Source organism: Cervus elaphus, chromosome 1 (assembly GCF_910594005.1).
Source record: "Cervus elaphus chromosome 1, mCerEla1.1, whole genome shotgun sequence".
Lineage (NCBI taxonomy): Eukaryota > Metazoa > Chordata > Mammalia > Artiodactyla > Cervidae > Cervus > Cervus elaphus.
This window is the reverse complement of record NC_057815.1, coordinates 22795535-22939713: the sequence shown is the minus strand read 5'-3', so window position 1 is coordinate 22939713 and position 144179 is coordinate 22795535. Positions and strand designations below refer to the sequence as shown.

At 38.0% G+C, this 144179-nt stretch overlaps 1 pseudogene; it reads right to left on the bottom strand.

Annotated features, from left to right (window-relative positions):
* Window positions 1-67963: 67963 nt before the first annotated feature.
* LOC122682266 lies at window positions 67964-71349 on the bottom strand (annotated as a pseudogene).
* Window positions 71350-144179: the final 72830 nt, after the last annotated feature.

Sequence of the window (144179 nt, the reverse complement as noted above, 5' to 3'; positions counted from 1 at the left end):
AGTTTTCCCAGCACCACTTGTTAAAGAGGTTGTCTTTTTTCCATTGTATATCCTTGCCTCCTTTGTCAAAGATAAGGTGTCCATAGGTTCGTGGATTTATCTCTGGGCTTTCTATTCTGTTCCATTGATCTATATTTCTGTCTTTGTGCCAGTACCATACTGTCTTGATGACTGTGGCTTTGTAGTAGACTCTGAAGTCAGGCAGGTTGATTCCTCCCGTTCCATTCTTCTTTCTCAAGATTATTTTGGCTATTCGAGGTTTTTTGTATTTCCATAGAAATTGTGAAATTATTTGTTCTAGTTCTGTGAAAAATACCGTTGGTAGCTTGATAGGGATTGCATTGAATCTATAGACTGCTTTGGGTAGAATAGCCATTTTGACAATATTGATTCTTCCAATCCATGAACACGGTATGTTTCTCCATCTGTTTGTGTCCTCTTTGATTTCTTTCATCAGTGTTTTATAGTTTTCTATGTATAGGTCCTTTGTTTCTTTAGGTAGATATACTCCTAAGTATTTTATTCTTTTTGTTGCAATGGTGAATGGTATTGTTTCCTTAATTTCTCTTTCTGTTTTTTCATTGTTAGTATATAGGAATGCAAGGGATTTCTGTGTGTTAATTTTATATCCTGCAAATCACCCTCAATGGTGAAAAATTGAAGGCATTTCCCCTGAAGTCAGGAACAAGACAAGGGTGCCCACTCTCACCACTACTATTCAACATAGTGTTGGAAGTTCTGGCCACAGCAATCAGAGCAGAAAAAGAAGTAAAAGGAATCCAGATAGGAAAAGAAGAAGTAAAACTCTCACTGTTTGCAGATGACATGATCCTCTATATAGAAAACCCTAAAGACTCTACCAGAAAATTACTAGAGCTAATCAATGAATATAGTAAAGTTGCAGGATATAAAATTAACACATGGAAGATTTTTGATTACAGTTTCGATTTCCTTGCTTGTGATGGGTCTGTTAAGATCTTCTATTTCTTCCTGGTTCAGTTTTGGAAAGTTATACTTTTCTAAGACTTTGTCCATTTCATCCAAGTTGTCCATTTTATTGGCACAGAGCTGCTGGTAGTAGTCTCTTATGATCCTTTGTATTTCAGTGTTGTCTGTTGTGATCTCTCCATTTTCATTTCTAATTTTGTTAATTTTGTTCTTCTCCCTTTGTTTCTTAATGAGTCTTGCTAGTGGTTTGTCAATTTTGTTTATTTTTTCAAAAAACCAGCTTTTAGCTTTGTTGATTTTTGCTATGGTCTCTTTAGTTTCTTTTGCATTTATTTCTGCCCTGATTTTTTAAGATTTCTTTCCTTCTACTAACCCTGGGGTTCTTCATTTCTTCCTTCTCTAATTGCTTTAGGGGAAACACAAACTTTAAATGACACAATGGACCAGCTAGACTTAATTGATATCTATAGGACATTTCACCCCAAAACAATCAAATTTACCTTTTCTCAAGTGCACACGGAACCTTCTCCAGAATAGATCACATCTTTGGCAATAAATCTAACTTTGGTAAATTCAAAAAAGTTGAAATCATTCCAGTCATCTTTTCTGACCACCGTGCAGTGAGATTAGATCTCAGTTACAGGAAAAAAAAAAAATTAAAAATTCAAACATATGGAGGCTAAATAACACGCTTCTGAATAACCAACAAATCATAGAAGAAATTAAAATAAAAAAGAAATCAAAATATGCATAGAAATGAATGAAAATGAAAACACAACAACCCAAAACCTATGGGACACTGTAAAAGCAGTGCTAAGGTAAAGTTTCATAGCATTACAGGCTTACCTCAAGAAACAAGAAAAAAGTCAAATAAATAACCTAACTCTACATCTAAAGCAATTAGAGAAGGAAGAAATGAAGAACCCCAAGGTTAGTAGAAGGAAAGAAATCTTAAAAATTAGGGCAGAAATAAATGCAAAAGAAACTAAAGAGACCATAGCAAAAATCAACAAAGCTACAAGCTGTTTTTTTTTTTTTTTTAATAAACAAAATTGGCAAACTGTTAGCAAGACTCATTAAGAAACAAAGGGAGAAGAACAAAATTAACAAAATTAGAAATGAAAATGGAGAGATCACAACAGACAACACTGAAATACAAAGGATCATAAGAGACTACTACCAGCAGCTCTGTGCCAATAAAATGGACAACTTGGATGAAACGGACAAAGTCTTAGAAAAGTATAACTTTCCAAAACTGAACCAGGAAGAAATAGAAGATCTTAACAGACCCATCACAAGCAAGGAAATCGAAACTGTAATCAGAAATCTTCCAGCAAACAAAAGCCCAACCAGATGGCTTCACAGCTGAATTCTACCGAAAATTTATAGAAGAGCTAACACCTAGCTTACTCAAACTCTTCCAGAAAATTGCAGATGAAGGTAAACTTCCAAACTCATTCTATGAGGCCACCATCACCCTAATTCCAAAACCAGACAAAGATGCCACACAAAAAAAGAAAACTACAGGCCAATATCACTGATGAACATAGATGCAAAAATCCTTAACAAAATTTTAGCAAACAGAATCCAACAACATATTAAAATAATCATACACCATGACCAAGTGGGCTTTATCCCAGGAATGCAAGGATTTTTTTAATATCTGCAAATCTATCAATGTAATACACCACATTAACAAATTGAAAGATAAAAACCATATGATTATCTCAATAGATGCATAAAAAGCCTTTGACAAAATTCAACACTCATTTATGATTAAAACTCTCCAGAAAGCAGGAATAGAAGGAACATACCTCAACATAATAAAAGCTATATATGACAAACCCACAGCAAGCATTACTCCCAATGGTGAAAAATGGAAAGAATTTCCCCTAAAATCAGGAACAAGACAAGGGTGCCCACTCTCACCACTACTATTCAACATAGTTTTGGAAGTTTTGGCCACAGCAATCAGAGCAGAAAAAGAAGTAAAAGGAATCCAGATAGGAAAAGAAGAAGTGAAACTCTCGCTGTTTGCAGATAACAGGATCCTCTACATAGAAAACCCTAAAGACTCTACCAGAAAATTACTAGAGCTAATCAACAAATATAGTAAAGTTGCAGGATATAAAATTAACACACAGAAATCCCTTGCATTTCTGTACACTAACAATGAAAAGACAGAAAGAGAAATTAAGGAAACAATACCATTCACCATTGCAACAAAAAGAATAAAATACTTAGGAGTACACTTACCTCAAGAAACAAAAGACCTATACATAGAAAACTATAAAACAATGATGAAAGAAATCAAAGAGGACACAAATAGATGGAGAAACATACCGTGTTCATGGATTGGAAGAATTGATATTGTCAAAATGGCTATACTACCCAAAGCAATCTATAGATTCAATGCAATCCTTATCAAGCTACCAATGGTATTTTTCACAGAACTAGAACAAATAATTTCACAATTTCTATGGAAATACAAAAAACCTTGAATAGCCAAAGTAATCTTGAGAAAGAAGAATGGAACTGGAGGAATCAACCTGCCTGACTTCAGACTCTACTACAAAGCCACAGTCATCAAGACAGTATGGTACTGGCACAAAGACAGAAATATGGATCAATGGAACAGAATAGAAAGCCCAGAGATAAATCCACGTACCTATGGCCACCTTATCTTCGACAAAGGAGGCAAGGATATACAATGGAAAAAAGACAACCTCTTTAACAAGTGGTGCTGGGAAAACTGGTCAGCCACTTGTAAAAGAATGAAACCAGAACACTTTCTAACACCTTACACAAAAATAAACTCAAAATGGATTAAAGACCTAAATGCAAGACCAGAAACTATGTAACTCCTAGAGGAGAACATAGGCAAAACACTCTCCGACATAAATCACAGCAGGATCCTCTATGACCCACCTCCCAGAATATTGGAAATAAAAGCAAAAATAAACAAATAGGACCTAATTAAACTTAAAACCTTTTACACAACAAAGAATACTATAAGTAAGGTGAAAAGACAGCCGTCAGATTGGGAGAAAATAATAGCAAATGAAGCAACAGACAAAGGATTCATCTCAAAAATATACAAGCAACTCCTGAAGCTCAATTCCAGAAAAAATAAATGACCCAATCAAAAAATGGGCCAAAGAACTAAACACATTCCTCCAAAGAAGACATACAGATGGCTAAAAAACACATGAAAAGATGCTCAACATCACTCATTATCAGAGAAATGCAAATCAAAGCCACAATGAGGTACCATTACACACCAGTCAGGATGGCTGCTATCCAAAAGTCTACAAGCAATAAATGCTGGAGAGGGTGTGGAGAAAAGGGAACCCTCTTACACTGTTGGTGGGAATGCAAACTAGTACAGCCGCTATGGAGAACAGTGTGGAGATTTCTTAAAAAACTGGAAATAGAACTGCCATATGACCCAACAATCCCACTTCTGGGCATACACACCGAGGAAACCAGATCTGAAAGAGACACGTGCACACCAATGTTCATCACAGCACTGTTTATAATAGCCAAGACATGGAAGCAACCTAGATGTCCATCAGCAGACGAATTGACAAGGAAGCTGTGGTACCTATACACCATGGAATATTACTCAGCCATTAAAAAGAATTCACTTGAACCAGTTCTAATGAGATGGATGAAACTGGAGCCCCTTATACAGAGTGAAGTAAGCCAGAAAGATAAAGACCAATATAGTATACTAACACATATATATGGAATTTAGAAAGATGGTAACAATAACCCTATATGCAAAACAGAAAAAGAGTCACAGATGTATACAACAGACTTTTGGACTCTGTGGGAGAAAGCGAGGGTGGGATGTTTCAAGAGAACAGCATCGAAACATGTATATTATCAAGGGTGAAACAGGTCACCAGCCCAGGTTGGATGCATGAGACAACAGCTTGGGCCTGGTGCACTGCGAAGACCCAGAGGGATCGGGTAGAGAAGGAGGTGGGATGGGGGATCGGGATGGGGAATACATGAAAATCCATGGCTGATTCATGTCAATGTATGACAAAAACCACTACAATATTGTAAAGTAATTAGCCTCCAACTAATAAAAATAAATGGAAAAAAAAAATACATCTGGAGAAGGAAATGGCAACCCACTCTAGTACTCTTGCCTGGAAAATTCCATGGACAGAGGAACCTGGTAGGCTACAGTCCATGGGGTCGCAAAGAGTCGGACACGACTGAGTGACTTCACTTCACAATACACTCTAGGTTCAACTGTATTGTCACAAAAGGAATACTTTCATTTTTTAACGGCTGAGCAATATTGCATTATGCCACATCCTCTTTATTCATTCATCTATCAATGAGCGTTAGGTTAGTTCCATATTTTGGCTGTTGTAAATAATGCTGCAGTAAACATAAGAGTGCATATATCTTTTTGAATTAGTGTTTTTGTTTTCTTGAGGTAAATACCAAGAAGTAGAATTGCTGAATTGTATGGTGGTTTCTTTTAAAATAGATAAAGTTAAGAAAAGAAACCCTCCACATTGTTTTCCATAGTGGTCCACTAGTTTATATTCTCACCAACAGTGCACATTGGTTCCATTTTCTCCACAACCTCGCCAACAATTATTTGCTGGTTTTTAAGTTAAAGCCATTCTGACAGGCATGAGGTGATATAACACTGTGGTTTTGATTTACCTGTTATGAAGATTAGTGATTTTGAGTATATTGTTGGCCACCTGTATGTCTTCTTTGGAAAAGTGTCTATTCAGGTCTCTGCCCATTTTTAATTGGAATTGCTTTTTGTTTTAAGATTGAATTGTATCATTTCTTTGTATAATTTTATCTAATATATCATTTGCAAATATTTTTCTCCCATTCAGTAGCTTGTCTTTCATTGTGTTGTTAGTTCCCTTCATTTTGCTTTCACTAAAAGCAAAGTTTTTAGTTTCAGGTAACCCCATTTGATTATTTTTTGCTTTTGTTTCCCTTATGAAAGGCGATAGATTCCTATCCCCCTACCTCCAAGTTGCTAAGGCTGAATTCAAAGAGCATACTGACTGTTTTCTTCTTGCAGTTTTAAGGTTTCTGGTCATATTTAATCTTAAATCCATTTTTAATTTATTTTATATATGTTGTAAGAAAATGGTCCAATTTGATTCTTATACATGTAGCTGTCCAGTTTTACCAACATTATTTATTGAAGAGGTTTTCTTTTCCCTCCTGTATTTTCTTGCCTCCTATACCATAGATTAATTACCCATATATGTGTGAGTTCATTTCTGCATTCCATTGATTGATGTACCTGTTTTTGTGTCAGTAACTAGTCTGTTTTGATAACTATAGCTTTGTAGGTAGTTTGAATGCAAAGAGCATGATACCTCCAATTTTGTTCTTTTATCTCAAGATTTCTTTGGCTATCTGAGTCTCTTGTTGTTTCATACAAATTTTAGAATTATTTGTTTTAGTTCTCTGAAAAATATCATTGGTATTTTGATATGGCTTGCTTTGAATCTATAGGTTTCCCTGGGTAGTATGATCATTTTAACAATATTTATTTTTCCAATCAATGAACAAGGTATATTTTTCCATTTGTCACTTCTTTAATTTCTTTTATCTCTGTAATATGATTTTCCAAGTATAGGTCTTCTACCTCAGTTAGGTTTATTCTTGATATTTTATTCTTTTTGATGTGATTGTAAATGGGACTATTTTCTTAATTTCTATATCTGAAAATTTCTTGATAGTGTATAAAAATTCAACAAATTTCAAACTTCCATGTTAGTATTGTAACCTGCAACTTTACTGAATTCAGTGATCAATTTTAATAGATTTTTTTTAGTGGCATCTTTAGGATTTTCTACACATAGCATCATATTACCTGCAAACAGTGAGTTTTACACTTTTCTATTCCAGTTTGGATACATTTTATTGCTTTTTCTTGTCTCATTGTTATGGATAGAAATTGCAATGCTATGTTAAATAAATGTAGTGAGATTGAGCATCCTTATCTTGTTTCTGATCTTAGGGATCTTTCAACTTTTCACCGTTGAGTATGATGCTGGCTATGAGTATGTGGCCTTGATCATATTGAGAATGTTCCCTCTATACTCACTTTGTGGAGAGGTTTTTAATCATAAAATGATGTTGAATTTTGTCAAAACCTTTTTCTGCATCTACCAAGATTATAATATGATTTTTATCCTTCAGTTTGTTAATGTGGTGTGTCATGTTGATTGACTTTGGATATTAAGTCATCCTTATATCCCTGTAATAAATCCTACTTGATTATGGTGTATGACCCTTCTAATGTATCATGGAATTCAGTTTGCTAATATTTTGTAGAGGAATTTTTTGCATCATGTCCATCAGTGATATTGGCCTGTTATCTTTGTGTATGCATGTGGTGTTTTTGTCTAGTTTGGTATCAGGGTGATGCCACCCTTGCAAAATGAGTTCTAAAGCATTCCATTCTCTTTAATACTTTGGAAAACTTTGTGAAGGATAAGTAGTAAATATTCTTTAAATGTCTTGTAGAATTCACCTGTGAAGCTGTCTGGTCCTGGACTTTTCTTTGTTGGGAGTTTTAAAATTACTGATTCATTCTGAGTAGTAGCAATGATATGTTTATATTTTCTATTTTTTCCTGATTCAGTCTTGGAAGATTATATGTTTCTAGGAATTTATTCATTTCTTCTAGGTTTCCAGTTTGTTAGCATAAAGTTTTTTGTAGTAACCTCTTACAATATTTTGTATTTCATAATGTTGATTGTAACTTCTCATTCATTTCTGATTTTATGTAACTGAGCCTTCTCTCTTTACTTCTTAAATGAGTGTTTCTAAGAGTTTATTAATTTTGTTTATCTTTTCAAAAAACTCTTAGATTTATTTATTTATTTTTTCATTTATTTGTATTAGTTGGAGGCTAATTACTTTACAATATTGTAGTGGTTTTTGCCATACATTGACATGAATCAGCCATGGATTTACATGTGTTCCCCATCCTGAACCCCCCTTCCCACCTCCCTCCCCATCCCATCCCTCTGGGTCATCCTAGTGCACCAGACCTGAGCACTTGTCTCATGCATCAAATCTGGACTGGTGATCTCTTTCACAATTGATGATATACATGTTTCAATGCTATTCTCTCAGATCGTCTCACCCTTGCCTTCTCCCACAGAGTCCAAAAGTCTGTTCTATACATCTGTGACTCTGTTTCTGTCTTTCATATAGGGTTATTGTTACCATCTTTCTAAGTTCCATATATATATGTGTTAGTATACCTTATTGGTGGTTTTCTTTCTGGTTTACTTCACTCTGTATAATGGGCTCCAGTTTCATTCCCCTCATTAGAACTGATTCAAATGTATTCTTTTTAATGGCTGAGTAATATTCCATGGTGTATATGTACCTTTCTTATCCATTGGTCTGTTCTGGGGCATCTAGGTTGCTTCCATGTCCTGGCTATTATAAACAGTGTTGCAATGAACATTGGGATACACATGTCTCTTTCAGTTCTGGTTTCCTTGGTGTGTATGCCCAGGAGTGGGATTGCTGGGTCTTATGGCAGTTCTATTTCCAGTTTTTTAAGGAATCTCCACACCCTTCTCCATAGCGGCTGTACTAGTTTGCATTCCCACCAACAGTGTAAGAGGGTTCCCTTTTCTCCACACCCTCTCCAGCATTTATTGCTTGTAGACTTTTGGATAGCAGCCATTCTGACTGGTGTTAAATGGTACCACATTGTGATTTTGATTTGCATTTCTCTGATAATGAGTGATGTTGAGCATCTTTTCATGTGTTTGTTAGCCCTCTGTATGTCTCCTTTGGAGAAATGTCTGTTTAGTTCTCTGGCCCATTTTTTGATTGGGTCATTTATTTTTCTGGAATTGAGCTGCAGGAGTTGCTTGTATATTTTTGAGATTAATCCTTTGTCTGTTGCTTCATTTGCTATTATTTTCTCCCATTCTGAAGGCTGTCTTTTCACCTTGCTTATAGTTTTCTTTGTTGTGTAAAAGGTTTTAAGTTTAATTAGGTCCCATTTGTGTATTTTTGCTTTTATTTCCAATATTCTGGGAGGTGGGTCATAGAGGATCCTGCTGTGATTTATGTCGGAGAGTGTTTTGCCTATGTTCTCCTCTAGGAGTTACATAGTTTCTGGTCTTGCATTTAGGTCTTTAATCCATTTTGAGTTTATTTTTGTGTAAGGTGTTAGAAAGTGTTCTGGTTTCATTCTTTTACAAGTGGCTGACCAGTTTTCCCAGCACCACTTGTTAAAGAGGTTGTCTTTTTTCCATTGCATATCCTTGCCTCCTTTGTCGAAGATAAGGTGTCCATAGGTACGTGGATTTATCTCTGGGCTTTCTATTCTGTTCCATTGATCTATATTTCTGTCTTTATGCTAATACCATACTGTCTTGATGACTGTGGCTTTGTAGTATAGTCTGAAGTCAGGCAGGTTGATTCCTCCAGTTCCATTCTTCTTTCTCAAGATTACTTTGGCTATTCAAGGTTTTTTGTATTTCCATACAAATTGTGAAATTATTTGTTCTAGTTCTGTGAAAAATACCGTTGGTAGCTTGATGGGGAGTGCATTGAATCTGTAGATTGCTTTGGGTAGTATACTCATTTTCACCATATTGATTCTTCCAATCCATGAACATGTTATATTTCTCCACCTATTTGTGTCCTCTTTTATTTCTTTCATCATTATTTTATAGTTTTCTATGTATAGGTCTTTTGTTTCTTTAGGTAGATATACTCCTAAGTATTTTATTCTTTTTGTTGCAATGGTGAATGGTATTGTTTCCTTAATTTCTCTTTCTGTCTTTTCATTGTTAGTGTATAGAAATGCAAGGGATTTCTGTGTGTTAATTTTATATCCTGCAACTTTACTATAGTCATTGGTTAGCTCTAGTAATTTTCTGGTAGAGTCTTTAGGGTTTTCTATGTAGAGGATTATATCAGATAAAATAGACTTTCAAATAAAGGCTGTGAAAAGATACAAAGAAGGACACTACATAATGATCAAAGGATCAATCCAAGAAGAAGATATAACAATTATAAAAATGTATGTGCACCCAACATAGGAGCACTGCAATATGTACGGCAAATGCTAACAAGTTTGAAAGGGTAAATTAACAATAACACAATAATAGTGGGAGACTTTAATACCCGACTCACACCTATAGATAGATCAACTAAAGAGAAAATTAACAAGGAAACACAAACTTTAAATGACACAATGGACCAGCTAGACCTAATTGATATCTATAGGACATTTCACCCCCAAACAATCAATTTCATCTTTTTCTCAAGTGTACACGGAACCTTCTCCAGAATAGATCACATCCTGACCCATAAATATAGCCTTGGTAAATTAAAAAAAAAATTGAAATCATTCCAGGCATCTTTTCTGACCACAATGCAGTAAGATTAGATATCAATTATAGGAAAAAAATATTAAAAATTCCAACATATGGAAGCTAAATAACATGCTTATGAATAACCAACAAATCATAGAAGAAATAAGAAAGGAAATCAAAATATGCATAGAAATGAATGAAAATGAAAACACAACAACCCAAAACCTATGGGACACTTTAAAAAAAAAAAGCAAAAAAAAAAAAAAAAAAGCAGTGCTAAGGGGAAGGTTCATAGCAATACAGGTTTACCTCAAGAAAGAAGAAAAAACTTAAATAAATAACCTAACTTTACACCTAAAGCAACTAGAAAAAGAAGAAATGAAGAACCCCAGGGTTAGTAGAAGGAAAGAAATCTTAAAAATTAGAGCATAAATAAATGCAAAAGAAACAAAAGAGATCATAGCAAAAATCAACAAAACCAAAAACTGTTTCTTTAAGGAGGTAAATAGAATTGAGAAACCGTTAGCCAGACTCATCAAGAAACAAAGGGAGAAGAATCAAATCAATAAGAATTATTAATTTTTTCCCCTACCTTTGAAGCTATTTCATTTATGTCTGATCTTATTTAATGATTTTCTACCTTCTACTAACTTTGAACCTTCTTTGTTCTTCTTTTTCTAGTTTTTTTAAGTATAAGATTAGATTGCTTACTTGAGATTTTTCTCAAATTATAGGCTTTTATTGTTGCAAATTTCCCTCTTAGAGCTGCCTTTGCTCAAACACATTGATTTTGAAATGTTATGTTTTCATTTTTATATCCAGCTGCTTTTGGTCCTCTGATTTTTTCAATGACCCATTGGTTGTTTCGTTACATGTTTAGACTATACTATTTTTTTCAGCTTTTTTCTTGAAGTTGATTTTTAGGTTCATAAAGTTGTGGTAAGAGATGCATGATATAATTTCAGTCTTAAATTTATTGAGACTCTTTTGTTGCCTAGTGTGTGATCTATCTTGGAGAATGTGTCCCATGCACTTGACAACAATGTGTTCTCTGTTGCATCTGAGTGAATGTCTGATATACGTATTAAGTTCATCTGGAAAAAGGTGTCATTTAATGCCAATGTTTCCTTATTAATTTTCTGTCTAAATAATCTAACCATTGATGTGAGCAGGCTTTTGAAGTCCTCTACTACTGCATTACTGGCAATATCTCCCTTTATGTTTGTTAATATTTTCTTATACATTTGGTATTCCTATGTTGGATACATACATACATACATACATACATATTTGTGAATGTTATATGTTCTTCTTGGATTGATCCCTGTATCATTGTTTTGTCCTTCTTTGTCTCTTAGTTCAGTCTTTGCTTTAAAGTTTATTTTTTCTGCTGTAAGTATTGCTACCCACAATTTCTTTTTGGTTTCATTTGTATAGAATACCATTTTTTTAATCCCCTCAGTTTCAGTCTGTTGTGTCACTAGCTCTGAAGTGATTCTCTTGTAAGCAGCATATACATGTGTCTTTTTAATATATACATTAAGCCACCCTTTGTGTTTTGATTGGAGCATTTAGTTCATTTACATTTAAAATAATCATTGATAACTTTTTACTTATTACCATTTTGTTAATTGTGTTCTGGTTATTTTTGTTGTTCTTCTTTGTTCCTTTCTTCCTCTCTTGCTCTCTTCTCTTATGATTTGAAGATTTTCTCTAGCATTATGTTTACATTTCTTTATCTTTATTTTTTGTGTATCTCTTATTTGGGGGCTTCTCAGGTGGCTCAGTGGTAAAGAATTCACCTGCCAATGCAGGAGATGCTAGATACACAAATTCGATCTCTGAGTTAGGAAGATCCTCTGGAGTAGGACATGACAATCCACTCCAGAATTTTTGCCTAGAAAATTCCATGCACAGAGGAACCTGGTGGGCTACATTCCATGGGGTTGCAAAGAGTCAGAGATGACTGAATGACTGAGCATGCACACATTATTTATTTTTGGTTTGGGGTTACTATGAAGTTCCTATGTAACAAACTATGTATATAGTTGTCAATTTAATTTGATGGGTGCTTAAATTTAAGCATGTTCTAAAAGCACTACATTTTTATTCCTAACCACCAGCATTTTATTTTTTTTAATGTCATATTTTACATCTTTTTATTTTGTGTATTCCTTAACTATTCATTGTTGATATATAAGATTTTACTAGCTTTGTCTTTTAACCTTTATAATATATTTATGGAGGTGGTTAATCCACTACTTTTACTCTATTTTTGCCTTTGCCAAGGATGTATATGGGCAGTAAAGAATCCTCCTGCAAGTGCAGGAGGTGTAAGTTTGATTTCTGGGTCAGGAAGATCCCCTGGAGGAGGAAATAGCAACTCACTCCAGTATTCTTGCCAGGGAAATTCCATGAACAGAGAAGCTGGGAAGGCTATAGTCCATGGGGTTGCAAAAGCAGTTGGACATGACTTAGTGACTAAACAACAATAACAACAAAGGAAACATTTGCTTTTGTAATTTTTATATTTCTAGTGTGGTCTTTTATTCTGTTTAAAAAGTGCCCTTAGACATTTTTTGGTGAGCTCAATTTAATGGTTGTGAAATCCTCTAGTTTTTGCTTGTCTGGGAAACTTTTTATATCTCCTTCAATTCCTAATAACCTTGTCAGACAGAGTATTTTGGTTGTAAGTTTTTTTTTTTTTTTTTCCCATTCAATAATTTGAATATGTCCTGCCATTCTCTCTGGTCTATAACATTTTGCTGGAATTTTTTGGAGGTATGTTAATTCTTTTGGGTCCTCAGGTGAACCCCGGATGAGTCAAATGGTACTAATATGTTAGATGAGATTCAGAGATGGTACCTCTTATACCAGGCCATCTAGGTAGAGGAGGAGATCCCACAACCCCTTACCATACCGGTATACCCAAACTGGGGCCCACCAGCTCTTCTTTTCCCAGAGAAAGTTCCAACAGCTCCATGCTCATCTGGAACATGCCCTAAACTTAGTCAGTGAGTCTCCAGCATGTATGACTTTCATTTTTCAGACTGCTGCCTCTCTTCTGGGACTAGAAGGAAGTCAGTTTTTGCATGCATCCTTCAAGAGCAGAGTCTTAGTTTCCTATAGCCCTCTGACTCACCCACAGGTAAGAGTCTCTCATTTTCAAAGCTAGTTGCTCAGAGACTCATCTTCCCAGTGCAAGTCATCTAAGCTGGGGAGCTCAACACAGGATTTAGAGCCTTTGGTTTTTAGGGAGAACCTCCAAGGCTGTAATATCCCTCCCACTGATGGATTGCAGCACTGTGGGTATGGGTCCTGGCCATATCATGTCTCTGTAGCTTTTCTGTTCTATCTTTAGTGGTGGACAATCTCTTCTCTTTGTCTTCATGTTATTATCAGAGGAAGTTTCTCTATATGTAGTTGTAATTATGGCTTATGTCCATGGGAAGAGGCAAGCCCCAAAACTCTCTACTCCACCATCTTGTCCCATCCAAGTTGCTGGTTTTTGAATCAGCAACTTCTGAAAATGAAAAATCTGAGTATCTTATAAAATTATTTTTTCTAATATAATGTTTCATTTGAGGGTACACAGTTACCAGTATTATGATTATAGTTGTTATTTGCTTAAATTTTGTACAGTTTATTGCATATTTGTTGAGTGTACTATGTTTAATATTACAATATAAAGTTATAAGTTTTGTTACAACAATGCTTCATAGAAAACCACTCCAAACTCAGTGACCTAAGACAACAAATCATTTATTATCCTACCCTCATTTATGAGTTGATTAGGATTCAGTAAGACCAAAGTCTTGGTTGGATTTCTTCCAAGCTATTGATTTTATTTAGATCTATTCTGTATGTCTCTTATTCACATCGGACCTTTGGAAGAACCAGGACATTATCTTGTGGCAATAGCAAAGGTATAACAGAGAGAATCCAACTATACAAGCAGGTTGATATTTGGGAATTTATCTGTGACAAGACTAGCAATAATGTAATTAGTGCAATAGACTTAACAGAGGAGGTAACAATGAAAATAGGCAAAATTTCAATAGAGAAAATGAAATTGACCTTAATTGAATGCATATTATTCATAGGCATTTAATTTTTTCAATTAATTTTTAATTGAAGAATAATTGCCTTACACTACTGCGTTGATTTCTACTAAACATCAACATGAATCAGCCATAGGTTTACCCATATCCACTCCCACTTAAACATTCCTCCCTCTTCCCTCACCATTACAACCCTCTAGGTTGTTACAGAGCCCCTGTTTGAATTCCCTGAGTCATGCAGCAAATTCCGATTTGCGATCTATTTTACATATGGTAATGAATTTTTGAGATGCTTAAGTATGTAATTTATTGAGATATAATTATGAGCCTGGCATGTAATTTGCTTTACATAATTATTCCGCTTGCGCTTAGTCATTCAGTCCTGTCTGACTCTGTGTGAACCCATGGACTGTAGCCTGCCAGCTTCCTCTGTCCATGGGATTCTCCAGGCAAGAATACTGGTGTGAGTTGCCATTTCCTCTTCCAGGGAAGTTTCCCAACCCAGGGATCAAACCTGGGTCTCCTGTATTGCATGAAGATTCTTTACTATTTGAACCACCACGGATTCCCCGTTTGTCCCCTTAGGTAGGTTTATTCCTAAGTATTTTATTCTTTTTGTTGCAGTGCAAATGGGATTGATTCCCTAACTTCTTTTGCTTATATTTCATTGTTAGGGTATAGGAATACAGTTGATTTCTGTGTATTGATTTCATATCCTGCCACTTTGTTAAATTCACTGATTAGCTCTAGTAATTTTTTGATGGTATCTTTAGGGCTTTCTATGTATAGTATCATGTCATCTGCAAACAGTGAGTTTTACTTCTATTCCAATCTGGATTCCTTTTATTTCTTTTTCTTCTCTGATTGCCATACCTAGGACTTCCAAAACTATGTTGAATAGTAGTGGTGAGAGTGGTTACCCTTGTCTTGTTCCTGATCTTAGAGGGAATGTTTTCAGTTATTCACTATTGAGAATAATGTTTCTGTGGGTTTATCATATATGGCCTTAGTATGTTGAGGTAGGTCCCTTCTATACCCATTTTTTGAAGAGTTATTTTTTTATTATTATTTATAATCAGTGGGTTTTGAAATGTGTCAAAAGCTTTTTCTGCATCTGTTCAGGTTATCATATAGTTTTTGTATTTAAATCTGTTAACATGGTGTATCACATTGATTGATTTGTGTGTATTGAAGAATCCTTGTGTCCCTGGAATAAACCTGACTTGATCATGGTGTTATCATTTTAATGTGTTGTTGGATTCTGTTTGCTAGAATTTTGTTTAGGAATTTTGCATCTATGTTTATCAGTTATGTTGGCTTGCAATTTTCTTTTTTTGTGTGTTGTCTTTGTCTGGTCTTGGTATTAGGGTGATGGTGGCCTCATAGAATGAGTTTGGAAGTGTTCCTTCCTCTTCAATTTTTTGGAAGAGCTTTAGAAGGCTAGGGATTAGCTCTTCTCTAAATGTTTAATAGAATTCATTGTGAAGCCATCTGGCCCTAGTCTTTTGCTTTTGGGGGAGATTTTCGATCACAGTTTCAATTTTAGTGCTTGTAATTGGCTTGTTCATAACTTCTATCTCTTCCTAGTTCTGTCTTGGAAGATTGAACTTTTCTAAGAATCTGTCCATTTCTCTAGGTTGTCCATTTTATTTGCATATAGTTGCTCATAGTAGTCTCTTATGATCCTTTGTATTTCTGTATTGTCTGTTGTAACCTCTCCTTCTTCATTTCTAATTTTGTCAGTTTGAGTCTTCTCCTTTTTTTCTTGGTGAGTTTGACTAATGGTTTGACAATTTTTTTAATCTTCCCTAAGAATCCGCTTTTATGTTATTAATTTTTGCTATTGTTTCCTTCATGTCCAACTCTTTGTGACCCAATGGACTGTAGCCTGCCAGGTTCCTCTGTCTATGGGAATTCTCCAGGCAAGAATATTGGAGTGGGTTGCCATATGCTTCTCCAGGAGATCTTCCCAGCCCAAGGATTAAACACAGGTGTTCTGCATTGCAGGTGGATATTTTACTGTCTGAGCCACCAGTCCCTATAATAATAGTTTAAAACTGGTTTGGTGGTGCTAAATTCTCTTAACTTTTGCTTGGCTGTAAAGCTTTTGATTTCTCCATCAAGTTTGAATGAGATCCTTGTTGAATAGAATAATCTGGGAGGTAGATTTTTTTGTTTAAGTACTTTAAACATATCCTGTCATTCCCTTCTGGCCTGCAGAGTTTCCACTGAAAGATCATCTGTTAATCATTTGGGATTTCCCTTGTATGTTACTTGTTGTTTTTTCTTTGCTGCTTTTAATATTTTTCTTTGTGTTTAATCTCTGTTAACTTGATTAGTATGTGTCTCGATAAGTTTCTCCTCGGGTTTATCCTGTATGGAACTCTCTGCACTTCTTGGAGTTGATTATTTCCTTTCCCATGCTGGGTAAGTTTTCAACTATAATCTCTTCGAAAATTCTCTCATTGATTTTTCTCTTTCTCTTCTTCCTCTGAGACCCCTATAACTTGAGTGATGGCATGTTTAATATTGTTCCAGAGGTCTCTGAAAGCTATCCTCAATTCTTTTCATTCTTTTTCCTTTATTTTGCTCTTCAGCAGTTATTTCCACCATTCTATCTTCCAGCTCACTTATCCATTCTTCTGCTTCAGTTAATCTACTATTGGTTCCCATAGGCACTTTATTGAATTTAATTATATTTATTCCTAAAAACAGCCTTGAAAAGTGGGTGTTTTCATTCTCATTTTTAAAAGTGATGAAACAGAAATATTAGATATCTTGTCAAAGTCAATGTACTTTCAGACTGAGATTAGAAAGCAGGTCTCCAGAGCCTATGCTATCCTTAAAAATTGGGGAAAAGTGAATTTCAAAGTACAGGATAGGCTTAGCAAAAGCTTGGAAGTGGAAAAAAGCACATGTATGGGGAGGGGGCATTGGCAGCTAATCTTTTTGGAATAAAAGTCAAAGACATAGAATACAAGATTAGATAGCAGATTAAAGGGTATATAATTTTGTATAGGCTCTTAAAAACTGTTGGACATAAAACTAATAGTTCAGAGATATGCTTTGGAAAGTTAGTTCATCAGATTATTTGGAAAATTGGAAAACACATGAAGTTGTGCAGACAACTCAGAAAGTCATCACAATAATTGAGTTAAGTAGTAATGAGGAATGGCCTAAATTGGTGGTTTGGAAACAGAAAAAAGAGAATGACATGGAGGGCACTAATCAAGAAAAACAAGTAATTTGTTGATATCCAGTTGGATATGGATAATAAAGGTGAAGAAACAGCCAACCATTACTCCAGGATGTTGGGAAGGGATAATTAGAAGAATGATGATGCCATTAACAGATGTACAAAAAGCAGGATGAAGAGCTGAATATGGGAGAAAATCATGAGTTTTTTTATGGACGTGTTGAATTTGAAGAGAAAACAAATTGAAATAGCTGAAACTGTTAGAGTGAGCTATCAGTGGGAATATGTTCTTACTTTCTTTCATACTGATAGAATTGTAACTAAACTATGATTGTAGCAATACAGTCCCCTAAACCCCTTGGAATTATCTTACATAAATAAATTCCCCAAATATTACATGAGCAGAAATTATTTATGACTCTTTTAGACTTCTATGCAGGTACCTTGATGCTCTTTAGTCTTGAAAAGATGACTATCAGAGCCACCCATATTGAAGATGGTGGAGCTACTATCAATTGTTAATACGTGTGAAATACCCTCTCTAGAATGTTTCATAAAAAGGACAGAAACTTGTATAATTCTTAAGTCACTGAATTGTTTTGATTTTTTTGTTAGTTCACCATTACTATTATCTAAAATTGATAATTTGAATTCATATTCTGTCCATAAGAGAAACCCAAACTATGTGGTATTATCTTAGCAGTTAAGCTTGAAATCTGTCATCCTTGGATGTTGTGGTAAAATATTTAAGTCAGTTGCCTGTGATAAATTGGAAGGCAGGATGAGAGCTTACTAGGCCTAAAGCTTTAAGGGAAGTGTTTGGAAAGAGTAAAAATTTCCTGTGTTGGCTGCTCCTTGATGCTTTTAACAAGGTAAAACAGGGAAGAAAATTTAACTCAGTCAATAATTAATAGATTTGTTAACAGAGGTTAAAAGAAAGCCAAACTTCTTTTGGGACCTTGCAAGTTTAGAGAAGCCTTTGTACATCAGATAGCAAGAAAAGGACTCTTATTGTTCAAATATCTCTCATGAAGAATTTTCAAGCAGAAGGACCTAGCACTTCTTCAAAAAGCAGATTGAGATAGGGACTTCTCAGTCAAGCCTGTATTCAGATGACCTCAGTGGAAGCAATTAAGGTAAAGCAGAGGCATGGGAGCAAGGCAGCAAGGAAACATAAACCTATGTGTTGTATCCAGAAAATAACATATGGGTGGAGCTGTTGGCACATGAAGTTGATAGGAAGCATACCTGGAGCTTTCTAAATCTTTGAGGAAATTATTTTGCCAAAGAAAACATGAGCCTAGTCTGGTAAAGTTTATGACTATTCAAGCCATAAACTTTGGGCTTCCAAATTTGTCCAGATATCCCTTAGGGGAGACATAGTGCCTAGCAATCATAACAGATATGACATATAAGGTAATAGTTTAAAACCCTATTCCTATCAGAGAATCAAGTCAATATCTACAAAAAACAATGGGTGACAAAGTTCTTCAAGAAAGCAGAACTGAGATTTAATGGAAGAACTTCCTCTAGCGTCGAGGGCACCGTCATACCCCTGTATGAGTTTATCATTGTTTTCACTGCTTAATCCTTCTTCTGTTACCTCTCTCCTTATTTCTCACAGAAATTCTCTGTGAGAAATAATGTTCCACATTCCACATTGGCACCTTTTTCCTGGAGAGCTGTATAATAATAACTGACAATGGCCTAAGAAATCAGATTGTATGTGAGATAGGGCTCAAGGACTGGTCCACTCACTGCCTAGCTGTCAAGAGGAACTCCATCCCATGTGGATGTGGGGCATGAAAAAGCCTGTCACTAGGTGATAGGCCAATGGCTAAAACGTTTAACTGGTATCGATCTGGTAAAAAGCCCTGGTGGATGGGAATGACCTTAATGGTGAGATGATTCAGGCATTTCACAACTGTGGCTAGAACACTTTTGCAATGCCTGAGGGATTTCTAGAGGGACAAAGAGTTGACTGGTTATTAATCAGTTGTATTGATGCAGAGGTATAATGAAAATAGGGCAGTTAAAAAGATTATGTATAAGAGTCACAGGGCTCTTGGCCCTTATTTCATATAGTGGAAGATTGGGCACAATGGAGAAGTAAGATTAGACCTTAATATGAGAGCTCCTTGTGTGCTCTGTCACTCAGTTGTGCCTGACTCTTTGCGACCCCATGGACTACAAGATAATTTTATTTTATTTTATTTTGAGAATTTTAAATACTCAGTGCAGAGAGATCTGTTATGCTAAGGTCAGGACCTTGGTTGAGAAAACCTCAGCCACTGAAATACAGGATAGGGTTATCTGGGGGCTGCTACCCTGAGAAATTTGGGTTAGGATCCAGAGATTGATGAGATAGCCAACCTCTGTCTAATAAGAGCTAGAATTTCCCTAATACAGGAATAAAATATAGATTCCTCTTCTCTACAAGTCAACAGGTGATCTCTCAGAGCATTACCCTCATCTTTTCTCCTAGAAGCAAGGCCAATAGTTAGAATTGAATCTCAGCATAACTCAGGTGGAGATGGGCTGAGTCCAATAAAGAAGGGAAGATTGTACCCCTAACTGGTCTGCAAAAGTAAGCTATCATGTTTATTACTGGGAGACAGGAATTATGTCTGGGATTAGATTTTAAGCATGCTTTGTTAAGGTATCCGCAGATAATATTGAATAAGCAAGAATTCACTAACTTGGAAGCACTTTCTCAGGACACAGATTTTAACTTCTTGACAAGGATGTGAGAGACATGGCCAATTTACTTGTAGGGTGGTTCTTAGAACTTGGAGAAATTGTGGTAGACAAGAAGAGGAACATAAATGCCTGAGTTGCCTTGGCAAGTGGTAGAGGAAGAAATGGAAAGGCTCATGGAATGAACATTCTGGTGTGGATATATTTTGTGAAGCCAGAGGACTCACCAAGAAATACCTAAGTCCAGGGGACACAACATTCATCAAGGCTGTCAGGGAGGTGCTGAGGCACAGGCTTCACGAATAAATTCAATGGTTACTTTCCACTAAAGGCTAGGGGTAATGGTAGGAAAATCAGTCATAGAGTTGGGTTCCTTTATGGCCATTGGGATGACAGAGCTCCAGAATAACACTAAGCATTGGCAATGCTTATTTGCCAGAGGCCAGTCAGCTCCAATTACCATCACAACTGGCAATGTCAGAGGAGCAGCCAAGGGGGTTTGACCACAGAGTTGTGAAGATGCTTAATAGAATATGGTGTCCCAAGGAGCAAAATAGATGGGCAATCAACAAAGATGTACATGATATTTTAAATCAGAAGAAGACAAGATTGGAAAAACAGGAAACTGAGGGCTACACTGCCTTCCTGAAGCTGAGTCAATTTTCAGATCTAGAGTCCATTGAAAAAACACATGATCGTGTTGTCAAAGGTAAGATTCTCTAATATTGTGGCAATTCTACCCCAACAGGACCTGACTCTGACCAGGTCCAAAGAGTTCAAATGTGTATCTCTGCACATCTTTGATGGAAGACTGAAATTGTTCATGGTGGAAGTATTTACATTCTGGAAATCAACAAACACTATAAAAAACATTGTTCCTCCTCTCCCCACTACCCATCCCCAGAGGACTAATTGTTAATATGTTCATCAAGGAAGGCAATACATTTCAAACATGGGGAAACTGCTTTGATCCATATACCTATTGCCAGTGTTGAATGGGACCAGAATAGGTAAATGCCAAAGAATGCTCAAACTACTGCACAATTGTACTCATCTCGCACACTAGTAAAGTGATGCTTAAAATCCTCCAAGCCAGGCTTCAGCAATACATGAACTGTGAACTTCCAGATGTTCAAGATGGCTTTAGAAAAGGTAGAGGAGCCAGATATCAAATTGCCAACATCTGCTGGATCATCAAAAAAGCAAAAGAGTTCCAGAAAAACATCCATTTCTGCTTTATTGATTATGCCAAAGCCTTCAACTGTGTGGATCACAATAAACTGTGGAAAATTCTGAAAGAGATGGGAATACCGGGCCACCTGACCTGCCTCCTGAGAAACCTGTATGCAGGTCAGGAAGCAACAGTTAGAACTGGACATGTAACAACAGACTGGTTCCAAATAAGAAAAGTACGTCAAGGCTGTATATTGTCACCTTGCTTATTTAACTTCTATGCAGAGTACATCATGAGAAACGCTGGGCTGGAAGAAGCACAAGGTGGAATCAAGATTGCCGGGAGAAATACCAATTACCTCAGATATGCAGATGACACCACCCTTATGGCAGAAAGTGAAGAACTAAAGGGCCTTTTGATGAAAGTGAAACAGCAGAGTGAAAAAGTTGGCTTAAAGTTCAGCATTCAGAAAACTAAGATCATGGCATCCGGTCCCATCATTCATGGCAAATAGATGGGGAAACAGTGGAAATAGCTGCTGACTTTATTTTTCTGGGCTCCAAAATCACTGCTGATGGTGATTGCAGCCTTGAAATTAAAAGACGTTTACTCCTTGGAAGGAAAGTTATGACCAACCTAGATAGCATATTAAAAAGCAGAGACATTACTTTGCCAATAAAGGTCCATCTGGTCAAGGCTATGGTTTTTCCAGTGGTCATGTATGGATGTGAGAGTTGGACTATAAAGAAATCTGAGCGCCAAAGAATTGATGCTTTTGAACTCTGGTATTGGAGAAGACTCTTAAGAGTCCCTTGGACTGCAAGGAGATCCAAACAGTCCATCCTAAAGGAGATCAGTCCTGGGTGTTCATTGGAAGGACTGATGTTGACGCTGAAACTCCAATACTTTGGCCACCTGATGTGAAGAGCTGACTCATTGGAAAAGACTCTGATGCTGGAAAAGATTGAGGGCAGAAGAAGAAGGGGACCACAGAGGATAAGATGGTTGGATGGCATCACTGACTCAATGGACATGGGTTTGGGTGGACTCCGGGAGTTGGTGATGGGCAGGGAGGCCTGGCATGCTGTGGTTCATGGGGTTGCAAAGAGTCGGACACGACTGAGCGACTGAACTGAACTGAACTGAACTGTAGCAGGTTTAACTGAAAATGCAATCCAGCATGCGTTTAGATGTTAAGGTTTCAGTGGTAGAAAAAGACTCAGTTCAGTTCAGTTCAGTCACTCAGCTATGTCTGACTCTTTGCGACCCTATGAGGCCTCCCCATCCATCACGAACTCCTGGAGTTTAGCCAAACTCATGTCCATTGAGTCAGTGATACCATCTAACCATTTCATCCTCTGTTGTCCCCTTCTCCTGCCCCCAATCCCTCCCAGCATCAGGGTCTTTTCAAATGAGTCAACTCTTCGCATCAGTTGACCAAAATACTAGAGTTTCAGCTTCAGCATCAGTCCTTCCAATGAACACCCAGGACTGATCTTCTTTAGGATGGACTGGTTGGCTCTCCTTGCAGTCCAAGGGACTCTCAAGAGTCTTCTCCAACACCAGAGTTCAAAAGCATCAATTCTTCTGTTCTCGGCTTTCTCTCACATCCATACATGACTACTGGAAAAACCATAGCCTTGACTAGACGGACCTTTGTTGACAAAGTAATGTCTCTGCTTTTTAATATGCTGTCTAGGTTGGTCATAACTTTCTTTCCAAGGAGTAAGCATCTTTTAATTAAATGTTAATTTAAGAAAAAGACTCAGGGTAGAATTAATGGCAAGCTCTAGTCGAGAACCACAGTGTGGGTTCTACTTCCAGAGCAGAACCAAGCTACCTGCAGCAGAGAGTTATACACCTTTCTAGTAGTTTCTGAAATGTCACTGTGCCCTACTGAAATAGACTACTTGGCCCTAGAGTACTATGTAACCCTCTTTTCAGACCTACTGACCACTAACAGAGTTTTGCTAAAATTAAATCATAAGAATCAATTTGGTCCAGCATCAGTCCACTATATGAATAAAATAAAGTTGTGGCCACCCCCTCTCCAACCCCAATCTCACAGCAAGAATTTGTGTTTCTTGTTCTGACAGTTCTAGGCTATGCAGGTTTAGTGATTCTGATGTGTGAAGGGAGCACTCTTGCCACGCAACACAACAAAGACCTCACTGAAACGTAAGATATGGCTGCTTTTTGTGTTCTTTGTATATAAGAAGTGATTGCTTCTAATAAACAGGAGGAGGGAGGGTTGCTCATACTTAAAGGAGGTAAGGAATGATACATGTGCAGCCTAGATGATCCGGTTAGACATCTCTTCTTTCTCACACACCAGTTGTAACTACACATGACAGTTATGACTCTCATGCTAGTTTTAACTGTAACAAATGCAGCCTCAGAAGAATATTATCAAAGGTCCAACCACTTAAGAATGAAGGTTTGAGTCATCCATTTGAGTCAAGATCTGTAACGATGATAGTTGAGAGAGGAATCTAAAATGGATAGTGGAGGAAGGGGAAGATGAGAAATCACTACCCATCACTACCCTGAAATCAACTGAACCAATGGGTGTTAGCTCATCCTACTAACTTCCCTCTTCTAATTTATCCTCAGGTGGAAAGTTTCATAAGAAGCATAAAGGAGCTCCTCCTAACCATGTATAGATGTGTGGCTCATTGCAGAGCAAGGGGCGGGTTATGCAAACCAGTGAAGCTGCATTGCTAGGATCTCTAGGACAGTCTTCAGCAAAGACATTTGTGGGGTAGCAGTCTTCATCTGACACAACTTTGCATCTTCTGCAGGGTTAAACCTGAGTAATGTACTCCCCAAGGATGGTTCTAACCAGTGTCTGAGAATGCTGGGGAGACCACAGTTAGGTCATTTCATAACCTCCTTAGGTAGAGATATATGTTTCTTCTGGTCTTCTGTTATATTAATACCTTCTAGCTTTCTGTTACTATGCTCAAAGCAACACTCTAGCAATTATGGGAAAGACATATGTATAAAAAGAACTACTGTTATCATTTTGGTATGTTTTATCAGTCTTTGCACTTTGATGTATTTTTTTCTACTTTTTGATTGTTTACTTATGAACATGTACACAAATATTAAGTGAAAATTTTCAAGTGACAGCTATGGTTTTGTGGTACACAGGTTTTCACCCTAATCCCAATTTCAGATAATGAATGTTTACTGTTATGTATTCTTTGTCTTCAATTTTTTTAACTTTATTGAAGAACTTGTGATCATTGCTTTTAAGAAGAAGCAACTAACTTTGAAAGCAATATGAGTTATTAGAAAAGAGAGGGAAAGATATGTTAAGACTATAAAACAAACTGGAAAATTGTACAGATGGGAAAAGAGCAAACAATGTCCTGTCATTTAGTGTTGGCGCCTTGAGGAGGAAAGACATGAAAGGCGATAGCTGTATGATATACCTCAGTTCAGTTCAGTCACTCAGTCATGTCCAACTCTTTGTGACCCCATGGACTGCAGCATGCCAGGCTTCCCTGTCCATCACCAGCTCCCAGAGCTTACTCAAACTCAGGTCTGAGTCAGTGATGCTATCCAACCATCTCATCCTCCATTGTCCCCTTCTCCTCTCACCTTCAATCTTTCCCAGCATCAGGGTCTTTTCCAATGAAGAGAAAGCAGTTGGCCAATGTATTTGAGTTTCAGTTTCACCTTTCAATGAATATTAAGGACTGATTACCTTTAGGATGGACTGGTTTGATCTCCTTGCAGTCCAAGGGACTCTCAAGAGTCTTCTCCAACACCCCAGTTCAAAAGCATCAATTATTCCACACTTTCTTTATAGTCCAACTCCATACATTAACTACTGGAAAACCCATAGCTTTGACAAGATGGACCTTTGTTGGCAAAATAATGTCTCTTCTTTTCAATATGCTGTCTAGGTTGGTCATAGTTTTTCTTCCAAGGAGCAAGCATCTTTTAATTTCATGGCTTCAGTCACTATCTGCAGTGATTTTGGAGCCCCCCGAAATAAAGTCTTGCACTGTTTCATTTGATTCCCCACCTATTTGCTGTGAAGTGATGGAACTGGATGCCATGATCTTAGTTTTTTTTTAATGTTGAGTTTTAAGCCAACTTCTCCCACTCTCCTCTTTCTCATCTTGACTTTCATCAAGATGCTCTTTAGTTCTTTTTCACTTTCTGCCAAAAGAGTGGTGTCATCTCTTTATCTGAGATTATTGATATTTATCCTGGCAACCTGGATTCCAGCTTGTGCTTCATCCAGCTGGGCATTTTGAATGATGTGCACTGCATAGAAGTTAAATAAGCAGGGTGACAATATGCAGTCTTGACGTATTCCTTTCCAAATTTGGAACCAGTCTGTTGTCCCATATCTGGTTCTAACTGTTGCTTCCTAACCTGCATACAGATTTCTCAGGAGGCAGGTCAGGTGGTCTGGTATTGCCATCTCTTGAAGGGTTTTCCACAGTTCGTTGTGATCCACACAGTCAAAGGCTTTGGTGTAGTCAATAAAGCAGAACTAGCTGTTTTTCTGGAACTCTTGCTTTTTCAATGATCCAATGGATGTTGGCAATTTGATCTCTGGTTTGTCTCCCTTTTCTAAATTCAGCTTGAACATGTGGAAGTTCTCAGTTCACATACTGTTCAAGCCTAGCTTGGAGGATTTTGAGCACTAATTTGCTAGCATGTGAGATGAGTGCAGTCATGTGTTAGTTTGAACATTCTTTGGCATTGCCTTTCTTTGGGTTTGGAATGAAAACTGACTTTTTCCAGTGCTGTGGCCACTGCTGAGTTTTCCAGGTTTGCTGCATATTGAGGGCAGCACTTTCACAGCATCATCTTTTAGGATTTGAAACAGCTCAACTGGAATTCTGTCACCTCTACTAGCTTTATTCATAGTGATGCTTCCTAAGACCCACTTGACTTCGCATCCCAGGATGTCTGGCTCTAGGTGAGTGATCACACCATCATGGTTATCTGGGTCATGAAGATCTTTTCTGTATAGTTCTTTTGTGTATTCTTATCACCTCTTCTTAATATCTTCTGCTTCTCATAGGTCCATACCACTTCTGTCCTTTATTGTGCCCAGAATACACCTAGGAATGCTCAGCTGTATACTTCACCATTCTTGACCTTTGGAAAGATTCTTGGTTCAAACATATCATCCAGAGCACTCTGGTCTAAGTTTTAGACAGTCTAAGTTTTGAAACTGAGGGTGCCAGTGGTGGTCATAATTGACAGGAAGCTAGAAGGCCTTCCTCATCCATACAAGTACTACAGTCCAGGCATTTCTTTGACTTGTACTTTTTTGGGAGTTACAGTTGAGACCAGAAAGGAGCTTCTTATCCTAATTTGAGAAAACCATATTTAATTTGACTAAAAGAAATATTGAAACTTATCTTGCAAACTTGCATTTAGAGACTGGGATTTATAGCCACTTTAATCTTTATTCCTAAACCTGTCATGCTACCTCCTAAACCAAGGTCCCTCTTTAGAGAGCTCCTCCTACCTCTGGTCTGTTTCCATTCCTTCATAATTTCTTACTATTATTGCTACAGTTCTGTAAGCTACATTTCTCTTAACCACTTCACAACTATTCACAAGTATATTGTATGGTGAGGATATTTATTATGATATATAAATTAACTTAAGTATATTATTATCGTAAGTCTATTAGATTTCTAGAATTGTGTATATTGGATGGAGGTAGTGGTAGGATGGGGCGATTAAGCTCATTATTCTCACAGCATAACTCTCAGACCAATCTTCCTTTTAGCTAAAGTAAGAGAATCATTGTTGAAAGCAGTGGCTTATTGGAGTTGCATAAAATGATCAGAGAAACAGAGGTGAACAGTGGCTTTCCTCCTGGGACAATACTTGGGCAGCACATGCAGTCCTGATTCAGTTGATATGTTGGCTGAGCACAAAGATGCTCTGATCCCATGCTGGGGAAGAATAGCTCTCTGTCCTTTGGGAACACTATACACACCATCGCTAAGACTTTACCAAACTAAGGTACACGTGAAATTCAGCCCAATTGCCCAATCAAAGAATCAGCAGATAGAGATGAAAAGAACAAGGGTTGATATTAAGTGAGCCTAAGCAGAATACCTGCCAGTGAAGCCTTGAACTTGCTACCTAACCATGCACTCTCAACTTCAATATCTTTATTTGTAAATTGAGAGTAGTCACATTTGCATTGAGGGATTGAATACTTGGAAAAGTAAAAGACACACAGATAATGTGCCACGGGCAATTCATAGTATATAGATAATAAATATTATTCAGAATTAAGTGGTGGCCTTCTTTAAGAATATAATAATAGTGATGATAACATTTTGAAAATTGACTATATGACAGATATTGTGGTGAGTACTTTACAAGTCACACAAATTCCATGAGCTAGGTGCTATTATTGCATTGATTTTGCAGATTAGGAATTTGAAGCACAAAAGGAGTTAAATAATATTCCTGGCATCCCAAAGTCAATGACTTCAAATCCAGGTATTCTGCCTCTAGAGCTTATGCTATTAAATATCATGTTAGATAGTAATGACTCCTTTCTTCACAAAAAAGGTAGGAAGGGGTTCCTTTATCGAAGGACCTTAAACTCATAGAAAGACTTCATCATTCCTGATCTTAAATTTAACATTCAATGGAAGGTCTTCCTTTGGAACGCACATTGAATTTGGAATTGTAAGACCTATGAACACTTTCCAATTTTGGCACTTACTGTAAGTCACTTTGCATATTTGAATTTCTTCATATACGAATGGAAGTAATCACCATTTTGTTGAGAAGTATCAGTGAGGAAATAGATGTGAAAGCACCTTATAAATGCAAATGGCTCACAAATGTTAGTTGTCATTAGTCAGAGTATATTATTTTTAAAAGCCTAAAATTGAAATAAGAATTACAATACTTCTCTCTCTGTTCTATTTGAAAAACAAAGCAAATTATTTTATTCCACTTCAATGTAACATATAACCAATTTAAAACATTTTTAATATCTAAATTTCTAGAATCTTTTAAATATTAAGATATTCATGTGTATGAAAACCAGAATGATATCACACAGCAATGCATTTTTCTTAATTTTTATAGGATGTTTCATATGATAGAATGAGAAACAATAAGTGTCCAGTATTCTGGAGGATGTCATTATGGGCTTGCCTAGGCAATTCACAAGGATATATTTCAGGTTATGCCTCACACTATTTTGGAGTAAGTAGAAATGGGAAAGATGTGATATAAAGGTTAAGCCTTTTGAAAAGAAACTTGATCATGACCACTATAATCAAGAATGTGAAAATTTTATTTATTCATCATTTTTTGATTTTTGTCAATGAGGTTATGCATGTCCTACTGTACTAGGTGTTGAAGGAAATGTATTTAAAAGAATTCAGTCTGGTTGAAAATGCAAGATATATAAATCTTGTGATATGAATAGCATTATAGAAGGGTATATTATTAATTGACAAAGTAGGTGATATAGCTAGAAAGTACAAAGACAGTTCATAGAAAGGAGAAATTGATGCAAACAAGACAGTTTGGGAAACCTTACAGGAGTGAGAACAAAGAATGGAGGTCAGGAATGTCTTTGACCTTGCAGTTTTTTGACAGAAACATGTGGGATTAATGATCAGGAATATCCAGCCAAATGATTGAATAGGTGGAAGAAGTTTGACTACACAGAGCTTTGAACGTAGGCTGAGGCATTTGAAATGTGGCAGGAGTGTGGAAGAACAGAGGCCCTCTATCCACTCAAAAAGCAACCTTCAATAATAGAAGGTAACTCTTTACTGAACTCTTGACCCCAAACATATAAGTTACAAAAAGAGTTCACCTTTAAGTATCAGAAAAATAAGTGACAGTGGCTTTATACATATAGGCATGTGCTTTTGCTTGCTTGTTTTTCATGTAACAAAACAGACATAAGGAGACGTAGGCAGTCAGGGTTGGTATGAAGATAGAATGATGCCACCAGGAATTGGCTGTGTCTTACTGTTCCACTCTCCTTGCCATGAGGCTTTTGTCTTTAGGATGACAAGATAATAGCCATGATACCAGAAAAAGAGGCAAATAAAATGGCTAAATATATGTGCAATGAGAATCTGCTACTTAAAAAATGCTTTTTTCCTGGAAAATCTACCCACTTAATCATTAATACTGTTTCCATTGTTTCCCCATCTATTGGCCATGAAGTGATGGGACTGGAAACAATGACATACTTTATTTTCTTGGGCTCAAATATCACTGTAGATGGTAACTGCAACCATGAACTTAAAAGATGCTTGCTCCTTGGAAGAAAAGCTATGGCCCACCTAGACAATATATTAAAAAGCAGAGACATTACTTTGCTGACAAAGGTCTGTGTAGTCAAAGCTCTGGTTTTTCCACCCACAAAGACTGAGCCAGAACTGTGTCTGAGTGTCTCCAGCAGAGGTACAGGTCAGCAGTGGCCTGCTGCAGGGGCAGGGGCTCCAGGTGCAACAGACCTGGGTATGGCATAAGCCCTCTTGGAGGAGGTTGCCATTAACCCCACCAAAGAACCACCAGAACTTACACAAGACTGGGAAACAGACTCTTGGAGGGCACAAACAAAACGTTGTGTGCAGCAGGACCCAGGAGAAAGGAGCATTGAAACTGACCCAGACTTGCCCATGAGTGTCCAGGAGTGTCCAGTGGAGGCGTGAGTTTAGCAGTGGCCTGATGCAGGGTTGGGGGCACTCAGTGCAGCAGTGCATGCATGGGACCTTTTGAAGGAGGTTGCCATTATCTGTATTACCTCCACTACAGTTTGGCCTCAGACCAAGCAACAGGGAGGGAGCAAATCCCTGCCCTTGAACAGAAAATTGGATTAAAGATTTACTGAACATGGCCCCAATCAGAACCAGTTTGCCCTCATTCAGTCTCTCCCATTGGGAAGCTTCCATAAGCCTCTTATCCTTCTCCATCAGAGGGCAGACAGAATGAAAACCACAATCACAGAAAACTAACCAAATTGATCACATGGACCACAACCTTGTCTAAGTCAGTGAAATTATGAGTTATGCTGTGTAGGGACACCCAAGATGGACAGGTCATGGCAGAGAGTTCTAACAAAACATAGTCCACTGGAAAAGGGAATGGCAAACCAATACAATCTCCTTGCCCCAAGAACCCCATAAACAGTATAAAAATGCAAAAAGGTATGATACTGAAAGATGAACTCCCCAGGTCAATAGGTACCCACTATGCTACTGGAGAAGAGTGGATAAATAACTCCAGAAAGAATGAAGAGATAGAGCCAAAGTAAAAACAACACCTAGTTGTGGATGTGATGAGTGGTGGAAGTAAAGTCTGATGCTATAAAGAACAATATTGCATAGGAACCTGGAATGTTAGGTCCATGAATCAAGGCAAATTGGAAGTGGTCAAATAGGAGATGGCAAGAGTGAACATCAATATTTTAGGAGTCAGTGAACTAAAATGGACTGGAATGGAGGAGTTTAACTTAGATGACCATTATATCTACTACTGTGGGCATGGATCTCTTAGAAGAAATAGAGTAGCCATCATAGTCAACAAAAGAGTCAATATTGCAGTTCTTGGACGCAATCTCAAAAAGGACAGAATGATCTCTCTTCGCTTCCAAGGCAAACCATTCAATATCAGAATAATCCAAGTCTATGCCCCAACTAGTAATGCTGAAGAAGCTGAAGTTGAATGGTTCTATAAAGACCTACAAGACCTTCTAGAACTAACACCAAAAAAGATGTCCTCTTCATTATAGGGGACTGGAATGCAAAAGGAGGAAGTCAAGAGTTACTTGGAGTAACATACAAATTTGGCCTTGGAGTACAAAACAAGGCTAACAGAGTTTTGCCAAGAGAATGCGCTGGTCACAGCAAACACTCTTCCAACAATGCAAGAGAAGACTCTACACATGGACATCACCAAATGGTCAACACTGAAATCAGATTGATTACATTTTTTGCAGCCAAAGATGGAGAAGCTCTATACAGTCAGCAAAAACAAGACTGGGAACTGACCATGGCTGAGATCATGAACTCTTTATTGCCAAATTCAGACTTAAATTGAAAAAAAAGTAGGGAAAACCATTAGACCATCCAGATATGATCTAAATCAAATCTCTTATGATAATACAGTGGAAGTGACAAATAGATTCAAGGGATTAGATCTGATACAGTGCCTGAAGAATAATAGACAGAGGTTCATGACACTGTACAAGAAGCAGTGATTAAGATCATCCCAAAGAAAAAGAAATGCAAAAAGGCAAACTGGTTGTCTGAGGAAGCCTTACAAATAGCTGAGAAAATAAGAGAAGCTTATGCCAAAGGAGAATAGGAAAGATATACCCATTTGAATGCAGAGTTCCAAAGAATAACAAGGAGAGATAAGAAAGCCTTCCTCAGCGATCAATGCAAAGAAATAGAGGAAAACAATAGAATGGGAGATAGAGATCTCTTCAAGAAAATTAGAGATACCAAGGGAACATTTCATGCAAAGATGAGCACAATAAAGGACAGAAATGCTATGGACTAACAGAAGCAGATGATATTAAGAAGAGGTGACAAGAATATACAGAAGAACTAACAAAAAAGATCTTCATGACCCAGATAACCATGATGGTGTGTGATCACTCAGCTGGAGCCAGATATCCTCAAGTCTGAAGTCAAGTGAGCCTTGGGAAGCATCACTAAAAAAAAAAGCTAGTGGAGGTGATAGAATTCCAGCTGAGCTATTTCAAATCCTAAATGATAATGCTGTAAAAGAGCTGCACTCAATTTGCCAGCAAATCTGGAAAACTCAGCAATGGTCACAGGACTGGAAAACGTCAGTTTTCATTTCAAACCCAAAGAAAGGCAATGCCAAAGAATGTTTAAACTACAGCACAATTGGACTCATCTCACATGCCAGCAAAGTAGTGCTCAAAATTCTCCCAGCCAGGCTACAACAGTACATGAACTGTGAACTTCCAGATGTTCAAGCTGGATTTAGAAAAGGGAGAGGAACCAGAGATCAAAATGCCAACATCTGCTGGATCATCGAAAAAGCAAGAGAGATCCAGGAAAAAAAAAAAAGGCTACTTCTGCTTTATTGACTACACCAAAGCCTTTGACTGTGTGGATCACAATAAACTGTGGAAAATTCTTAAAACGATGGGAATACCAGACCACCTGACTCAACTCCTGAGAAATCTGTATACAGGTCAGGAAGCAACAGTTAAAACTGGACATGGAACAACAGACTGGTTCCAAGTTTGGAAAGGAGTATGTCAAGGCTGTACGTCGTCACCCTGCTTATTTAACTTATATGCAGAGTACATCATGTGCAATGCTGGACTGGATGAAGCACAAGCTTGAATCAAGATAGCTGGGAGAAATATCAATAACCTCAGATATGCAGATGACACCACTCTTATGGCAGAAAGTGAAGAAGAACTAAAGAACCTCTTGATGAAAGTGAAACAGGAGAGTGAAAATGTTAGCTTAAAAAACTCAACATTCAGGAAACTAAGATCATGGCATCCAGTCCCATCACTTCATGGCAAATAGATGGAGAAACAGTGGAAACAGTGGCAGACTTTATTTTCTTGGGCTCCAATTTAACTGTAGATGGTGACTGCAGCCATGAAATTAAAAGATCACTGCTCCTTGGAAGAAAGGCTATGACCAACTTAGATAACATATTAAAAAGAGGAGACATTACTTTAACAACAAAGGTCTGTCTAGTCAAAGCTATAGTTTTTCCAGTAGTCATGTATGGATGTGAGAAATGGGCTATAAAGAAAGCTGAGCACTGAAGAATTGATGCTTTTGAATTGTGGTGTTGGAGAAGACTCTTGACAGTCCCTTGAACTGCAAGGAGGTCCAACCAGTCAGTCTTAGAAGAAAGCAGTCCTGAATATTCATTGGAAGGACTGATGCTGAAGCTGAAACTCCAATACTCTGGCCACCTGATGTGAAGAGCCAACTCATTGGAAAAGACTCTGATGCTGGGAAAGATTGAAAGCAGGAGGAGAAGGGGGCAACTGAGGATGAGATGGTTGGGTGGCATCACTGATGCAATGGACTTGAGTTTGAGTAAGCTCTGGGAGTTGATGATGGATAGGAAAGCCTGGTGTGCTGCAGTTCATGGGGTCACAAAGAGTCAGACATGACTGAGCGACTGAACTGAACTGAATCATCACTACTTATAGTAATTGGATAGAATGAGGTTTATAACGCCAGTCCTAATTACAGGTTCAGCTGGAAAGTGACAGTTTTAGCAGTACATGTTGCTTTCAAAAGCAACATTTTAGGTCGTTTGTAAGAAAGAAGAGAAGAATGGTTCTATATACATTAATATATTATATGAGTATCTTTTCATTGGATCATGGATGTTCAGATCAAAAGGCAGTGATAAAGATATTAAATACTTTCTTAATATCTCTTTTAAAGGTGTGTCTGTTTTATATGGCAACTCTTAGATAAGTAAGTGAAAAAAAAAGCCTAAGTGGAATATTTTCTAGTTCTATCAGCTGAATAGTGTTTTAATATTCCCTCCCTACAGATTCTGATCCTACCATTATCAGTCCAAATTTTCTTTTTACTTGTCTTTTTCTGACACTTCAAAAGCTGTGTTATGGGAAACACTGTAATAGTTGCACTAAGAGATGCCTGTCAGATACTGTTTTTAACCAATATTTTATAATTTCTAAGATTTTAACTTTTTATTTTCTCTTTCATATAAACAGTATATTTTAAACCTGGTTTATGGGTATTTGTTTTAATGTGAGTTCTTATTTCTGGTTTTATTGCCTCTTGCCTAATTTGTTTTTAGTTTGCTTTTCCCTCCTTGAAGATATTTCAAAGCATGTTTTCTCTACTCTTAAACATCTGTTCAGTTCAGTCGCTCAGTCGTGTCCGACTCGTTGCAACCCCATGAATCGCAGCACGCCAGGCCTCCCTGTCCATCACCAACCCCCGGAGTTTACTCAAACTCATGCCCATCGAGTCAGTGATGTCATCCAGTCATCTCATCCTCTGTTGTCCCCTTCTCCTCCTGCCCCCAATCCCTCCCAACATCAGGGTCTTTTCCAATGAGTCAATTCTTCGCATGAGGTGGCCAAAGTATTGGAGTTTCAGCTTCAGCATCAGTTCTTCCAATGAACACCCAGGACTGATCTCCTTCAGGATGGACTGGTTGGATCTCCTTGCAGTCCTAGGGACTCTCAAGAGTCTTCTCCAACAGCACAGTTCAAAAGCATCAATTCTTCAATGCTCAGCTTTCTTCACAGTCCAACTCTCACATCCATGCATGACCACTGGAAAAATCATAGCCTTGACTAGATGGATGTTTGCTGGCAAAGTAATGTCTCTGCTTTTTAATATACTGTCTATGTTGGTCATAACTTTCCTTCCAAGGAGTAAGCGTCTTTTAATTTCATGGCTGCAATCACCATCTGCAGTCATTTTGGAGCCCCAAAAAAATAAAGTCTGACTAAGCCTAATTATTTTATAACTACTAAATTTTGATAGCTCCACTATCTCAAGTCTTTGTGAGTTGGTTTTAGATGACTCTTATTTCTGTTGGTTCTTGGCCCTTACATGCTACCCTCTGAGCAATTCTGGTAATACATATGCAGACCACAAATCTACATGAGAGCTGTTTTACTTTCAATTCACTCTGAAGGTGGAACCCTTTGGAAGTTATATCAGGCCTTGGCTAGTTTGAAGGGGATTGGTTATCTTGGGCTAACTTTGACTCTTGTACTCTTCCCTAAAAATACATCAAAATTCATGTTGCAAATTCTCTTATGGAAAAAAGTGGCTTAGAAAACTAGGCTTCCTCTTTTCAGCTTCCAGATTTGTGCAAAATCATTCCTTCCTGTATCATTAGTGTGTTTATACTTTAAGATAGATTTTATTTTGTTTATTGTTTTTTCAGTTGCCTTCAGTGAGATGGTTGGCTCAAATTGCCTAGACCACATATCTTGTGTTCTTAGTCATGGCCAACTCTTTGTGACCCCATGGACTGCAGCCCACCAGGCTCCTCTGTCCGTGGAATACTGGGGTGGGTTGCCATTCCTGATCTAGAGATCTTCCTACCTAGAGACTGAACCCATGTCTCCTGTGTCTTCTGTATTATGGGCAGATTCTTTACCACTGGGAAGCCCAGGCCACCCTTACTAAAAGTTTAAATCATACTTCTCTGTTACATATCCTTCTTTTTCTCCCTCTCTCCCTCCATTTCTCTTCTCCTCCAAACTTTCCTTTATCTTTTCCCCTTCCTTCATATTTTTGAAAAATGTTGATTTCACAACTTGTTGATTTCAATTACTTCTTGTGTTATTATTTATCTGACATAATTTCTTTTGTTTTTAACATCTTTGTGACTTTGTTTTTGCAGTTGTAAGTAGCATATGGATTGTTATTCTTTAACCCAGTATGGCTATATTTTTCTTTAAGAAGTTTATAATTTTATATTTAATCCCATAATACTCTGCTGCTTTGAAGGCAGGCATAATTCTTCATTCTTACCTATGTGCTCTTGAGCAAATTAATTAACCCTCAGTTCAGTTCAGTCGCTCAGTCGTGTCCGACTCGTTGTAACCCATGAATCGCAGCACGCCAGGCCTCCCTGTTCATCACCAACTCCTGGAGGTTACTCAAACTCATGCCCATCAAGTCAGTGATGTCATCCAGCCATCTCATCCTCTGTCATCCCCTTCTCTTCCTGCCCCCAATCCCTCCCAGCATCAGGGTCTTTTCCAATGAGTCAACTCTTCGCATGAGGTGGCCAAAGTATTGGAATTTCAGCTTCAGCATCAGTCCTTCCAATGAACACCCAGGACTGATCTCCTTTAGGATGGACTGGTTGGATCTCCTTGCTGTCCAAGGGACTCTCAAGAGTCTTCTCCAACAGCACAGTTCAAAAGCTTCAATTTTTCGGTGCTCAGCTTTCTTCACAGTCCAACTCTCACATCCATACATGACCACTGGAAAAACCATAGCCTTGACTAGACGGACCTTTGTTGGCAAAGTAATGTCTCTGCTTTTTAATATGCTATCTAGATTGGTCATGACTTTCCTTCCAAGGAGTAAGCATCTTAATTTCATGGCTGCAATCACCATCTGCAGTCATTTTGGAGCCCCCAAAAATAAAGTCTGACACTGTTTCCACTGTTTCCCCATCTATTTCACATGAAGTGATGGGACCGGATGCCATGATCTTAGTTTTCTGAATGTTGAGCTTTAAGCCAACTTTTTCACTCTCTTCTTTCACTTTCATCAAAGGGCTTTTTAGTTCCTCTTCACTTTCTGCCATAAGGGTGGTGTCATCTGCATATCTGAGGTTATTGATATTTCTCCTGGCAATCTTAATTCCAGCTTGTGCTTCTTCCAGCCCAGCGTTTCTCATGATGTACTCTACATATAAGTTAAAAAAACAGGGTGACAATATACAGCCTTGTCTCTCATTTTCATCATCTCTTTAGTAATCTTTACAAAAGTACCTTCTTCATAGGATTTCTTTGAGAATTGAACAAAATAATATATATAAATATTTTTTAAATCAGCATATTTAAACTGTTATTACAGTTATCATTTTTAATAAGAAAGATTAACCCCTAGAGGAGCGTGGTGGGCTACAGTTCAAGGGGTCACAAAGAGTCGGACACAACTGTGCATAGCACAGTAGCATTTCCAACAGTTATTGTAATTGATTTATTGTCCTTTATCTCTGTCATATTGTATACCTTTAAAATATTTTCTGATATCTATTTGTTTTCTATCTTTTAATATACACATGAATAGTGATTTATAGGAACACATTCTAAGTTAAGCCTACAGTGGCTTGCATATAAGATACACATAGTAATGTACTAAAACACACAATTAATGAATATGTTTTAATTAGTTAATTAATTGCATTAGAAATTTAATAATGTGGGTCTAAATTTAAATGCATAGGAAGAGATACAGTGATAAAATTTCTGTACTTGTTTCCTGGCCACTTAATTTCTCTTTTCAAAGGTGAGTGATTTTTTTAGTTTCCTTATGTATCATTCAATATATTATTTTATGCATTTTAATTACATATATTTTATAGTTTTATATTATATTTTATATATTTCATACATATATAAATTTTTATTCTTTTCCTCCTTTTACACAAATAATCACATACCTCTTATTTAACAATATGTTAGAATTTGTTACATATTCACATAAAAAGTCATCCTTGAATCATTTTCTGTAAATTTTACGAATTCTACTGTGTGGATAGATGATAATTTATTTAACTATTTGCCTATTTAAAGATATTCAGGCTGATTCCAGCCTTTTCCTTATACAAAGTATGTTTCAATAAATAACTTTGTGCATCTGGCATTTCTCACATACATATGCAAGCTAATTTTAAATAAAATCCTTACAAATGGAACTGCTTCATCATGGGAATTGCATACTTGAAATTTTGATTAAATTTGTGAAATTTCCCTTCATAAAGGTTGTATCAATCTACACAGTTACTAGCAATGTATATATAAGAATGCCTGTTTCTCCACATTTTTGTTAGCAGAGTATTATCAGATATTTTAATCTCTGCCTAACTAAGGTAAAAAAAAAAATGCCATCTGAATGTAGTTTTATTTAAACTTATGATTCTTGATGTCAAAAAAGTGATTGAAACAGTGTCTTTTGATTCTATTTTTACACAAACCAAAATTCAACTCTGCTTGCCCCCTCTACCACTGAGATCATTAATTAAAATATCCCATTCTCACTTATTCACAGTAGATCTGCTCTTTGAATTTATAGGACCTACAGTGATTAGATCATTCCATTTTCTCTTATCCACCAACCCTTTCCTGTCCCTACTTCCTCCCTATCTAACCTAGACTCCTTCAGACATTAATTTAATCACTTACTTGCCATATTGTGCTTCTACAGTTTCCACATCACAACTCAAAACCTCAGATCAGACAACTGTCCATCTCCCATGTGAGCACTAGGGCCTATTGTGAAAAATCATGGCAACATGACAACTAACGCCACATTATTAGACACAGCTGTCCAGTCCAGTCTAGGCCCTCAAGGCCAGAAATAGGTTATTCAATTGCCTCATTCTTTTGTTTCAGACTGACTATGTCAAATATTTTCCATTTTTGTCAGACCTACGACATGCCTTGCCAATACTTTTCATTTTATGTAAAAGACACTACCTTTCACCTTGCAGATCAAAGAGAAACTTTCATTCAGAAAGACCCTCAACTTTATATCATCAAGTCAATACAGACCTCATCCATATCCTCTTCACGTCCATTCTAACTGTAAGAGGACTATCGATGTCTCTTATGTAAGATCTGCTTCCCTACCCTTGCTCTTAGACATTTGACTTCTTGCCTTCTCAACAAAATTGCACTACTGAGTATTTTCTTTGTTGAGTCAGCTTCTCCACACTCATCTTTGCATCAATATTTACACACGCATCAGTCACTGTTACTCAATAACCAAAGAAACTGCTGCTCTTAAATCCCTCTTCCCCCTCTAGGAGTTGAAATCTGAAAAGGGTTTTCAACGTATGCTATGATGTTTCTATTTGCTTTTTTTCCCATCCCCACCTCATTAATCTACTTCAGTTTTACCACCATCCACATCTTCATGGGAATTTCTCCTCTAAGTTTGCAACAACTTCCTTGTGCTAATTGAAAGAATACTTTTTGTTTGTTTTTATCTCACTTGACCTCAACTACATTTGACACTTTTGATTGCTTCCTCCTTTTTTTTTTTTTCCACTTATTTTTATTAGTTGGAGGCTAATTACTTTACAATATTGTAGTGGTTTTTGTCATACATTGACATGAATCAGCCATGGATTTACATGTATTCCCTATCCCGATCCCCCCTCCCACCTCCCTCTCCACCCGATTCCTCGGGGTCTTCCCAGTGCACCAGGCCCGAGCACTTGTCTCATGCATCCAACCTGGGCTGGTGATCAATTTAGAAAGATGGTAATGATAACCCTATATGCTTCCTCCTTTTTGAAAATTCCCTCTAGATTTCTATGACACTCATTCTAGCATCCTTCCCTCCTTCCTGCGTGTTCCTTTTCAGTCCTACTTTTCCTCGCTACCTTCTCTGATCATTCTTTAAGCACATAGCTTCTCCTTAGCACTCTTCCTTAGGCCCTTCTATCTTCTCACAGTTTACTTTCAAATTACAAGGGAAGGCCAGCTCAACCAGCCCCAAATTGGACTCATGACTCATCTACTCACCTCTTCAGTGTTTCCTTTCTCACTCACTCACTCAGACACTCCGTCGTGTCTGACTCTTTTGTGACCATATGGACTGTAGCCTGCCAGGCTCCTCTGCCCGTAGGAGACTCCTGGCAAGAACACTGGAGTGGGGTGCCATTTCCTTCTCCAGGGGATCTTCCTGACTAAGGGATTCAACCCAAGTCTCTTAGGTCTCCTGCATTGGCAGGCAGATTCTTTACCCTTAGTGCCACCTGGGAAGCCCTCAGTGCTTCCTATCTCAATTAAAAGAAGAAGAAAAAAAATCTACCATCTATTAATACCTGAAAGTTCAAGCCAGAATGTTGATAAGCACCACCAAATTCTGACAAATTCTACCTTTAAATTATCTCTTAGATCTATCTACTTATATCCACGAAGTCATGTCTGACTCTTTTGAGACACCACGGACTATAACTTACTGGGCTCCACTTTTCACAGGATTTCCCAGGCAAGAATACTGGAGTGGGTTGCTATTACCTTCTCCAGAGGATCTTCCTGACCCAGGGATCAAACTCATGTCTCCTGCATTGGCAGGTAGATTCTTTACTACTGAGCCACCAGGTTAGCCCCCATCAATATATTGGAGCTTTTCAAAATTCACTTTTGTAGTCTAGTTCTGGTTTTCCCCAGCTGAATTTATAACCTTGGATGTTGCCAGCAGTTTACCATTGTTTCTGTAACGCCCTAAGGGAAACCCTATCCCTCCAGCTATAAGCTGAGGTTGGAGTTAGTCAAATGTCACAAACCCCACTGTCTTATCAAGGTTTAGTAGATTCTTTGATAGACAAATTCATTTCATTCTGTAGATTAATTGACAGAGTTCTAAAGTGGGCTTCCTTGGTGGCTTAGCAGTAAACAACTTGCCTGAAATGCAGGAGATGTGGGAGACAGGAATTCGGTCCCTGGGTCAGGATGATCCCCGGAGGAAGAAATGGCAACCACTCCAGCATTCTTGCCAGGAAAATCCCATGGACAGAGAAGCCTGGAAGGCTGCAGTCCACAGGATTGCAAAGAGTTGGACACAACTGAGCAACTGAACACAAAGTGGTTCATTTAAGTTGTTTTGTTTGTATTTTCCTTGTTTTAGAGTTGTTAAGTATTCCACTGAGGTCTTCATTCTGACATTATAAAAGATGATTTGTCTGTATCTGTTTTTAATGTTTGTATATCTGATTAGATTTGAAGTCTCCTTTCTCCCTTACTCCCTCCCTTGTTCCTGCCTCCCTTCCTCCCTCCCTACTGCCTGCCAAAAGTACAGTGTTTACCATATGACAGGTGCTAATTTAGGTGCTAGAAGCAACTTACTAGGTCCTTGGCCATTGTATTTTTCATTGATTTATCACCTCTGTGGAGCATAGGGTTTTGGCATACAGTAAATGCTAAACAAATAACTGATAAAGGCCACCTTGCCTCAGGTCCTGTTGCACCCCCCCCCCCCCCACTGACAACAAATCATTTCAGGAGGCAGTGAGCTGCCATGCATGTCCCTCTAATTTCTGATGTCAAAGAGCTGTGTTGTTGTTGTTTAGTTGCTAAGTCATGTGGATTTTGTAACCCCATGAATTGTAGCCCACTAGGTTCCTCTGTCCATGGGATTTCCCAGGCAAGAATACCGGAGTGGGTTGCTATTCCTTCTCCAGGGAATCTTCCCAACCCAGGGTTTGAACCCATGTCTCCTGCTTAGCAGGCAGATTCTTACCATCAAACAAAGATGTAGGACACATAACAACCTACTTCTAAAAAGTACTTCTCAATCTATCCCCTAAATCTGACAATAATTTATATTTGCCGAGAAAGAGAATTCTACTAGATTTATTAGCTTGATATCTCTTTGAATATTTTAAAGAGAATCTTGCTGTATAGGAATGCCAGAGATTTCTGTAAAGACACTCTATTCAATAAGTGGTGCGGGGAAAACTGGACAGCTACATGTGAAAGAATGAAATTAGAACACCCCTAACACTATACACAAAAGTAAACTAAAAATGGATTAAAAACCTAAATGTAAGGCTGAGTGCTATAAAACTGTTGTAGGAAAGCATAGGCAGAACACTCTAACATAAATCACAGCAGGATTGTTTTTGACACACCTCCTAGAGTAATGAAAATAAAAATATCAAATGAGATCTAATTAAAAGCTTTCTCACAACAAAGGAAACCATGAACAAAATAAAAACACAAACTCCAGGAACGGTGTGGAGATTTCTTAAAAAACTGGAAATAGAACTGCCATATGACCCAGCAATCCCACTCCTGGGCATACACACTGAGGAAACCAGATCTGAAAGAGACACGTGCACCCCAATGTTCATCGCAGCACTGTTTATAATAGCCAGGACATGGAAGCAACCTAGATGCCCATCAGCAGATGAATGGATAAGGAAGCTGTGGTACATATACACCATGGAATATTACTCAGCCGTTAAAAAGAATTCATTTGAATCAGTTCTAATAAGATGGATGAAACTGGAGCCCCTTATACAGAGTGAAGTAAGCCAGAAAGATAAAGAACATTACAGCATACTAACACATATATATGGAATTTAGAAAGATGGTAATGATAACCCTATATGCAAAACAGAAAAAGAGACACAGATGTACAGAACAGACTTTTGGACTCTGTGGGAGAAGGCGAGGGTGGGATGTTTTGATAGAACAACATCAAAACATGTATATTATCTAGGGTGAAACAGATCACCAGACCAGGCTGGATGGATGAGACAAGTGCTCGGGCCTGGTGCACTGGGAAGACCCAGAGGGATCGGGTGGAGAGGGAGGTGGGAGGGGGGGTGGGGATGGGGAATACACGTAAATCCATGGCTGATTCATGTCAATGTATGGCAAAAACCACTACAATATTGTAAAGGGATTAGCCTCCAACTAAAAAAAATAAATGGAAAAAAAAATAAAATAATTTAAAAAATTTTAAAAAATAAAAATAAAAACACAAACTCCAGAATGGGAGAAAATATTTGCAAATATTTGGGTTGCAAATAAGCAACCCACAAGAGATTAATCCCCCAAATATACAAACAGGTCGTGCAGCCCAATATAAAAAAAAAAACAAATAAAAGATGCTCAACATCACTAATTATTTGAGAAATGCAAATAAAACTACAAGGAAGTATTATCACCTCACAATGGCCAGAATGGCCCCTGTAAAAAAGTCTACAAACAATAAAATGCTAGAGAGGGTATCAAGAGAAGGGAAACTTCCTACACTGCTGGTGGAAATGTAAATTGGTGCATCTAGTATGGAAATGGAGGTTTCTTAAAAAACTAAAAATAGAACTATCATATGACTCAGCAATCCCACTTCTGGGCATACACCCAGAAAAAAATCATAGTTTGAACATGGGCCCCTGTGTTCACTGCAGCACTATTTATAATGTCCACGACATAGAAGCAAGCTAAGTGTCCATCAGTAGATGAATGGATAAAGAAGATGTGGTGTGTATATATATATATATATATATATATATATATATGTATAAAATGAAATATTATGCAGCCTTTGTAGAAACCAAGGAAAAGGCTACCCACTCCAGTATGCTGGCCTGGAAAATTCCACAGACTGTATAGTCCATGGGGTCACAAAGAGTTGGACACAACTGAATGACTTTCACTTTCACAAAGGTTGTCATACCGAGTGAAGTAAGTCAAATACAGAAAAATATCATATGACATCTCATTTTATTTCCACTCTGATATTTATTATTTCCTCCCTACTGCTGACTTTGGGCTTGTTTTCCTTTTTTAATTCCTTTAGATAGTAGGTTAAGTTGTTTATTTTAGATTTTTTGTGTTTTTTGAAGTAAGCCTGTATTATTATAAACTTCCCTCTTAAAACTGCTTTTGCTTTGGGAAAGTTATGTTTTTATTTTAATTTACTTTAAAGTATTTTCTGATTTCCATTTGGTTTTCTCATTGACAAATCTTTTTTATTTTTAAGTGTGTGTTAGTTGCTCAAGTATGTCTGACTCTTTGTGTCTCCATAGAATGTCGCCCACCAGGCTTCTTTGTCCATAGAATTCTCCAGGCAAGAATACTGAAGTGGGTAGCCTTTCCCCTCTCCGAGGTTTTTTTTTGGTAGCATATTGTTTACTCTTTGTTTGCTCGCGTTTTTCCTATTTTTCTTCCCATAAGTGATTTCTTGCTTTATGCCATTGTGTTCAAAAAAAGAAAAAGCTTAATATAATTTCTATACTCTTATTTTTTATTGAGACTTATTTTTGTGACCTACTATGTGATCTATCCTGGAGACTTTTTCATATGCACTTGTTAAGAATATTCTTTCTGATGATTTTGGATGGAATATCCTGTGGATATTTATCATATCCAAGTGGTCTAATGTGTCATTTAAGGACACTATTCCCATATTTCCTTTCTGATTTTCTGTCTGGATGGTCTTTCCAATGATGCAAGCGAATGTTAAAATTTCCTACTATTATTGTATTGTCATACAATAATACACTATTATGTCTGTTAATATTTCCATATATACATGTATATTTAGGTATTCCTATATTAGATGCTTGTGTATTCTTTTATTGATCTTTTTATCATTGTATAATGACCTTCTTTGGCTTTTGTGATAGAGTTTGTTTTTAAAGTCTACTTTGTCTGATATGAGTACTACTATTCCATTTTTTGTCATTTACATTTATATAAAAGATCTTTTTCCATCCTCTTGATTTCAATCTGTGCATGTCTTTAGCTCTGAAATGATTCTCTTGTAAGCAGCATATAAACTGATTTTGGTTTTTGTTCCAATCAGCCACCTATGTCTTTTGATTGGAACACTTAGTCCATTGTTATTTAAAGTATTGATAGATATGACTTGTTTTCCTTTTGTTACTTGTTTCCTCTGTGTTTCTGCAGTTCTCTATTCTTTTCTTCTTCTTTTCATTACTTTCCTTGTGGCTTGATGATTTATGCTTTTATTTTTCTCTAGTTTTCATTTATAATCTATAGATTTTTGATTTGTGGTTACCATGAGCTTCAAATACCTATATCTACTTGATTTAACCAATAGCCAGTTATGTTCAAACACATTCTAAAAGATCAGGTTTTTCACCCTGCTGCCCTATATTTTGTGTTTTTGATGTCATATTTTGCATCTTTATATCCCTCCCTTAAATATTTACTGTGGTTATAGTTGCTTTTACAATTTTTGTCTTTTAATCTTCATATCTTCATATTTGCTTATTTAAATGGTTGATCCACAGCTTTTACCATGTATTTGCTTTTACTAGTGGGGTTCGCTTTTCCTACAGTTTCTTAATTCTTAGTCATTTTTTCACCTAGAGAAGACCCTTAGGGTTAGTTTAATATTTATAGCCCCTTTGAGTTGTTGCTTATCTGAGAAGTTCTTTATCTATCCTTCAATTCTAATGATAACCTTTATAGGTAGAGGATTCTAGATTTTAGATTTTTCAGTTTGAGCACTTTAAATTTATCTTTCCACTCCCTTCTGGCTTGCAAAGTTTCTGCTGAAAAATAAGCTGATAGCCTTTGTGGGTATCTCTTGTATACTCTCTTACTGCCTTTAGAATAGTCTCTTTTTCTTCACATTTTGCCATTTTAATTATATGTTTCACTGTGATTCTGTGTTTGTCTTGTTTGGGGATCTCTGTGATTTCTGTATGGGTTTCTGTTTCTTCTTCAGGTATGGAAAATTTTCAGCAATAATTTCATCAGCTAAATTTCAACAATTTTCTTTTCCTCTCTTCTCCTTCTGAGACCCCATATAATGGGAATATTAGTACACTTCATATTGTCTCAGGTCCCTTAAGTGTCCTCATTTTACTCTAAGGAGTGAATTGAAAAAAAATCTTGTTGTGATAGATGTCATAGAGTGTTCTGCCTATGTTTTCCTCCAAGAGTTTTACAGTGTCCATCCCTATATTTAGGTCTTTAGCCCATTTTGAATTTATTTTTCTGCATGGTGTTAGAGAATGTTTTAAATTCATTATTTTTCATGTAGCTGTCTAGTTTTCCAAACATCACTTGTTGAAGAGGCCATCTTTTCACTATGGTATATTCTTGCTTCCTCTGTCATAGATTAGGTGACCAGAGATGTCTGTGTTTATCTCTGGTCTTTGTACCCTGATCCACTGATCTACACTTATGTTTTTGTCCCAGCACCATACTGTCTTAATGACTGTAGCTTTGTAGTGTAGTCTGAGGTCAGAGAGCCTGATTCCTCCAGTTCCATTTTTCTTTATGAAGATTACTTAAGCTATTGGGGTATTTGGTATTTCCATACAAGTTGTAAAAATTTTTGTTCTAGTTCTTTGAAAAATACCATTGGTAATTTGATAGGGATTGAATTGAATCTCTAGACTACTTTGTTTATTACAGTCATTTTCACAATATTGATTCTTCCAACCCAAGAACATGGTATATCTCTTCATCTATTAGTGTCATCTTTAATTTCTTTCACCAATATCTTGTAGTTTTCTGAGTATAGGACTTTTGCCTCTTTAGGTTTATTCCTAGATTTTTTTTTTTTTTTTTGATGCAATGGTAAATGAGATTGCTTCCTTGGTTTCTATCTCTGATTTTTTTTGTTACTGCATAAGAATGCAAGAGATTTCTCTGTGTTAATTTTGTATCCTGAAACTTTACCAGATTTGTTGATAAGATCTAATAGTTTTCCACTAGCAACTTTAGGGTTTTCTACGTATAGTATCATGTCATCTGCAAAAAGTGATAGTTTTACTTCTTTTCCAGTTTGGATTTCTTTCATTTGTTTTTCTTCTCTGATTGCCATGTCTAGGACTTCCACAATTATGTTGAACAATAGTGGTGAGAGTGGGCACGTTTGTCTTGGTCTTGATCTTAGAGGAAATGCTTTCATGTTTTCACCATTGAGAATGGTGTTTGCTGTGGGTTTGTCCTATATGACTTTTAGTACGTTGAGGTAGATTCCTCTCAGCCCACTTCCTGGAGAATTTCTATTATAAATGGATGTTGAATTTTGTCAAAAGCATTTTTTTGCATCTGTTGAGATGATCATATGTTATTTTTTGTTTCAGTTTGTTAATATGGTGTATCACAATGTTTGACTTGCATGTATTGAAAAATCCTTGCATCCCTGGGATAAATTCTACTTGATCATGGTTTATTATCCTTTTAATGTGTCATTGATTTGGTTTGCTAACACTTGGTTTAAAAAATGGGTGGAAGATATAAATAGACATTTCTCCAAAGAAGATATACAGATAGGTAAAAATCACATGAAATGACACTCAACATCACTTATCATTAGAGAAATGCAAACCCAAACTACAATAAGGTATCATCTCATTCCAGTCAGAATGGCCATCATCAAAAATATACAAACAATAAATGCTGAAGTGGGTGTGCAGGAAAGGGCAAGCTCCTACACTGTTGGTGCAAAGGTAAACTGGTATAGCTACTATGGAGAACAGTATGGAATTTCCTTAAAAAACAGAACTACCACGTAATCCAGCAACCCCACTCCTGGGCATATATCTGGAGATAATCATAATATGAAAAGATGCATGAGCCCTGATGTTCATTGCAGCACTATTTACAATAGCCAAGACATAGATGTTGTGGGTTTCCCAGGTGGTGCTAGTGGTAAAGAACCCACCTGTGCATCAATGCAGCAGACATAAGAGACACGGGTTCAATCCCTGGGTTGGAAAGATTCCCTTGAGGAGGGTATGACAACCCACTCCAGCATTTTTGCCTGAAAAATCCCCTGGAAAGAGGAGCCTGGTGGGCTACAATCCATAGGGTCACAAAGAGTTGGACATGACTGAAGCGACTTAGCTCATACACAGCAGCAACCTAAATGTCCATCAACAGAGGAATGGATAAAGAAGATGTGGTACATATACACAATGGAATATTACTCAGCCTTGAAAAAGAAGATAATGCCATTTGCAGCAATATGGATAGACCTAGAGACTGTCATGCTGAGGGAAGTAAGTGAGACACAGAATGACAAATATCATATGATTGCTTATATATGGCATCTAAAAAAAGAGTACAAATGAAGTCATCTACAAAACAGACACAGAGTTACAGATGTGGAAAGCAAACTATGGTTACCAGGGTGTAAGCAGGGGAGAAATAAATTGGGAGACTGGGGTTGACACATACACACTATTATATATAAAATAGATAACTGATAAAGATGTATTGTACAGCACAAAAACTCTACTCAATACTCTGTAATGACCTATATGGGAAAAGAATCATAAATAGAGTGGATGTATGCACATGTATAATTATTCACTTTTCTGTACACCTGAAACTAACACAACATTGTAAATCAATTATACTCCAATACATTTTTAAATGAAAATAAATAAATAAAAATAAATTTTCTTGTTCATTTTGCTGCTCCAATTGGATTATATCCATTATTCTATCTTCTAGATCACATATGCATTCTTCTATATCCACTTACTAGCTGTTAATGCCTCCTAGTGTATTTTTAATTTTAGTGATTTAGTCTTCTGCTCTGAATCTTTAAAAAAAATTTTCTACTTCATTGTTAAAAATCTCACTGTGTTCCTCTATCCTTTTGCCAAGTTCAATTAGCATTCTTATTATGAATGATTTGAACTATGTATCTGATAAATTATTTATCTCTGTTTCATTAGCTGTTTTCCCTTGTTCTTCATTTGAAACAAATTCCTGTTTTCTCATTTTGCTTAATTTTTCTGTCTCTATGGAATAAGGTGACACAGCTACCTCTCCTGACCTTAATGGGACGTCCTTATGTGGGAATGTTCCTATGCATTATGCTTGTGCCCAGCCGTTTTTGTCTGGGATCTAGATTTGAAATGAGCATGGGTCATGTGTTCCCACTAGAGCATGCTAGAAGCCATCCCCTTGGTGGGAAGTGGAGCTGGAGATGAGGGACTAGATCCAGTGCCAAGTGTGAGCTGGAGCTTCTGCTATGCTCAGTGGCCACCATCACCTTATCAGTGGTGGGCTTGGGGCCCATGGTGCTGGAGAAGAAGGCCTGAGATTTGGGTCTGAGCTGTTTTTTTCCAAGTATCTCTTGTGCCCTTTCAGCAATGGCACTCTGCCCCAAAAGGAAACAGGCCAAGCGCAAGTGTGGGCTGGAACGTGTACTAGGACAGTCCCAGCATGCCATCGAGAGCTCCAGACAGCTCCTGCCCCACCAACTCCATGAGTGCCAACAATGGTGGCCCTTGCCATATTCAAATGCAATGCCAGGTCTGAGCTGCTCCGTCCCCTTCAAGGGTGCGCTCTCCTTGGCAACGGCAGCCTTCACTCCAGTGTGAGCTGCACTGGAGCTAGAGTGGCTAGAGAGGGTGCTCAGCACAGGCTGGGGCCCCTTTTGGGGTGTCTTGGCATGCCAGTCAGAGCTCCAGCAGCTCCCAGTATGCCACCTCCACAAGCACCAGCAGTAGCTGTCCTCACCATATTCAGACACACTGCCAGGTCCATATTGGCTCCTTCTCCCCAGTGTGTACACTCTCCTTGTAAACAGCAGCTTGGAGTATCTGGAGATTAGAGGAGCTGGAGCCAGGACTCACCATGGGCTGGGGTGTGTGCTGGGGTGGTTGTCAGAAACCAATATCTCTAATGAAAATAGATGCTAAAATCATCAATGAAATATTAATAGGCTGAATTCAACTGTACATTAGAAGGATTATACACCATGGTTAACAAGGATTTATCACAAGATGGATTAATGGTTCATGATCCACAAATCGACCAATGTGATATATACTACATGAACAAACTGAAGAATAAAAATTATATGATCATCTTCATTGGTACACAAAGGCTTTTGATAAAATTTAATGTCCATTTATGACAGAAACTCTCCACAAATGTGTATAGAGAAAACTTACCTCTACATAATAAAGACAGCGTATGACAAGCCCATAGCTAATTACATGTTCAATGATAAAATGCTGAAAGCATTTCCTTTAAGGGAACAAGACAGAGTACTTACTCTCATCACTTTATAGTATTGGAGTGTTGGTGAAGATGTGGAGAAAATGGAACACTTGTGTCCTGTTGGTGGGAATATAAATTGGTACAGATACCATGGAAAATTTTATGTAGATTCCTCAAAAAAAAAAAAAAAAAAAAAACTACCACAAGATTCAGCAATTCCACTCCTAGGTATTTATATCTTAATCTGAAGAAACTGAAACACAAGTTCAAAAGGATCCATGCACTCCTATGTTCATTGCAGCATATTATTTTTTTTATAATAGCCAAGATATGGAACCAATAACACAGTGTCTATTGATAGTTGAAGAGATAAGAAATATTTGGTATATATATATATGTGTGTGTGTATGTATATGTAAATGTACACACATTGAAATATTTCTCAGCCATAAAAAATGTTATCTTGTCATTTGTGACAACATAGATGAACCTAGAACATATTATGCTTGCTGACACAAGTAGGACAGAGAAAGACACATACCATGTGAATTCACTTATATGTGGACTCTAAAAAACAAAACATATAAACATATATAACTAAAAAGAAGCAGAGTCACAGATACAGAGAATAAACACATGGTTGCCAGAGGGAAGGGAGCTGAAGGAAGGAGGTAAATAGGTGAAGAAGAATAAGAGGTACAAACTTTCAATTACAAAATTAATGTCATGGGTTAAAATGTCCAGTGTGAAAAAAAATGTCCAGTGTGAGGAATATAGTCAATAATTATTTAGTCTCTTTATTTAATAACAAGTAGTAAATAGATGCATTATGATGATCATTTTTCAAATGTATGGAAATATCAAATCACTATGTTGTGTTATCAAGAACTACCGTGGTGCTGTAGATTGATTGTATCTCAAAAATAACCAAATAATCCGACTCATAGAAAAATAAATCAGATTGGTATGTACCAGATGCGGGTTTGGGGGAGGAGAGTTAGAATAAGGTAGCAAAAATGTATGAACTTCCAGATGTGAGATAGTTACTCATGATGTAATGTGCATTATGATAAATTTAACACTGGTGTAAGTTATATATGACAGTTGTTGGGAAAGTATTTCCAAATCAAGGAAAACTTTTCTATTCCTTCAACTTTATATCTGTATGAGATGATGGATATTTAAACTTGTGATGATCATTTCACCATGTATGTAAGTCAAATCTTATCACTGTATAACTTAAGCTTATACAGTGCTGTATGTCAGTTATATCCCAATAAAATTGGAAGAAAAAAATAGTTTTCAAAATAATACATAGTTGATGAAAGATCTTAGAAAACAAGTTGCATTCAAAGTGAAAAGAAAAATGAGAAACTCCAGATATTTTTGATCAATAGAAACATTCTCAAAATAATGCTTAAAATTTCAATTAAGCTATCATTTCAAGCCTGGTGCACTGGGAAGACCCAGAGGGATTGGGTAGACAGGGAGGGGGGAGGGGGGATCGGGATGGGGAATACATGTAAATCCATGGCTGATTCATGTCAATGTATGACAAAAACCACTACAATATTGTAAAGTAATTAGCCTCCAACTAATGAAATGAAAAAAAAAATAAATAAATGAAATGAAAATAAATAAATAAATGAAAAAACATAAATAAAAAATAAAAAAAAGAAATGATACTAGAATCACAATGACAAATCCAAAAGAAAAAAAAAAAGAGTTTGGTAAGAGATCGCATACATTCCTTAATGTTAATTTGTAGATCCACTATTCCAAAAGTTCTAACTTAGTACAATAGTGTTAAATCTCTGAAAAATAGTGAAAACTACTAGCAATTATTAGTAGCGTCCCTAATGTATTTTCTTAGTTTTACCTCGGCAATTTTTAAATCTCAATATGTGCTAATGTGTTACACTAATATATCCCACAGATAAAGGAGCTCTACCCACACCTATAAGAAATTAATTGAATCAGCATTACAAATATAACAAAATAAATGAGATCATAAGCTGGAAAGTTTTAGCACTGTTTCACTGGTTCAGGCAAGAAGAGATGATGTTCTTTAGCTGGAGAGAAGAGATATGAACTCTTTTTTTTTTTGAGATATGAACTATTAAGAGAGAAAAAAAATCATAGAATGTTGTGTGTGCTGACGTTTTATTTATTTTCCTGGATGATGGTTACCTCTTTAAGCTGTCTTTTCTAAAGGGAACTGATGGCTTTAGCTCCATCAACATCAGGAGTGATTGTTGAGCACTATTGTTGATGTTACATATGTCATGTCTTAGACTCCCTTGGAGATTTTGCAATTAATTAGAAAAATGAAGTTTCTGCTGTTATGCAGCTTCAACTCTACCAGACTGAAACAGACAATTAAAAAAAAAAAAAACTCTGGATAAGTTCTTATGCTATGTGCTAGAAGTTGTACTAGAAAAATTATTTTATTAGAAATAGTCCATACGTTATTTCAGTCACATGTATTAGTGTGATCCTTACCTTTCTGATTCTTTCCAGAAGGACAACTGTCTGAGACAAGGTTTGGGTGGGAGGAAGAGGGGCAGGAGAGCATAACAGCACTAAGGTATGGTACTGAGAGAGCATCGGGGGAAACAGATGCCAGGAGACGTTAGAGGACCATTGAGCAAAGCTGTGGCGGTCGCAGAGCTTTCACTGTGCTGGCCTTTCCCGCAGCACTGTTGCATTTACCCGCTGCAGGTGCGGACTGGGTCATAGTTACATTACCAGTGAACAGACATTTTTCAGAGTTGACTAGCCTGATCTGTTGCTTCAGTGTTATATGAGCAATCCTCATAATACCTACTTAGGAATTATAGTATTTGGCCACAATAATGACACCTGGCCTGCTCCAAACCCACCTCTTCTTCCCAGAGACCTTCCGAGAAACCTGTGCATCAGATCAGTCTGAGATGCCTTCTTGCCTGTCTAACCTTGATCAAGTACAATACAAGGAGCACAACCGTCTGATGGAACAGAAATTCTTCTGGAATGCTTTCTTCTTAAATTCACTCTCTCATGTTTGCTTTGGGGAATAGACTGTCAAGGACTACTTTTGCTACCTCACATCAGGTCCAAGTGTATAAATGAAAGTGAGGAAAAAAGTCAGAATAACCTGAGAAGTATCTGATCAACTGCCTTGTATGTTGTAGATATCAAAAGTTTCTTACGCCAAGAGTACACTTAACTGATGAAAAAGGAGTTACATCAGTTTGAGCTTTTTCACTCATCTCTTTGAAGCACATAAACTATTTGACAATGTTAAGTGTTTGATATTTAACTTCAAGCTCAGCCCTCCCCTGGTGGCTCAGCTGAGAAAGAACCTGCCTGCCAATGCAGGAGATGCCAGACGTGGTCTTGATCCCTCAGTTGGGAAGACCCCCTGGAGAAGGACATGGTAATCTCCTCCAGTATGCTTGCCTGGAAAATTCCACAGACAGAGGAGCCTGGTGGGCTATATAGTCCATGGGGTTGCAAAGAGTTGGAAGTGATGGAGCACACATGCGTGGGTACATACACACACACACACACACATACACGCACACACATACTGGGGAACAAAGGGAATGTGTTTTTTTCTGCCGTTTCAGTATGGACTTAGGGTTTTGGTTAAATATTTCTCAAGTTATGTCTAACTAGTTGAACTATACCTTTAGGTAAATGTATATGTGCATTTTTCTAGTATATTATAATATGTATATTATATATATATTAACCTAAATAGGGTTATATCATGTATATTTTTCTTCATGTTTAGCCATGAAGTCATTCATAATGCTTGTCTATCTATCCAGTTTAATATATATGTTAGCAAAAAGAACCCTAAAACAAAGACACTATGTACCTCAGGAAGTCAAGGATCATCAATTTCTTTTAAGCCTCCTATGGATTTACCACTCAATATTGTTTTCTTTTTCTAATGCTGAAGGCTGATCACTCCTTTAAATTTTGTCATAATGTTAAAATGTATATGTTTGTATACCTATTATTATTTATTTATTTAAAAATTTAATAGTAGCATCATTCTGTTTGTCTTTCTGCAACTTGCTTTTTTACTCAACATTACATTTTGGGGTTCAATGTCTATTCCTTTGTACCCCAACCTCACTCAGTCACCAGATGCTGTCTGCCCTGGGAAGGTTGTAAGCTTGGGCAAAGGGGTTTTCTATAGCTGAAACTGACGCTAAAGAAGCCAGTAGCCAGGTTTTATTTAAAATTTGACATTTTTATCACAGATTTTTTCATTACTTTTGATTTTTAAAATATTTTATTAAGACATGACATCTTGACTGCTTCCTTTTTTGATGTCCCTTTAAATTCTGTACCTGAGGCAAGTGCCTCATTTGCCTGATTTACCTCAATCTCATCCTAGCCCTGATGTCTGATGACACTATTACCTGCAACCGGGCAGAAACTTCTTTCAAGCAGATTCTGGGCAGGGCATTCTGGTTTCTACTCCCAAAATGTGACATTCCTAACTGTGGATTCTTTCTCCTCCTGAATCACCAAGTTAGTATGACATGAGACAGAGCCTTTGGCCAACCGCCTGAGTAGGAAATAAATCTTTATTGTTTAAGACCCTTAAACCTTGGGAGTTGTATATTACCTAGATGATCTTAACCTCTACATAGATCAAAGTAGAATGCCTCGCAGCAACATAAAATATATAAAAACATAAAAACAATTGACATGGGTTTAATAGAGTATGCATAGTGAGAAAGCTGCAATTAGAGACTGAAAAGATACTGCATTTTGTGCAGTGGCAAAACATCAGTGAAACTATCCCTTTTGATTATGGGGACCAAAAATCCTCTACCTAATAAACTTGCTGTTACAGAAGAGGGGGATCAGAAAACAATTTTCTTTTTTGGGGTAGTGTGTTGATTTCTGTCTGTCTTTGGTAAATTGTTATAGGTAAATTGTTATAAGAAAGGCATATGCTTAGACATATGCTTAGAAAATTTGTCAGTTTATAAGCAGGATATTTTCTTTGTTTACTTCATTGCTCTGAAATTTAATTTTGGTGTGTCTGAATATGGTTTCAGGGTCTCCCCCCAGTGGCTCAGTGGTAAAGTATCCTCCTGCAGTGCAGGAGAAGCAATAGACGCAGGTTCCATCCCTGCGTCAGGAAGATCCCCTGGGGGACAGCATAGCAACCCACTCTAGCCTTCTTGCTTGGAGAATCCCATGGACAGAGGAGCTTGGCAAGTTACCATCCGTTGGGTATCAGAGTCAGACGCAACTTAGTATGCACGCAAGGATGGTTTTGTTTTTACTTATCTTTCTTGATAAATTTTGCACCAGTGGATTGATTCTCAGCCGCTATCTTTTCCAGTACTACCTTTCCCCATTCTATCTTTTTATCTTTTCTGAAATTGGAATTGGATATCTGTTAGACTTTATTCTATTTTTCTTAGGTTGCTTACTGCATTTTCATATAGTTTTTAATCTTTTTATATCTCTGAGATGCATTCTGAGTAATAAATTTTTGAATGTATTATCCAGTTAAGTAATTTTTGCATTAGTTATCCTACAAACAAATAAATACAACAACTATATTTTTATTTCCGGAGAATCTTTTGGTCATTTATGCCTGGTTATTTTTGACAGTGCATTGTTTCTTGCTCATTTTTTTCTATTCTAGACTTTATTTCTTTAAATGTATTAAGCATAGTCATTTTATATTCTTTATCTGAAAAATGCCTAAATTCTTAAGAGATCTAAATTTATTTTTTGCTGTTTCTGCTGAATCAGTGAATTATTTATTCATGTATTTGGTAAATTTCAATTGTGAGATCATAATTAGGGTTCATAAGTTCCACTTGAACATGGCATAACATTCTATAAAACAGGTTCGCCATATTTTCCTTAATATGTCCACATTACTCTGTATATTTAAGAATAACGTTATAATTTCCTACCATCATGGGTAATTTTTGGGGAGAAAGCCCTTTAGTGAGTTGTTTTTTATCAATAAAAAATTTCTGAAAACACCAGAAATGGTGTTATTGAACCAAAAATAGAAACATTTTTACAGTTCACATAATTACTTTCATCAAGACTTGGGACCAATTACAATGCCATCAGAAAAGAATGAGAGTGCAAATTTCACAAGATGTTCACAAAATTAGATTCTTATGCATATGTTTTTATGGTATGATTTTCTGGATCTTTTTAAAGAATTATGGTAAACTATCATGGTCCAGGGTTCATTTTCCAAGTAATTGTAGCAATATCAGTTAATTACTCTGTTACTGATTTTATGATTCAGATGTATGGGTGGTCATAGAAAATGTGTGATAAACTATGGTGGCTAAACATATATGTATTTTTGGCCTTTGCTGTAATAAAAAAAGTCTCAATAGCTTACAGCCACATTTGTTTTTTGATCATCGTAAGTGGGGCAGTTTTTGTGCAGCTAGTTTTGCTCTGTTTGGGTGCACATATGTTCTTCTAAGATCCAGGAAGAAGGAATTATACCTATCTAGGGCATGCTATTTTTGTGGCAATGATCTTCAAAAGACCAAGTAAAAACGAACAGTTCTCTTTAAAGGTTCTGTTTGTGATCAGTGCAATATCACTTCTGCTAATACTCCATTGGTGCAGGCAAGTCATATAGCCAAGCCCGACAATGAAATGGAAAATTATAGTCTACCTATAGATATATACCCAAGTGACATGTATGTGGATAAAGATAATGCTCATATGAAGTGAAAGGATAGTTGGGAATGGTCTCTAAAACTTTCTTGGCTTGCCTTGGCACTCATTCCCTATGTACATGCTCTCATATAATTTAACACCTTTTGTTGATATTATTTTTGCTCTATTTATTTTCTTGTGTAGATCTCAAGTCTCTTAAGGACAGAAATAGTGTTTTACTCACGTTTCATGTAACCCAGTGCCTAGAGCACAACACAGAATACATAGTCTCTAAAATTAGATATGTTGGACTGAATCATTTACATATATTCTTCCCTTGGATTAATGATCCATGTTCTTTGGTCTTAGAACTAGAAAAAGGTAATACAAGCTAATTTTTTCCAAAATTACTGGACTTCCTGATGTGTTTTTTTTTAAGGTAAGAAAAGATTACTACTCATATTTATTTTTAAATTCATTTCAGGACTGCGGGAGAAAGAGTAGGCTTTTCATTTCTATTAGGTAACAGGAGACGGAGCATATTAACACTGCTGTCATTCAAAAGCTCAGGGCATATTAAACTGTACTCTCTCAATTCAATAGAAGCTCTATGATCAAGTCAGACTCTCTCTGAGAAGACAAATGTATAACAGGATAACTTCTCCACTCTCAGAAAGAGAAAATGAAAGGTTGTCTGCTGAAAAAAGGAAATTTTTTTTAGAAAGCTATCAAAAAATTATTATTCAATGGGGAACCCTAACAGTCAGGACCAACTTGTCCACTGCACATAGAAGGAACAGTGCCTAGTATCTATGATACTTATAATGATCCATGCAAATAAAAAATGTTTTTCTATCTTCTAAATTTGAAGGAAAATGAAAATAATAAGTACATGATAATAAATCCAGTTAGGAATACATTTGTCTTTATAACAACATGGTCATAAAATATAATTTTAATATTTTTTACAGAGGAAGTGCCCACAAAGGCAAAGATGCCCTTGGCCCACAGAAGTCATACTATGACCCTGTTTACAGTGAGTGAATCTTTTGAAATAGGAGGAGATGAGATAGATCCATTGAGCTGAGTGGCACCCTCCAAAATTGTAGGCTTCGCGTTATGCTCATGGCTGTGGGTAGAATGGTTTTTATCCATTCCAAAACTGTTTTGTTGTTTGTGGTAGAACTGACTTGGGCAAAATCATGAAGAAAATTATTTGGGGCCCTCCAGTCCCTTTCTCTCCCTCCTTGCCTCTCTCCAGTCACCCCTTACCAAAAGATAGATTGAGACATATTACAAATCTTCAGATCAAGCAAAAAAAAATCAATTTCAATCAGACAGCACCAAAGCGGAAGTAGTTAGAGTACGGCAGACAGGAGGCAGGGGAAAGACCTAGAGAAAAAGTGTAGAAGCAAAGAAAGAAATTATATACTTGGCTACTGGTTAAAACCTAGTTGGATGTTTTGGCTCTTTGTGATGGTTTTCTTAGTATTTTGATTTTGTAAACTTGAGGCATTTATAGGCTTAGATTTTGGTTTGCTTACATAGGCTCCCACTGCATTACAGTATTTTTAACCTTAGGTCTTCTTGTCTAAGTAACTTAACTGTGTAGATGTGCTTAGTCACTCAGTCGTGTCCGACTCTTTGCAACCCGTTGACTGTAGCCCAGCAGGCTCCTCTGTCCATGGGGATTCTCCAGGGAAGAATACTGGAGTGGGTATCCATGACCTCCTCCAGGGGATCTTCCCAATCCATGGATCAAACCCAGGTCTCCCTCATTGCAGGCAGATTCTTTACCATCTGAGCCGCCAGGGAAGCCTGTATGCATGAATAAATGCACACATACACACTTATGTGTATTGCTACTCTTGCTGTTTAATAAATACTTACTTAACTCTTCCTTATAATGTGTTGGGCCTTGTTATAGCTACTAGGACATATCAGTTAAGATAAAATAAAGAAATTTCAACAGTCTCTGCCATCTAGTTCAGCGGAACTCAAAATATGGTCTCTGAACTAGCTTATGACTTTATTGCTTTTTAATTTAAAATTAATGATATATTTTTATGGTTTAGCAATCAGATTGTAGATTTATTAAAAAGAATGGCCATTAATTTGCAATGGTTTTAATTACAGTGAAGATACTTTAAAAATCTATTTGTGTGCCATGTCCCCCACCACCACTTCCAGTTTTGACTTGAGGATATGAGTGGGTAGGGAGCTGAGAGAGAGGCTGGTGTGGTGGTGTGGCATAGAGGAGGAAGAATGGTGAGAAAGGGAAGGACAAGAGAGAGAAGAAAGCATGGGAAGGAGGAGGAGAGGAGCAAAAAGGGGAAAAGGATAGAGAGGTGTACAAAAGAGTATACAGATATAGAGGCAAGTGTTCAAGGAGTAAGTGGCATCGGGTCTCACTTTGTTACAATTCTCTTTGAGGTAAATATACAGTGAAATGTATACCTTATATAGGTGTCTGGATGTATAAATACTTTCTTGACATTTTCCTCTGGAAACATGCTAATAAACAGAAAATTTGAAAAATATATAGTGAACGCCCACATGTTCACCACACCAGTTATACCATCAATACTATATTTGCCCTATAGCTTTTCTACTCATCTCTCCATTTCTCTAAGCATCTTATGTTTGAATGCATTTTGAAATAATTGCCCTTAGGAGACTTACTCCTAACACCTAGTATAACATTTGTCTGCAGTTTTGTTCTTTTGAAGTGATATTTATATCCAATTAAAAGCACAAATCTTAAGTGAAGATAAGCTGAAATTTGACAGTTGCATGCACCTTTAAAGCACACATATCTATTTAGATGTGGAATGCTATCATCACCCCAGAAATGTCTCCCATGCCCTTTCTCAGTCTTCAATTCCATGTGGCAACCTCTATAGAATAGTTTCCCTGCTCTAGAGCTTTATATCAGTGGAACCATACACTATGTACATTTTCATGTAAAGCTTCTTTGACTCAGCCAATGTTTTTGAAATTCATCTATAGTGTTACATACATCAATAGTTTCTTGCTTTTTAAATTGGAAAGTAGTATCCCTTTGTATGAACATACGAGGGTTTGTTTTCCATCTAATTTAGTTACAAATTTTAGCTATTATTAATAACATAGCTATGGAAAATACTGATCATGTCTTTTTTCTTTTTAGACACATTTTTTATTACTTCTCTTTGGTAACTACTTAGGTTACAAGTTAAGTATAGGTTTAGCTCTTTTAAGAATTTCACACCCTTTTCCATGGTACTGTTTTTCAGTCCTACCTGTTTGAAAAGTCCAATTCTCTACATGCTCATCAATATTTGGTGCTATTAGTCTTTTTAACTTTAACCACTCTGTGAGTGTGTTGTGATTTCTTATTGTAGTCTTAATTTTAAGCTTCCTGATGACTAATTATTTTGAGAATTTAATTTTTTTTTTTTTTTGCCTTTCATATATCTCCTTTTCTGAACAGTTTGTTCAAATTTTTGCACATGTGAAAATTGTATTATTTGTGTATTTGTTATTGAGCTGTAGTAGCTCTCTACATGTTCTGGATACCTATCTTCTGTCACCTTTATCGAATATATGCATTGTAAATATGTATCCTTCCAGTCTTTGGTTTGAATCTTCACTTTCTCATAACACCTTTTGATGAAGAGAAATTTTAAATCTCAGTGAAGTTTAGCAATTTTCTAGGAGGTTACTGCTTGCTGTGTTGAGTCTAAGAAATTTTTGTTTACCTCCAAGTCACAAAAATAGCCTCCTGTCTTCTTCAAAGCTTTACAGTTTTAGCATTTATGTTTGGATTGATGATCCATCTCAAATTAACCGTTGTGTACTTGAGTTAGGAGGTCAAGGTTTATCTTTTTCTATTGCAATCTAATTGTGCCCACACTATTTGTTGAAAAGATTTTTCTTTCTTCACATGATGCTTTTGTCAGTAATCCAATGATTACATAGGTGCAAGTCTACTTTTAGGTTCTCTGTCCAATTTCACTGATTTATTTGCTGATTTTCATGCCAGCTATCACTTTGTTTTCAGTTCTACAGTAAGTCAGGTACTGTAAGTCATCCAACTTTTTCAAAATTGTTTGGAATAATCTAGATTTTTTGAACTTTCAGTAAAGCTTTAAAATTAGCTTGTTAATTTCTGCAAAAAATATGCATAGGTCTTGATTGGGATTGCATTGAATAAATGATTTGATTTGGTTAGAGTTGACACTGACATACAAAATATTGAGTCTTTCAACCTATAAACAAGTTATATGTCTCCATCTACTTAGGTCCTTTTGACTTTCCCCCAGCAAATTTTTGTGGCATTCAACATAGACATGTTGCATTTATCTTGTCAGATGTGTTCCGATTGTATTGTTGGCATTATTGTAAATATAATCATTTTATTAACTTCATTTTCAATTTTTTGATCTAATATATAAACATACAATTACTTTTGTGCATTAACTTTGCAGCTTGTGTTCTTGCCCAAGGTAGGTATTATTTCTAATTATTTCCTTGCATATACTTTACAAAATTTTTATGAAAACAAGTCATCAGTCCACAAAAATTTGTACTAATTCTCCTTTCTAGTTTTGATGTCCTTTACTTCTTTTTGTTGCAATGACTAAAACTTTCAGAGAAATATTTAATGAAAGTAGTGGCTTTTATGCACTGATCCTGATTTGAAGGAGGTCATATTAAACATTTCACAATTAAATATGATAATATCTGTAGGATTTTCAAAAATTTCTTTAATTTGAGAAATTTATTTTCTATCCTTAGTTTTTTGAGTGTATTTATCATGAATGGTTTAAAATTTTTTTAACTTTGAGCATCTTTGAGATAATTATATGGTTATTCTTTATCTGCTAATATTTTTAGTTAGATTGATGATTTTTGAATGTTAAAGCAATTCTACTTTCCTGATAAAAATATATTATTCTTTCATTTATTATTGAATACTATCTGATATTTTGTTAAGGATTTTTTCCATCTGTACTTGTGAGAGGTATTGGTCTGCAATTATTTTTTTTTTTTGTCTGTAACATCTTTATCATGATTTAGTGTTACTTACGTTGGCCTCATAAAATGAATGCTAATGTGTTCTTACCTCCTCTATTTAAAAGAAATATTTGTATTACTTATTTCTTAAATGCTGCTGCTGCTAAGTCACTTCAGTCATATCCGACTCTGTGCGACCCCATAGACGGCAGCCCACCAGGCTCCTCCATCCCTGGGATCCTCCAGGCAAGAACACTGGAGTGGGTTGCCATTTTCATCTCCATATTTCTTAAATAATAGATTTAATTTATCATAAAATAATCTGAGCCTGCAAATCTATTAGTGAGAGTGTACTTAAAAGAAATTTAATTTTCTACTTTAACAGGTATAGAACTATACAGACCCAGTATTTCAACCTTTGGTAAGTTTTATATTTAGAGGAATTTGAAACAGATGAATTTGTTGGCTAAAACTGTGAATGTTCCTTCATTTTACTTTAATTTTTAGAGAGTTTCTAGTGATAGTCAATTTTTTATACTCGATTGGTAATATGTTTTTCTTATTTCTCTGTCCAACCCTTCTAATCATTTGTCAATTTTAATAATTTTTTCAGAACCAATTTTTACCTTTGTCAGTTTTCTCCAGTTTCTTTCTTTTTTTTTTTTTTCAGTTTTCTCCATTTTCTATACCATCAATATCTATGCTAGTCCTACTTCCTAGTATGCACATATTTACTTTGCACATATTTTCTAGCTTTTATAGGTGATAAGTCAGACATTGGAGAGAAATATATATTTTTATTTTATAATATAAATATATAAGTTATACTTATCACTTTAGTTAGAACTGCTTTAATTTAATAATAAATACTGCTGTGATATATTTTCATTATTATTTACTTTGACATTATATATGACAATCTGTTATTAAATCTACCCAGTTAATCTTTACTTTGGATATTGTATTTTTCAGTTTTATAATTTCCACTTAGTTCTTGCATATATTTTCCATTTATATATTTAGATATATCCTTTGTTCATTCCTGTGAGCATAGTTCCCTTCATCTCTTGAACATATGCATGACAAGGTTTTTGCTTATTCCAAAAATTTTGTCTCTTTGACTTTAGTTTCCATTATTTTTTGTTCTTGACTGTGGGTCCCCTTTCCCTGTTTCTTAACACATCTAGTAACTTTCCATTGACTTCTAAACATTGGAACTAATACATTTTAAAGATTCTAGATTCTGTATCTTCATCTGACAATTGTTGGTTTCGTTCTAGCAGAAAATATACTTGTCTGGATTGAATCTAAACTCTATTTCCCCTTTGGTGCTTGAAAGTTCTGCTCACTTCTGTCAGCCGTTTTTTTTTTTTTTTTTTTTTTTTTGCCTTCTTCCTGGTCATCGGGAATACAAAATCAGTGATCAGCCAAAGTGTTTGGCAAAATTTTTGCTCAGATTTTAGTGCTCCCCCATCTATAGCAACCCAGTTTCTGTGCTCCCACCTTTAAAATCTTTCTTGCAACCTGAAATATATCTTCTTACTTCCCAACATGTTAAGACCACATCTTTCTGCTTAAGTTCCAGATGCTCCACACCATGAAGACTAGATAGTACTTTTAGATGAAAGGCTTATAAATATGTATTATCTCATCCAGTGCAGTTCCTCTCTGAAAATTTAACATCTGTTCATTTTTTTCCTGCTTTTGGTGACTCTCCAAAGTCTTTAAATAGTTGCTTATATGTATATTATCCACAGTTTAGAATTATTAATTGAGAGTGACTTGATCTACTATATGCTACTCTGTCACTACTGGAAGTGGAACCCAATGTCTGACTGACTTTTAAATTACAAACTTTAAGAATAATTTTTCACAAATACCTAAGTACTCAATCTCAATATTATCACTTGAATTTTGTATGCTGTGTTAGTTTCTGCTCTACAGCAAAGTGAATCAATAATGCATATGCTTATATCTACTCTTTTTTAGATTCTTTTCCCATATAGCTCATTACAGACTATTGAGTAGAATTTCCTGTGCTATACAATAGTTTATTATCAATTATCTATTTACATGTAGTGGTGTCTATATGTCTATCCCAATTTCCCAATTTATCCCTCCCAACCCCTTTTCCCCTTGGTAACCACAACTTTTTTCCATACATCTGTGACTCTAATTTTATTCTGTAAATAAGTTCATTTGAACCTTTTTTTAAAATTCCACATTTAAACAATATCATATGACATCTGTATTCCTCTGTCTGACTTACTCCACTCAGTATGACAGTATCTAGGTCCATCCATGCACTGCAATTGGCATTATTTCATTCTTTTTTTAATGGCTGAGCAATATTTCATTGTATATATGGACCACGTCTTCTATGTCCTAACTTCTTTAAACAGTCAAGCTGGGAAATTACTACATGTGAAAGAGTGAAATTAGTACATTCTCTAATGCCATGCACAAAACTCAAAATGAATTAAAGACCTAAATGTAAATCAGAGTCTATAAAACTCAGAAAAAAACAAACAGAACACCCTCTGACATAAATCACAGCAAGATCTTTTTTGATCCACATCCCAGAGTAATGAAAATAAAAATAAAAATAAACAAATCAGACCTAATTACACTTGGAGCTTCTGCATAGCAAAGGAAATTATAAACAAAATGAAAAGGCAACCAACAGAATGGGAGAAAATACTTGCAAATGAAGTGACAAACAAGGAATTGTTCTTGTTTCGTCACTAAGTGTTCAACGCTTTGCATGGAGTACGGCTAGGCTCCTCTGTCCTTCACAGTCTTCCAGAGTTTGCTCAAATTCATTTTCTACTGAATAAGGAATTAATCTCCAAACTTTACAAACAGCTCATGCAGCTCAACATCTAAAAATCAATTTAATCAAAAAATGGGAGGAAGATCTAAAAAGACATTTCTCCAAAGAAGACATACGGATGGCCAAAAAGCACATGAAATGATGCTCAACAACACTAATTATCAGAAAAATTGAAATCAAAACTACAATGAGCTATCACCTCACAATGGTCAGAATGGCCATCATCAGCAACTCTAAAAACAATAAATGCTGGAGAGGATATGGAGAAAAGGGAACCCTCCCACATTGTTGATGGGAAGATAAATTGGTATTGCCACTATTGCCACTAAGGAGAATACCATGGAGGTTTGTTAAAAAACTGAAAATAGAGCTACCATGCTGCTGCTGCTAAGTCGCTCCAGTCAAGTCCTACTCTGTGGGACTCCACAGACGGCAGCCCACCAGGCTTCGCCGTCGCTGGGGTTCTCCAGCAAATCCACTCCTGGGCATATATCCAAAGTAAACCATAATTTAAGAAGATACATGCTCCTCAACATTCACTGCAAAAATTCCAAGATTGCTTATTAACTGGAGAGAATAACAGCAAACTCCACTGTTGAAGAATGTACACATTTTTTAATATTAAAAATTTTAAAATGGAAGTATAATTGACTTGCATGCATGCTAATTCACTTCAGTCATGTCTGACTGAATTTAACTTCAGATGTTGCAGAATTTCATGTTCACTGATTTTATTTTTATTTTTAATATACTGATGTTTTATAGTATTTACATAAGAAGAATTATGACTTCCTGGGAGCCCACAACCTAGAAATATGAATAGTCCCTAGGTAAGAATGAATAAATTTTCAATGGCTTTCTTTAAAAATGCAGAAAATTTTGAGTTATAAAGTTATATCTCTACATATGAGACAGTAGTTGAATTTTTTTGAAAGACCTATTTGGTTGTCTGCAGGAAAGTTTAGTAGTTGAACTAAATTTTTAGTGACTGCACTGAACATAACAGTTTAATTTCAGCCCCCGATGATTTTTGCCATTTTTCTTTAGGCAGTCAAATGTTTCTATATTGATTGTCAATGAGTCCACTTAGGATTTTGTGCCCTGATTTGTATTGCTTATAAGGAATTGAGCTTGCTAACAATTCCTGCAGAAAAATTAAATTTCTCTAGATCATATATAGCTACCAAGTTAGTAATGATGCCAAAGTAATTTACCAGAGACCTGGTGGATTTGCTTACTTTAAGAACGGAAATTAAGAGTAGAGAATTGCTCAGCATACTTATACTTACCTATGTCCTGTTATTTGTACATATTATATGTGTGCATATGTTATATATACATATGTGTGTGTGTGTGTGCATGTATTCAATATAACTTCTACATTCTACTCGAGAGGAAGACATTTGATTTTTTTTTAGGCACCAAAATGTTACTAACTCTCCTTCTTACTCTTTCTTTATAAACCAAGTTAATCTCTTTTGGATCCACAGTTGTGATGGGAACCAAGTTACAATGCACTTTTATTTCTCTCTGGCCCCCTCTCAACCACTGGTTGTCACTTCTCTCATCCTTTCTCACTTACCAATATATTCCAACCCCTGTAAAATATGGACTAAAGGTAACAACATCATTGTTTTGAGATTTAAGAGAATGCCCAGCACTAAGCCAGGCTCTCAGGAGCATTCAAACTCCGATAGTTCCCCTACACTCTTTGACATAATTCCTTCTCATCTGTCACAGGTTGAGGAACCAATGAGCCTATAAACCAAGAACATGGTCTAAAGTCCATAGACCAAGCAAGGGCCTGGCTGGTAAAGAGCATGGCTTTGTGACTGCTACTGCCAACTTCCAGCCTAAGGAAAGACTGAGTTGTTGTTGTTCAGTCACTCAGTCGTGTTTGACTCTTTGCGACCCCATGAACTGCAGTATGCGAGGCTTCCCTGTCCTTCACCATCTCCCGGAGCTTGCTCAAACTCGTGTCCATGTTGTTGGTGACGCCATCCAACCATCTTGTCCTCTGTCATCCCCTTCTCCACCTGCCTTCAATCTTTCCTAGAATCGAGGTCTTTTCTAAAGAGTTGGCTCTTCACATCAGGTGGTCAAAGGATTGGAGCTTCAGCTTCAGCATCAGTCCTTCCAATGAACACCTAGGACTGATTTCCTTTAGGATGGACTGGTTGATCTCCTTGCCACCCAAGGGATTCTCAAGAGTTCTCCAAGTTCAAAAGCATCAGTTCTTCAGTGCACAGCCTTCTTTAATGTCCAACTCTCACGTTCATACATGACTACTGGAAAAACCATAGCTTTGATTAGACAGACCTTTGTTGGCAAAGTAATGCCTCTGCTTTTTAATATTCTGTCAAGGTTTGTCAAGGAGCAAGTGTCTTTAAATTTCATGGCTTCAATCACCATCTGCAGAGATTTTGGAGCCCAAGAAAATAAAGACTGTCACCGTTTCCATTGCTCCCCCATCTATTTGACATGAAGTAATGGGACCAGATGCCATTATGTTAGTTATTTGAATGTTGAGTTTTAAGCCAGCTTTTACACCCTCCTCTCTCAACTTCATCAAGAGGCACTTTAATTCTTCTTTGCTTTCTGCCATAAGGGTGGTGTCACCTGCATATCTGAGATTATGGATATTTCTCTGCATATCTGAGATTATGGATATTTCTCCCAGAAATCTTGATTTCAGCTTGTGATTCATCCAACCTGGCATTGCGCATGATGTACTCTACATATAGGGCTCATCTTGTGGCTCAGCTGGTAAAGAATCCACCTGCAATTTGGGAGACCTGGGTTCAATTCCTGGGTTGGGAAGATCCCCTGGAGAAGGGAAAGGCTACCCATTTCAGTATGCTCACCTGGAGAAGTCTATGGACTGTACATATACGTTAAAAAAGCAGGATGACAATATACAACCTTGGTATACTCCTTTCCCAATTTGGAACCAGTCCATTGTTCCATATTCGGTTCTAACCGTTGCTTTTTGACCTGCATACAGGTTTCACAGGAGGCAGGTAAGGTGGTCAGGTATTCCTACCTCTTAAAGATTTTCCACAGTTTGTTGTGGTTCACACAAAGGCTTTAGCATAGTCAATGAAGCAGAAGTAGATACTCTTCTGGAACTCTCTTGCTTTTTCTATGATCCAACAGATGTTGACAATTTGATTTCTGGTTCCTCTGCCTTTTCTAAATCCATCTTGAACATCTGGAAGTTCTCAGTTCATGTACTGTTGAAGCCTAGCTTGGGGAATTTTCAGCATTCCTTTGCTAGCCTGTGAGATGAATTCAATTGTGCAGTAGTTTGAACATCCTTTGTCATGGCCCTTCTTTGGGATTGGAATGAAAACTGAACTTTTTCATTCCTGTGACCACTGCTGCACTTTTCAAATTTGCTGACATATTGAGTGTATCACTTTCACAGAATCACCCTTTAGGATTTGAAATACTCAGTTGGAATTCCATCACTCCACTAACTTTGTTCGTAGTGATGCTTCCTAAGCCTCACTTGACTTCGCACTCCAAGATGTCTGGCTCTAGATGAGAAGAAAGGACTGAGTGAACAGTTCCAAAGTCCCTGAGCTCATGGTTCCTTGTGGTAACTCCCACATACCTCCAGCCTGACCAGGACTTGCGGAGGGACTTCTCAATTCCCCGTGCCACACTTGGAACTGCATGAGGGATGCAGCAGAGGCCTAAGACTGACTGACTAGTCCCAAGGCGTTGATGACAGACATTATCAAACCAACCTCAGAGGTGGTTCCATTTGTTCTTAGGGAGGAGAAGTGGGACCCAGGCAAGGACAGCAGCTCAAAGGCAAAGAGCAGGTCTGCTTTTCAATAGCAGTAGTGATTAGGCTTGAAGGGGTATCACAGCACATGCCCAGGTAATAGGCCTCCTTCTCAGTCAGCTTGGTTAGCTTCACATTCTGCTTGCCCAGGGGGCTTCAGCCACTGCTTCATCTAGCTTCTTGTGCAGGAAGTGGACTCTGATCGGGTACTTGTCTGGGTGGGTCCACAGCTCACCTGCTTGGTGAAGAAGTAGCTCATCACGAAGCTGGGATGACCCATGGCTCAGCCCAGGTTGGACAGCTAGCCCTTGGCTAGCAAGATAATGTGACACCCGTTCTTCAACAAGTAGCAGTCCACCTACGTCTTAGTGTTCACCTTCTCCACAGCATTTTAATTCAGCACACTTGACATCAATCTCCATGTCAAAGTGTCCATGAAGTGTCAAAGTTGCACACACAATGACATCATCTTTCATCTCTTTAAAGGGCAGGCCAACAGTTTTGTTGATACAGCCTATGGTGGTAACAAAGATGCTGCACTCCAGGCAGGCCTCATCGCTGGTGGTCACTCATAGCCCTCCGTGGCCACCTGGAGTGTGATGATAGTGTAGATCTCCGTGATGATGCCGTGGCCTCAAACCCCCTCAGGGCCTGGGCACAGCCCTTGCCCACGTTGCCATAGCCTGCTTCCACCACCATAATCATTGCCTGTGGTCCACTTGATGTCATCTATGAAGGGCTCCTGGCAGCCAGAGAGGTTGTCAAACTTGTTCTTGGTGATGGAGTCATCACCGTTGATGGCAGGCACCTTCAGGACTCTGTGTGTGATGACCTTATACAGGTTGTGGACCCCGTTGTGGTCTCTTTGGAGATGACTTGGACACGAACTGTGGGTACTTGGTGTGAATGAGGTTGGTGAGGTCCCACCATCGTCCAGAATCATGCTGAGCCACCTATCCTTGAAGAATAGTGTCTGCTCTATGCACCGCAGATACTCCTCATCTGTTTCAGCCTTCCAGCTGCTGCATGGTCCTGGGTGGGGAAGATAATTGTACCTGGACCACCGCACCTCAACACACAGGGTCAGGAGAGTCTCGATGAAGACAGCTGTCTCCATGGTCACGTGCCGGCAGTGGGTAAACCGGACGCACTTGCGTGGCTCGGAGGTGGAGGCCATCTCCCACAAGCGCATCGGGCATGGCGTCTCATCCTCTGTGAGGTCTGGGACCTTGCATCCCCAGATGGCCCAGTTAACGGCAGCAACTTTGTAAGAACGCTTGTCCAACTTGCTGGAGGTGTTTCCTCACAGAGTGATGGACCCAGGCCTCAGGCTGGGAAGAGGCAGGCTGGGCGGCTCTGGGCAGGGCAAGACATTTAATTCAGAATGAAGATGAAAGGAAACAAAGCCTCCTAGCTGCCAGTCAAGTACCATTTCACGAACTTAATCTCTGCTTTTATAAACATTGGCTTCTTTATCGTTCTTCTACATGTCAGCTGCTATCTGCCCTTCTCAAAGCTACAAGCCTTTTCTCATATTTTCTGACCTTTAATTACCCTATTAATATTTTCTATTGTGAACTTTATTTCCATATTTCCAGACTTCTTCCAGTCTAAACTGTCTTTCATTTGAAGAAACCAGGCATCTTAAATCTATAAGATAAGTATCATGGGTTATTTAGTTCAGCTATTCTAACTCATCAAGTGTGAATGGCTTTATTTCTTATAAATTTGCTGAATAATTTTTTGAAATCCTTAGTTATACTTCACGTAATTTTATTTTTATTATTTTTATTTTTTTTTGCTTCGTGTAATTTTAAAAGGAGTAGTGGTTTTCCTATACTTGGTTTTCTCATTTGTTGTTATTTTTAATCAATCCTTTCTCAAAAATCATTTAGTCAAATTTATATTTAGTCTTCAAGGATAAATGTCAGTAAAACACATTCTATTGGTGTTTTGGCTACATTTATAGAACTGGAGTGAAAGGATGAAATTCTGATGTTTCTTTTTTGGGGTCAAAACTCAAATCTCTGTATTTTATTTTAATTAAACAATTATTTTATTCTCTCTATTAGTTTAAACATTTAACTATGTATCATATGGCAAATACCTTACTAGTCAGAGTATATAAAGATGCATAACACAGCCTCAGCTCTTAAGAAGAAAAATGCATGAATAGGACTATGTACCATGAACAAACATTTATATTGGTTGGTTGAGTCAGTTACTGTTTATATCTGTTTCCTCATCTACTTATTTATACTTCCCCTTACACTTTAAGAATGTCCTTGTGTGGGTAATAAATTGCAAAGTCACTATTATATTTAACTTAAACAATCCTAATTTCTAAATGATACCTGACTATGCAAACTTCTAACAATGCAAATGAAGTGGTCAAAATATCTGCCTGTAATATTTGAGTTTACCAATTGAATTATGAATTTGTATTTCAGATTTTCTTATTTATTTATGACCTCTGCTCCAGCTGGTAGAATCTTAGTTCCCTGACCAGGGATCGAAACTGCACTCCCTGCAGTGGAAGTGCAGAGTGTTAACCACTGACCACCATGGAAGTTCCTAGATTTTCTTATATGCACTGTACTAATTTAGATTTTTTCCATTTTCACACTTTATAGTCAAATTTTATTTAAACTATACAATGCATACTTAACATTTATGCTTTTATCTTCAGATTTTCTTCAGTCATCTAACAAAATTGTTCAAAGTGTACAGATAAGTTATTTGAAATATATTATTTTGGGGGAATTTATGCCTGAGGCAGAACATTTTTTTCCATTTATTTATTTTTTAATTAAAGGATAATTGCATTACAGAATTTTGCTGTTTTCTGTCAAACCTCAACATGAATCAGCCATAGGTATACATATATCTCCTCCCTCTTGAATCTCGCTCCCATCTCCCTCCCCTCCCAGCCCTCTAGGTTGTTACAGCGATCCTGTTTGAGTTCCCTGAGCCAGACAGCAAATTCCCGTTGGCTATCTATTTTACATATGGTAACATAAGCTTCCATGTTACTCTCTCCATACATCTCACCCTCTCCTCCTCTCTCCCCATGTCCATAAGTCTGTTCTCTATGTCTGTTTCTTCATTGTATATTCTTGCCGACTTTGTTGTAGATTAATTAATTATAGGGGTGTGATTTTATTTCTGGGATTTCTACCCTGCTCTGTTGATCTATATTTCAGTTTTTGTGCCAGTGACATACTATTTTGATTAATTTAGCTTTGTAGTATAGTCTGAAGTCAGGGAGTCTGATTCCTCCAGCTCCATTTTTCTTTCTCAGAATTGCTTTGGCTATTGGTAGCCTTTTGTTTTTCCATATAAATTTTAGAGACTTCTGGTTCTGTGAAAAATGTCACTGATAATGATAAAGATTGCATTGAATGTGTAGATTACCTTAGGTAGTATAGACATTTTGATAATATTGATTCTTCCAATCTAAGAACATGGTATATCCTTCCATCTCTTTGTGTCATCTTCAATTTCTTTCATCAGTGTCTTTGAGTTTTCAGAGGAGAGGTTTTTATGTCTCCTAGGTAAATTTATTCCTAGGTTTTGAAAATTTTAATTCTTTTTGATGTAATAGTAAATGGGATTGTTTCCTTAATATCTCTTTCTGCTCTTCTTCACTGTTCATATATAGTAATGAAAGTGTATACAAAAAGAGATTTATTTGTATTAATTTGAATCCTGCAATGGTACTGAACTGACTGATTAGCTTCGGTAGTTTTCTGGTGGGATCTTTAGGATTTTCTATGAATAGTATCATACTATCTGCTAACAGTTACAGGTTACTCCTCTTTTCCATTTTACATTCTTTTATTGCTTTTTTCCCCTCTGATTGCTATGGCTCAGTTCAGTTCAGTTCAGTCACTCAGTCATATCCACCTCTTTGAGACTCCATGGACTGCAGCATGCCAGGCTTCCCAGTCCATCATCAACTCCTGGAGCTTGCTCAAACTCATGTCCATAGAATCAGTGATGCCATCCCATCATCTCATCTTCTGTCATCCCCTTCTCATCCAGCCTTCAGTCTTTTCCAGCATCAGGGTCTTTTCTAAAGAGTTGGCTCTTCACATCAGGTGGTCAAAGTATTCGAGCTTCACTTTCAGCTTCAACATCAGTCCTTCCAATGAATATTCAGGACCAATTTCCTTTAGGATTGACTGGTTTGATCTCCTTGAAGTCCAAGGGACTCTCAAGAGTCTTCTCTAAAACCACAGTTCAAAAGCATAATTTCTTCAGCACTCAGCTTTCTTTATAGTCCAGCTCTCACATTCATGCATGGCTACTGGAAAAACCATAGCTTTGACTAGATGGACCTTTGTTGGCAAAGTGCTGTCTCTGCTTTTTAATATGCTGTTTAGGTTGGTCATAATTTTTCTTCCAAAGAACAAGTGTCCTTTAATTTCATGGCTGCAGTCATCATCTTCTCTTCTATTCTCAACTATTTGTAAGGCCTTCTCAGACAACCATTTTGGCTTTTTGCCCTTCTCTTTCTTGGGAATGGCCTTGATCACTGCCTCCCTGTACACTTCCACAGTTTTTCAGGCACTCTGTCTATCAGATCTAATCCCTTGAACCTATTTGTCACTTTCACTGTATAATCATAAGGGATGATGAATGGTCTAGTGGTTTTCCCTACTTTCCTCAATTTAAGTCTGAATTCTGCAATAAAGAGTTTGTTATCTGAGCCACAGTCATCTCCCAGTCTTGTTTTTTCTGACTCAATAGAGCTTCTCCATCTTTGACTGCAAAGAATATAATTAATCTGATTTTGGTATTGACCATCTGGTGAGGTCCAGGTGTAGAGTCATCTGTTGTGTTGTTGGAAGAGGGTGTTTGCTATGACCAGTGCATTCTCTTGGCAAAACTCTGTTAGCATTTTCCCTGCTTCATTTTCTACTCCAAGGCCAAACTTGCCTGTTACTCCCGGTATCTCTTGACTTCCTACTTCTGCATTCCAGTCCCCTATGAAGAGCACATCTTTTGTTTGTGTGTGTGTGTTAGTTCTAAAAGTTATCATATATCTTATATGATATATGATATCATAAGATAAGATATGATATCATATATCATATATAATATCATATAATATATCTTATTAGATAAGATATCATATCACATAACCTATATCTTATAGGTCATCAGAGAACTTTTCAACTTCAGCTTCTTGGCATTAGTGGTTGGGGCATAGGCTTGGATTACTGTGATATTGAATGGTTTGCGTTGGAAATGAACAGAGATCATTCTATAATTTTTGAGATTGCACCCAAGTACTGCATTTTGAACTCTTTTGTTGTCTATAATGGCTACTCCATTTCTTCTAAGGGATTCTGCCCACAGTAGTAGATATAATGGTCATCTGAATTAAATTCGCACCTCCAGTCAATGTTAGTTCACTGATTCCTAAAATGTTGATGTTCATTCTTGCCATCTCCTATTTGACCACTTCCAATTTGCCTTGATTCATGGACCATAACATTTCAGGTTCCTATGCAATATTGGTCTTTACAGCATCAGACTTTACTTCCATTGCCAGTCACATCCACAACTAGACATTTTGCTTTGGCTCCATCTCTTTATTCTTCCTGGAGTTATATATCCACTCTTCTCCAGTAGTATATTGGACACCTACCAACCTGGGAGTTCATCTTTCAGTGTTCTATCTTTTTGCCTTTCCATACTGTTCATGGGGTTCTCAAGGCAAGAATTCTGAAGTGGTTTGCCGTTCCTTTCTCCAGTGGACCACATTTTGTCAAAACTCTCCACCATGATCCCTCCATCTTGGGTAACCCTAAACGCCATGGCTCATAATTTCTTTGAGTTAGACAAGGCTGTGGGTCATGTGATCACTTTGATTAGTTTTCTGTAATTGTGGTTTTCTTTCTGTCTGCCTTCTGATGAATAAGGATAAGAGGCTTATGGAAACTTCCTGATATGAGCGAGAGATTGTTATGGCTAGGACTACCAAAACTTTGTTGAATGAAAATTCAACATCAAATAAGGACATCCTTTTCTTATTTCTGATAGTACAGGGCAAGTTCTGCTTTTCACCATCTAGGATAATGTTAGCTGTGGTTTGCTTTATATGGCCTTTATTATGTTGAGGTAGATTCCCTTTATGCTCACTTTTTGGAGGGATTTTATAATAAATGGGTATTGGACTTGTCAAAAGATTTTTGTGCATCTATTGAGATAATCATATGGTTTTTATTCTTCAGTTTGTTAATAAGGTTAACATAAAAATTGATTTGTGGACATTGAAGCATCCTTGCATCCCTGAGATAAGTCTCACTTGAGCATGGTGTATGATCCTTTTAATGTATTGTTGGATTCAGTTTGCTAGTACCTTGTTGAATATTTTTGTATCTATGGTTATCTGTGATATCAGCCTGTAATTTTCTTTTTTCATGATGTCTTTGTCTGGTTTTGGCATCAGGATGATGGTGGCTTCATAGAATAAACTTGTGAGTGTTTCTTTTCTTTTTTCTTTTTTTTTTGCTTGGGATTGGCAAGTAATTTATTTTTTTATATTTATATATTTTTATTTAATATATATATAATTTCCATTTATTTTTATTTGTTGGAGGCTAATTACTTTACAATATTGTAGTGGTTTGAAAAAGAGACACAGATGTACAGAACAGACTTTTAGACTCTGGGAGAAGGTGAGGGTGGGATGTTCAGAGAGAACAGCATTGAAACAAGTATACTATCAAGGGTGAAACAGATCACCAGCCCAGGTTGGATGCATGAGATGGGTGCTCAGGGCTGGTGCACTGGGAAGACCCAGAGGGATGGGATGGAGAGGGAGACGGGAGGGGGGATTGGGATGGGGAACACATGTAAATCCATGGCTGATTCATGTGTTTCTTTCACTGGAATTTTTTTAGGAGTTTCATAAGGATAGGTGTTAGCTCTTCTCTAAACGTTTGATAGAATTCACCTGTGAAGCCATCTGGTTCTAGACTTTTATTTGTTGGAAGGTTTTAAATCATGTTTTCAATTTTGGTGCTTTTGATATGTCTGTTCATGTTTTCTGTTTCTTCCTGGCTCAGTCTTAGAAGGTTGTATCTTTCTAAGAATTTGTGCATTTCTTTTAGATTGTCAATTTTATTGGCAAATAGTTGTTTATAGTGGTCTCTTATGAGCTTTTGTATTTTTGTGGTGTCTATTGTAGTTTCTCCATTTTCATTTCTAATTTTATTTGAGTTCCCTCAGTTTTGTTTTGTTTTTTTCTTGGTGAGTCTGGCTAAAGGTTTATCAATTTTGTTTGTCTTCTCAAAGAACCAGCTTTTCATTTCATTGGTCTTTGTTATCGCTTTCTCTGTCTCTATGTCATTTATTTCTGCTCTGATCTTTATGATTTCTTTCCTTCTATTAACTTTGGGTTTTGTTTGTTCCTCTTTCTCTAGTTGCTTTAGATACAAAGTTACACTGTTTATTTGGGATTTTCTTGTTTCCTGAGGTAAGATTGCATTGCTATAAACTTCCATCTTAGAACTGCTTTTGCTTTTCCAAAGGTTTTGGACTGTTACTTATTCATTGTTATTTTTCTCTAGGTATTTTTTAAATTTCCTGTTTGATTTCTTCAGTGATCCATTGGTTATTTAGTAGCATCCATTTAGTTTGTGTGTGTTTTTTAATAGTTTTATTCTAGGCAATGAGTTAAAATAAGCTAAATATGATTCTGAATTATATTTATAACTCTGACCTTATAAGAATATAATTATATTTAGCATTTATCTGCAGGCAAAGGAAACATTTATTTATAGAACAAATTTTATAATCACTGTTTTAAGGTACAGAAATGGTCATTGCTTACTTGATGTTTCACCCCTCCGGGAATTCAGTTGTTATGAGAAAATGAAATGAATACATATAAATCTTAAGCCATATGTCCTTACTGACAATGAAGCAATTTTTCGATAATCTTTCAAAGCTGACTAACCACAAAAATGTAAATGTTAGGTTGTGGAAGAAAATTCAAATGACTGCATGTAGATAGGTGACAGATTAGAAGCATTAGTGGGGAAACATCTAGGTTTCAGTAAAGGAAGGATGTCCTTGTTCCAAAGAGGAGAGAGACAGTTAATGTTACCTGGACTAGTGTCAGTGAAGTTAAAGGTTGATGCAGATGTGATGGGGAGGCGGTGGGCAGCTTTTTCCCTTCAAAGCAGTTGACAAAGTTAGCACCTCAATGTCTAGCAGACTACACACTCAAATATTATATATGCTACTGTTACTGTTGATAACAGCTATCTCTGATGAGTCAATCAACAGGCAGACACTATACATATTGTGGGGAAAAAAACCTTATAGATTTTGAATATTCACTGAATAGTGAAATGTGGGAGAAAAGAGAAAAAGGAAGGGGAGTGGAAGGGAGAGAGGACTTATTACTTATTGAATACCTGCTCTTTCAGGGTTTGTCAGACTTAGTTACATGTGAAGGTTCACTGAATCTTCTTAGCAGAAGCTGATATTATCACTTCATATGGATAAGAAAGTTGAAGTTCTGAAATGTTAAAAATATGTACGTTTATTCAACATACATTGCACACCAAGAATGTACCATTATTGTGCTCATTTCTGAGGATATAAAGATGGAAACAATCGAGTGTGATTCTTTCTTTTAAGAAAATTGCTATCTAAATGTATGAAAACTGTAAATATGTGATTCATCAAATGTTACACAATTCATGTATAGATGCTGGTTTTTCTAGCTTTATCACTTGTCCTCTTAGTACCATTATATCAGGAGGAAGCAAGTTTCTGCTTCCCCCCCTTACATTCTTTTACAACATCCAGATTGAGTATATGGGTGTGTCCAACAGTACATTTCTCTATATTTTCTGAGCTGAGTTTTGTAGGTTTTGCTTGGGTGTCCATCAAAGTGCTAAATACAATAGGAGAATTTGCTTAGAAATCTATGATAACAAATAATTACATGAGTCAAAAATTGTATCTGAAATATACTTGATATAATGACTTACAAATTACTTTTGTCTATCTGAATTTTCCCTTTCATTTCCCCCATATTTAAGTTTGTTACTGGTCTGCATTCATTGATTTAAGAAAAGTATGTGTCAGGGAAAATATAGAAAAACCTGTAAGCTTTTGTGGCTTTTCTTTCTCTAATGAACAAAGAGAGGTCAAGTTTAGTCAAAATATTTTGGAAGAAGAATGCTGTTTCCCAGCATAACCCTGTTTGTTGACTAGAATGAGACCCTCTTGGGCTAGAAGAGGTTGAGGAGATATTGGAGCATGCTGTGGGTTCATACTCTACCTGGCTTTGTAGAAGCATTGTTGAGAGACTATCCCCCAAAAGAAATTTTTTTGCAACATCCCCCCAAATTTCTATTCCCTAAATACAACAGTGAAGTGGCAGAGACTGAAGAGCTTTATGGATTAGGACAATGAAACCTATGCCAATAGGTATAAGTTCTGGCAGGTAGAGTGGCTGCCTGCTTCAGAAGGAGCCTTCTTCATCTGGAACCAAAGGGCTCTGCTTGTTCCCAAAGTTGAATGTTGCTCTGTTTTAGTTACATCAGATTTTACCATGAAACAATCGCATTGGTGCCAAGGTGGCACTAGTGGTAGAGAACTCGCCTGCCAATGCGGGAGACGTAACAGACATGGGTTCGATTCCTGGGTTGGGGAGATCCCCTGGAGGAGGGCATGGCAAACCATTCAAGTATTCTTTCCTGGAGAATTCGATGGACAGACGAGCCTGGCGGGCTATGGTCCATAGGGTCGCAAAGAGTCGGACACAACTGAAGTGACTTAGCATACATGCATACGTGTACCCATTCTATTCTTTAGTCTTTCTCCTCCAGACTGTGCTTTCCATATCAAGCCTTCACTCTCCCCATCTAAACACACACACACACACACACACACACACACACACACACATTATGTGACAGAGAGCAGGGCAGTGGTAGAGATATTCATAGGAAAGTACCCCATTACGTATATAGGCTTGCTTTAAATAGTAAATAAGGGAAAGGTACGTTTTCTCAGAAGCTTGTATTTTCTTTCCATATTGATTTATAATAGTGGATCTCACAGGTAAAAGTTTCAAGATTTCATTATTGGTTTGAAAATTCTTCATTATGTTGAAATTTTAGGGGAACAAAACACTCTGGGTCTTGATCTATGACCCATAACTCCGGGTCATGGGGTTATATTGATTCTTTCTATTTTGTACTGAAGACTTTTTTTCTTTGTTTTTACAGTAAGCAGCTTTAAACTTTATGATATAAAAATGTCTTAAGTAAGAAGAAACTGAATCTTCTCAACTAACTAGCTCTTGAAACTCTCCTTCTGTAATATGGGAAAGGTCAAGGATTTCTGCTCTTCCTGCTATAATACCCCTCTGGAGTTCTGAACCGTGCATACTCCCAGTAAATATGTTCACTGATTGATTTCATGAGACTTTTTCTCAAGAGAACTGCTCCCATGCTGAGTTGTTCTGTATTAGTAGTTGGCATTTTCCAGAGGTTTAAAGCATATCCCTATTTTAAATAAGTTTTTCCAATATTTCTTTTTGCTTGTTCTTCTCATGTTCCTTAATTCCAACTCACTATACAAAAATTTTTGAAAGCTACTAATCTCTCCTTTGTATATGCTCTATTGCTTAATATGGACTGGCACATCACATAGGATGTTTGGTGAAAAATATTGTAACAAATATTGTAACAAATATTGTAATATGATATGTACTAAAAATTATAAATGTGCAAAATATTTCTTTTTGTCTTTTGCAAATGACTTCACATAAGAATAGCAGTGATGGCTCACATAGCTAATAATCTAATTTCACAAAGATTTTATCCCTTTCACAGAAGCAGTTTGTTAAACGACTAATGAAATTTGGCTTAAAAATCTATGCCTTTAAAAAAAAATCTATGCCTTATCAGAATGTTCTAGTAAATAAATTCACAAATCAGGAAATATCTATTGTCTGACCATATGTCTCAGTTTGTGATTTGGAAGAAATTGCCACCATAAGCCACCTCAGGGTTGAGTCCCACTAGGCTTGCCTCCCACTTTTTCTTCATATGATTTCCAAAATCCAGTCATTGACAGGACCCTGAAGCACCATTTTTCTCCTTTACTTTCCTTGTTATTCCCTCTTCTTGGAACACTCTCCTCTCCTTTCCTCTTCTGCCTGTTGAAGAAATTTCAAGACAAAGACAGCTCTTTCCATTACTCTCTCACAAAATTTCTTTACTGTCCTCTCCATCAAAACAACAACCAAATTTTTCTAATTTTCATAGATACCCAATGAAGTTTTTCTATAAATTAATCCCTGAGTCAAAAAAAAATATCATTTTGTATGTAAGTCGTTAGAAAATCTTTCATTGTTGAATAGCACTCGCATTTTATTTTAAATGACAAAGTATTTTTCGGCAAGAACACACAAGTCTGAAATATCTCAAGTGATGCTAATTTGGAGTGTTTATATGTCAGGTGATTGAGAGAAAAAAGAAGAGAAAGAAATAACTCAGAATTACTAATAATTCCTGAGGGGTGAAACTTTGCAAGTACAAATATTAAAAGTTTCAAAATTTTCAATTTTCTTTTTTTTTTCTTTTGCCATATGGCTCAACTTGTAGGATCTTAGTTCCCTAACCAGGGATCCAATTTGAGTCCTAGGCAGTGAAAGTATGGAGTCCTAACCACTTGACAAACCTATAACCAATGTCATACTCAATGGTGAAAACCTGTAAGCATTGCCTCTATGATTAGGAACCAAGACAAGGATGCCTATGATCACCACTTCTTTTCAACATAGTTTGGGAAGTCCTTAACACAGCAATCAGAGGAGAAAAACAAGTGAAATTTATCAAAATTGGAAAAGGAAGTAAAATTGTCATTGTTTACAGATGATAAGATACTTAACAAAGAAAATCCTAAAGATACCACTAGAAAACTATTAGAACTCATCAATGAATCTGGTAAAGTTTCAGAATATAAAGTCATTATACAGAAATATGTTGCAATTCTATACACTAATAACAAACTATCAGAAAGAGAAATTAATGAAAATCCTATTTATCATTATATCAAAAAGAATAAAACACCTAGGAATGAACCAACCTCAGTTGACAAGAGACCTCTACACTGAAAACTATGAGACACTAATGAATGAAATTAAAGATGACACAAACAGATGGAAGAATATATCATGCTGTTGGATAAGAATCCCATACTTCCATAAAAAAGAAAATAAAAACATTAAATTTATCCTTTAAAAAAATTACTTTTTAATACCACTAGAATAGTTGGTTATGAAATTTGCTCAGTCATGTCCGACTCTTTGCAACCCCATGGACTTAGTCCATGGAATTCTCCAGGTCAGAATACTGGAGTGGGTAGCCTTTCTCTTCTCCAGGGCATTTCCCCAACCTAGGAATCAAACTGGGGTCTCCTGCATCGCAGGCGGATTCTTAACCAACTGAGAAGAGTTGATTGCATATATATGTCTAAGTAGTGATATATACATATCTAAGTAGTGAATGGGGGTGGTGATTGTCACTGTGTTATATTGAAGGTTAAAATTTCTACCTCATGCATATATTTCCCCCAAATAATATATCTCAAATAATGTATCTGTACACTCACTTTGAAAACTTGTAACATTTCCATATACAAATTTTGTGTTGTGCAATTTTACCTAAGTCATTGATGAGTTCCAGCTGCTTTCTGATTACATCTTCATAACTTTCTATAAGTGAAAGTGAAAGTCGCTCAGTCGTGTTGGACTCTTTGGGACCCCATGGACTACACAGTCCATGGAATTCTCCAGGCCAGAATACTGGAGTGGGTAACCATTCCCTTTTCCAGGGGAACTTGCAAACCCAGGGATCAAACCCAGGTCTACCCACATTGCAGGCAGATTCTTTATCAGCTGAGCCATCAGGAAAGCCCAAGAATAATGGAGTGGGTAACCTATCCCTTCTGCATCAGATCTTCCTCACCCAGGAATTGAACTGGGGTCTCTTGCATTGCAGGGAGATTTTTTTTACCTGTTGAGCTACCAGGGAAGCCCAATATGATGTCATCTGCAAACAGTGACAGTTTTACTTATTCTTTTCCAAGTTGGATGTATTTTATGTATTTTTCTTGTCCAATTGCTGTAGCTAAGACTTCCAATACTATCTGTAATGAAAGTGGCAGGAGTGGGAATCTTTGTTTTGCTTCTGACTTTAGAGGAAATATGGCTTCCCTGGTGGCTCAGACAGTAAAGAATCTGTTTACAATGTGGGAGACCCGGGTTCAATTCTTGGGTTGGGAAGATCTCCTGGAGAAGGAAATGGCAACCCACTCCAGTATTCTTGCCTGGAAAATCCCATGGATGGAAGAACCTGGTAGGCTACAGTCCATGGGGTTGCAAAGAGTTGGACATAACTAAGTGACTTCACTTTCACTTTCTTTCACTTAGAGGAAATGCTTTCAATGCTTTACCACTGAGTATCATGTTGGCTGGTATAGGTCTGGTCATGTATGTTCCATAAAATGTTGATATAATTTCCCTCTATACTTACTTTATTGAGATTTTTTACCATAAATGGATGTTGAATTTTGTTAAAAACATTTTATGCATCTATTGCAATGATCATGATTTTTTATTCTTCAATGTGTTAATGTAATGTGTCACATTAATTGATTTGCAGATATTGGAGCATTCTTGAATTCCTGAAATAAGTCCCAATTGATGATGATGTTTGATCCTTTTAATATACTATTAACCTGGATTGCTAATATTTTTTGAAAGTTTTTCATCCATGTTCATCAGTGATTTTGTTGTTGTTCAGTTGCTAAGTCATGTCTTTTTCCTTGCAGTCCCATGGACTGCAGCATGCCAGGCTTCCCTGTCCTTCACTATCTCCTGGACTTTGCTCAAATTCATGTCCATTGACTCAATGATACTATTTAACCATTTCATTCTCTGTCACCCACTTCTTTTGCTTTCAATCTTCCCCAGCATCAGGGTCTTTTCCAGTGAGTTGGCTCTTCACATGAGGTGTCAACACAAAGTACTGGAGCTTCAGCTACAGTCCCTCCAATGAATATTCAGTGTTGATTTCATCAGTGATACTAGGCTATAATTTTATTTTTTGTGATATCTTTTCCTGGTTTTGGTGTTAGGGTGAAGCTAGCCTCATAGAATGAATTTGGAAAAATTCTTTCCTCTCAATTTTTGGAATAGCTTGAGAAGGATAGGTGGGAGATTGTATATTTTTAGGAGTTTGTCCATTTATTCTAGGTTGTCCATTTTATTATCACATAATTTATAGTAATCTCTTATGAAACTTTACATTTCTATCTTGTCTATTATAACATTTCCTCTTTAATTTCTGACATCATTAATTTCTAATATTCTGATATTATTATTTCCGGCATAAATTCTGTTGGAGTCCTTGTCTCTTGTTTTTCAAGATGAATCTGGCTAAAGTTTTATCAGTTTTACTATGTTTTAATAACTAGCTCTGAGTTTCACTGATACTTTCTATTACTGATTTACTCCACTTCATTTATGTCTGCTCTGATTTTTATTATTTATTTCCTGATACTAATTTTGAGTTTTATTATTTTATATTATTTTAAGTATAAATTTACTTTATGTGGAATTATTTTTATTTCATAAAGTAGGTATGTATTGCTATAAACTCCTCCCTTAGGACTGCTTTTGCTGTGCTCTGTATGTTTTGGTTCATTGTGTTTCCATTTTCTTTTGTCTCCTGGTAGCTTCTCATTTCCTCTTTGATTTATTCAGTGATCGATTGATATGTTCCAATTCAGTTCAGTCACTCAGTTGTGTCCGACTCTTTGTGACCCCTTGGACTTCAACACGCCAGGCTTCCCTGTCCATCAATTCTCCCAGAGCTTGCTCAAATTCACGTCCTTTGAGTTGGTGATGCCATCCAACCATCTCATCCTCTGTTGTCCCCTTCTCTTCCTGCCTTCAGTCTTTCCCAGCATCAGCATCTTATCAATGAGTCAATTCTTCAATCAGGTGGCCAAAGTATTGGAGTTTCAGCTCCAGTATGAGTATTTGATGCTTATTGACTAATAATGATTGAATATTCATTATTTCAATGAATATGAATACTCAGGACTTATTTCTTTTAGGATTAACTGGTTGGACCTCCTTGTGGCCCAAGGGACTCTAAAGAGACTTCTGCAACACCACAGATCAAAAGCATCAATTCTTTGACACTCAGCTTTCTTTATAGTCCAACTCTAATATCCATGCACGACTACTGGAAAAACCATAGCTTTTACTAGATGGATTTTTGCTGGTGAAGTAATGTCACTACTTTTTAATATGCTGTCTAGGTTGGTCATAACTTTTCTTCCAAGGAGCAAGAGTCTTTTAATTTCATGGCTGCAATCACCATCTGCAGTGATTTTGGAGCCCAGAAAAATAAAGTCTGACACTGCTTCCACTGTTTCCCCATCTATTTGTCATGAAGTGATGGGACTAGATGCCATGATTTTAGTTTTCTGAATGTTGAATTTTAAACCAACTTTTTCATTCTCCTCTTTCACTTTCATCAAGAGGCTCTTTAGTTGTTCTTCATTTTCTGCCGTAAGGGTGGTGTCATCTGCATATCTGAGGTTATGGACATTTCTCCCAGCAATCTTGATTCCAGTTTGTGCTTCCTCCAGCCCAGCATTTCTCATGATGTACTCTGCATATAAGTTAAATAAACAGGGTGACAATATACAGCCTTGACGTACTCCTTTTCCTATTTGGAACTAGTCTGTTATTCCATGTCCAGTTCTAACTGTTCCTTCCTGACCTGCATGCAGGTTTCTCAAGTGGCAGGTCAGGTTGTCTGATGTTCCCAACTCTTTAAGAATTTCCCACAGTTTACTGTGATTCACACAGTCAAAGGCTTTGGCATAGTCAGTAAAGCAGAAGTAGATTTTTTCTGGAACTCTCTTGCTTTTTCCATGATCCAGCAGATGTTGTCTATTTGGTCTCTGGTTCCTCTGCCTTTTCTAAATCTAGATTGACAGCTGGAAGTTCATGGTTCATGTACTGTTGAAGCCTGGCTTGGAGAATTTTGAGCATTACTGTGCTAGCATGTGAGATGAGTGCAATACTGTGGTAGTTTGAACATCCTTTGGCATTGCTTAACTTTGGGATTGGAATGAAAACTGACTTTTTCTAGTCCTGTGGCCACTGCAGTTTTCCAAATTTGCTGGCATACTGAGTGCAGCACTTTCACAGTATTATCTTTTAGGATAGATCAAATGGAATTCCATCACCTCCACTAGTTTTTCTCATAGTGATGCTCCCTATGGCTAACTTGACCTTGGACTCAAGGATGTTTGGCCCCAGTTGAGTGATGACACCATCGTGGTTATCTGGCTCATTAACAATTCTTTGTATAGTTCTTCTGTGTATTCTTGCCACCTCTTCTTAATATCTTCTGCTTCTATTAGGTCCCTACCATTTCTGTCCTTTATTGTGCCCAATTTGCATGAAATATTCCCTTGGTATAACTGATTTTCTTGAAGAGGTCTCTAGTCTTTCCCACTCTATTCTTTTCCTCTATTTCTTTGCACTGATCACTGAGGAAGGCTTTTTATCTTTCGATGCTGTTCTTTGGAACTCTGCATTCAGATGGGTATATCTTCCCTTTTCTCCTTTGCCTTTCGCTTCTCTTCTTTTCTCAGCTATTTGTAAGGCCTCCTCTGACAACCACTTTGCCTTCTTGCATTTCTTTTTCTTGGTGTTGCTCTTGATCACTGCCTCCTGTACCATGTCATGAACTTCCTTCCATAGTTCTTCAGGCACTCTGTCTATCAGATCTAATCCCTTGAATCTATTTGTCACTTCCACTGTAGTGGAAGGATTTGATTTAGGTCATACCTGAATTTTCTAGTGGTTTTCCCTACTTTTGTCAATTTATGTCTGAATTTGGCAATAAGGAGTTCATGATCTGAGCCACAGTCAGCTCCTGGTCTTGTTTTTACTGACTGTACAGAGCTTCTTCATTTTTCGCTGCAGAGAATAAAATCAATCTTGTTTCAGTGTCAACCATCTGGTGATGTCCATGTGTAGAGTCTTCTCTTGCGTTGCTGGAAGAGGGTATTTACTATGACCAGTTTGTTCTCTTAGCAGAACTCTATTAGACTTTGCCCTGCTTCATTCTGTACTCCAAGGCCAAATTTTCCTGTTAATCCAGGTGTTTCTTGAATTCCTACTTTTGCATTCCAGTCCCATATAATGAAAAGGATATCTTTTTTGGGTGTTAGTTCCAGAAGGTCTTGTAGGTCTTCATAGAACTGTTCAACTTCAGCTTCTTCAGGATTACTGGTTGGGGCATAAACTTGGATTACTGTGATATTAAATGGTTGAATGCAGAGTTCCAAAGAATAGCCAGGAGAGATAAGAAAGTCTTCCTCAGCAATCAGTGCAAAGAAATAGAGGAAAACAATAGAATGGGAAACACTAGACATCTCTTCAAGAAAATTAGAGATACCAAGGGAAAATTTCATGCAAAGATGGGCACAATAAAGGACAGAAATGGTAGGGACCTAACAGAAGCAGAAGATATTAAGAAGAGGTGGCAAGAATACACAGAAGAACTGTACAAAAAAGATGTTCATGACCCAGATAATCACAATGGTGTGATCACTCACCTAGAGCCAGACATTCTGGAATGTGAAGTCAGGTGGGCCTTAAGAAGCATCAGTATGAACAAAGTTAGTGGATGTGATGGAATTTCAGTTGAGCTATTTCAAATTCTAAAACATGATGCTGTGAAAGTGCTGCACTCAATATGCCAGCAAATTTAGAAAACTCAGCAGTGGCTACAGGGATGGAAAAAGGCAGTTTTCATTCCAGTCCCTAAGAAAGGCAATGACAAAGAATGCTCAAACTATCACACAATTGCACTCATCTCACATGCTAGTAAAGTAATGCTCAAAATTCTCCAAGCAAGGCTTTAAGAATATGTGAACCGTGAACTTCCAGATGTTCAATCTGGTTTTAGAAAAGGCAGAGGAACCGGAGATCACATGCCAACATCACTGGATCATTGAAAAAGCAAGAGAGTTCCAGAAAAACATCTATTTCTGCTTTACTGACTATGCCAAAGCCTTTGACTATGGATCACAATAAACTGTGGAAATTTCTTCAAGAGATGGGCATACCAGACCACCTGACCTGCCACTTCAGAAACCTGGATGCAGGTCAGGAAGCAACAGTTAGAACTGGACATGGAACAACAGACTGGTTCCAAAAATGAGTATATCAAGGTTGTATATTATCACCCTGCTTATTTAACGTAAATGCAGAGTACATCATGAGAAATGCTGGGCTGGAGGAAGCACAAACTGGAATCAAGATTGCTGTAAGAAATATCAATAACCTCAGATATGGAGATAACACCACCCTTTTGGCAGAAAGTGAAGAAGAACTAAAGAGCCTCTTGATGAAAGTGAAAGAGGAAAGTGAAAAAGTTGGCTTAAAGCTCAACATTCAGAAAACTAAGATCATAGGATCTGGTCCCATTACTTCATGGCAAATAGATGGAGCAACAGTGGAAACAGTGGCAGACTTTATTTTTGAGGGGCTCCAAAATCACTGCAAATGGTAACTGCAGCCCTTTAATTAAAAGATGCTTACTCCTTGGAAGGAAAGTTATCACCAACCTAGACAACCTATTAAAAAGCAGAGCCATTACTTTGCCAGCAAAGGTCCATCTAGTCAAGGCTATGGTTTTTCCAGTAGTCATTTATGGATGAGAGAGTTGGAGTATAAAGAAAACTGAGTGCCAAAGAATTGATGCTTTTGAACTGTGGTGTTGGAGAAGACTCTTGAGAGTCCCTTGGACTGCAAGAAGATCCAACCAGTCTATTCTAAAGGCAATCAGTCCTGAATGTTCATTGGAAACACTGATCTTGAAGCTGAAACTCCAATACTTTAGCCACCTGATGCGAAGAGCTGACTCATTTGAAAGACCTTGATGCTGGGAAAGATTGAAGGCAGGAGGAGAAGGGGACACACAGAATGAGATGGTTGGATGGCATCACCAACTCAATGGACCTGAGTTTGAATAAGCTCTGGGAGTTCATGATGGACAGGGAGGCCTGGCGTGCTGTGATTCATGGGGTCGCAAAGAGTCAGACATGACTGAACGACTGAACTGAACTGAACTGAACTGATTTAATACTTGAAGGCATTTTTCCATATATTTTGTTCAGTTTTGAGTTATTTCATACAGAGGGGTAAATTCAGTCCCAAATACTTTATCTTATCCAGAAAAAATTGTCTCTTATCTTTCTATTGCTTACTTTTGCCAACTTAGAATCAAGTGTGTGTGTGTGTGTGTGTGTGTGTGTGTGTGTGTATATATATATATATATATATATATATAGTACCTTTTTTGTCTTTTGCTAATTTGTGTACTCACAACATAACTTTCTATCTGTAAACTTGATATATGTTGGAGCAAGAACAACTAGGCCTGCTCTGATGCAGCAACCCCACTGTCTAACACAATTACTAGCATACTATATTCACTCTATAAATGATAGGTTGAATAAATTAGCAAATGTTAAGCCCCAGCTGTACCTGTGAAAAGAGATACAAATAACAAGTTTATGTAATACACACTAGTTTGAAAATTCCTTTCATATGATACAATTGAGATAGCTGTGAAAAAAGGGAATATGAAAAGGAAATACAAGAAGGACTTGCAGGGGTCCAAGGGGAAGTGAGCAGTACTCTAGATCACATTCATTTGCTACTTACAATTAATATTTATGCAGCCTACTTTCACACTATTTTTCTCTCAATTTCCTGTTCCTCCAAAGGATTACTTTAAGGTATCATTAGTTTGGAAGCATTTCATATTTTAAATGCTGTATTTATTACTTTTTAAATGTTAATTTTCCATGGCTGCAAACTGAGGCCATATTTAAAGATAAAGCTTAGGAGCAAAATCACATTACCAAAATAATAGCTGTACACGTGAAGGCTTGTGGTCTATGTTTTATTTTTCTCAATTAATATAGCAGTGTTCCCAGAAAACAAAATGAAACAAACCACAAAAACCGTTGACTTTTTGAAGTTAATTCCTCCATGAAAACTATGATGGGTCAGGACACCCTTGTATATTTTTAAACCTGCCCATCTTGATGCATGTCTAATATTTTCTCCTGCTTTAATTCTGTAAACATTCTATCCTCGGTTAGTGCTTGTTTTGATGCAATCAAATCCATGGCACACCTGTCTCTGAGGATGAGAAGAGAGTGAGTCATTTGGGAGGACAGTCACATTAGCTCTTGGACGACATAAAGGATAATTTATGAACTTGAGTTTTTGAGGACATAACACAATGCCTTTATGGCTGAAAAGAACTCATGGATCTCCTGAAAGAAGTCATCTCCCCATTCTCACTAAAGGGGTTGCGGGACCATCAAATGCCAAATTAAACTCTAGAGTTAGTGCTCTAGACTTTGGTAAAATAGTTGTAAGTAGTTGCAATGAACCATCGTGAGAACTATCATTCAGAATGTTTATTGTCAGACTGCTTCTTTGTGGCTGCAAATCAGCCTGGCTGAACATGTTTGAACCTTGCTGTTCCACTTCATGTTTGGAAATACACTTTAATCTTTAGTCTAGATCTCATCTGTTTTAAGGACACAAATTCTGAGGAATAACCAAACCAATATTACTCTATTGAGTTGTGGCCTTCCATTTTCAGTGAAAACAGCACTCTTCATTTTGTCACTGAGTTCTTTCCCTAGCTATGCACTGAAAAGGGAGAAAAGCAAAAAAAAAAAAAGAATGACAAAAATCAGCCTGCTGATGGACCAGGGCAAAGAAAACACTGTGGCAGAGTGGTATTTCATAATGATAAGGAAAAAGCAATTTGCTCATCTAGGTGAGTGCTTTATCCTCTGGGGGAGTGTAACCTGAAGAAGGTAAATTACTTTTTCCTGGTACCACTTGGTATCCAAGAGGAGGTAATTTACCCCATAATGTCAAGACACCCTGCTGCCATGAAAGTGGTTATATCCTTAGCTGGCTACAAGGACAGTGCTTGGCTCACAGGCAAGCTGATTGATCCTTTCATATATCACCCAATCCAAGACTGAGATGTTTCAGAGCATAAGAGCAAGTATACAAATGAATAGATGCTTTTATAAGGGGTAGCTAAAAGTATGTTTTTTTGACCCCTCCAGCAATTGCAATTCAACTGCACTCTTTCCTTTGAAACAAAGTTGTTTACTGTGTCTGTTTTTTCATTCTAAAATGGTGAAGAGGACAAGCAAGCATTCCTCACTGGTCCATAGGAGTGCAATTCAGTCTCACACATGCTTCACAGCAGGATGCTGTGGAGATGACTTCCTCTACTTGCAGTTCTGATACCCCACATGTGGAAAAGGGAGGGTTGTTCAGTTGAAGACCCTGAGATAAGCTTGCCTTTTTAGAAAGAGTTATGCAACTCATTATAAAGTGACTGATAACAAGAGAACATCTTATAAGCAGAACATTATCTGAACTCTTTCTTTATGACTAAGGATATAAATTATTACTGGGCTGGGGTTTATTACTTTTGCCACATTGTGTGAGACAGAGGTTTAAGGAGAATAACACTGAGTATTAATACTCATATTAAGATAACTTTAAAAAACTAATCACTCACTGTATAAGTCACTCAAACTGAGTGTCTAAGCTCAGCTTTGGCACATCTGTCTTTCATAAACTGACAAGACTAAACTGCCATTTTGTTTCAAGGTAGATACAAAACTCTAGGATTGCACACAAGGATGGAATGTTGGGAGTATTGTTTCTTCATTCATTTGTTCATTTTCTAAATGTTTAGTGGGAGTCTACCATGGACTATTTACTGTGATAAGTGATGAGATTAGAACATGAGCAATACAAACACAATCTTAATGCTAACACCCGAGGGTTTCTAGTTCAGTTAGGTATATGGGCATTAGGGAGGAAACCATGCAAATGCTTGATTGTGATAAATCCAACAAAAAAAAGGTAGAGAGTGCTTTAAAATTTTTGTTTGGGGAATTTAATTTAGTCTGGAAGTTGGACATCATAAAAACCTCCCTTTTTAAACTGGGTAATAACAAAGATAATGTCAGAGCTAGAAGTTCCTGGTAGAGAGATTTAATTGGGCATAGAGCCAAAGGGGGAACAACCCTGAAGTAGCTAGAAATTAAAGGAGAGAATGTGACAGAGAAAATAAAATACGGGAAGTATAACTGAAGATAAGTTTTTTTTTTTTTTTTTCGTTTAATAAACATTTGTATAGCATTTATTCTACGCCAGCCAGGAACATCTATAAGTGCTTTGAAAATGAAAGTGAAAGTCACTCAGCTGTGTCCAACTCTTTGTGACCCCATGAACTGTACAGTCCATGGAATTCTCCAGGCCAGAATACTGAAGTGGGTAACATTTCTCCAGGGGATCTTCCCAACCCAGAGATTGAACCCAGGTCTCCCGCACTGTGGGTGGATTCTTTACCAGCTAAGCCACCAGGGAAGCCCTAAGTGCTTTACAAATATGTATTCATTTAATTCTTATAATAGTAATTTTATGACAAATGTACAATTATTATCCCCATCTTATAGATGTGGAAACTCAGCAAAGTTTTACAATGAAATTAGGAAACAAATCATTGAGGAACTGAAAAACCAAGCAAAATATTACAATTTTTGTCCTAATAGTATAAAAATTTATACAATGGTTTTAAGCAGAGGAATGTCTTCATCAAATTTTTAATTTTAACTATATACCTCTGAACAATGCCTGAAGAGAAACTGAAGGGTGGAAAGTCTAGAAAGAATGGATCAGAAAATGGGTCACAGGGCTATTGCAGGACCTCTGGAGAGAGATGAAAGTGCTAAGGTGCTGGCAATGCAAAGAGATGGATGGATTCAAGAAATATTCCAGAAATAGAAGGGATAGGAGTTGGAGACAGATTGTGATAGTGGGAGGGAAACATCAGGGATGATTTTTCAGGTTTCTGTCATAAATAGATACAGGACCATTTATTAGGTTAGGGAACATAGGCAAAAAAACATGTTTGGTTAGTGCAGGTACAGAAGAACCCTAAATTTTGTTTCAGCTATAATGAGTTTGGATTTTCTAGCATATATTTATATGTAAATGTAGAGACAATATTTTGTCTTAGGAAAATGAAGATATGCTAAAAAGTATATTAATTTGGAAGTTCAGTCAGTTCAGTTCAGTTTCTCAGTCGTGTCTGACTCTTGGCGACTCCATGAATCGAGGCACACCAGGCCTCCCTGTCCATCACCAACTCCTGAAGTTTACTCAAACCCATGTCCATCAAGTTGGTGATACCATCCAGCCATCTCATCCTCTGTCGTCCCCGTCTCCTGCCCCCAATCCCTCCCAGCATCAGGGTCTTTTCCAATGAGTCAACTCTTCGCATGAGGTGGCCAAAGTATTGGAGTTTCAGCTTCAGCATCAGTCCTTCCAATGAACACCCAGGACTGATCTCCTTCAGGATGGACTGGTTGGATCTCCTTGCAGTCCAAGGGACTCTCAAGAGTCTTCTCCAACACCACAGTTCAAAAGCATCAATTTTTCGGTGCTCAGCTTTCTTCACAGTCCAACTCTCACATCTATACATGACCACTGGAAAAACCATAGCCTTGACTAGATGGACCTTTGTTGGCAAAGTAATGTCTCTGCTTTTTAATATGCTATCTAGGTTGGTCATAACTTTCCTTCTAAGGAGTAACCGTCTTTTAATTTCATGGCTGCAGTCACCATCTGCAGTGATTTTGGAGACCCCAAAAATAAAGAGCCTGACACTGTTTCCACTGTCTCCCCATCTATTTCCCATGAAGTGATGGGACCAGATGCCATGATCTTAGTTTTCTGAATGTTGAGCTTTAAGTCAACTTTTTCACTCTCCTCCTTCACTTTCATCAAGAGGCTTTTTAGTTCCTCTTCACTTTCTGCCATAAGGGTGGTGTCATCTGCATATCTGAGGTTATTGATATTTCTCCCGGTAATCTTGATTCCAGCTTGTGCTTCTTCCAGCCCAGCGTTTCTCATGATGTACTCTGCCTATAAGTTAAATAAGCAGGGTGACAATATAGAGCCTTGACGTACTCCTTTTCCTATTTGGAACCAGTCTGCTGTTCCATGTCCAGTTCTAACTGTTGCTTCCTGACCTGCATACAGGTTTCCCAAGAGGCAGGTCAGGTGGTCTGGTAATCCCATCTCTTTCAGAATTTTCCAATTTGGAAGTTAAGTGACATTTATTTATAAATTTTTCATTTTGCTTGCTACTTCTCTAGACTCTACTGTAGATACAAAGAAGTATAAGACAATATTTAAGACGTACCAATGCAATGATATAGTCCATAAAAGTAGTAGGAATTTTTAGACCACAGAGACTTTATGCATATAATAACATTGAGAATATTTGTGTTACTTCTATATCACCTCTGTACTGGTTAAGAAGAAAATATGTAGGAGGAAATGAGACTGGAAAGAGGCAAGGTGATGACCAAAAGATTCTTAGTCATCATTTCTCTTTTTTTAATAGCAAAAATTGTTGGCAACTTATATTCTGACTTCTAAATATTATAACAAAATTGTAAACCTTCATTTAATTCTTATCTTAAACCTCTGGGGAACACAATCCTTAATATAATTCACCAAACTCCCACTAAAATCTTTCTCCTAAAACCAAAATCTTGAGAAAAGTAATGTATTATTCACCAGGTACATTTGCAATATATGTAATTGTGAGGCATGCTTTCACTGGGCCAGATTCCATACTGAAGAGCAGTTTAGGTCCTTTTTTCCAGCATACCAATGGATGAAATGGAGCATCAAATAGATGGATCCATAGAAAAAGTAATTCCACCTAAATCTGCTTTGTGATAAGCTGCTCTCTTGCAATTTATGGCATCTAATAGCACTGACTGAGGAAAGAGCAAAAACTTTGGAAACTACTGTTCTTTAAATCCTACAATCGACTTGCTTTATAAACTCTCTTCAGTTTTTCCCTCCCATTTTCCTATATTTTTCATTAATTTTGGCTCTTCCTGTATCTTCCTTCAAGCTTCCTTTTTATTTTCTCCTCCTAGTCCATTAATGGCTGACATTTTATTGGCATTGAACCTGAAGAAATCTGTGTATAAAAGAAGGTATGTTTACATGTATATGTGTATTTATGACTGTATCGTGACTTTATTTATTAAAAAATATAGACAAACTATCTTTCATTTTATTTAATGAGCTCCATTCTTCTAATCAGGTGCTGCTAGTGGTAAAGAACCCACCTGCCAATGCAGAAGACATAAGAGACATGGGTTCGATTCCTGGGTTAGGAAGATCCCCTGGAGGAGGGATGGCAACCCACTCCAGTATTCTTGCCTGAAGAATCCCCATGGACAGAGGCGCCTGAAGAGCTATAGTTTATAGGCTTGCAAAGAGTCAGATATGACTGAAGAGACTTAGCATGCATGCATTCTTCTAATCAACATGGAATCTAAGGGCAGATTCTCAGGGTCTTAAATATGTGCTTTGTGAATTGGACAGAGGACTATGTAAGAAGTCAATTATACTTTTGACTCCATCAGGTAAATTTTGGCAAACTCCTGGTTTCCTCAGAAGTTTGACAGAGAAGATGAGGAAAGTTCCTTCTAACTCTAACATTCTATGATTCTTTTGCTAAGTAAAGTACTGGTTTATGACATAAGTAAAATAAGAAAATCAGATTCCATTGGTGGAAGGATCAGCCTTAGAAGAGAGGAGGCCTAACCATTCTTCTGAAAGTTAAGACAGATTTGAAAGTGAGAGTTCCTGGTAGAAAAAGAAGGACCCTAACACTCTGTTATCCAGTCGCATCAGTTCAATTCAGTCGCTTAGTCGTGTCCAACTCTTTTTGACCCCATGAACCACAGCACGCCAGGCCTCCCTGTCCATCACCAACTCCCGGAGTTTACTCAAACTCATGCCCATCGAGTCGGTGATGCCATCCAGCCATCTCATCCTCTGTCGTCCCCTTCTCCTCCTGCCCCCAATCCCTCCCAGCATCAGGGTCTTTTCCAATGAGTCAACACTTCGCATGAGGTGGCCAAAGTACTGGAATTTCAGCTTCAGCATCAGTCCCTCCAATGAATACCCAGGACTGATCTCCTTTAGGATGGACTGGTTGGATCTCCTTGCAGTCCAAGGGACTCTCAAGAGTCTTCTCCAACACCACAGTTCAAAAGCATCAATTTTTCGGTGCTCAGCTTTCTTCACAGTCCAACTCTCACATCCATTCATGACCACTGGAAAAACCATAGCCTTGACCAGACGGACCTTTGTTGGCAAAGTAATGTCTCTGCTTTTTAATATGCTATCCAGTCTCATCACTACATGGCAAATAGATGGGGAAAAAGTGGAAACGTGGCAGATTTTATTTTCTTGGCTCCAAAATCACTGCAGATGGTAACTACAGTCAGGGAATTAAAGCATGTTTGCTCCTTTGAAGAAATCCTATGACAAACCTAGACAGTGTATTAAAAATCAAAGACATAACTTTGCTGACAAACATCCTTCTAGTCAAAGCTATGGTTTTTCACATAGTCATGTATGGCTGTGAGAGTTGGATCATAAAGAAGGCTGAGCACTAAAGAATTAAAGCTTTCAAATTGTGATGCTGGAGAAGACTCTTGAGAGTCCTTGGACAGCAAGGAGATCAAACCAGTCAATCTTAATGGAAATAAACCCTGAATACTCTTTGGAAGGACTGATGCTGAAGCCCCAATACCTTGGCCACATGATGCAAAAAAGCCTTCTCATTGGAAAAGACCCTGGTGCTGGGAAAGATTGAGGGAAAGAGGAGAAGGGAACGACAGAGAATGAGATGCTTGGATGGCATCACTGACTCAATAGACATAAGTTTGAACAAACTGTGAGAGATGGTGAAGGACAGGGAAGCCTAGTGTGTTGCAATTCATCAGGTTGCAAAGAGTTGGACACCGCTTAGCAACTGAACAGTAAGAACACACTCCGTAAAGTAGGAACTAACTCTTTGAAGTTTCACCAATATTTTCTAAGTTACTTCTTTCCTCTTACTAAACTGTGAGCTCCTTCAGAGTTGGGGCTATGCTATCTTCATTTTTGATCCCCAGATTCTCTTAGTGCCTGGTACATAATACATTCTCAATAAGCGTTTGTGAAGAGGGACTGGGAGAGGCCCAGAGGGCCTGGGAGGCCAGCCGAACCTGCACCTATAACCCGCACCCCACAACACCCCGCCTCTCTGCCCCCTCAGACCCGGGCCAAGAGGCCCCGAGGGGCAGGCGGGGAGCCCTCTCCAGCCCGAGCCGCTGCTGCATGTGGCGTGGGCGCGAGGGCGGCCCGCTGGCTCCAGTCAGCACCCGTCCGCCCCGCCGTGACCGTGGTCTCCACGGGGCCCTGAGGCCCCGTAGGGCCGTCTCACAGGCCGCGACACCACGCCATGGCGCTGGCCCCCGGCCACCTTGATCTGAACCGCCTTTCTCCCTGGCCTCACACCAGCACAGCCCCTGACCGGTGACTCTGCCTGGGCCTCGTTTCCTGTGGCCCCTGTTTCCCAAGAGCCGTCACGTTATAGTCTCCATGAGCCGTGGTGGGGAGGGGTGCAGGTGAGCCCTGTGCCATGGGGGGAGGAGGGAGGTGACCCCTGGGCCATGGGGGGGAGGGGGGAGGTGACCCCTGGGCCGTGGGGGGAAGGGTGAGGTGACCCTTGGGCCATGGTGGGGAGAGGTGCAGGTGACCTCTGGGCCGTGGGGGAAGGGGTGCAGGTGGCCCCTGGGTCATGGGGGCATGGGGGGAGGGGGGGAGGTGACCCCCTGGGCCATGGGGGGGAGGCAGGAGGTGACCCCAGGGCCGTGTGGGGAAGGGTGAGGTGACCCTTGGGCCATGGGGGGGAGAGGTGCAGGTGACCTCTGGGCCGTGGGGGGAGGGGGGAGATGACCCCTGGGCCATGGGGGGAGGGGGGAAGTGACCCCTGGGCCATGGGGGGAGGGGGGAGGTGACCCCAGGGCCGTGGGGGGAAGGGTGAGGTGACCCTTGGGCCGTGGGGCGGAGAGGTGCAGGTGGCCCCAGGGCCATGGGGGGGGAGGGGGGAGGTGACCTTTGGGCTGTGGGGGGAGGGGTGCATGTGACCCCTGGGCCATGGGGGGGAGGGGTGCAGGTGACCTCTGGGCCATGGGGGAAGGGGTGAGGTGACCCCTGGGCCATGTGGAGGAGAAGGAGGGGTGCAGGTGACCCCTGGGCCATGGGGGGAGGGGTGAAGTGACCCCTGGCCCATGGCGGGGAGGGGGGAGGTGACCCTTGGGCCCTGGGGGGAAGGTAGTTAGTGCTCAGCACTGCTGGTGCAGGGCCCCACGCCCACACCGGTCCCTTGGTTTGGGGCCTTTATCCTGCCCTTTCTTCCTGCAAGGATGTTGTGTGGAGTGGAGTGAGGGGGGGGGTAGTCTCAACCAAAGAGAAGACACTTATTACCTGAAGGTGTTGTGAGGGCTTGGAGACTTCCAGAGGGCAGCGGTGGTCTCTGGCAATCATAAGTGGTTCTGAGAGACTGAAAAGCTCACAGTTCAGTTCAATTCAGTCACTCAGTCGTGTCCGACTCTTTGCAACCCCATGAATCGCAGTAGGCCAGGCCTCCCTGTCCATCACCAACTACCAGAGTTTACTCAAACTCATGCCCATCGAGTCGGTGATGCCATCCAGCCATCTCATCCTCTGTCATCCCCTTCTCCTCCTGCCCCCAATCCCTCCCAGCATCAGGGTCTTTTCCAATGAGTCAACACTTCGCATGAGGTGGCCAAAGTACTGGAATTTCAGCTTCAGCATCAGTCCCTCCAATGAATACCCAGGACTGATCTCCTTTAGGATGGACTGGTTGGATCTCCTTGCAGTCCAAGGGACTCTCAAGAGTCTTCTCCAACACCACAGTTCAAAAGCATCAATTTTTCGGTGCTCAGCTTTCTTCACAGTCCAACTCTCACATCCATGCATGACCACTGGAAAAACCATAGCCTTGACCAGACGGACCTTTGTTGGCAAAGTAATGTCTCTGCTTTTTAATATGCTATCTAGGTTGGTCATAACTTTCCTTCCAAGGAGTAAGTGTCATTTAATTTCATGGCTGCAATCACCATCTGTAGTGATTTTGGAGCCCAAAAAAATAGAGTCTGACACTGTTTCCACTGTCTCCCCATCTACTTCTCATGAGGTGTTGGGACCAGATGCCATGATCTTAGTTTTCTGAATGTTAAGAGAGAAGCTCACAGAGATCCTGCCAAATTCCATGGTCAAACTGCCCTGGCAGTGTCCTGGGCTGGCTGCCACCATGTCAGGCCATCCTGCACGCAAGAAGCACACCTCTTAGGACTTGCAGGGTGGGACTCCGGATCTGAACACTAATCGTGAACGGCTGTGACCGAGAGCTTCCCCTGTGTCTCCCTGCCCCTCCAAGGCCTCTTACCTTGAGACATGGTTCCTGGCGTCTGCCAGGCTGTCTCCTCAGGCTCACCATCCATCCCTGAGCTGCAAATTTAATCTGTAATGGTGGCTATGGGCACAGAGCATGGTGGTCATTTCTAAAAGCATTGTCAGGCTTTTTTATTTTTTATTTTTTTTTATCTGCTGTGTGCGTGTCTGCTGGAAAAGGGAATGGAACCCACTCCAGTATTCTTGCCTGGAAAAATCCCATGGACAGAGGACCCTGATGGGTCACAGTCCCATTAATCGGGTCCCAAAGAGTTGGACACAACTGAGAGACTAACACAACACAGACATTTGTTGATCTGAGACAACTGAGTGACACTAAATACTTAAAAGTGACAAAGACCAGAAGGAACTGGAACTTAGAATTTTTAATGGAAATGCAAAAGGTTTGGTGATCAGAAAAGCACAAAGAGGGGGCAGACCCATTCCCAGGTTGACCAATGGCAGACAGAATGACAATTACCTCTCCGTTGATGATTTATCTCTATCAAGGACTTTATAACTGGAAAAAGTAAAACAATCACATTAAATGGAGACCCAAAATAAGAATGCTTCACTTATTTATAGAGGTCTTCCAAAAAGACTTGAAGTGCTTGAAGAATCACAGAAAGCAGAAGTGCCAGACTTCTGGATATGGGAAAATACTAAGCAATTTCTGGGAAGAAATGAGTGCTAGACATTAAGATCTAGATATAAAACTGGACATTTCTCAGCAGAATTTTAGGATGAATATGAGGCAAAGTCAGACTAACTAGGTTGCACACTGGCTTTAACGCTTTACAGCTGTATGGCTTGCATCAAGTTATATAACCTCTATGTGCCTCAGTTTCCTCAGCTGTAAAATTGGAATACCTGTCTTACTTAGTTACCTAATCTTACCTGTGAAGATTAAATTCTCTTAAGGCATGTCAAAGATTGCAGCCACATACTAAGTGATCTATGAGACTGGGTGTTATTATTGTTATTATTATTATGCATTGTACCTAAAAGTGAAGTGATATCACTAGGGGATATCTCCAATAAGAACAAATCATACCTTACAAACCCACTTTCAATCTTTTGAAAAAAGTTTTTAAATTGCTTACTGAAGGGCATTTCATAGATATATTTGGATGATAGTAAATCCCCTTGGTAGGTTTCCCTGATAGCTCAGCTGGTAAAGAATCCGCCTGCAATGCAGGAGACCCTGGTTTGATTCCTGGGTCAGGAAGATCCCCTAGAGAAGGGATAGGATACCTGCAACAGTATTCTTGGGCTTTGCTTGTGGCTCAGCTGGTAAAGAATCTGCCTGCAATGCGGAAGACCTGGGTTCCTTCCCTGGATTGGGAAGATTCCTGGAGAAAGGAAAGGCTACCTACTCCAGTATTCTGGCGTGGAGAATTCTATGGACTGTATAGCTTATGGGGTCGCAAAGAGTCACACATGACTGAGTGACTCTCACTAAAGCCCCTTGATAAATCTTACTGCTTTCCTCAACAGACTTGTGGTGAAGAATCTGCCTGCAGTGCAGGAGACCCAGATTTGATCCCTAGGTCAGGAAGATCTCCTGGAGAAGGGAATGGCAACCCACTCCAGTATTCTTGCCTGGAGAATTTCATGGACAGAGGAGCCTGGCAGGCCCCAGTCCATGGGATCACAAACAGTCAGATACTACTAAGCGACTAACACAAACAGATACACACACTTTAACAGACTTGTGGACACAGTGGTGGATGAAGAGGGTGGGATGATTTGAGAGAGGAGCACTGAAACATACACATTAACATATGTAAGATAGACAGTCAGTGGGAATTTGCCATATGGTTCAGGGGACCCAGACCTGGTGCTCTGTGAAAGCCAAGAAGGGTGGGGAGATGCAGGAGGAAAGGAGGTTCAAGAGGGAGGAGAGTTACATACACTTATGGTGATTCATGGTGATGTGTGAAAATCACACAATTATAAAGTAATTATCCTCCAATTAAAAATAAAATTTAAAAAATGATAGTGATGACATCCATTTGGGAGAGATGTTTAACTAGGAGAATATTACATTAAGGGGTCAAATTAGTTAGTATGCTTTCTATCTATAAAGTTGTACAGAATATATTATAAATAGTTTTATAATAAAATTAACTTTCAGAGCTGTGAAGAACCCCAAAACACCTTTCAGCCCAAATGTTCTTACCATAACCAAAAAAAAAAAAAAAAAAAATTGAAGTTAAGACGATCCAATGAATTGCCTAAAGGCACACAGGTAGTCTGTAGTATAGCTAAGATTTGGACATTGTTTTGGTGCTAAGTATGTTTCAGTTGGAGAAGGAAATGGCAGCCCACTCCCGTATTCTTGCCTGGAAAATCCCATGGACGGAGAAGCCTGGTAGGCTACAGTCCACGGGGTCACAAAGAACTGGACACGACTGAGCGACTTCACTCACTCATGTTTCAGTCTGCCGTCTGGTAAAGGAAAGTTAAACTAAAGTTAAGAGGAAAGTTAAAGTATTGTTTCTTTCTCTAGGGGACTATTTCCTTCCTACTCAGTAATACAAAATCAAGATGCTGTTAATGTCCATTAATTGACCATAGTGGAAAACGTAGCGAGGTTATCTGTTCTTATTCCAAGAGCTGTCTCATTCATCTTCCCAGCTGAAATGTAACCTGGACTTCAGTGATACTCACTAAGAAATTTTGGCAATTTTCTTGAAGCTATATATATATATATATATATATATATATATATATATATATATATATATATAAATTTAAGATTTAGGGTATGTTTGTGGATCAAGTGTATTTCCCAGACTAACAAAAAGCACAAGACTGCCTGGGCTATGAGTTGCAAACTTGTGGTCAGATTTTTAAAATTTAAATGCCTGTAAGTTATGCAAGTTTTCTTTGATGTAACAGAGACTCCAGCACTCCCTACCTTTCTGTCTCTTGAAGTCATTTGAGTCTTACAGAGTCATTTGAGATCTCTTACACAGAACTCCGAAGGTGTTCCACAGGGGTATGTCTTCAAACACCCTCCTTCAGTTGCACTATTTATTAATTTAACCTCTTTATATCAGTTTTCCTATTCTAACCCATTATCCCCAGAAAGTACCATTCCTTTTCACATAATGTGCTACTTCCTTTCTCTATGAGGTTCTGAAAACTTCATGACTTCCAACAACTACAGAGTGTAAATGGTTTTGAGGAGAAAAGTAGGTTCTTGTCTCAGTGCTTATTATTTTGAGGAAGAATAAGATGTTCTATACATGTAGAGAGGGGCATGAAATTGTGTGATGGCTTCAGCTCAGGTCTATGACTGCACTTTTTCTTCAGTATTTATTAATAAAATCAAACACACTTTGCCACAATACAGATTATTTCCCTTCTGAACTTCTCATTGATTCTATATGAGGCACTCATATTTTTAAAATTAGTACAATGTTGACAACCCTTCTTGGGTTAAAATAACCCTGTTTTGTTTTGTTTTTAGTGTCAAGAATGCATTAGGACTTCCCTGGTGGTCCAGGAATTAAAACTCCATGTTTCCACTGCAGGTGGTGTGAGTTTGATCCCTGGTCATGGAAATAACATCTCACATGCCACATAGCAAAAAAACAAAAACAAACAAACAAAAAATTAGCCTTTTCACTACATTGGGTATTTGGATATATTTGTAAATTTCCATACGTTAACAGCCAATGAATACCCCTGGGCCCAAGCTGCTTTTTTTTTTAATCCTAAATTTAGCTCTGGATTACAGAAAATGATGAAAGAATTTTTGGTTCAACCCCCACTCCACTATACTGACATTTAAAAAGAATAATGAATGCTGATTATGCTTTGGCATTTATCTCTGCATTCCCAGTGTCTAAGATAGAGTTCCTGCCCTAGAGGAGATGACAACATTTCTGTGGTTTTAGATTGATGAAATCCAATGAAGAAGATCAACAAGAGCTGGAAGATGCTGGGAAAGGAAGCCTCATGAATCAATTGAGGATATCTGTGGATTCTGTGGAATTTGGATGTGTAGGGAAGGTGCTCTAGATGATGAGAACAACATATATGAAGGCATGATGATGTAACTGGCAGTGGAAGAGGAGTGTAATTTGATACGAGAGGAAGTTAAGCACAGTATTAAAAATTAGCAATGAAAGAGGTAGGTAGGAAAGTTAGATTCAGAAGTTTACTTTTAAATAATTTTCTGTGCTTCAGGAAACAGCTCACTTTCTTATTCAGTATTTTCTGACTATCTTCCATTTGCTAAACTCAATGCTAGCATTTTGGAATAAAGAGGTAAATGAGATTAGTCCATTCTATTAAGCAGTTTGCCATCTAATGATCTTAATTCAAGTTCTTTCCAAATGTTGTATTGAGGGCCTTCCATTCCCATTCACAGCCCTACTTTGGAAAGATGGTGGGAAAGTGCTCAGAGGAGGCTAGATGAGGGACAGACTGCAAATGTCCACCTGCTGAGAAAAACTGTCCCCAGCCTATACCATGTTCAAGACTATAATAAGGATCATAAGAAACAAGACCATCCAGCATATCTTCCATTTTGTTAGCATTTGCATATTCACTCATTTTTATTTAAAAGGGCATCTTTATTGTGTGTCAGGTATTATGCTAGATTCTGGAGATTCAGAAATGATCAAGATAGACTCATTCCATATTTTTCTTGAGTTTATAATATATAATGTCTGGAAGATGTTCTAGAATGTTACATGAATACTTGAGAGACACACACACACATAACATAGATTTAGGAGAACAAGGTAGAGAGACATCTGGGAGGGTTCCTGAAGGAAACTCAGATAAGGATAAATTAGAGCTTTTCCTAGACACACACACACACAATAAGGTGAAAATTGTCCTAAACTTAGGGGACAGCATGTAAGAAAATCTGAAGAGAAGGTAAGGTAAATTTTTTTTTTATGAAAATAAGAGTTCATTACAATATGAACAATCTGGCTCTCTTGCTTTTCTCCTCAAGGTAATCTCAAGAAAGAATATGTTAAAAAAATTAAAACAAACAAACAAACAAACAGAATGTCAGTATCAAAAAGTTTGGAATTATAGAAAGTCACTTAGCATATAGCAAGATCCTTAAAAGTCCTTTTGCGACATTGTTTCTGTTTGGGTCCCTTAAAAGCAGAAATACAGAACCTGAGGCAGGGATTGGTGTTCATGTGGTCTATTCAGGGAGAATTCTTCAAGAAGAACCAATAAAAGAAAGCAGGATAAAAAGAGAGATAGAACTGAGCAAAGATACAGATGAGATCTAGCCTTGGCCTGGTTTACTGAGGGAAGGCTAGATAGAATAAACCAAGCAGGGTTGTGTCCCTACTCCCCAAAAAACAGATTTATTTATTTGTTTTTCATACCTATAACACCCAATCATTGGCACAGTTATATGGTTGGGAGCATAAAGTTTTTATTATGTTATTTATATAAATATGTATAAATGGCAAATACCTAACAGAAATAGAAGAAATTAAGAGAGGTGGCAAGAGTACACAGTAGAACTATACAAAAAAGGTCTTAATGACACAGATAACCAGGATGGTATGGTCACACCCTGCAGACATTCTGGAGGGTGGAGCCAAGTGGGCCTTAGGAAGTATCACTAGGAACAAAGCTGGTGCAGGTGGTAGAATTCCAGTTGAGCTATTTCAAATTCTAAAAGATGATGCTGTGAAAGTGCTGCACTCAATATGCCAGCAAATTTGAAAAACTCAGCAGTGGCCACAGGACTGGAAAAGGTCAGTTTTTGTTTCAATCCCAAAGAAGGGCAATGCCAAAGAATGTTCCAACTACCATACAGTTTCATTCATTTCACATGCTATCAAGTTAATGCTCAAAATCCTTCAAGCTAGGCTTAGCACATGAACCAAGAACTTGCAGATATACAAGCTAGATTTAAAAAAGGCAGAGGAATCAGAGGTCAAATTGCCAACATCCATTGGATCATAGCAAAAGAATTCCAGAAAACATTTACTTCTGCTTCACTGACTACGCTAAAGCCTTTGGCTGTGTGGATCACAACAAACTTTGGAAAATTCTTCAAGAGATGGGAATACCAGACCACCTTATCTGCCTCCTGAGAAATCTGTACGCAGGGCAAGAAACAACAGTTAGACCCGGACGTGGAACAACAGACTGGTTCCAAATTGGGAAAGGAATATGCCAGGATTATATATTGTCTCCCTGATTATTAACTTATATGAAGAGTGCATCAGGCAAAATGCCAGACTGGATGACTCACAATGTAGAATCAAGATTGCCAGGAGAAATATCAATAACTTCAGATATGCTGATGATACCACTCTAATAGCAGAAAGTGAAGAGGAACCAAAGAGCCTCTTGATGAGGGTGAAAGAGGAGAGTGAAAAAGTTGACTTAAAACTCAACATTCAAAAAATGGAGATCTTTGTATCCAGTCCCATCCCTTCATGGCAAATAGATGGGGAAAATTGGAAACAGTGGCAGATTTCATTTTCTTGGGCTCTAAAATGACTCATTGGAAAAGACCCTGATGCTGGGAGGGATTGGGGGCAAGAGGAGAAGGAGCCAACAGAGGATGATGGATGGCATCACCAACTTGATGGACATGAGTTTGAGTAAACTCTGGGAATTGGTGATAGACAGGAGGCCTGGCGTGCTGCAATTCATGGGGTTGCAGAGGGTCGGACATGACTGAGCGACTGAACTGAACTGAAAACCACTATCAATGGTGACTGCAGCCATGAAATTGGAAGACGCTTGCTCCATGAAAGAAAGCTATGACAAACCCAGACAGCATATTAAAAAGCAGAGACATCACTTTGGCAACAAAGGTCCCTATAGTCAAAGTTATGGCTTTTGCAATGGTCATGTATGGATGTGAGAGTTGGACCATAAAGAAGGCTGAGCCCTGAAGAATTGGTGCTTCCAAACTGTGGTGTTGGAGAGGGCTCTTGAGAGTTCCTTGGACTGCAAGGAGGTCAATTTAATCAATCCTAAAGGAAGTCAACCTTGAATATTCATTGGGAAGACTGATACTGAAGCTCAAGTTCCAATACTTTGGGCACCTGATGCAAAGAATTGACTCATCAGAAAAGACTCTGATGCTGGGAAAGATTGAGGGCAGGAGGAGAAGGGGACAAAAGAGGGTGAGATGGTTGGATGGCATCACCGACTCAATGAACACAAGTTTGTGCAAATCCTGGAGATAGTGAAGGACAGTGAAGCCTGGTGAGCTACTTATCTTGGATCACAAGTATTGGACATGACTTCGTGAATGAACAACAAGAACATAATATTATACATTATATAACATATAATAATACCATGTAGTATATAGTTTATAATTGTAACCCTTTTTAATTTCTTCCTTTGTCTCCTATATTGAGTATAAAATGATGTCCAGAGTTAAATAATGCAAAAGCTGAATAGTACAAATAGACTGCTTCTTAGAAAGTACAAAGAAGTAAACAAGGATGCTTATGTTGTGATGTTTTTGTTATCCTTGTGGAGTGCAGAGTATGAGGAGTGGAACCTAGGGAGAAACAAAGACTAGGGATGTAAGTAAGAAGCTGGATGATGGGGAACATGGAAAGCTAACCAGCCAGACTGAGGATGAATTGAGTAAAACAGAGTTTCATGGATGGAGGTCTGAAAATGTGGGCTGCTCTGTCTCAGTCAGAAGCGGAAGACTCGACAGCTTATGTTGACCTCTAATTCTTCTAAAGTGAGTCATGGATTCCTGAGAGAAACATAAACTTGGTTTTGCAGTTGTCTGGAGGTTAGGGCAAGGAAGAGTATTTTCTGTCTTGTGATTGGGGTTAGAATGACATACTCCTACAATGATTTTTTAGGGCCATAAAAATAGCAAAAGCTGCCTGGAGCTGCATCCTCCTCATGTCTCCCAAGTCTCCCTCACACACTCAAATCTGAACTTTCAGAAAGAAATCACTTTACTTGTACATTCTGCCATTTTGAATTTCCATATGTGTTTTATTTTGTAACCACACTAGTTGAATATCCTCTTGATGGTTTAGAACTTCACTCAATATTAGGAAGTTCTTCTGTTTGGCCTTAGAGTTGGTTACTTTTTATGATAATTGTTAACAATAAGACATCTTTCTTTATGGTTAGTACATAGAGAACCTACCTATGTTGTTTAGACACCTAACTTTTAAGAATTAATAGTGACTTAGTCTGTTTTCTGATTTCTGGAGCATGTGGTAAGATATGAATATGTTTATAAACCACCTTTCAGTATTGTTCTTGACCTTTTTGGATGTTATGATGGAAAAAATTGAAATAATTCCTACTTCTGAGAAAATAACAAGCTAGTGGAAAGAAACAGAACAAGAGCAAGTTAAAATACTCCATATTCAACAAAAAACAAGGAAATCTTACAAATGTGAGGCATGTTTCATTTCATAAAGTCAAATGATTAAAAGCATCTACACTCAATATTATAAAATATTTACCACTCATCATTCTTACAAAATGTTATTAATTAGCCCATAATATTCTAGTGCTCTGAAGTTGTTTTGGAAACAGAACAGATCTGGTGGATACATATAGACAAGTGGCAAGATATGAACATGATGTTTGCATTGCCCATTTGCCTTTGAAATTAATTTCCAAGACTCACACCATACATAGTGAATTACAGTTTCTTGATTTAAGTTTTGCATTTTCAGAAAGCCATGGGGATGATTCTGATCCTCTGTCAGATCTGAGAACTATGCCCTAGGGGCTTATCTCAAAGTTGCTGAATGCCATATCTAGAAGACACATAATGAGTTTGTAAACAATCCAAGCTTCTGAACTATCTGAACCCACTTCCAAAGGTTTGAGTGGGCCGTTCCTCATTGTGTTCTGCATTTCCTTGTTATATACCTTCCTGGAATCTTAGGAATATGTGGGGAGGGAAGAATTTATGACTACTCCATCACTAAGCCATTTTCAAAGCCACCCAGAGGACACCCTACAAATACATTCACTCTAAGGTTATCTCTGAGCCCCATTAAATCATTCCAAATCTCATTTCTTCATTTCATGAAGGAAAAATAACTTCTACCCAGTGTACAGCTGTGAAGTTCATTGAGCAGACCCATTTCTTGGAATGACTGGCAGCAGCTAGTGGTGATTCCAGAGTACTACATCTTCTCTGAAAGTGAAAGTGAAAGTCGCTCAGTCATGTCCAACTCTTTGCGACCCCATGGACTGTTCAATAAATGAAATTCTCCAGGCCAGAATACTGGAGTGGATAGCCTTTCCCTTTTCCAGCAGATTTTCCCAACCAGGAATCAAACCAGGGTCTCCTGCACTGCAGATGGATTCCCTAGGACATGGCAGCTTCCCTAGGACATGGCAATAACAAGTCAAAGAGCTCCTGAAGGAATATTAGAAGGGTCAGGAGAGCAATAAAAAATAAAGCACTTGAGGATAACTTTTCTGGAATGATTATAACCTCTATTTTCACAGGAAAAGTAAAAGTGACTTGTTCAAGAAAACGTTCTTCCACCAGATAAAAAACTTTAAAACTCCTGTTCACAAGGAACAATAAAATTACCCAGTATGGAATTCTTCTTTAAAAAAAAAAATGGGAGAAAATATTTGCAACATAAATAAAAGATAAAAGATGACTAGCCATAATATACTGAGTTCCTATTTATTAATAAGAAAAAAGGAATAACCCTGTGGGAATGTAGAGAAAGTATATGAACAAGTAACTTACAGAAGAAATAACAAATGGCCAAGAAATTGAACATACTAAGATTGTTTCTGCCTGTTTTTCATGTGCTGCTTCTTATTAAAACCCTATTGCCTGCAGATGTTTATAGGACTCATCCTCTCAGTTCCTTCAGCTCTCTGTTTTAACATCTTCTAGTCAAAGATACCTTCCATACCCACCCCATATAAAATATCATGCCCCCACATGAGTAACCTCCATTCCATACTTATTTTGACTCAGAATTTATAAACACCTGATACTTATGTTTGCTTATTTGTGTGTTGCATGTTTCCGTGGAGTAGAATATAAGCTCCATGAGAATGAGGACCCCATCTGTCTTATTTACCAGTATATACTCATCTCACAAGTTAGCCTAAAAAGATCTCTTGGACTTCCCAAGTGGTGCAGTGGCAAAGAATCTGCCCTTCTAAGTTTTTTTTCCATCATCATTACAGCAACAGTGTTTTATAGTCTTCTGTGTAATGGTTTTCCACACCATAGTCAGTATCATTCTATAATGAAAAGCTGAAAGTATTTCTACTAATACCAAGAACAAGACACATTTTTTCAACATAGCCATAGCAATTGGACAACAAGAAAAAAAAAAAAAAAAAAGATGAAATGCATCCAAATTGGAAAGGAAGAAGTAAAGCTGTCAGTTTCAGATGATATGATACTAAACAGAAAACACTATAAACAACATCAAAAAACTATTAGAAAAATAAATGAACTCAGTAAAGTTTCAGTATGCAAAATTAATATAAAAGAAATCTGTTGCATTTCTTTACATTAAAAATGGAGTATCAGAAAGAGAAATTAGGAAAACAATTCCATTTACTCTTTCAGTATAATGAATGAAATATCTAAAAATAAATCTAACAAAGTGGTGAAAGACCTTTACACTGAAGACTATGAGATATTGATGAGAGAAATTGAAGATGAAACATACAAATGGAAAGCTGTTCATCAATTGGAAGAATTAATATTGTTAAAATGACCATACTACCCAAGGCAATCTGCAGATTCAGTGAAATCCTATCAAATACCAAGGGCATTTTCCACAAAACTAGAACTAATAATATACATTTATTTTTTATGGAAACACAAATTCTCCAAATAAGCAAAAGTATCTTAAGAAGAACAAAGCTGAAGATATCACACTTCCTGATTTCAAACTATGCCATAAAGCTATAGTAATAAAAGCAGTATTGTGCTGGCCTGAAAGTGGACACAGAGATCAATGGAATAGGATTGCGAGCCCAGAATACAGCCATACTTATATGATCAGTTAATCTACAACAAGGGAGGCAAGAATATCCAATGGGAAAAAGACAAACTCTTCAACAAATGATGAAAATTGAACAGCTATATGAAAAAAAAATTAATCTGAACAACAGTTTTACACCACACACAAAAATAAACTCAAAATGGATTCAAGACTTAAATATAAGACCTAAATCCATAAAACCCCTTAAAAAAAACAAACAACAACAACAAAAAAGAAACAGGCAACTAAGTATGCTCTTTGGCGTTGATCTTAGCAATAATTTTTGGATCTGTCCCCTCAGGAAACAAAAGCATAAACAAATAAATGGGACTACCTTGAACTAAAAAACTTTTGCACAGGGAAGAAAATCATTAACAAAGTTAAAAGTCAACCTACCAAATGGGAGAAAATATTTTCAAACAATATATTTGCTAAGGGTTAATATAAAAATTTCCTAAAGAAATCACACAACTCAATATTTTTAAAAAAATCCATTTAGAAAAATTAGCATCTGATCTAAATAGACATTTCTCGAAGAAGACATACAGATGGCCAACAGACACATGAAAAAATACTCAACATCACTAATCATCAGGGAAATGCAAATCAAAACCACAATGAGGTACCACTTCACACTTTTCAGAATGGCTATCATCAAAAAAGACAAACAATAAAAAGTATTGCAGAGAATGTGAAGATAAGGGAACTTTTGTGCACTGTTGATGGAACTTTAAACGGTATAGCCACTATAAAAACCATACAGAAGCTCCTCAAAATATTTAAAATGAATTACCATATGATCCTGCAATTCTGGCATTTATTCAAAGAACATGAAAACACCAACTCAAAAATATATATGTACCTGTAAGTTCACAGCCACATTATTTATAATGGTCATGATATGGAAGCAATCTATCTGTCTATCAACAGATAGATGAATGAATAAAAAAGTAGTGTGTGTCACAATTAAATATCGCTTTGTCATAAAAAGGGATGAAATCATGTCATTTGTGACAATATACCAACATAGATGGTCCTAGAGAGTGTTAAGTGAAATAAGTCAGACAGAGAAGGATGAATACTGTGTTATGATTATATATGGAATCTAAGAAAAAAAAAAAAAAAGCAAGCAAAACAAAACAGAAACAGACTTTAGATGCAGAGAGCAAATTTGTTAAATAGGTAAAGGGATTAAGAATAGAAGATTCCAAATTTGAAATATATTAGTCACAGGATGCCAAAGAAGCTAACCTTGAACAGTTCTATGAAGACCTACATAACCTTCTAGAACTAACACCAAAAAAAAAAAAAAACCATTTTTTTCATCACAGAAGACTGGAATGCAAAAGTATGCAGTCAAGAGATACCTGGAATAACAGGCAAGTTTGGCCTTGGAGTACAAAATGAAGCAGGGCAAAGGCTAACAAAGTTTTGCCAAGAGAGCATGCTGGTCATAGCAAACACACTCTCCCAACAACACAAAAGGTAACTCTATACATGGGCATCACCAGATGGTCAATACTGAAATCAGATTGATTATAGTCTTTGCAGCCAAAGATGGAGAATCTCTACACAGTAAGCAAAAGCAAGAATGGGAGCTGACTGTGGCTCAGACCATGAACCATATTGCCAAATTCAGGTTTAAACTGAAGAAAGTAGAGAAAACAACTAGACCATTCAGGTATGACCTAAATCAAATCCCTTAGGATTATACAGTGGAAGTGAAAAATAGATTCAAGGGATTCGCTCTGATAGGCAGAATGCCTGAAGAACTTTGGACAGAGGTTCATAACATTGCAAAGGATGTGGTGATCAAAACCATCCCTAAGATAAAGAAATGCAAAAAGGCAAATTTTTCTCTGAGGAGGCCTTACAAGTAGCTGACAAAAGAAGAGAAGCAAAGGGCAAAGGAGAAAAGGAAAGATATACCCATATGAAAGTGGAGTTCCAAAGAATAGCAAAGAGAGATAAGAAAGCCTTCCTCAGTGATCAATGCAAAGGAATAGAGTAAAACATTAGAAAGGGAAAAACTTAAGATCTCTTCAAGAAAATTAGAGATACCAACAGAATACTTCACCAAAGATGGGCACAATAAAGGACACAAATGGTTTGGACCTAACAGATGCTGAAGTTATTAAGAAGAGGTGCAAGAATACAGAGAAGAACTATACAGAAAAGATCTTCATGACCCAGATAACCACAATGGTGTGATCACTCACCTAGACCAGGCATCCTGGAGTGTGAAGTCAGGAGGGCCTCAGGAAGCATCACTATGAACAAAGCTAGTGGAAGTGCTGGAATTCCAGGTGAGCTATTTCAAATCATAAAAGATGATGCTGTGATTTACAACATCATCTTTTATGATTTGAAATAGCTAGGGTGAAACAGATCACCAGCCCAGGTTAGATGCATGAGACAAGTGCTCGGGCCTGGTGCACTGGGAAGACCCAGAGGAATTGGGTGGAGAGGGAGGTGGGAGGGGGGATCGGGATGGGGAATACATGTAAATCCATGGCTGATTCATGTCAATGTATGACAAAACCCGCAACAATATTGTAAAGTAATTAGCCTCCAACTAATAAAAATAAATGGAACAAAAAAAAGTGCTTCACTTAACATGTTGGCAAATTTGGAAAACTCAGCAGTGGCCAGAGGACTGGAAAAGGTTTGTTTTCACTCCAATCCCAAAGAAAGGCAATGCCAAAGAATGTTCAAACTACCGCACAATTGGACTCATCTCACACACTAGGCAAGTAATACTCAAAATTCTCCAAGCGAGGCTTCAACAGCACATAAACTGAGAACTTGCAGATATTCAAGCAGAATTTAGAAAAGGCAGAAGAACCAGAGATCAAATTGCCAACCTCTGTTGGATCATAGAAAAAGCAAGAGAGTTCCAGAAAAACATCTACTTCTGCTTCATTGACTAGGTTAAATCCTTTGGCTGTGTGGATCAAAACAACCTATGGAAAATTCTTAAAGTAATGGGAATACCAGACCACCTTACCTACCCCACCCCCCCGCCCCGAGAAATCTGTATGCAGGTCAAGAAGCAAAAGTTAGAACTGGACATGAAAAAACTGACTGCTTTCAAATTGGGAAAGGAATATATACATCAAATATACGTCAAGGCTGTATATTGTCACCCTGCTTATTTAACTTATATGCAGAATACATCATGTGAAATGCCACACTGGATATAGCACAAGCTGGAATCAAGATTGCCGGGAGAAGTATCAGTAACCTCAGATATGCAGATGACACCACCCTTATGGCAGAAAGTGAAGGGGCACTAAAGAGCCTGTTGATAAAAGAGAAGAGTGAAAAAGCTGGCATAAAACTCAACATTCAAACAACAAAGGTCATGGCATCTGGTCCCATCACTTCATGGCAAATCAATGGGAAAACAATGGAAATGGTGACAGGCTTTCTTTTGGGGGGCTCCAAAATCACTTATGATGGTGACTGCAACCATGAAATTAAAAGATGCTCCTTGGGATAAAAGCTATGACCAACCTAGACAGCATATTAAAAAGCAGAGCCATTACTTTGCAGACAAAGGTCTGTCTGTCGAAAACTATGGTTTTTTCAGTAGTCAAGAATGGATGTGAGATTTGGACCTTCAAGAAGGCTGAGCACTGAAAAATTGATGCTTTTGAACTGTGATGTTGGAGAAGACTCTTGAGAGTCCCTTGGACTGCAAGGAGATCAAACCAGTCAATTGTGAAGCAAATCAATCCTGAATCTTCATTGGAAGGATTCATGCTAAGCTGAGGCTCCAATACTTTGGCCATCTGATGTGAAGAGCCAGCTCATTACAAATGTCCTCAGGGCTGGGAAAGATAGAAGGCAGGAGGAGAAGAGGACAACAGGGGATGAGATGTTTGGAAGGCTTCACTGACTCAGTGGACCTGATTGAGCAAGCTCCAGGGGAATGGTGAAGGACAGGGAAGCCTGGCATGCTACAATCCATGTTTCAAAGAGTCAGACATTGACTGAGCAACTGAACAAGTCACAGGATATAGTGTATAGCATAAGGAATAATACTGTAACTTTTTATGGTGACAGATGGTTACCGGCCTGTACTTTACAAAAGGGTGATCATTTTGTAATATATTTGACTGTTGAATCACTATGTTGTACAATGAAACTAATGTAATATTGTTCATCAGTATTTTAATTTTCATGTCAGCTCAGTTGTGTCCAACTCTTTGCAACACTGTGGATTGTAGCTGCAAGTCTCCTCTGTCCCTGGGATTTCCCAGGCAAGAATACTGCAGTGTGTTGCTCTTCCCTTCTCCAGGGGATCTTATCCAGCCAGGGATTGAACCCAGGTCTCCCACATTGCAGCAGATTCTTTACCATCTTAGCCACCAGGGAAGCACCATTTATCAATATCCTTTAGCAAACAATAAGCGATAAAACTCAACATTGAGAAGAGAGCAACGGATTTCTTATGAAATTTCAAAAGATTCGATCAGACATATCATCAAAAACCATATACAGTGGTCAAATAATCTAATTAAAAGATGTTCAAAATCATTGAAAGGGAAAAAGAAAGTGTTAGTGGCTCAGTTGTGTTGTGACTCTTTGCGATCCTATAGACTGTAGCCTGCCAGGATCCTTGCTCTATTGAATTCTCCAGGCAAGAATACTGCAGTGGGTTGCCACTCCCTTCTCCAGGGGATCTTCCCAACTCAGGGATTGAACCTGGGTGTCCTGCATTGCAGGCAGATTCTTTACCCTCTGGGTCACCAGGGCAGCCCCCAAATAATTGGTCATTAGTAACATGCAAATTAAATCACAATCAAATACCACTATATACCTATTGGAATGGATTAAATAAATAAAAAATACTATGTATATAAAAAGTAGGAAAAACACATAGCAATTAGAATACTCATACATTCTGGTAGGAATGTAAAATGCTACAGCCACTCTGAAAACTGGAAATTTCTTGTAAGTTTATCCTACTTTATTAACTGACCTAGCAAACTGACTCCTAGAGAAATGAAAACTTTCGTTCACACAAAAGTCTAAGCACAAATGCTTATAGTAGCATCATCAAAAGCTAGAAACAACCCAACTGTCCTTCTATAGGTGAAGTGATAAATCGTGGTTTTGACCATACAGTGGATGCTCAGCAATAGAAAGCAAGGAGCTCCTGATCCATGCAACAGCATGGATGATCTTAAAAGCAGGTAAGTTAAAGAATCCAGTCTTAAATGTGATATGTAAGATGTCATGTATATGGCATTCTGAAAAAGATAAAACAATTATGACAGAGAACAGAAAGTAGTTTCTAGCAGTATGGTAAGAGGTGATGTTGACTGCAAGGGGGCAACATGAGATTTTTGTGATGAGGGAGTTGTTTTGTTCCCTGATTGTGGTGCATCTATGACTCAGTATATTTCTCCAAACCTACAGAAATATACACTTGCACTGTATGTAAATTAAAGAACATGAAAGTGAAATTTGCTCAGTCTTGTCCGACTCTTTGCGACCCCATGGACTGTACAGTCCATGGAATTCTCCAGGCCAGAATACTGGAGTGGGTAGCCTTTCCCTTCTCCAGGGGATCTTCCGAACCCAGGGATCGAACCCAGGTCTCCTGTACTGCAGGAAGATTCTTAACCAGCTGAGCCACAAGGGAAGCCCAAGAATACTGGAGTGGGTAAATTAAAGACTGTTAATTTAGAATGTTAATATAGATTGTTATCTAAATCTTTTAAATTTAAAAATTATATACATAATACTATCCTTCGTGAAGTGTGAACTTAGAAACTTTGTAATAATCTATTGATTATATATGACATTTTGTAGTTTAAAACTCCTTTATGTTTCTTAAGATCCTATAATTTAAATGGTATATCTCCATTTGTCTTTATTTAAAAAAACTAGGCAAATATTAACACATATATGTGGACTCTAGAGAGATGGTACCGATGATCCTATTTGCAGGCAGCAAAGGCGACACAGACATGAAGGACAGACTTTTGGATACAGCGAGGGAGGGAGAGAGTAAGTGGGATGATTTGACAGAGTAGCACTGAAACATAAACATTACCATGTGTAAAATAGAGAGTGAGTGGGAATTGGCTGTGTGACGCAGGGAACCCAAAGCCAATACTCTGCGACAACCTAGACAGGTGGGATGGAGGTGGAGGTGGGAGGGAGGTTCAGGAGGGAGGGGGACACATATATACCTATGGCTGATTCATGCTGATGTGTGAGAGACCATCCCACTATTGTAAAGTAATTATCCTCCAATTGAAAGCAAAATTTAAAAGACTAGAAAGCATACATTGACATAAAGATAAATGTTTAATAGCTATATACAGACAAGAATAAAAAATAATGAGATAAATTATATTACTAATGGGCAATTCTCTGGGATATATATGTGAAATAGCAATTGCAAAAAGATGACTCTATTTATGAAGAAATTATATATTTATATGTAAAGTATGCTTTGCTGATAGCTCAGTTGGTAAAGAATCCACCTGCAATGCAGGAGACCCCAGTTCGATTCCCAGGTTGGGAAGATCACTGGAGAACGGATAGGATACCCACTCCAGTATTCTTGGGCTTCCCTTGTGGCTCAGCAGGTAAAGAATCCACTTGAAATGCAGGAGACCTGGGTTTGATCCGGATTGGGAAGAACCCCTGGAGAAGGGAAAGGCTACCCACTCATTCTCTAACCTGGAGAATTCTATGGGCTATATAGTCCATGGGGTCACAAAGATTTGGACATGACTGAGAGACTTTCACTTTTTCACTACTTCAGAAAAGCCCAAGAACAATGCACACTAAATCATTTACAACAGTTCCCAAAAGAGAGGAGAAGATTTGAGCAGGCTTGGGTATAAGTAAGCGCAGTTCAATCACTCAGTTGTGTCTGACTCTTTGCAACCCCATGGACTGAAGCATGCGAGGCTTCCTGGTCTATCATCAACTCCCGGAGGTTGGTCAAACTCATGTCCACCCAGTCGGTGATGTCAACCAACCATCTCATTCTCTATCGTCCCCTTCTCCTCCTGACTTCAATCTTTCCCAGAATCAGGGTTTTTTCCAATGAGTCAGTTCTTCAAATCAGGTGGCCAAAGTATTGGAGTTTCAGCTTTGGCATCAGTCCTTCCAATGAATATTCAGGACTGATCTCCTTTAGGATGGACTGGTTGGATCTCCTTGCAGTCCAAGGGACTCTCAAGAGTCTTCTCCAATACAACAGTTCAAAAACATCAATTCTTCAGTGCTCAGCTTTCTTTATAGTCCAACTCTCACATCCATACATGACCACTAGAAAAACCATAGTTTTGACTAGATGGATCTTTGTTGGCAAAGTACTGTCTCTGCTTTTTAATATACTGTCTAGGTTGGTTATACATTTTCTTCAAAGGAGCAAGTGTCTTTTAATTTCATGGTTGCAGTCACCATCTGCAGTAATTTTGGAGACCAAGAATATATAGTTTGTCACTGTTTCCATTGTTTCCCAACAATTTTCCATGAAGTGATGGGACTGGATGCCATGATCTTTGTTTTCTGAATGTTGAGTTCTAAGCCAATTTTTTTCACTCTCCTCTTTCACTTTCATCAAGAGGCTCTTTAGTTTTTCTTTGCTTTATGCAATAACAGTGGTTTCATCTACATATCTTAGGTAATAGATATTTCTCCTGGCAATCTTGATTCCAGCTTGTGCTTCATCCAGCCCTGCATTTCACATGATGCACTCTGCATGTAAGTTAAATAAACAGGATGACAATACACATCCTTGACATACTCTTTTTGTAATTTGGAACCAGTCCATTCTTCCATGTCTTGTTCTGGCTGTTGCTACTTTACTTGCATACAGATTTCTCAGGAGTCTGTTAAACCCATCTTTTTAATAATTTTCCACAGTTTGTTGTGATCCACACAGTCAAAGGCTTTGGTGTAGTCAATAAAGCAGGTATAGATGTTTTTCTGGAATTCTCTTGCTTTTTCTGTGATCCAATGGAGGATGGCAATTTGATCATCTCGGGTTACTCTGCCTTTTCTAAATCCATCTTGAGCATCTGGAAGTTCTCAGGTTGCATACTGTTGAAGCATCACTTGGAGAATTTTGAGCATTACTTTGCTAGTGTGTGAGATGAGTGCAATTGTGCAGTAGTTTGAACTTTCTTTGGCATTGCCTTTCTTACGTATTGGAATGAAAACTGATCTTTTCCAGTCCTGAGGCCACTGCTGAGTTTTCCAAATTTGCTAACATACCGAGTGTTGCACTGCACAGCATCATCTTTTAGGATTTGAAATAGCTAACCATCACCTCCACTAGCTTTGTTCTTAGTGATGCTTCCTGAGTGAGGCCTTCTTGACTTTGCACTCCAAGATATCTGGCTCTAGGTTAGTGATCACACCATCGTGGTTATCTGGGTCGTGAAGATCTTTTTTGTATAGTTCTTCTCTGTATTCTTGCCAGCTCTTCTTAAAATCTTCTGCTTCTGTTAGGTCCATAATGTTTGTGTCCTTTATTGAGCCCATCTTGGCATGGCTACCTTGGTAGCTCTAATTTTCTTGAAGAGATCTCTAGTCTCCCTTTCTAATATTTTACTCTATTTCTTTGCATTGATTACTGAGAAAAACTTTCTTATCTCTCCTTGCTTTTCTTTGGAACTCCACATTCAGAAGGGTATGTCTTACCTTTTCTCAATTGCCTTTTGCTTCTCTTCTTTTCTCAGCTATTTGTAAGGCCTCCTCAGAGAACCATTTTGTCTTTTTGCATATACTTTTCTGGGGGATGGTCTTGATCACTGTCTCCTTTACAATGTCATGAACCTCTGTCCTTAGTTCTCAGACACTCTATCAGATCTAATCCCTTGAATCTGTTTGTCACTTCCACTGTATAATAATAAGGGATTTGATTTAGATCATATCTGAAAAGTGTAGTGATTTTCTCTATTTTCTTAATTTAAGTCTGAATTTGGCAATAAGGATTTCATGATCTGAGCCACAATCAGCCCCCAATTTTGTTTTTGCTGCCTGTATAGAGCTTCTTCATTTTTAGCTGCAAAGAATATAATCAATCTGATTTCCATATAGACCATCTGGTGAAGTCCATCTGTAAAGTCTTCTCTTGTGTTGTTTGAAGTGGTGTTCACTATGACCAGTGAGTTCTCTTGGCAAAACTCTGTTAGCTTTTGCCCTGCTGTATTTTGTAACACAAGGCCAAACTTGCCTGTTCAGTTCAGTTCATTTCAGCTGCTCAGTCATGTCTGACACTTTGCAACCCCATGGATTGCAGCATGCCAGATTCCCTGTCCATCACCAACTCCTGGAGCTTGCTTACACTCATATCCATCGAGTCAGTGATGCCATCCAACCATTTCATCCTCTGTCATCCCCTTCTCCTGCCTTCAATCTTGCCCAGCATCAAGGTCTTTTCCAATGAGTCAGTTCTTCACATCAGGTGGCCAAAGTATTGCAGTTTCAGCTTCAGCATCAGTTCTTCCAATGACTATTCAGGACCGACTTCCTTTAGGATTGACTGGTTGGATCTCCTTGCAGTCCAACGGACTCGTAAGAGTCTTCTCCAACACCATAGTTCAAAAGCATCGATTCTTTGGTGCTCAGCTTTCTTTATAATCTACCTCTCACATCCACACATGACTACTGGAAAAACCATAGCTTTGACTAGATAGACCTTTGTTGGCATAGTAATATCTCTGCTTTTTAATATGCTCTCTAGGTTGGTCATAGCTTTTATTCCAAGGAGCTGGCTATCTTTTGATTTCATGGCTTAAGACACCATCTGCAGTGATTTTGGAGCCCCTCAAAATAGTCTTTCACTGCTTCCATTGTTTCCCTATTTGCCATGAAGTGATGGGACCAGATGCCATGACCTTAGTTTTCTGAGTGTTGAGTTTTAAGCCAACTTTTTCACTTTCCTCTTTCACTTTCATTAACACGTTCTTTATTTCCTCTTCACTTTCTGCCATAAGGGTGGTGTCATCTGCATATCTGAGGTTATTGATATTTTTTCCAGCAATCTTGATTCCAGCTTGTGCTTCATCCAGCCTGGCATTTTGCATGATGTACTCTGCATGTAATTTTCAGCAAGCAGGGTGACAATATACAGCCTTGACATACTCTTTTCCCAATTTGGAACCAATCTGTTGTTTTATGTCCACTTCTAACTGTTGCTTCCTGACCTGCATACAGATTTCTCAGAAGGGAGATAAGGTGATCTGCTATTCCCATCTCTTTAAGAATTTTCCACAGTTTATTGTGATCCACACAGTCAAAGGCTTTGGCATAGTCAATAAAGCAGAAGTAGATGTTTTTCTGGAACTCTCTTGCTTTTTCAGTGATTCAATGGATGTTGGCAATTTGATCTCTGGTTCCTCTGCTTTTTCTAAATCCATTTTGAACATATGGACGTTCACAGTTCATGTGGTGTTGAAGCCTGGCTTGTAGATTTTGATCATTACTTTGCTAGTCTGTGAGATGAGTGCCTTTGTACAGTAGTTTGAATTTTCTTTGGCATTGCCTTTCTTTGGGATTTGAATGAAAATTGACCTTTTCTAGTCCTGTGGCCTCTGCTGAGTTTTCCAAATTTGCCAACATATTGAGTGCAGCACTTTCACAGCATCATCTTTTAGGATTTAAAATAACTAAACTGGAATTCCATCACCTCCACTAATTTTGTTCATAGTGATGCTTCCTAAGGCCCACTTGACTTCTCATTCCAGGATATCTAGTTCTAAGTGAGTGATCACACCATCCTGGTTATCTGGGTCATGAAGATCTTTTTTGTATAGTGCTTCTGTGGAGTAACTTGCTTGTTACTCCAGTTATCTCTTGACTTCCTACTTTTGCATGCCAGTCCCCTATGATGAAAAGAATATCTCTTTTTTTTTTTTTTCTGTTAGTTCTAGACGGTCTTATAGATTATCATAGAACGGTTCAACTTCAGCTTCTTTGGCATTAATGTTTGGGCCTAGACTTGCATTACTGTAATATTGAATGGTTTGCCTTGGAAATGAGCAGAGATCATTCTGTCATTTTTGAGATTGCACCCAAGTACTTCAGATTGGACTATTTTGTTGGCTATGAGGGATACACCATTTCTTCCAAAGATTCTTGCCCACAGTAGTAGATATAATGATCATATGAATTAAGTTTATCCATTCTGGTCTATTTTAGTTCACTGATTCCTAAAATGTTGACATTCGCTCTTGCCATCTCATGTTTGATCACTTCCAATTTACCTTGGTTCATGGACCTAAAATTACAGCAGCACATATACTAAGAATAATTACAGATTCCTATGCAATATTGTTCTTTACAGGATCTGACTTTACTTCCATTACCAGTCACAGCCACAACCGGGCATTGTATTTGCTTGGCTCCATCTCTTCATTCTTTCTGGAGTTATTTCTCCTCTCTTCTCCAGCAACATGTTGGGCACCTACCAAGCTGGGGAGTTCATCTTTCAGTGTCATATCTTTTTGCCTTTTCATACTGTTCTTGAGGTTCTCAAGGCAAGAATTCTGGTTTGCCATTTCCTTCTCCAGTGGACATTTTGTCAGAACTCTCCACCATGACCCGTTTGTCTTGGGTGGCCCTACACAGCATGGCTCATTGTTTCATTGAGTTAGACAGGGCTGTGATCCATGTGATCAGTTTGTTTAGTTTTCTGTGATTGTAGTCTTCATTCTGCCTGCCCTCTAATGGATTAGGATAAGAGGCTTATGGAAGCTTCCTGAGGGGAAAAACTGACTGTGGGGGAATCTGGGTCTTGTTCTGATGGGCGGGTCATGCTCAATAAATCTTTAATCCAATTTTCTGTTGATGGATGGGACTGTGCTCCCTCCCTGTTGTTTGCCCTGAGGACAAACTATGGTAGGAGTAATAGAAGTAATGTTGACTTCCCATCCTTGAAATTATTTATTTCATATATTTCCTACTTTTAACACAATCAGAATATATGTATTGCAGTATCTATTTGAGACATAAAAGAGAAATTGAATAAAAGAAATTAATAGAAAATCTTAAGTTAATGAAGAATGCTTTCTACAATTTTATTACACCTTAAGGATGTGGGACAAAAAACAAATTGGAACTGCCAGTTCTGCTGCATCAAAGAAAGATGACAAGATATAGCCACTTACTAATACCAAAGGGAAATTGCCTCTTCTCACTTTGATGTCTGAGACCTTTGGGCCCTTCAGAGGGCCTCTCTGGGTCACTGTGTTCTCCTCCTGCCTCTGAACTGCCCTGATCTTTGGTTTTTTGAGCATCTCTGTGAGTCAGACTTTAATGACAGAGGAATTTATTTCTTGCCAGAGAGGAGATTCTCCAAGATAATTTTGTTGTTTGAAGATAGATTTTTGGGAATAGTCTTTCAAAACAAAATCCCTTTTTAAAGAGTTTTGGTTAGAATAGTATCTAGGGAGAAAAATCAAACTGAATGTATATTTATTATTTATTACATATCCAGCAAAGTCTCAGGGTATATAATTTTAGAAGATGGATTTTTCACTGGGAAGACCCAGAGGAATTGGGTGGAGAGGGAGGTGGGAGGGGGGATCGGGATGGGGAATACGTGTAACTCTATGGCTGATTCATATCAATGTATGACAAAACCCACTGAAATGTTGTGAAGTAATTAGCCTCCAACTAATAAAAAAAAAAAAAAGCTTTATTGATATGAAGTTTACATGCCATAAGATCCATTCATTTAAAGTATGTAATCCATTGATTCTAATATATATTCACAGATATGTGCAACCATTACCACAGTCCATTTTATATTTTTCAATAAAATTTTTTTAAAAGAAAAAAAAAAAGAAGTATTTTTCATGAGTTGACCAGCTTGTGAACTCTCATAATAGGGTAATCAACTTCCCTCTTTTACCTGAGACTTGGGAATATCCCAGGATACAGGACTTTTGGTGAAAAAATAAGAAAGTTCCCAGTAAATTGGGAAAAGTTGGCTATCACACGGGGAAGGACTAAGATTAAGTGATTCAAAAATTAATTCAGTAAGTACTTTCAACAAATTCTTGCACATGCTGTGTAATATATAGACACGAGGGATTATAACATAGAACAAAATATACAGATATTCAGTTCCAGTTGAGCTATTTCAAATCCTAAAAGATGATGCTGTGAAAGTGCTGCACTCAATATGCCAGCAAATTTGGAAAACTCAGCAGTGGCCACAGAACTGGAAAAGGTCAGTTTTCATTCCAATCCCAAAGAAAGGCAATGCCAAAGAATGCTCAAACTACCGCATAATTGCACTCATCTCACATGCTAGCAAAATAATGCTCAAAATCCTCCAAGTCAGGCTTCAACAGTATGTGAACTGTGAACTTCCAGATGTTCAAGCTGGATTTATAAAAGGCAGAGGAACCAGAGATCAAATTGCAACATCCATTGGATCATTGAAAAAGCAAGCGAGTTCCAGAAAAACATCTACTTTATTGACTACACCAAAGCCTTTTGACTGTGTGGACCACAATAGACTTTGGAAAATTCTTAAAGAGATGGGAATACCAGACCACCTGACCAGCCTCTTGAGAAATCTGTATGCAGGTCAGGAAGCAACAGTTAGAACTGGACATGAAACAACAGACTGGTTCCAAATTGGGAAAGGAGTATATCAAGGCTGTGTATTGTCACCCTGCTTATTTTACTTATATGCAGAGTATATCATGAGAAACACTGGGCTGGATGAAGCATAAGCTGGAATCAAGATTTCCAGGAGAAATATCAGCAACCTCAGATATGCAGATGATACCACCCTTTTGGCAGAGAGTGAAGAACAAAAGAGCTTCTTGATGAAAGTGAAAGAGGAGGGTGAAAAAGTTGGCTTAAAACTCAACATTCAGAAAACTAAGATCATTGCCACTTCATGGCAAATAGATGGGGAAACAGTGGAAACAGTGACAGACATTTTTTTTTTTTTTTGGCTCCAAAATGACTGCAGATGGTGACTAAAGCCATGAAATTAAATGACACTTACTCCTTGGAAGGAAAGTTATGACCAACCTATAGAGTATATTAAACAGCAGAGCTATTACTTTGCCAGCAAAGGTCTGTCTAGTCAAGGCTATGGTTTTTACAGTAGTCATGTATGGATATGAGAGTTGGACTATAAAGAAAGCTGAGCACCGAAGAATTGATGCTTTTGAACTGTGGTGTTGGAGAATACTCTTGAGAGTCCCTTGGACTGCAAGGAGATCCAACCAGTCCATCCTAAAGGAGATCAGTCCTGAGTATTCATTGGAAGGACTGATGCTGAAACTGAAACTCCAGTACTTTGGCCACCTTATGAAAAGAACTGACTCATTAGAAAAGACCCTCATGCTGGGAAAAATCGAAGGTGGGAGGAGAAGGGGATGACTGCAGATGAGATAGTTGGATGACATCACTGACTCAATGGACATGAGTTTGAGTAAACTCTGCGAGTTGGTGATGGACAGGGAGGCCTAGCATGCAGTAGTCCATGGGGTCGCAAAGAGTCCGACAAGACTGAGCGACTGAACTGAGCTAATACAGTTCCTGCCTTTGTAGCCTTTAAAGTCTTTACTTGAAAGAATAAAAGAGTATTACTGATAATGCCACACTGATTTTTCCATCATTATATGTGATTTTAGCACTGTTGTCACTCAAGGAGAGACAGCTACAATATCTGTGAAAGATTTTTGTGGAAGAGAAAAATTGAGCAGAATCTGAGATTTTTCACGAGCTCAGTTTCTTGCATATAGTGGATCCTCAACAGATGTTTGTTGAATTAAACTAACATGTATCTTGGAGCAAACTTTTCATTCACTGATGGAAACCAAAGAGTAGCAGAAAGTCAAGCCTTATGGATTGAAGTCTGGCTTCTGTTTTGGGCAGACTCTCAAATATTACTGTAGTTACATGCTCATTCTCTGAATTCCTGTCCAGTGACTCTCCAACTCAGGAAACAGAATTTTATTTGTTCTTTTCCTTACAAATATATAACATTCTGGGTAACTGATTCAAAATATTTTACATTTTGGTATATAGCTATTAGGTAGATTGAATACTCATGCACAATAACCATGGCTATCTCTTTCTGAAATGAAAGCAGCTGTGTAAACTGATTAACAACCAGAAAGGTTTTGGGAGAATGGAGAATGATAAGTTGGAGCCCTTAGTAGATAGCTTTCATCAAGTTGTGGTGGTCTGATGATTCACTCTTTGTTCTGTGTGCCAAAACTACCAAGTGGACAGCATGTTTATGTCACTGGTCAGGATAAGCATTGTGATGTAATGCTTGAAGCACTGTGATGTAATGTTTGAAGCACTGTGATGTAATGTTTGAAGCACAGTGCTGAGACTTGGGCAAAGCCTGAATGCCAACTAAGCTTTGTTATCAATTGGCTGTGTGACTTGAAAGAAGTCACTTAACTTCTCTGGCCATAGTTTCTTTATTTCTAAGATGCAAGGTTGAACAAAACCATTTATAAGGACACTTTTGGCAATAATGATCTGGATTTTCACTCTTTTTTATGGGGGACACATGCTTACCATCACTTCATCATTAAAATACCATGTGTTCTCAAATTTAATATACTTTATGACATGCCACAGTATATATCTTATGACATGCTACAGCATAATTTATGCTAATATACTTTGTGATAGGGCTTCCCTGGTGGTTCAGTGATAAAGAATCTTCCTGCCAGTGCAGGAGACACAGGTTCGATCCCTGGGTTGGAAAGATCCACTGGAGAAGGAAATAGCAACCCACTCCAGTATTCTTCCCTGGAAAACCCATGGCGAGAGGAGCCTGGTGGACTACAGCCCATGAGGTCACAAAAGAGACATAACTTGGCGACTAAAGAACAACACTTTATGATAATGAATTCTTAATGGCATGTTTGGAAATATTTTAATCTCATCAGTCATGTGCCTCCCCTTAGACTATAGGCAGTGAAGCAGGAAAAGCAGAATGAAGATGAGAATGTTGATTCCAAAAGACAATTGTTAGGAAGCTACATAAACTGATATCAGAGTAGTACATTGGTGGGAATGAAGAACAAAGAACTATCTCAAATATTTGCCATTGGTTAAAGTTCTGTTCTACAGGGCATAGAGCCCCTCTTTTTTCTGTTATTGTGTGTGTGATCCTACTGCACCACACTCCATGGAGGAAGTGAGAGGTACATTGCACCTGCACTAGCATGAGGCATGGTGTTTTGAGGTTGCCTTAGAACCTATTAAGAGCTGGTCACTGTAACTGCAGCTGAACCAAAGGACAGGACAGGAGATGACGAGAGGGATCAAAGTGATACTCAACAGGTTGCTGATTCATCTTTTTTTTTCTGGGAGCTAGATGAGGTGTTCATTTTAATCTTCAGAGGGAAGCCCTTCCCAGCATTATGAGATAGAATGAAGCAATCAAATCTATCCATTAGACTTATATATGAAAATTCACCACCACGGAATAAGAGAGATCTGAATTTGATCTATGTTTTATTAGTTGCTAGCTTTTTGACCATGGACAAGTCACTTAGATCTATAAAAATGTTATAGAAAGGTAGAGGAGAAACCTTTGGATTTGTGTAACTAGTTCCTTCCTCTGACAAACTAATATGTAGTGGCTGTAAATTCCTAATTCCATAAAAGATGGGGGGGGGGATTGATTTGTGCCGGTATTCGGTATACGTAAGAAATAAAGTCATGTAGACTGTTGAGCTAATCTGCGTGGTGTAAGAGTTTCCCTGGTTTGTCTAGTAGATGAGCCAAGGGGATAAACCTAAAATCTGTCCTAATGGATGTGTTCTTTGTGAGCAGTAAGGGGTTCAACCACAAGGTCATGATGAATTATCCTAAGGAAGAGAGTATATTGACTCTAGAGAGTTGTCAGCATGATGTTGCAATGAGTAGAGACTTTTGGCTGTCTTTTCACTGAAGCTCTGTAACTTCTTGTCTTTTCTCTGTGTCCTTTGCTCAGAGGGGCTTCCCGGGTGGCGCTGGTGGTACAGAACCTGCCTGCCAATGCAGGAGACGGAAGAAACACAGGTTCAGTCCCTGGGTCAGAAAGATCCCCTGGAGGAGAACATGGCAACCCACTCCAGTATTCTCGCCTGAAAAGTCCCAAGGACCAAGGAACCTGGCAGGCTATAGTTCATACGGTTGCAGAGAGTCAGACATGGCTGAAGCGACTTAGCACATTGGTCAGAGGAGCTAGCCAGCCTGGTGTCATTTACTCTTGGGCAGGAATAGGTTCACTACCAATCTGATGCTTACCTCCTCCTGCCACTGTTGTGTGTTTACACTGTGATGAACTGAATGCTGTATTACTTGATTACTGACCCAAAGCCAGGGAAGCATGTGGTTTGGAAAAAGCCATGTCTTGGGCTTCCCTCGTGGCTCAGCTGGTAAAGAATCCTCCTGCAATGCGGGAGACCTGGGTTCAATCCCTGAGTTGGGAAGATCCCCTGGAGAAGGGAAAGGCTATCCATTCCAGTATTCTGGACTAGAGAATTCCATGGACTATACAGTTGCAAAGAGTCAGACACAATTGAGTGACTTTCACTTCACTTGGCAAAAAGAAAGCAGGAACTGAGATGAAAACAAATGATGTGCCCTATCCTTAAATCTTTCACTTAACACTTGTATTTGTAGTATATATGTTTCAAAATAGGAAGCATCAACTTATATAATAATGCTTGTGAATCAGAAATCACATGTTAATCCTAAACTTCAGTCACTGGTGAGGATTCAGATGTTTCTGGCAACTGATAGGGTGGTCCAACAGGTGCTGGTTTATATAAGGAGTTTGCTGGGAGAGAACTGCTGCTTAACTAAACCTCTCTTGGAGGTCAATGAAAATAAGTCTCTAGTATTTTATAAACTGGAGTAGAAACTGTCATATAGCATTGCAACTGAAGGATTCCAGTAAGAGAAGCAGTGTGCAGTAGCAAGCAGCAGGAGCACCAAGGTGTCAGAAGTGCCCAGTACCTATCCTATTAACACCCTCAGGTTGTTCAGATGGGATTAAATTCAGTTGCATATAGTGGAGCACCAGCGACCTCATGAACTGTAGTCCCCCAGGCTCCTCCATCCTTGGGATTTCCCAGGCAAGAATACTGGAGTGGGTTGTCATTTCCTTCTCCAGGGCATCTTCCCGACCCAGGGACTGAACTCGCTTCTCCCACATTGCAGGCAGTCTCTACCGCTAGAGCCACAAGGGGATCATGGGGTCACAAAAAGTCTGACATGACTGGGTTATTTCACTTTCACTTTCTTTCACTTCAAAATAATAGCTGTTTAAGTAAGTTCTCTGGTGGCTCAGCTGGTAAAGAATCTGCCTGCAACATGGGAGACCCTGGTTCAATCCCTGAGTTGGGAAGATCCCCTGGAGAAGGGAATGGGTACCCACTCCAGTATTCTTGCCTGGAGAGTTCCATGGGCTGGTGGGCTACAGTCCACGGAGTTGCAAAGAGTCAAAGACAACTGAGTGACTTACACTTTTACTTTCAAGTGAGACATAAGTTATTTTTCTATTATGTAGAGAAAGCCCCAAGATAGGCAGCCCAAGGCTGACGGAGTGTCTCAGTGATTGTCAGGTTTTCATGTTCCTTCTGTCAATTTGCTTTACCAGTCCTTTTGCTTTCACAATGACGTCATGGCTCAATATGTCTTTTGGAGGTCCAGTCATCATATTTTCATTCTAGACAAGAAACTGAGACAGGTGATAAAGAACAAATCCCAGATGTTTATCCTTCTTTTCAGAATCCTTCTGAAAGTCTTACTTCCAAATTCTGCTGATAACCAAATGCTATCACACAAGCCTGTAAAACTGGTTGGCAAGTGTCACATATTAGGTAGGATCAGCACAGATTGTTAAATAGAAATAATTTTGCTAATGCAGAGGTTGACATGTTGACAGGTATTGTCTAAGAAAATTAAATTGCTCTAGAATTCGTACAGAATTTACAGGGGTCTTTGGAATGAGGGGAAAGCTTTTATAAAATTGAAAATTCCAGTCAGAAATAGCATGTGTTGTGCTTAAAGTCAGTTAAAAATGTAAACATGCAAGGCTTTCCTGTCTCCTTTAGTGACCTGGTTGGAATTAGCAAATGTTTGCTTTAACATTAACAAAATCCCTCTCCCCACTCATTATTATCAATAACTGTATATTTGTCTTATGAAATACTTGAAAAAATTAAAATATTCTAAATTTTAAATAACTGACATAAAATTTAGCAAATGGTGGTTGCTACACAACAGTTTCAACCTCTTTTCAAGGCAATTTCTAGATCCCATAATTCACATTTTATTCAAATATCTAACAGCTTATGTGACAGCAGGGAATTTTTTTTTTTGTACCACATCTTTCATGTTTGTGAAATAATCATGTGAAAACATCTTTAGAAAGGCTATCTACATTCAATGTATGACTAAAATATCATCTGTTCCTTTTAAACTCTACTGTTCATTCAGTAAATGTTTATTAACGGTCTTAAATGAGTGATCACTAGACTGTGAATTTGCAATTTATATCATTTTGTGTAATTACTGGGAATTCTAAAATCTGGGTCACCATGCTACTGGACTCGTGGCTTTGTGATTAGATGCTATGAAAAATAAATTCTTCCTGCAACATCAAATCCAACTCTCTACATAATTTACCTTCTGATTTAATGTGCAAAATGTACTTACTAAAGTAGTAATAATTTAGAGTGTACCATTTTGTAAAATTAAACTTTCTTTATTTAACATCTCAAAATCACAATTTCCTTATCTATAAAATGCCTTGTCCAAAATACCACAACTAGAATGAGCAGAACAGGGGTTTGAATCCCAGTTTATCTGATTCCAAAGTCTATGTTGTCAGCTACTGTCAAAACGGTGTGCTTAAAGTGTATGTTATTAAGCAGATTTTTGTATCAAAGGAAAGGTGGTATTGATGTGTATTCAAGATCAGGAATAAATCATTCTGATGGTTTACTGTTCTGAAGCAGAGAGAGCTTTAGAACAACATTCTAAGGATTAGAGGCAGAAGAATCACTAGTGTGGACGAATCACTCAAACTGAATTCTTTTGACACATACACACACAGGTAGCAATTATTGTAATCTAATCTTTTCCTCATCTCTTGGTGAAAAATGAATTTTCAAAGCAACCAGACAACTATGGATGACTAACAAATAGCATAGAAACTCACACACTCCTTGTATCAGAGGAGTGTGTATTTGTAAAAAAATCCATTATTTTATTTAATTACATAGATTAGCTTACTTATCTCTCAGTTATAGGCACTGAAATCAAGCAGGTTGTATGTAAGCAGCCAAAAATAAGATATTCTTAGACTCTATCCATTTAGCAATTTTCAGATAAATGGTTAGGTTTATGAGGCCACCAGTTTATATGTTCAGCTTTATGAGGAAAAATTAATGGAGCCCTAAATCCTATCCCTGCAGTTATAACCACTTGGAAAGATAGTTAACTACATATTGCTCATGAGGTTAAAACCATAATCCATTAAACTGTTTCATCTGTCTTGAAAGACCACTTTCTTTCCTTAGACCCTTTGCCATACCCAAATGTCAAAGACTTACCTTTCACTCATTTAATAAACATTTTTTTATTAATGATGAGGTACTAATTTATGCTAGGCATTGTGTTAAATACTGGGAAAATAAAGTCAATTAAAGGAAAAAAATATAGCTTTTATCCTTAGTACTTTTATCCTTAGTACTGTCTAAGAAGGGACACTTGGTCTAGAATCCCTGGGGATTCGTTCATAAATACTTGGATAGGTATTTGTTTGTCAGTGGAAACTGTGTGAAAATTTTATGCGACTCTACATTTTTCTAGAAAATAGTTCCAAAATATTTATTAGAATTTCAAAGGTAGAACTGTGAATCTCCCAAAAGGTCAAAGAAATGCTGGTCTTATGAGAAGGGAATGCATACACATAAAATACAGTTTTGAAGGACTCCCTTGGTCCAGTGATTAAAACTCTACACTTCCACTGCAGGTGGTGTGGTTTTCAATCATTAATCAGGAAACTAAGATCCCTTTTGCTGAACAAGTGCAGCCAAAATTTTTTTAAAAATTGATAAATGTCTGAATTTGTTCCATGGACACAGAGAAAGGTCATATCAATGAAATTGTGGGCAATCAAGGAATAGATTATAATTGAGCTGAATTTTTAAGACTGAATAACAACATGAGAGGACAGAATAAAATTCTAGGAAAAGCTGTGCTGGTAGGCACAATGGCATTAAACAACACGATGCTTCTGTGTCCCTGAAAATAATATGGAGTGTCTGGATCGGAGGCTAGGGGAGCGGATAACAAAGCAGGGCATGAAGAAGGAGGCTTGAGTATTGAGCCCAGAGAGGTGGGCAGGAGCAAAGACTCCCAGAGTTAGAAATTCTTCTATTATTTCACACAGCATTCAAGATAAATATTGGGTAAAGACAGTTGGATTTTTTTCTTTTTTTTTTTTTTTTCATTTATTTTTATTAGTTGGAGGCTAATTACTTTACAATATTGTAGTGGGTTTTGTCATACATTGACATGAATCAGCCATGGATTTACATGTATTCCCCATCCCGATCCTCCCTCCAACCTCCCTCTCTACCCGATCCCTCTGGGTCTTCCCAGTGCACCAGGCCTGAGCACTTGTCTCATGCATCCAACCTGGGCTGGTGATCTGTTTCACTATAGATAATATACATGTTTCAATGCTGTTCTCTTGAAACATCCCACCCTCACCTTCTCCCACAGAGTCCAAAAGTCTGTTCTGTACATCTGTGTCTCTTTTTCTGTTTTTCATATAGGGTTATCATCACCATCTTTCTAAATTCCATATATATGTGTTAGTATGCTGTAATGGTCTTTATCTTCCTGGCTTACTTCACTCTGTATAATGGGCTCCAGTTTCATCCATCTCATTAGAACTGACAGCTGGATTTTAAATTGAGAAGTCCTCTTCTGTAAGCAAGTGTAAGACTTACTTATTCTGTAGCAAGAAGATGGATGAGGATGAGCTGGATACAAAAAGAAACCTACTGCCCGGGTAATGAGTCCTGAACTGAAGCTGTTAGTGAGATTATAACTAGGACAACCCAAGAAATATACTGATGATGTAGAATCCATAGGCCTTGCTAACTTTCTGAAAAGGGGAAGGAGTGAGATAAGGTTTGGATATTCCAATATCTCAAAGAAATGCAGGGCCACACATGGGTCAGGGAAGGAGAAGCATGTTTGAGAGAAATCAAATATGGTTTTGAATATATTGAGGTCAGGAGTCAATGAGATAACCAAGTAGTTATATAGTCAATGTATACTACAGATTCAGCATTCCAGCAACAGTTAGAACAGGGGATATGTTACTAAATTGTAAGACATAAAGCATATGGTGGAAGTGTGAAGGATGGTGTCAGTAGAGGGCATGCACGGCCCAATAAGAGAGAAGCTCATAGGAACTATGGTAGGTAGCATTGTATTGGTAAGAAAAGAAGGAGGGAGTTGAGAATAGAGAAAGAGAGAGGGAAGGAAAACCAGAAGACCAATGAAGGGAACAACAGAGAGGCTACAAGTATCAAATGCTTCAGAATGGAAAAGTTAAGATTAAGGCTGATAAGAATTAATACACTGTACTGGCATCCTGACTGGTGTGTACCAAGATTTCACACTTGTTTTCTGAGTAGAAGACACATCTCTAATATCTTCTCCCAGAATCCATTCCAGATTTTCCTCTCTGGAATGTATCACTTTCAATCTTAAAATTTCCACATCATGTCTACTTTACCTTTTCTAGTATATAATGTGTATTTTGTTTCCTCCACTAGGATGTAAAGTCCAAGATGAAAAAGTGAAAGTGAAAGTCGCTCAGTTGTGTCTGACTCTTTGCGACCCCATGGACTATTCAATCCATGGAATTCTCCAGGTCAGAAAACTGGAGTGGGTAGCCTTTCCCTTCTCCAGGGGATCTTCCCAACCCAGGGATTGAGGCCACTTCTCCTGCATTGCAGGCAGATTCTTTACCATCTGAGCCATAAGGGAAGCCCAAGAACACTGGAGTGGGTAACCTTTCCCTTCTCTAGGGGATCTTCCTGACCCAGGAATCGAACTGGGGTCTCCTGTACTGCAAGTGGATTCTTTACCAACTGAGCTATCAGGGAAGCCCCGAAGATGAGAGAAGCCATTTATCATTCATCATTGTATCAAAGATAGGATCTTATATAGTTCTAAGCATAAAATAGATTCTTAAAAATATTTGTATATTTGAGTTAAATTATAGCTTTTATGAATATATACCATCTCTTCTATTTTACTAAATGCTGATGAAATAGTCTTTGCTTGAGGCACTTTGCTTCCACAAATTTTTGGCACTTTGCTTCCACAATCAAATTTTTGGCACTTTGCTTCCACAATCAAATTTCCCTATTTGCTATTGAAATTTTTGTTTTGCAACATGGCACATCTCAGTTAGAATTACTAAATTTTTAAAAAGATCTTAACATGAAATTCACTCTAAATTTGGAAAATTGCAGACATTTCCATTTTGTTTTAGAAGAAGGTGCAGATATTTGGAAATCTAAAAAATTGCACTATAGAACTTCACAATTCCAAAAAGTTTGTATATCACAATTTTAGGTGTTCCTGTCTGCTAGAAGAAGGACATTTGTAATTTACATGTGGATCTTGAGGTCATCTCATTTGTAGGGAATTTGAATTCCTCTCAGTCCTCTTTACAAAATAAGCCCAGTTTGGGTAATTCCTGCTTTCACATAAAAAATACATTTAAAGTCTACCAGCAACTACTTAGATGTTAATGTTTGATGTCCTGACCACAGTTTGAAGTACTGACCACAGATAAATAACAAACACAAGTCTCAAAAAGCAGAATTTATGGTTTCTTTTCACTTAGAGATTTTATACAAGACCAATTTTGAAATTTTGTTTTATTTATATTGAGTATAAGATTCCTATAGAACATTTGATAGGAGAAAAAGATTTTAACCGTGTTCAATTGTTATTATACTTCAAGCCTTTAATATGTACCCAGGAGGCAGTATATTCATGAAGTCTGAGCTTAAATCTGGACTCCAGCTGTCATGGGCCTCTGAGTCAGGGCTTGTTTAGCAGAGACCCAGGAAAAGCCTCAGAATCCAGGAATTTATGTCTAACTCAGCTATCTGACCCAGGGCAAATTGCTTAACTTCTCTAAGTTTTCATTCGCTATAAAATGGAAAAAATTGTGATACTACTTATCAGATAAGATTTTTGTGAAGATTAAATGAGTTGCAAGGGGCTTCCCTCATAACTCAGCTGGTAAAGAATCCACTTGCAATGCAGGAGACCCTGGTTTGATTCCTGGATCAGGAAGATTCTTGCCTGGAGAATTCCCCTGGACAAAGGAGCCTGGCGGGCTACAGTTCATGTGTTCGCAAAGAGTTGGACACAACTGAGCGACTAAGCACAAATGGAACAATTATATAAAGCCAATTACACATTCCAGGCTCATAAAAATACCTCAGTAAATTACATACTTAAGCATCTCAAAAATTCATTTTTTTCCCTCCTGTAGGATGGGTATGTCAATAGTAGCTGCCTCATGAGGTAATTGCAAGGAATAAATAAGTTTCTCTGTGTTAGGTGTTTTTCTACTCTCCAAACAGTAAATTTCCTCCTTCCTGCATATAACAGTCATTAGCTAATTCCACAAATATCTATTAAGAGGGTAATGTGTGCTTCTTAATAATATGAATGATTATATATAACAATATCTCATAAATAGAATAAGTGAGGCAGCAAGAACTGGAGGAAAAAATCTCTGGTTCTAGAGACAGAAAGCAAAGTTTATTTTCTTACCTTCACCATCTTTAATTATTTTTTTAATGAATTTGGTTAAGTCATTTAACTTTTATGGTAGCCAACTTCTTTATCTCCTAAACTGAGGTACTAACAACTGTCCTATCTAATGTCAGGTACAGATAGGGCCAAAATAACGTATGTAGAGGTTCTGTGTCAAATACCACATATTATTATTTATAACAATTTGCTGCTGCTCCCCAGGATAAAGGAACAGAAGAAAGGAAAGTCCTTAGTGCACTAAAAATTCACTTCTAAGAAGGATCAGATGAGAAATGCCCTGGCAAGAGATTCTTATTCAGATTTCTCCCTCTTAGCTTTTACAGCCATTTACAGCTATTTACAGCTATTTCCAATGTCCTAAAAGTCAAAATCATCTAAACTCCAGAGAGAGTAATTCCATAGAAATTAAAGTTTGGATTTGTCTATGTTAATGTGACATGGGCAAAGAAGTTCATTTGTTGCAAACAACATTTTCTAAAACAGTTTGTATACTCCTGGTGAGGACAAATAAGTTACCATCCCATCCAAGACTAAAACTTAGATGCCCAGCCCAAATCTAAATATTGTAGAAGCTGATTTAATGCTATCATACCTACAAGGATTTGCTTCTTTTATTGCTACATGGGATTTCCCCATGTAGTAGTGAAGGGGGGAAGAGAATCCACCTGCAGTGCTGTAGGTGCAAGGGACACGGGTTCAATCCCTGGGTCAGGAAGATAACATGGAGGAGGAAATGGCAACCCACCCCAGTTTTCTTGCCTGGATAATCCCATGAACAGAGGAGCCTGACAGGCTATAGTCCATGAGGTTACAAAGAGTTGTACAAAGCAGGCACGCACTGTCAAGCTCTGTCAGTGAGTGCTTGCCTGGCTCACAGGTCATTCTTCAGACCAGCAATTTGCTTCTTCCTGTGCCCTCATTGGCAACCTGCTTTCTTTAATCTCTTTCAAAGAGTGTTCGAAAGCTTAGGAAGTGTTAGAATGGTTTCCAATTTACAACAGACATTATTGGCTACTGTAGTCACATTCTGTCCCATTTCTATGTTTACAATCCAGAAACCTCAGACCTTAAGTCCAAGAAACAGTGTAAGGCAATCAACAGTAGATGCGCAAAGTGTCAAGGAAAACAGACATGGTATCAATGGGGAAGTGAAGAATTTTCTTCCCAATACTTTTTAAACTTTCTCCTGTGGGGAGAAGCAACTTAGTTTTCTGATACCAAACATTTTTCATATTGTTTGCTCCAGACAGAATTGGCAGTTATGTCTTTTTATTTAAAAACACCCATGTACAAATTTGAAAGGTAAAAGATAATCATCTCAGAAGTATTTCCCCAAATCTAGAAGCATCAGACAAATATTTATTATTAGTGAAATAATCTTTCTCTGAACTACAGCTATTATCCCCAGGAATAACAATGATGATACTAACTGGAAGAACATCAAAGCCCATACATTTCTGAAAGCCAAGTGTCATAATGCTGCATCTGAGTTTATGCATTGATCAAGCAGGCAGGCCCTTCAGTATGATTTGGACAGAAACCTCCTCTTTCTCAACACCTAGATTGCCTGAAGTCACCATGTTGGGAAGTTGGTGGGGAAAAATGAACCACTATTAGACAAACGGGCAAGTGGATCAGTACTTTGATAGAAGAGATTATAAGATGGCTGTTTTAATGAAGAAGAAAACAAGGGGAAAATGATTCATAGCAGTATGAAATTCACTGTATTTTCTCAGAATTTACATGGCAGTATTAGGAATGTGAGATGGGAAGAAAGCAAACTGCACTTCGTTCTTTTATGAATTGAATAAATATTTGAGTAAAAACATATGTTAGGCTCCAAGAATATGCAGTTTTCACCCACAGAAAGAAGCATGGTATAAACAGGCAATTTAAACATCCTATAAGGCATGCTACAGGTGGAGTAGACAGAAATGTATAGTAGCACAAGAGGAGGGACGCTGAAACACAGCAGTTTCCTGGATGACGTGAATTCTGAACTATGGCATTTTTGTTACCCAGGCAAAGAGAGGAATGTTAGAGGCAGAGGAAATGGCATATTCTTCCTATCACCTCAAGGCTGCCTTCCAGAAGAGCTGCAATGAATGCAGTACAATCACAACAGAGTGTTGGGAAGAGACATGACCAGAAATCAGGCTAATGAGCACGAACTCAATCCCTGAAGGACTCTGCCAGCTTTGTTAGGAATTGTATTTTATCCTAAGGGCAATGGGGAAAATGCATTGTCCATAATCCTATGAGAGAAGGTAGCAAAGTAGAGTGTTTAGGATTATGAACTCTGTGTCTCAGTTTCTTTATCTGTAAAATGGGCTGATAGTAATAAAACCTCACTTACAGGATTATTTACAGAGCAAGCAACTTGTACAACAAGAAGCACTTAGAACAGTGCCTGGAATATCATAATCACTTAGTAAGTATTAGCTATTTTAATTATGCTGTGTTTTAATCTAGGGAACGTCATAATTAGAATTGTGTTGTAAAATGATGATTCTCACCTCAGAAAGAGGAACGGTTTTACAGTTTGCTTTAAAATGTGAGATTATACTAAATTTTCACTGTGGAGGACAGTTGAATATGTGAGTTGGTTGTGAGTAAGCAATGAGATGAGGTTCAGGGTAAACACTTTCTTGAAGTCAAAGGATAGTTTTCAAATTATAACATAGAAAAGAGCCTTATATGATCATTTAGTTTTAATATTCTCATTTAGTATGCAAGTAAATGACTGAGAACACATATACACAATCACAACAAAACTTAGGTTCAGAGAGATTGAATGATTCAAAGTCTCATAGCTAATGAGAGGCTGATTTGATAGTAAATGTTAAGCCTGTTAGATCTTAACCCATAGTGTTTTTAGTTCTCCTGTGTTCTTAAAGGATCATGAAATGAGTGGTCACCAAGTTCTGAACTTTGTTTCTTGAGTCTCTCTCTGTGGCAAGTTTTTCTTTTTTCATTTATTTTTATTAGTTGAAGGCTAATTATGTTACAATATTGTAGTGGTTTTTGTCATACATTGACATGAATCAGCCATGGATTTACATGTGGCGAGTCTTATTCAAACGAATACTGCGCCCTGCCTTTAAATGACTTCCCCAGGCACAGTTTTCATGCTATTGATATATTTTCATAAATTTTGTTTTCCATCTTACATTTCAAAAGATGAAAAGAGCACTCCATTGAGGATATTCTATCTATTTTGTAATTTCCGACCAAATCTTTTAAGTGAAATGAAAAACAACTGCCCTCTTGAGTGCAGGTGGTTGTTTGGGATGGAGACAACCTGGGAAATGTTTGTTTCACAGACAGCACCCCATTATATAACCATTTAAGAGCTGCTTCAAAAGCAGTATTTGTTACTGTAGAAAATGGGGAATAATTTCAATCCTGCTTCCAATCAAGGAAATCAGAGTAAGGAAAGCTTTTAGGATCTCTGCTTCCATCCCTCTCCACTGGTTGACTGTTTATCATAACTTAATAAATGGCCTTGTGCGTCTCTTTGTGGAGTGGTGGAATCATGGGACTTGGTGCCAACATTGTTTGTCCCATGCCTTTGAACAAATAAGTTGATCCCTTTTTTGATACATTTAGGAAATGAGAAAGAATAAGTGAGTGTTTTATAAACATAGCTCTCTAGAGTGACATGACATAAAGCATTCAAGATACTTAGAGAATGAAACCCCAAATAGTACTTGTTATTTTACTTTTTAAATACATTTGGAAAAACTGATTGGTTGAAAAAAGTGATTTTTTATATTGCTTGAGGTTACTAACATGCAAATATATAACACAATATTATGTTGGGCTTGCCACTATAAGAAAATCATGTTGGTCTTCACCAACATTAATAAAAATGTTACATACTAGAACAATGAATATCAACTGAATCCCCTTCTCTAGGATCATGGTGCCTGATAAGATGGAATAATACAAAAGGACAATAGACATTTACTTTATAACCTTAGGCTACTTAGTTTATACTCACCTCCTCTGTGGGGAAAGCTGCAAGTAGGGCCTGCTGCCCCTGGAAAGGGGGCCTCCATGTTACCCAGTGTTTACGAGAGAACTCTCATTTTCAGCATTCACCACAGATTTAAAAAATAACATTTTGAACCAGGCCCAGTGCCAAGGGTTTAATGTGTTCTTTTTTTTTATTCCTTCAGAAGGAGAGAGTTCAGATTAACAGAGTTTATTTCACATGTGTGTAGAAGTAAAAGGGAGGATAAGGAGAAGGGAACATTTTCAACAGAGTAGAAGATCTCTAACAAAAATGATATTGGGAGTTTGAGGAGTACCATTTTCATCATTCGTTATAATTATCAAGCACTTCCTGTTTATAAACACATGTGCCATCAGAAGATTTTCTTAATGACTTGCTGCGTATATAGTACAGTGAAGACTAGTAGTAGAATCCTGATGGTGACAAATATCACTGGATGACATCCATAGCCTAGAACACAGTATACACTATGAAAGTCAGTAATTGCATTACACATTTGATCATTTTGACATAGAATGGTTCCTTCATTTAAGAAAGATTGTAAAAAAAAAAAGAAAGATTGTGAGAAGATTTTAGAGTTAGAAGAGCTAATCACTGCCTTTGACAAACTTTAATTTTGGTACAGTAAGCAATCATCTCCCACATTTTCTCCACTACAAATTAAATTGAATAAATTATCAGTGTGACTGAAAAGCCTGAAACTAATCATTTTCATCTTACTGCACTGAGTTAGGCTCTACTCATCATTATAATCACAAATAAGCCTTGCGAATTTTGACAAGTCACTTAGCTTCTTACTTTTCCAGGCTTTGATGTGGATTGTATACAGATAGAAGGTTTTGGAGAGCTTTTAGAAAGTTTTAAGCCTAGGAATGACAAGATTTGGCTTTCTTTTAAAAAGTCTCATTCTCTACTATGTTTGGAGGCTGTTACAGAAATTCAAGTAAAAGATGATGAGAGCACAGACTAACATGATGAGAAGTGATCAGATTCTGGACATATTTTGAAGGTAGAATCTGCTAGGTTTCCTTGTCAGATTGTCTGTGGGACATATCTAAAAAAGGAACCAAAACTATTTTCAAAGTTTATGACTTCAGCAACTAAAATTATGGGCAATAGCAGCTCACATGAAAGGCTACAGGTGAAACAGAATTGGGGTGTGTGTGCTTGTGTGTGTGGTTGGGGGGCAGTGTTGATTTGGGGTTCAGCTTTGACATATTAAATATGACATGTCAACTCATTTTTTTCTTAATTTTGCAAGAGAGTCTTAGCCAAATCACCTTAAGTCTGTTAAACAGGCAAAGAAGTATAGTGAAGAGAATATGGACATTAGACTCCCACAAATCTGACCTCCAGTGACAACTTCTCCACTTATTTCTTGTTGCAGCTTGGGGAAGACACTGTAATCTACTGAGGTTCAACTTCAAGATCTATAAATGAAGATAATGATATCTACAATTATACATAGTTTCTTGAGGATAAAATAAAATACCATAAGTGAAACAACTGTATGCACATAGTACGTAATTAATTAATAATGTCTATTATAATTTCTATTATTATTATTTTAAAAATTAAATATTGTTTCAAACAGAGCTAGTGAGTCACCACTTTCTAGATGCTACTGTGAACTCTGCTCTCAATCTCTCCCCTGGATTTTAGATCCCATATTAGTATTTTCTGTGCCTGCCTACCCCCCCTGACTTAATTATTACACTATGCTCTTCCTGCTCTTGCCATCCATAGAGTTATTTCTACCCTGGTCTATTATCCCTTTTTTCACAAGTGGAGATGAGATCCTAAAGTGCAGATTTTCATTTTTTTGACTTGTAGCTACTTAATCCAATGCATTATTATTGAATTGTACCTGATAGAAGTCTAGAAGAATACAGTAGGGCCATATTTTGAATGTTATTCTTTAAGAAAATATGATAGTAAAAGTGAGGCTATCATACCTAGAGAATGAACTGTGAAGCTAGAACCAGCCGACCTGGTCTGAAGTACTCAGTTCAGTTCAGTTCAGTTGCTCAGTTGTGTCCAACTCTTTGCAACCCATGGATGGCAGCACACCAGGTCTCCCTGTCCATCACTAACTCCCAGAATTTACTCAAACTCATGTCCATCAAGTTGGTGATGCCATCCAACCATCTAGTCCTCTGTCATCCCCTTCTCCCCCTGCCTTTGGTCTTCCCCAGCATCAGGGTCTTATCCAATGAGTCAGTTCTTCATATCAGTGGGCAAAGTATTGGCCAAAGTATTTCAGCTTCAGCTTCAGTCCTTCCAATGAATATTCAGGACTGATTTCCTTCAGGATGGACTGGTTGGATCTCCTTGCAGTCCAAGAGACTCTCAAGAGTCTTCTCCAACACCTCAGTTCAAAAGCATCAATTCTTCAGCACTCAGCTTTCTTTATAGTCCAACTCTCACATCCATACATAACTACTGGAAAAACCATAGCTTTGACTAGATGGACCTTTGTCGGTAAAGTAATGTCTATTTAGGTTGGTCGTAGCTTTTCTTCCAAGGAGCAAGTATCTTTTAATTTCATGGCTGCAGCCATCATATACAGTGACTTAGGAGCCCAAGAAAATAATGGCTATTACTGTTTCCATTGCTTCGCAAGTTTTTGCCATGAAATGATGGGACCAGACGCCATGATCTTCGTTTTTTGACTGTTGAGTTTTAAGCCAGCTTTTTCAACACTCCTCTTTCACTTTCATCAATAAGTTTGTTTGCTTCTCTTGGCTTTCTGCCATAAGAGTGGTGTCATCTGCATATATGAGGTTATTGATATTTCTCCCATCAATCTTGATTCCAGCTTGTGCTCCATCCAGTCCAGCAGTTCGCATGATGTATTCTACAAATAAGTTAAATAAGCAAGGTAACAATATACAGCTTTGATGTACTCCTTTCCCAATTTTGAACCAGTCCATTGTTCCACGTCTGGTTCTAAATGTTGCTTGTTGACCTGCCTACAGATTTCTCAGGAGGCAGGTATGGTGCTCTGGTATTCCCATTTCTTTAGGAATTTTCCACAGTTTGTCGTGATCCACACAGTCAAAGCTTTTGGCATAGTCAATAAAGCAGAAGTAGATGTTTTTCTGGAAAACTCTTGCTTTTTATATGTTGGCATATGGATGCTGACAACTTGATTTCTCGTTCCTCTGCCTTTTTTAAATCCAGTTTTAACATCTTGAAGTTCTCAGTTCACCTACTGTTGAAGCCTGGCTTGGAGAATTTTGAGCATTACTTTGCTAGCATGTGAAATGAATGCAATTGTGTGGTAGTTTGAACATTCTTTGGCATTGCCTTTCTTTGGGATTTGAATGAAAACTGACTTTCTCCAGTCCTGTGGCCACTGCTGAGTTTTCCAAATTTGCTGACATATCGAGTGTAGCACTTTCAGAGCATCATGTTTTAGGATTTGCAATAGCTCAACTGGAATTCCAACACCTCCTAGCTTTGTTCATAGTGATGCTTCCTAAGACCCACTTGACTTCACACTCCAGGATGTCAGGCTCTAGGTGAGTGATCACACCATCATGGTTATCTAGGTCATTAAGATCTTTTTTGTATAGTTCTTCTGTATATTCTTGTCCCCTCTTCTTAATATCTTCTGCTTCTCTTAGATCCATACAATTTCTGTCTTTTATTGTGCCCAACTTTGCATGAAATGTTCCCTTGGTATCTCTAATTTTCTTAAAGAGATCTCTAGTTTTTCCCATTCAATTGTTTTCTTCTATTTCTTTGCATTGATAAGTGAGGAAACTTCCTTATCTCTTCTTGCTGTTCTTTGGATCTCTGCATTTAGATGGGCATATCTTTCTTTTCTGAGTTAAATTCATCTGAGTTAAATTCACCCATTCCAGTCCATTTTAGTTTGCTGATTCCTAGAATGTCAACATTCACTCTTGCCATGTCCTGTTTGACCACTTCCAATTTGCCTTGATTCATGGACCCAACATTCCAGGTTACTATGCAATATTGCTCTTTATAGCAGCAGACCTTGCTTCTATTACCAGTCACATCCACAACTGCATATTGTTTTTGCTTTGGTTCCACCCCTTCATTCTTTCTGGAGTTATTTCTCCACTGATCTCCAGTAGCATATTGGGCACCTACCGACCTGGGGAGTTCCTCTTTCAGTGTCCTATCATTTTGCCTTTTCATACTGTTCATGGGGTTCTCAAGGCAAGAATACTGAAGTGGTTTGCCATTCCCTTCTCCAGTGGACCACATTCTGTCAGACTTCTCCACCATGACTTGTCCATCTTGGGTGGCCCCACACAGCATGGCTTAGTTTCATTGAGTTCGACAAGACTGTGGTCTGTGTAATCAGATTGGCTAGTTTTCTGTGATTGTGGTTTCAGTGTGCCTGCCCTTTGATGCCCTCTTGCAACACCCACCGTCTTACTTGGGTTTCTCTGGGATCACACCAGATAATCATGATGGTGTGATCACTCACCTAGAGCCTGACATCCTGGAGTGTGAAGTCAGGTGGGCCTTAGAAAGCATCACTATGAACAAAGCTAGTGGAGGTGATGGAATTCAAGTTGAGCTATTTCAAATCCTTAAAGATGATGCTGTGAAAGGGCTGCACTCCATATGCCAGCAAATTTGGAAAACTCAGCAGTGGCCATAGGACTAGAAAAGGTCAGTTTTCATTCCAATCCCAAAGAAAGGCAATCCCAAAGAATGCTCAAACTCCCACACAATTGCACTCATCTCACATGCTAGTAAAGTAATGCTCAAAATTCTCCAAGACAGGCTTCAGCAATACATGAACCATGAACTTCCAGATGTTCAAGCTGGTTTTAGAAAAGGTAGAGGAACCAGAGATCAAATTGCCAACATCCACTGGATCATCAAAAAAGCAAGAGAGTTCCAGAAAAACATCTATTTCTGCTTTATTGACTATTCCAAATCCTTGACTGTGTAGATCACAATAAACTGTCGAAAATTCTGAAAGAGATGGGAATACCAGACCATCTGACCCACCTCTTGAGAAATCTATATGCAGGTCAGGAAGCAACAGTTAGAACTGGACATGGAACAACATACTGGTTTAAATAGGAAAAGGAGTATGTCAAGGCTGTATATTGTCACCCTGCTTATTTAACTTATATGCAGAGTAAATCATAAGAAATGCTGGGCTGGAAGAAACACAAGCTGGAATCAAGATTGCTGGGAGAAATATCAATAACCTCAGATATGCAGATGACACCACCCTCATGGCAGAAAGTGAAGAGGAACTAAAATGCCTCTTGATGAAAGTGATGAGAGTGAAAAAGTTGGCTTAAAGCTCAACATTCAAAAAACTAAGATCATAGGATCTGGTTCCATCACTTCATGGGAAATAGATGGGGAGACAGTGGAAACAGTGGCAGACTTTATTTTTGGGGCTTCAAAATCACTGCAGATGGTGATTGCAGTCACAAAATTAAAAGATGTTAACTCCTTGGAAGGAAAGTTATGACCAACCTAGATAGCATATTAAAAAGCAGAGACATTACTTTGCCAACAAAGGTCCATCTAGTCAAGGCTATGGTTTTTCCAGTGGTCATGTATGGCTGTGAGTGTTGGACTGTGAAGAAAGCTGAGCACCGAAAAATTGATGCTTTTGAATTGTGGTATTGGAGAAGACTCTTGAGAGTCCCTTGGATAGCAAGGAGATCCAACAAGTCCATCCTAAAGGAGATCAGTCCTGGGTGTTCATTGGAAGGACTGATGCTGAAGCTGAAACTCCAATACTTTGGCCAGCTCATGTGAAGAGTTGACTCATTGGGAAAGACCCTGATGCTGGGAGGGATTGGGGGCAGAAGGAGAAGGGGACAACAGAGGATGAGATGGCTGGATGGCATCACCGACTCGATGGGCATGAGTCTGAGTAAACTCTGGGAGTTTGTGATGGACAGGGAGGTCTGGCGTGCTGCAGTTCATGGGGGAGCAAAGAGTCGGACACGACTGCGTGACTGAACTGAACTAAACTGGTCTTTCTTTTTCTCCTTTGTCTTTCACTTCTCTTCTTTTTTCAGCTGTGTGTAAGGCCTCTTCAAACAACCATTTTGTCTTTTGCATTTATTTTTCTTGGGGATGGTCTTAGTCACTGCCTGCTGTACAATGTCATGAACCTCCATCCATAGTTCTTCAGACACTCTGTCTATCAGGTTTAATCCCTAGAATCTATTTGTCACTCCCACTGTATAATTTTAAGGGATTTGATATAGGTCATACCTGAATGGTCTAGTGGTTTTTCCTACTTTCTTCAATTTAAATCTGAATTTTGCAATAAGAACTTTATGATTTGAGTCACAGTTATCTCCCCATCTTGTCTTTGCTGACTGTACAGTTTCTCCATCTTCGGTTGCAAAAATATAATCAGTCTGTTTTTAGTATTGACTATCTGGTGATGTCCATGTGTAGAGTCGCCTCTTGTGATGTTGGAAGAGCATATTTGCTGAAAGATTAGATAACAATATTAAAAAAAACAAAACACCTGGAACAGCAAGGGTAAACTTTGGGAAGTCCACATAAGTGTATTTCTCTCATCGTTTAGAACTAAGTACTCACCTATTTGAGGATCTGGCATTTTGCAAAAGTTTCAGTTCCAATTTCTTACTTCTTTTAAGACTGAATCAAATCTGTAGCCAAAATCCCTTTGTAAAGTTCCCATACCCTTACTTCTGGGGCTTCCATCAGCATCAGACTTGTAGGATTCTTATTTTTTTTTTGGTACATATGGATTTTTCCATTCTGTTTGGATAATTCAAATGAATTCAAATGGATTGGTATTTGGAGATACCACTGAATGTACAGTATACACGTTCACACAAACACATTCTTATACATCTATATATAAACTTTA